The sequence below is a fragment of the Leucopleurus acutus genome (genome assembly GCF_964270905.1).
Source record: "Leucopleurus acutus genome assembly, chromosome: 11".
NCBI lineage: Eukaryota > Metazoa > Chordata > Mammalia > Artiodactyla > Delphinidae > Leucopleurus > Leucopleurus acutus.
The window spans coordinates 39,206,968-39,342,617 of record NC_139152.1 but is presented as its reverse complement, the minus strand read 5'-3'; the positions used below and the strand labels follow the sequence as shown (position 1 = coordinate 39,342,617).

General features: G+C 46.3%; 3 protein-coding genes across 5 annotated transcripts; all 3 read left to right on the top strand.

The window, feature by feature from the left end:
* The first annotated feature begins 8,915 nt into the window (after positions 1-8,915).
* On the top strand, positions 8,916-30,476 carry RAPGEF3 (Rap guanine nucleotide exchange factor 3). Its single transcript, XM_082850285.1, has 28 exons — positions 8,916-9,095; positions 9,561-9,773; positions 15,732-15,785; positions 15,871-15,977; positions 16,185-16,306; positions 16,459-16,627; positions 17,239-17,323; positions 17,649-17,709; positions 17,820-17,896; positions 18,074-18,220; positions 18,771-18,883; positions 19,175-19,263; positions 19,562-19,640; positions 19,848-19,998; positions 20,077-20,159; positions 20,965-21,004; positions 23,510-23,591; positions 23,877-24,023; positions 25,916-26,013; positions 26,460-26,585; positions 26,671-26,852; positions 27,098-27,188; positions 27,328-27,378; positions 28,312-28,399; positions 28,748-28,812; positions 29,268-29,322; positions 29,422-29,493; positions 30,340-30,476. Exons 1-28 carry the CDS (start codon positions 9,090-9,092, stop codon positions 30,456-30,458), a joined length of 2,772 nt encoding a protein of 923 aa, XP_082706411.1. The 5' UTR covers positions 8,916-9,089; the 3' UTR covers positions 30,459-30,476.
* A 10,652-nt stretch (positions 30,477-41,128) lies between these two features.
* On the top strand, positions 41,129-55,331 carry ENDOU (endonuclease, poly(U) specific; the record flags this gene model as incomplete). 2 transcript variants are annotated; one of them, XM_082849793.1, is made up of 9 exons in its annotated part: positions 41,129-41,183; positions 48,235-48,306; positions 48,838-48,972; positions 49,451-49,622; positions 50,006-50,205; positions 52,848-52,961; positions 53,611-53,717; positions 54,445-54,587; positions 55,211-55,331. In XM_082849793.1, 9 exons carry the CDS (start codon positions 41,129-41,131, stop codon positions 55,329-55,331), a joined length of 1,119 nt encoding a protein of 372 aa, XP_082705919.1. The 2 variants fall into 2 exon arrangements, with proteins under 2 accessions (XP_082705919.1, XP_082705920.1); XM_082849794.1 differs by lacking the exon at positions 48,235-48,306.
* Positions 55,332-70,110: 14,779 nt separating this feature from the next.
* On the top strand, positions 70,111-112,075 carry RPAP3 (RNA polymerase II associated protein 3). Of its 2 annotated transcripts, none has more exons than XM_082851122.1 (17): positions 70,111-70,153; positions 72,786-73,075; positions 73,858-73,998; positions 79,049-79,171; positions 80,004-80,131; positions 83,282-83,403; positions 84,135-84,205; positions 85,202-85,327; positions 87,004-87,131; positions 97,288-97,409; positions 98,732-98,802; positions 98,919-99,020; positions 103,617-103,855; positions 107,349-107,535; positions 108,287-108,384; positions 108,851-108,951; positions 111,514-112,075. In XM_082851122.1, the coding sequence occupies exons 2-17, from the start codon at positions 72,923-72,925 to the stop codon at positions 111,597-111,599; spliced, it is 1,998 nt and encodes a 665-aa protein (XP_082707248.1). In that variant the 5' UTR covers positions 70,111-70,153; positions 72,786-72,922; the 3' UTR covers positions 111,600-112,075. The 2 variants fall into 2 exon arrangements, with proteins under 2 accessions (XP_082707248.1, XP_082707249.1); XM_082851123.1 differs by having other exon boundaries at positions 70,120-70,153; positions 72,892-73,075.
* The last annotated feature ends 23,575 nt before the right edge of the window (positions 112,076-135,650 follow it).

The window sequence follows — 135,650 nt, the reverse complement described above, 5'->3', positions numbered from 1 at the left end:
ACTCCATTCCCCAAACCTGCATCGGACTGTAATAGGAATGAAAAATACACCCTTTTCTTCGTGCTAAGCCACTGAGATTTTGGAGTCACTACAGCTAACCTCATTACCCTAATACACCATCCCTCATTCCATTTCAGGTCATGAAAACGTCTCTTATGTGGATAACCTGTCTGAACTACCAATCCCTCCGAAGTCACTTTTAAATTGGGCCCCACCGGTATTAAGACAGACTCCTGACTCCCAGCCACAGACACCTTGTCTCCTAAGACATTTCTTTCTCATTCCCCCAAAGCAGGCACATTCCAGACATAGATCTCCTCCCACAATGTTACATCAAGGGTACCCCTACCGAGCTATATGAGAGTTCATTGAGTTTCTTGGACGCGTGAGGGCTTCCTCCTCTCTGCTTCTTAATCCCCGCACAGAGGGACCTCTGATGTCCTTTGGGGTATATCCTTGTTTACTGCAGCTCCAGCCCCAAACCTAGGCACCAGTTGGTCCTCTCCTTCCTTTACCCCCTATGTGCAATTCATTAGCAAGTACGGTTGGGTCTGCCCTGTCCTTTCTCCCCAAGACACTGCTTAGTCCAGGCACCATCATCACCACCTCCCCACTTGCAGCAGCTCCCTACGTGGTCATCCTCTGCTCGTTCTTTCCCCTCCAATCCACTCTCCAGCCAGCAGCTGGAATAGTCTTTTAAAAATAACAACCAGAACATGGCACTCCCCTGCTTAAATCCCTCCAATAGATTCCATAGCAATTGGGGTAAATAAGTCAGCCGCCAACTCCAACTAGTCTCACCTCTGCCCATTTCACTTCAGGCACACTGGCCTTCTTTCTGTTTCTTGAATGTGCCAAGCTTGTTCCTGCCCCGGGGTCTTGGTAACTTTGTATCTGGAAAGCTCTCCTGTGAGTGCTCATAAGATTCATAAGGCTTGCTCGTCGTTCAAGCCTCAGGTCACATGTTACTTCCTCAGAAAGGCAATCCTGTCCTTCCTCTCTAAAGTACAGTCCCCTACTCTGTCTTACGTCTTGTGATAAGTGATAGCACTATGTGAAATTGTCTTGCGTATTTGTTTATCCTTTCCAACTCCACCCTTGCCATCCCATTGGAATATAACCTCCATGAGGGCAGGGGCTTTACCTTTTAGGGACCAACTCCTCTCAGTTTGCCTAGGACTGTCCTGGTTTTACCAACACACGTCCAACATTCCAGGAAACCCCTGAGTCTAGGGAAAACTCTGATGGTTAGTCACCCTATTGCCTTCCTTGATCACTTCTGTATCCCCAGTACCTAGTCTAATGCCAGGGCCTTAGGTAGGAACTCAATAAATATCTGTGCAATAAATAAAGGCAAGAATGGCTGGCTGTCCATAAAGAATTCTTTGATCCTGGCTCTAGGGGGCAGCCTTCTCCACCCTTGTGTCTTGAGACCGAGCTCTGCAAGGTTGGGCTAAAAATCTTATTTGCAAGATTTTCCCCAGAACTTACGTGGTCCCTTTGCTCACCTCCAGCCCTTGTGGAGTTCAAGGCTAAGGACCCTGGTTAAGGCAGCCCCAGGCCGTGCCTGACACGGAGGTGGATCCCCTGGGCCCAGCCCGCCTCAGCTGGTCCCCCTGCAGCTTCGTCTTCCTCTTGAGGTCAGGCTTATAGACCACAGAGCTGAAAGGACCATTCTAGAGAGGAAGAGCAGGTGGCTCATTGCAGGGAAGAGCTGGCCCCATCATGAGCACCGCAGCTGCCCAGACTGCAGGAAGTAATCCCGAGTTGAGGACTCAGATCCAGGGGTCACCTTGGCCACTCCTCCCCCAGCGCTGCTCCCTAGGGCCGTGGCTGCCTTCTGCCCCTAGAAGGGGACATCTTCACCTTTTATGGCTAGAGTGAAACCATTCACAGTCTGGCTTCTCACTGAGACCCCACTTCCTCTGCCTGCCCACTGACGACCTGGAGGTCCACGCAGAGGACAGGATGCTGAGTGAGAAGATGCTGAGCGGAAGCAACAGGTCTTTGAGCTCCAGAGCTAGATAGGCATCAGAGACAGACAAGTGTGGAGAGGGAGAATGTGTGAGCGTGTACGCGTGTTAGCAATCACAGCCGCTGCAGCATTTGGAAGGGCGACAAGGAGGGGCCCGGGGCCTAGGCCTGCTCGCCTCTCCTTGTCCTCTGGTGACTTCCATCTGCTGACCTGAACCCCCAATCACAGGTGCACCCTCCAATGCGCTCGCTCTTTTCCTTTCCCTTCCGCTGTGGGGTTGTTGTTGGGTGAGGGGAGAGAGAGGGAGAGAGAGAAAGAGACACAGAGAGATAAAGCCAGGAGTTAACCTCTGCATGGACTGGAGCCTGGGGCTGTGGGGAGTGAGCGAATACAAAGGCTGAGGCCAGGAGAGGAGGGCATCAACTCTCCCTAAAGGACAAAGCCCGGCACAGGGATTAGTACATATTTGTCCTTCAGATTTGAGTTTAGGGACTGGATTTGTTGAATGAGAAAGTCACCACGGAGGCTTGATCAGTACACACAGATCCCCCCAAAAGCTTGACACCTGTGCTTAGTCCAGCGCTCGGGACCCATGAATAGCACCTAGAGAGGTTTGAGGTGCGAATCTGAGGGCACTCCCTGGAGGAGGGAGAGGATGGGCTAGAGACAGCCTGAGGCAGTGCAAGGAACAGAGATGGGCCAAGAACCGGTTGGAAAGGTAACAGAAGGAGAGGCAGACCTGGGGGAGCCATGAGGAAGGCAGAAGGACCCATGGCAGGAGAGGGGGAGATGAGTTTACCTACTCCCCTCAAGAGGCCTCTCCTGGGTCTTCCCTGGTGGCGCAGTGGTGAAGAATTCTCCTGCCAATGCAGGGGACACGGGTTCAAGCCCTGGTCCGGGATGATCCCACATGCCACGGAGCAACTAAGCCCGTGTGCCACAACTACTGAGCCTGCGGTCTACAGCCGCGAGCTACAACTACTGAGCCTGCATGTTGCAGCTACTGAAGCCCGTGTGCCTAGGGCCTGTGCTCCACAACAAGAGAAGCCACCACAACGAGAAGCCCGCGCACCAACAAGGAAGAGTAGCCCCCGCTCGCCGCAACTAGAGAAAAGCCTGTGCTCAGCAACAAAGACCCAATGCAGCCAAAAATAAAATAAAATAAAATAAAATAAACAAATAAATAAATAGAAGAAGCGTCTCCTGAGGGCCTCTGTGCCCACAGCCCTGGCTGTGCTAAGCACGCGGCCTGGATTTCTAATTGTAGTTGTGGTGAGTGCCGGGCATGTGGAAGAGAAATGGGGCCCTGCAGGAGGAACTGACACAAGCCGGGCTCTGTGGCAGGAGAAGAACCTGGCAGGGGCACAGCAGTGGCTGCTTCGCCTGGCACTCAGGACCCCAGCCGGCACCGTCAGCTGAGGCCTGGGGGAGACTGGAGATTAAATCAGGATCCAGTCCTCTGTGGAAGGAGAGGGGGAATGCGAGGTGGGCTCCATGCCCGCCCTGCAGCAGGTTTAAGGGGAGTCCGCTGCCTCTGCATTTCTCTGGAGGTAAAGCTCCTAGCTGAGGGGGCTCCGAGGCAGGAGCAGGAAGGACTTCCTGAGGCCTGGGTGGGAAGTCTGAGCCGCTGGGGGCCGCCTCTCCATCCTGGAGCGGAGGACTGATCCCAGGCGGGGAGGGAGTGGCCTGTGGCCTTCTGTCTCAGTCAGACCTGCAGACGTCACCTCTCTTTTCTGTTTCCCTCTACAGACCCCATCTCTGCAGCCTCCCCTGGCCTTTCGCTGCGTCCTCTCTGGAGGGAGGAAATGGGCAGTGGGTCTAGTGCCGAGTCTTTGGAGTGTTCAGCTTCCTCTGGCACCAGCACTTCCCGAGTGGGATTTGGGGGCAGGACTGGGGTCTGCTCTGATGCTGGGAAGGGCCTTCTCTGCATGGCCTGCTTGCCTGGTTTCTCACAGCCTTGCCCTCTCCTTGGCCAGCGCTCTGGATCCACATGGAACCCTCCCTCGGGCTACTGCAGCTGCCCCTGCCTAAGTCTCTAAAAGGGCAAAGTGGGTGCAGAGTTCGAGTCCTGAGCAAGGGCCCAGGGCAGATGGGAGCCCCTGAGATGAGGGTCCGGGGGAGGCTGGGGATGTTGGGAGGAGGTAGTGCGGGCAGTGAGCCCCAGGGAGAGGCGGGGGAGTGGTGTGGGCCGGCAAGTGCAGACTGGAAGCCCCAACAGGGGTGCAGGCGAGGGAGCCAAGGAGAGGGCTCTGGGCCTGAGGGAAAGTGGTCACGACTGGGCTGGAGCCACGGTTTCAGAGCACTGATTACTCAAGGGCAGATGCAGTGTCTCCTGGGTATGTGGAATACACACACACACACACACACACACACACACACTTGAGAAGCAGAAGCTGGAGGGAGAAAGCACCGCCTGCACATTCAAATACCACCAAACTTGCCTGCTAGGCAGGCCTGTTCCCCTCCCTTTAGCACAGCTCCAGACCTGCCCCTGCCTCCTACCCTGCTCTGCCAGCCTCTCCTCACCCTCTGGCTACCGCCATCAGCACCACGGGCCTGCCTGGTGACCGTTTCCTTGCTCCTGTCATGAACGGGTAGCTTGACCACCAGCCAGAAGAATGTGCCTGCAGGAAAGTGTGGGGACTCTGTTCTCGCCTCAGTCAGCTCCCCACTGCTCCCCAGCCCTGTCCCGCCCTCATAGACCTCCCTCCAGCTTGCCCCCCACTTCCTCTGCGTCCCTGCTCTACCACTGTCATAGTGGCTCAAGAGTGACTGGCTGTGACCTGCTGGTCCCAGGAAGGTTTGGCTTGGTGCCCATCAATGTTCCAGCTCCCTGCCTCAGCCCCCCAGGAATGGGCAGGGGAGGAGATGGGGGAACTGGACTGGAACAGGCCTGGACAAGTGCTAGAGGACCTTCAACCTTCCAGAGCCGGGAGGTAGAGCCCAGGTGAGGGTACCTGGGCTCTCTTCTCAGTCCCTCTCCATTTGTTGATAAGCTATGGCCAGGGGATCACATCAGGATGCTGAGGGAAGCTGCAGCAGGCCAAGGTACCCAGGCACAGCCCTTATATCCTCTGGCCTCCAAGCTGGCCCTTTTCCTCAGACCCGCTGCCAGCCTATCAGCTAAGACGTCCTCCAACCTCCCACCCTCCAACCCACCAGCAACCTCAAGGGACACAGCTGAGCCTCGTAAGCAAGGTTTGCAGCACAGCAGGAGAAAAGATAGGAGACAAAGAAGCAGCCGGGAGGGAGGTGAAACAAACTGTCCGAAAAATGAACTGGGAAAGCAGCCCCTCTCCCTTCCGCCCTGCCCTTGGTACAGGCCCACAGCAGGCCCCGGCTGACTGTCCCACCGACTTCAGCTCATTTCCACCCGGAATCATTGAGCACCTGCTTTATGCCAGACACTGTGCTGGGTATGGAGGCCTGACCAGATTAGTGTGTTAGTGAGCTACCAGAAAATTCCACCAGGCTCCGTGGCCCTGGAGCCCAGTATCTGCCCAGTTTTAGATCTCCAGTTTACAGCAGAGTTGCTGGAACTTACAGTAAATGCCGTTGAAGGAATTAAAGATTCTTGTGGCACTGCACAGGAAGGACTGAGGAAGGCAAGGTTGAGAGTAGTGATCACCAAAGTGTGATTAAGAGGGTAGGCTCTGCCGTCAGGCTGAGTTTGGCATTGCTACTTACTAGCTGTGTGACCTTGGCCAAGTTACTTCACCTCTCTGTTCTCCAGTTCTGTTCCTCAGTTGTAAATAGTGATTGTTCTGAGGATTAAAAGATGATGTCTATAAAGTAGTACACAGAGTACGCTGCACATAGTAAGTGATGGAAGAGACCATCGTTCTGCTAGAGCAGTTTTAGTGGGGATGGGGCATGATGGGTGGATGCAAGAGGTTATCCATTGGTTGAATCAACCAGAATTGGAGGCTGATGAGATGTGGGAGAGGGAGGGAGCGAGGTTATCAGGTGCCTCGCTTAGGCAGTGGTGGGGGTCCTGGAGCAGGGAGCTGAGACAGGCCAGGTGGGAGGAGAGGCAGCTGGGGTGGGAAGGGAGTTTTAGACTCGTGTAGTGTGACGATTCAGGAAGCTGTGGGCTCCACGAGTGTAGAGTTCAGCAAACAGGCTTCAGTGGGAGGAATACAGCCCAGAGTCACAGCCGGCCAAGAAGCCCTCCTTTCCCATTAACCCTCCTGGACTATTCCCTGGGAGCCTCTGCCGTCCCCTGCCGCCTGCCTGAGGGAGTGAAGCAGGGTTCCATAAGGCTTATGCCCTGGCAGAGAGCTCATCATGTGTGTGGACAGTGTGAAGAGGCCCTGCTAGTCAGCCTCCATTATCTGTCTGTCCCTCCCCCTACGTCTGGAGCCTGTGCACCCAAGTGTGAGGGAAATGACTCTGGATGTGGGCTTCTCTCCCTTTGCAGGAGCTGTCAGTATATTTGAGAGGCAGGATTACAGAGTGGTAAAGCGTACAGACTCCTAAGTGCTTGGGGAGAACCACTCACTGCTCCACATCTTACTTGTGGAACCTTGGGTGTGTCAGTTAACTTTTCCATGTCTCCACTTCCTCGTCTGCAAAATGGGATAACAATAATACCTATCTCATAGGATTGTTGTGATGATTAAATCAGTGAATGTATCAAGAACATCAACCAGTATAACAAGTACCAAGAACAGGGCCTGGTGCATGTTAACTATTGTTATCATTTATCTGTCCTAACACAACTTTCAGGCATCTAAAGATAGTCAGAGGAGGGTGGAGGCTGCACCAGGGTATGGCACGATTTTCCCTGTGATGACTCACCATCTGGCTTAAAGTGTCTTCCTCAGACACACTCCCCTAGTCCCCTGCCCCCTCCAGGCCTTAGGCTCCATCAAACACCTACCGAGCATTCATTTCACAGGCCAGTCCCAACCAGGAATCCTGAGAAGGAAACACCTGCTCCATCATCTGCCTTGGCGGGAGGTGGGGGGCTTTGCCCTCCAGTGACAAGAACGAGACAAGTGGAAGGTCCAATTTGAATGACTTTCTTTGGATCCTTGTACCCTTGACCTTGGCAAGCTACTTGGTAACTCTGAGCCTCAGCTTCACCATCTGAAGTGGGAATGACAGTAGTACTGCTTCATAGGGTGGTGGCAGAGATAGAATACCTGGGAAGCACTTGGAACAGTGCCAGGCACTTACAGGCTATTGTGGCCTGCTGAGAGGGACGCAGATGTCCTGCCTCACCCACTGGCTCCATTTCCACTTGCCCAAAGTAGGGGCAGGATGAATAGGAAAGGGGGGACCCCTTTCTGACCCGACTGCCAGTCTCCGGAAACTCCCCTGCAAGGACTTCTAGACCAGGTCACTGGCACCAGAGACCTGAAATTTCAACTCACTCCCCCAGCCCCACTCCCTCTCTACTCTCTTCCCCATGGACACCTGTGACCCCAGGCTGTTATCCCTTCAAGCTGTTCTTCCTTCTTCCAAATTCCCCAAACCTGAGTGGATGGGTTTGGTCTGGGGGGCAGATTCATTTTCGGGCTCCCCTCCTTCCCTGAGGGGGTCATTTAAAACTCCACTATCATTTCTCAAAGTGGGAACCCAGCAGATTGGGGTATTTGTTCAAAATATAGATTTTCCACTTCATGCCAGTAGGACTGAATCTGAATTTGAGGGGATGGAACTTACAATCTGATAAACTCCTGGAATGATTTTCAAAGACATATTAAAATTGATTTTAATCACAATTAACCCCCCCTCCAAGAAAATAATCATCGGTGAAACAGCAGGGGACATGGATTGTTAGAGATATGTCTTCCTCTGTCCAGGCAGGCTCAGCAGCAAAGGGAAAGGGACACAGGTGGGGCAAAAAGGGGGTGAGTCCTAGAAAGCCGGGGGCGAGGCGTGCGACTCCTTCCAAAACCCTCGGTGACGCCCTGAGCAGTTACGGCGCCGGCGCTGGGGGAGCTGCTGTCCCGGAGCCACTGTCTCTCCGCGGACTCAGAAGCAGGAGTGGAGCGAAGAGGGGGCGCTGGGCCAGCAGCGCGGCGATGGGAACTGAGGCCCAGGGAGGCGATGGCTTTCCACACAGAGCCCGCCTAGGACTCTGGAATCCCGAGCTCGACCTTCACCCGCCGGGGGCGTGGCCTTCTAGCCCAGCTCCTCTGGGATCTCAGCCCCACCTCCAGCGCCCACAGTCCCCGAGCGCCGTCCTGCCTCTCCAGCCTCAGTGTCCCCACCCGCGGCGGGTGTGTGTGTGTGTAGGGCGGGGAGAAGGGGGTGGACGGGGTGTGTGCATAGAAGCGCGGCAGTGGGAGGCTCGGCAGCGGGATTCCCTGCGGGAAAACGGCCCCATCCCTCCCCCGGCCTGTTCGAGACCCTGAACCGAAACAGGAGGCAGGAGGCCCCCGGCCGGCCGGGAAGCGGCCCCAGCCCGGATTTCCCTCCCGGGTGGGGCCGCAATGACTCACCCCCTTCCCCCGTCCCCCGGTTTCCTTGTTTGCATTTCTCCTCCCGGCCACGTGGCGGCCGGTGTAGCGGCCCGCAGCCCCTAGCCCGACACCCCCGCCGCCGCGGCCCCGGCTCGCAACCCAAGGGCGCTCCGGCCCGCCAGGGTTTCTCGGGACCCGGGCTCCCGCCGGCTCGGCTCACCCTGGGCTCGAGACTCCGCCCCTCGCCCGTGCCCGCCCCCGCCCCCGCCCCCTTCCCTACTGTAAGGCCTGGCGCGTCCTCCCCGCCCTCCCGGTCCTTCCCGGGAAGGGAAGAGGGCGGGCCGCGCAGGGGGTGTGACAGCTCCCGCCCGGACCAGTGCCAGCTGCAGCCTCGCTTCAGCGCCCGGTGCCAGCTGGCTCTTTCGTCTGGGACGGAGGGGAGGCTCGGGGCTCCTTGCCGCTGGGGGTGGGGGAACACCGCCCCTCAAGTCCCCAGCTTTCCCCCCACCCAAGAGGAGCCTCTCAACCCAGCCTGGCTCGGGCTGCCCTGGCAGCGGGTCCAGCCAGGAATTGGCCTGCTTACTTCGCCTGGGACTTACAGCAGGGGCTCGCTGTTGGCGGGGGGAAGGGGGGCGGGGGGTCTCCCGTCAGCCCCCGCCTTTTGCTAGAGGCTGCACGGCTGTGCGAGCTCGAGGAAGAATATGAAGGTGGGTAAGGTGGGGTTAGGGGGAGGAGGAGCCGGAGAGGAAGCTGGCACGGTCGGGGAGTTGGGGTGGGAGAGAGAGGCTTGGTCAGGGGTGAGGGAGGTGGAGAAACGAATGGTTTGAGCTGAAGCTGCATTTCTGGGGCATCCAGAGTCCGTAGTCTCATACCGGGAGTCGGTGGAGATCCCTGCAGGGCCATGGGCGGTGGAGTGGGGCAGAATTCCCCAGAAGACCGGGAAGAAGGACCTGATCTCTGGTGCGCCAGCTGGAGACCCCTAAGTGCGCCAGACCGGCAGGCCCCAGTGAAGGTCTTCCTGTCCCTCCCCCGGCTCCTGGCAGGGCTGCAGCACCTCCGCCTGACCAGTCCAGAGGACTCTAGGGAAGTGGTTCTGCCTGGGGCAGTTGTGCCTTGGTCCAGCTGCCCCAGGCCCGGCCTCATGGCTGTCTGCCTTCCTTCTCCCGTCACAGGTGAGCTGGCCAGGTGAAAGCCGCTGGCAGGTGGGCCTGGCTGTGGAGGACAGCTCAGTTCTGGGAGCACCGCCGGTGGGAGGGCTCCCGGACGTGGTGCCGGAGGGGACGCTGCTCAACATGGTGCTGAGGAGGATGCATCGGTCCCGGAGCTGCTCCTACCAGCTGCTGCTTGAGCACCAGCGCCCCAGCTGCATCCAGGGGCTTCGCTGGGTGAGTGCCCACCCCCTGCCCGGGCCAGGCACCAGGGCTGGAGGGGGCCCTGATCGGAAGAACGGGCATGCTTCCGGCGGCCCAGCTCGCTCTGGGGGCATGAGGGGGACAGCTGGGGTGGACAGTGGGTCAGGCAGCTTGGCTGCAGTGTGTGGGTGGCTCACCCAGCTGCACTGCGTGTGCATGTGGTGCCCAAGTCCCCCCATTCAGGCATGAGGGGCGGGGTACAGGGATTTGTCATTTAGTTGTCACCTCTGTGTGCCTAGAGTTAGGTGCTTGCGTGTCCTCCAGGTGGTGGTGGGAGGCATGTATGAAATGCTGGGGACCAGGTCAAGTGGGGGTCAAGAAGTAAGCTTGGTTACTGTTTTTTAAACATCGCCGCGACAACATTCTCCTTTAGTGAGGGCTGAACTGCATCGAGTCTGCTTTTGGATTTTGGGGTGAGGTGGTCATGTGAACATTGCTTGGCATCTGGCTTTGAGAGGCTCAGGGGACAATTCTGAGAAGTTTGGAGGCTCTGAGATGAACGGAGCTCCCTTTGCCGGTGAAGAATCTCTCTGGAGCTGCAAGAATGAAGGAGAGAGAAAGGGTGTGCGGGAAGGATGTGGGGGGGCTGGGGGGCAGGATAAAGGTTGCAGGATCCAAATCACAGAGAAGCTCTCCCCAACCACCCAGACTTAATAGGTTCTTCACCTGAGATTCGCTGTGTCTATTACCTGTGCCCAGCCTGGGTGGAGGTGAGTGCGGGGAGAGTACTTGGGCAAAGGGGCGGAGAGAAAGCAGGGCTTGGGAGAGCTCCTCTCTTATCAGCAAATTCCTCTGAGTAGAATGACCACCACTTTCTGCCTCCTTCCTCCTACCTCACCCAACCACCATTTATATTTACCAAAATATGAAGCTGGGTTGAGAAAACTGAAGCCCACCAAGGTGATGGGGTTCTCCTTGCAATGGGAATCGGGAGGAGAATCTAGGTGTCAGTCCCCAGCTCTCCCCCAACTCCTCCCTCCCTGGGTCCTCCTGACAAGGGGCCTCATGGGCCTGGGTCCTGTTCCAGATGACGCTCTGGAGGGGGCAGGGGAGCTGGGTTCCCTCTGGGCTTCGCTGTCTGCCCCCCTCACCCCCCAGGTCACTGGCAGTAGCTACTGCTTGGAGCCAGTGGGCTGGAACCCTCCCTCCCTCCTTCCCTCTCAGGCTATAATTACTTGTGCATTTCCTGTCCCCTTCCCAGCTTGTAGAGGCAAGGTGGGGAGTGGGGGGAAGGTCAGGTGCCAGGACAATGAGGTCACTGGAGGATCCCCTGGGACCCAAAGTCTGGGAGGGGGTGGAGGAGGCCACCAGGCTGTCTCCTGTCTCCCCCAGTCCCCCAGAATTGAAGGGCTGGTATGCATGGGGAGGCTGGAAGAGTGAGGGTGAGGGTTAGTGGAGTAAAAAATGGGGTCAGAGGCACAGAAGCAAAGCCCCTCCCCTGCCAGGTATGTGTGGGTGTTGGTGATTAGAGGGAACTTAGATTTTCAGGGCTAGAGACAGGACACATCCTCTCCTGAGGACCATCTCTGGGGAGTGGGGGGGCAGAGGTGGTTTCAGCCCGTTGCATCTGTGTGTTTTTTTTTTTTTAACATCTTTATTGGAGTATCATTACTTTACAATGGTGTGTTAGTTTCTGCTTTATAACAAAGTGAATCAGTTATACATATACATATGTTCCCATATCTCTTCCCCCTTGCGTCTCCCTCCCTCCCACCCTCCCTATCCCACCCCTCTAGGTGGTCACAAAGCATTGAGCTGATCTCCCTGTGCTATGCGGCTGCTTCCCACTAGCTATCGATTTTACGGTTTGGTAGTGTATGTATGTCCATGCCACTCTCTCACTTTGTCACAGCTTACCCTTCCCCCTCCCCATATCCTCAAGTCCACGCTCTAGTAGGCCTATGTCTTTATTCCCATCTTACCCCTAGGTTCTTCATGACCTTTTTTTTTTTTTTTCTTAGATTCCATATATATGTGTTAGCATACGGCGTCTGTGTTTAAGAGACTCTGGGTACCTGTGAGCTATACCTCTCTTCTCTGGATGATGCCTTTGGCCGAGGAGGGGCTCACATGAGGGAACAAGTACCCGGCAGGGAGCGTGCACACACAGGGTGAAGGGTGGATGTTGAAAGGAGGTGGGGTCGAGTCCCAGGAGGGCAGTGCTGGGAGTTATTCAGGCCATGCCCCCCTCTTAGAAAATCAAGGGGGAAACCCATCAACCTCCTGAGGTCTGAAGAGAGCACTTTCTGTTCCTACTAGACCAGGACAAGAGAAAATGAAAGCAGGTTACAGCAGGAGGGCCTGGGGTTAGATACAGAAAGGACTTACCAACCACGGCAAAGCTGATGCTGGAAGGGGATGGAAGGACGTCTCCTTTGGAAAACATGACGGGGAGATGAGATCTTGTCTGATGTCCAGGAGCCTACAGAGGGACCAATCTGTCTAGAGGCAGGGGCGAGATCAGGATGACCTCTGGTGGGTCCTACCAGCTCAGAGAAGCCTGGGATGCTTCTCTTTGAGTGACTTATTTGGGGGACGTGGCTCTATTCTCTAACTCAGAAAACATGCTTTCATCGAACCCGTCCAAATCACGGTAGTAGCTAATCGTTGTGTAGTATTTATATCCCAGGCGCTATTATGAGCTTTACTTTGTCATACCAGATAATCTCACAGCAGCCCTGTGAGATAGCTACTAATGCCATCATCTCATTTTATAGATGCGAAAGCAGAAGCACAGAGAGGCTAAGTGACAGGTCTAGGGTTACACAGCTGCTAAGGGACAAAGCTGGGTTTTGGTCCTAGGCGATCTGGCTGCAGAGTTCAAGCTCATAGTGGACTTTCTATTGCTGCGGATGGTAACACCGACACCCCAAAACATCACCCCCACTCATGCATCCTTTCCCAGTCCCATCGTCCACAGCCCTGGCCTGAGACCCTAGCTGTGGCCTAAGGGAACTGGTCTGACGGGTCCCAACATGGCTTTCTGGCTCTGTGCCTGCCCCTCCAGCGCGACTCTGACCCTCAGTGACGGGGGTGGGGCAGGCCATGGTGCTGATGCCAGGGAAGCTAGCTGGGACCTCCTCTTGCACCCTGAGTCCTTCCTGTCCAGACATAAGAGGAGGCGGTGGGTGAGGGCCTTCACCCTTGCCGTACCAGCCGCTGCTCTCCAGCTGAGAACCCTCTAAGCTGACACTCAGGGTTATCAGATCAGGGACAGGGTCAGCGGAAGTACAACATTTCTTGCACTGTGTCCAGATGACAGGTGCCCAGCATGAAATAATAATGTTACATCAAGGTACTTAACACTGACTAAGCAGTTACTACAGAGCAGGCGCGGCTTCGAATGCTGCATGTTATGAACTCATCGGATCCTCAGAATTACCCTGTGGGACAGGTGCTGTTATCATCAACCCCATGTTACAGAACGCTGAAGCACAGAGACATTTATAAGCAGCCCAAGGTCACACAGCCAGCTGGTAATGGGGAACCGAGATTTGAACCCAGGTGCCTGGCTCCGGAGCCCACACACCTGCTGCTCTGGAATAGCGCCTCCACCCCGATGCTGGGAACATGGCAGGGGTCCAGAGGGGCTATGGAACTTGGTCTAACCCAGTATTTTCCAAACTTCCTTGCCCGTGGAACATTCCTGAGGGCGGCATTCACCTCTATCATCTCTGCTTTCATGGCACACGGTGGGGGAAGCACAGGGCCGCGGAGGCACCATGGGATATGGTAGGGCTTGGTGGCTAAGGACGTGGGCTTTGGAGTCGGAGAGGCACAGCGTGAATCCTGGTGCTCCTGTTTACCGGCTCACGGGGCAGGTTATGTAACCTCTGAGCCTCCTTTTCTCTAGCTGTGAAATAGGAGACAAACACCTACTTCGGGGTCAGCGTTGGTAGGGTTATGCAGTGGGATCTTAAATTTCTAAGCGGTTGTGTGACTCTGGGCAAGTTGCTTCATCCCTCTGGGCTCCTGCTTTCCTCGCAAAATGAGAAGGATGCCTTCCTCAGCTCTGATGGGCCAGAGCCCCCAGCTTCCGAGCCTCCAGCCTCCGTGCACATCCCCTGGGGCAGGACAGGAAGTGCTTTCAGCAAGGCCTGAGGATCTGAGATCTGAGTCTTGACCAGCCTGGCCACGTGACCAGGCACCTCCCCTCCTGATGTGCCCTGCGGGGTCACAATAATACCAGGAAGGGAGTGTGTGTGCGCGGGAGCCTGGGTCGTGGGCACCGAAGGGACTTGGGGCAGGGACTGGGGCCACCTGGGCACTCTGACAGCTACAACAACAAGTCATTAGCACTCGGTACTGTTTGTTCCAACACAGGGGGCTGGCTGGGTAGAACTCCTGCCCTTCCCCCTCCTTGTTTCCTGTCAGTAAGTCTCCAGGGCTATGTCTGGCACCAGGATGGGCCCCATGACCGGGTCAGGGATACCTATGGGACACCTAGCGACTTCCGTCCGGCGTTGGGCCAGGCACCTATGCGCGCCAGACCTCAGGCCTCTGCCTGGCACACGGTGGGAGGATGCTGGGACCAGGGGAAGGGACTGTGGCCCCAGGCCTGGTCGTACCCTAGCTCCCCAGCCAGGTCCTCTTCAGGCCCTGTGTGCGGATGGGAAAGCAGCAGAGAGAAGTGGGACGGGAGAGGAAACAGGCAGGTGTGGTGGGTGGAGTGGGACCAAGAATGTGAGCACTTCTGGTAGGAACTTGAGTTTATCTGTGGCTGTGCGGCTGTGTCTGAGTTACAAGCGCACTTCACCTCTAGACTTTTGTTTCTTCCTAAGTCAGGGGGGATAGACAATACCTGCTCTGCCTACTTCCCATCTGATCCTATTCTATATGAGATCAGATGAAATCATGGAGGTAGACATACTTTGTAAACTTCAAGTGCCTGCCTTTGGGATGGCTCATAGAGGGTAGGGCATCCTGTCCAGAGATGCCCACAAATTCCAGTCCTCAGGTGGCAGGAAAAGAGGGGCATGGGAGGCTTCCATGGCCGACATCCCAGGGCACACAGGCCCAGGAGTCCTGGATGCCCAGTTGATGCCAAGGGCAGGGAAACCTCGTTCACCAATGATTTGTACGTAAACCCCGTTTTCCAGAGCTGTCCTGTGTGCTACCAAGACTGACTCACTGTTACAGGGTTATTTATGAGCTAGCAGTGACAGCATCTTGGAGAGGAAAGGGGCCTTCCAGCTTCACAGATCAGTAATAATAACTAACATGTATATACAATTACATGTATATGTCAGGCAGTGCTTTAAACATGTGATCTCTATTAACTCACATAATCCTTCCTAAAGCCTGAATTGTTGTTAGGAATGTTTTATAGATTTATAGGCAGGGAGAGGTTAAATCATATATTCAGGGTCACACTGCCAGTAAACAGAGGAGCAGGGATTTGAATCCAGGAGTCGGCTCCAGGGTTTGTATTTTTAACTACCAGTCTGCACTGAGGCCCACAGAGGGCAGGAGTTTCGCCCACGGCCCTGTGACTGGGGACTGACCCTGGCCTGGCAGGAGGCCCTGGGACTCCAGGCCTCCCGAGCTGCTCACTTTCTGGCCTCTCCCTGGCCTTCTTATCTCATGTCGTCATGCTCCCCCCAGCTCCACTGTGCCCCTTCCCTACACGGTGCAGTTTACCTGGGAGCCTGGGCACACCTGGGCCCTGAGTAAGCAGAACTGGAATCTCATCTGTGGGGTTGCACCGCTGGAGTCAGGAAGCAAGACAAGGGTCTGGGGATAGGGCAGCAGGGCGGGCATGAGGCGGACACCTGGCATATGGGGGGTGCTCAGTGAGTATTTGTTGAAAGAGTAGCTAAGTGGACGCCTGGAGTCGGGGACTGGGCAGGGGCTGGGACTGACTGGGGTGGGCATCTGACAGCTGGGTTTAAAGGCCTGGCACTAACACTCAAACCCTCCCACTGCCCTCAGACGCCACTCGCCAACAGCGAGGAGTCCCTGGATTTCAGCGTGAGCCTCGAGCAGGTACAAGCCACGAGGGGAGGAGCTGGGAGGCGGAGCACAGCGAGGGCTTCAGGGCCTGAGCCAGCTGTGCCTCTGCCCGGCCCAGGCCTCCACGGAGCGGGTGCTGAGGGCGGGGAGGCAGCTGCATCGGCATCTCCTGGCCACCTGCCCCAACCTCATCCGAGACCGAAAGTACCACCTCCGACTCCACCGGTGAGTAGTGGCCTTGGCTACCTCCTTGCCCACCCCCTCCAAACCCTCCCCACCCCCTGTTTTCTTTCCCTTTCACTCTGTCCAGGCACCTGGGCCCAGCCCTGCCTCTAGACCCAGGTGCCTTTCAGATGGAGTGTTCTTCCCTCTCGCCTCTCCCGTCCTGCCATTTGAGACTCCTTCTTCTTCCCTGGCCCCTTCACCTCCCAGGCAATGCTGCTCTGGCCGGGAACTGGTGGATGGGATCTTGGCCCTGGGGCTGGGGGTCCATTCCCGGAGCCAAGCCGTGGGAATCTGCCAGGTGCTGCTGGATGAAGGTGCCCTCTGTCATGGTGAGCCCTAGCCCTGGGTGGGTGCCGGGGGCTGGGCAGTCCTGGGGAGCAGGCACTGGTGGGCATTGCTGGTGGGCATTGCAGCAGGGGGCCTCACACCCACGTGGCCTCAATTTCCTCTCCTCCCCCACGCCTGGGCCTCTGCCCCCCAGTGAAACACGACTGGGCCTTCCAGGATCGAGATACCCAATTCTACCGTTTCCCCGGGCCGGAGCCGGAGCCTGCAGGCCTCCACGAGCTGGAGGAGGAGCTCGTTGAGGCTCTGGCCCTGCTCTCCCAGCGGGGGCCTGATGCCCTGCTCACGGTGGCGCTTCGAAAGCCGTAAGTCGGGCGCCTTGCATCTCGCGGCCCTGCTCTCGGACTCGGTAGTTTCGGTTTCCCCTCTAAGGGGGTGGTCCCTTACTTTTTGTGGAGGGAAGGGACGCTGGCTGGACCAGAGGCCTGAGCTCTGGTCTGCATTCCGCCATGGGCTTGCTGTGTGATCTCGAGCCCTCCTTCCCCCTCTGAACATGGTCCTTCCTCTGTAACTGAGGCCGTGGGACACGTGGCCTCTGGAGACGCTGCCCACTCTGCAATGCAGAGAGACAGAGGGCTTTGGAATCCGCCGGCAGGTCTGCGTTCAAATTCCAGTTCCACTGGCTACTAGCTCGGTGACCTTGGGCCTCTCCATGCCGGCTTCCTCTTCTGTCAAAGGATAACAATACCAACGTCATGGGGTTGTCGTGAGGGTGGAATGAGGTAATGCGTGTAAAGCGCATGGCCCCGTGTCTGGCACACAGTGTGCTCCCGGTAAAGACTGGCCCACTATTGATAAACAGCTACTGCTGGGGCACCGGCTGGCCCAGGCCCAAGCTGGGTGGACGTGGTGGCTTCCCGCTCTTGGCCTTGGGCCCACAGCTCATCACTTCTTCCCCGCCTTCCTGTGCCCGCAGCCCCGGTCAGCGCACAGACGAGGAGCTGGACCTCATCTTTGAGGAGCTGCTGCACATCAAGGCTGTGGCCCACCTCTCCAACTCGGTCAGTCCCCCGACCCAGCCCTGCCCTCCCCACCGCCAAACCTCCCTTCCCTGTGACCGCTGCTGGGCCAGAAGACATTCCCCTCCCCTTCTGCCTGTGGCTGGGAAACCTCAGTCTAATTTCTTGCCCCCGGCATCCTTATCTGTAAGCCCTTCTGCCTCTCTTTGCCCATTTCTTCCCCTTGCTTTGTCTCCCGCTGAATCCCAGGTCACCTGACCTAACTACATCTCTGTCCCCTGAGCACTTGTGGCTTTGGACCTAACTGCCTCACATGCTCCCTCTTCCCCTGAACTCACCTCATAGACCCTCCTCTCCCCACCCCCAGGTGAAGCGGGAATTAGCGGCAGTTCTGCTCTTTGAACCACACAGCAAGGCAGGGACCGTGTGTAAGTCAGACAGGATGGGAAGCTGGGCACCAGGGACCTGGACATGGGCGGAGGCCACAGGGAAGAAGTGATGGGTCCCCGGGGGCATGTCTGATCTGTGCTTCTCTCAGTGTTCAGCCAGGGGGACAAGGGCACCTCCTGGTACATCATCTGGAAGGGATCTGTCAATGTGGTGACCCACGGCAAGGTGAGTCTTCCCTCCCTGCCCAGCCCCCTGGGGTTGACCTCATGGGCAGTGCCTTTAATAGACCCAAGGCTGCTGATCTCCCGGGTCTCCTCCTGCCTTGGTGGCTCTGTCTACCATGGGTCTGTCCCGGTGAGGGCTGAGCGGCGGGGCTGGGCTGTGACTCAGGCCTGGCTGCAGGGCCTGGTGACCACAGTGCACGAGGGAGACGACTTCGGACAGCTGGCTCTGGTGAACGACGCACCCCGGGCAGCCACCATCATCCTGCGAGAGGACAACTGCCATTTTCTTCGCGTGGACAAGCAGGACTTCAACCGTATCATCAAGGTGCCATTGCTGGGGGTGGGGAGGGCAGGGGACGTGGCAGGGACACGTCTCTGGAGAAGTGGTGTGGGGCAAAGAGTAAAGACCAGAGAGAGCCTTTAAGGGTCAAGGAGAGGTCGAGGGTGGAGAAGCTCGGGGCGCTGGCTGCAGGTGGCAGCCCAGCCCTGCGTGTGTGAGGAGGTGCAGAGCGTGCTGAGGAGGGCCAGCGAGCCCTGGGGACCCTGGCTCGGGTGGGAGACCAGGGGGCCGGGCTTACAGAGGGGTGGGGGTCTAGAGTGCAAGGGGATGCAGCATAATGGAGCGTGGGATCCACGGAGGGAGCCCTGGGAGGGATGGGGTGGAGGAAGGGCTCAGGCTGGGTGATGGGCAGGGGTAGGAGTGGGGGTTAAAACCAAGGTCATGGGCACTGAATGGAGTGGGAGAAGGGCTGAGGGTCCCTGTGCGAGCCTTGTGGGGTTCAGCGTTTGGAACGGGGGAGGGAGAGGGAGAAGCTGTAGTGTGGGGAAAGGAGTCACGGTGTATGTTGAGCACTGGGTGTGGGCTTGTTCTCCAGGATGTGGAAGCGAAGACCATGAGGCTGGAAGAACATGGCAAAGTGGTGTTGGTGCTGGAGAGAACCTCTCAGGGCACTGGCCCTTCTCGTCCCCCAACCCCAGGCAGGAACCGGTAACATACCCACCATGCTCCCTTTCCATACCACCTCTCTTGCCCACCTCCTCTCCTTCCATTTCCCAGGCTTTACTCCCTTCCCCGTGTCATACCCCTGCCCTCTGGCCACCTGGGGGTGGAGAGGCTTCCAGGGACTAAGAGGCATCCCCTGAGTTGGTCCCCCCTCCACCCCAAGGTGAGAGAGGGCTGGCAAATAGGGATGAGTGATACGATTGATTATTGATGTCTGCCCCGGCTGTGGGAAGGGGAGTCGTGGCATAAGTGCTATGGACTGGCTGCTTCTGCTAGGTATATAGTGATGTCTGGCACCCCGGAGAAGATCCTAGAACTTCTGTTGGAGGCCATGCGGCCTGATTCCAGTGCTCATGACCCAACAGGTAGGGGCAGGAGACACCCTGACTGCTCTCTGACTCATTGGGTGGTCAGCACAGCATGGGAGAGGCACCCTGCCGTCTGACCTCATCGGGTGCTAGTTTGGTCCATTTGGTCAGTTGACGGGAAGTTTGCATTCCTGTGTTCTTGGTTTGGGTGGGAAGCGCACTGACAGGGATTGGGCATCGCTGGTCCCTTGCCCGTGGTGGGATTGGGGAAAGGGATGCTCCAGCTGTGCATATACTTGTGCTCAGTAGACTTGACCGCTGAAGCCCCCACCTGTCCCCTGTCCCTGCCCTACAGAGACATTCCTCAGCGACTTCCTCCTGACCCACAGTGTCTTCATGCCCACTGCCCAGCTTTGCGCTGCCCTCCTGCACCAATATCCTTCCAGCCCCAGGGGATTAGGATGGCGTGTGGAGTGGGGAGAAGGAATCCCTCGTATCGTGGCTGTGCCGAACCCCCCGAAGTGCCAGCATCGTGCCAGGCCCAGCTTGTGCATATGGGCTCTGGGCGTCCTGCCCCTCCCTTGCCCAAGGTGTGGTGGGTGGTCTGGTTAGATGTTGTGGTTCCCTTGACGGGTGCCCACTTTCCACGCGGAGCCCGTGGGAGGCAGCGAGCAGGAGTGCAGCACCTACATCTGCAACAAGAGACAACAGATCCTGCGGCTGGTCAGCCAGTGGGTGGCCCTGTACGGCCCCATACTCCACACCGACCCTGTGGCCACCAGCTTCCTCCAGGTACCTGGGCGTGAGGCAGGGCTGGACCGGGCTGCCCGGGGTGGACGTGGAGTCTCAGTGAACTTTGGCTCCTCCCAGAAACTGTCAGACCTGGTGAGCAGGGATGCCCGGCTTTGCAACCTGCTGCGGGAGCAGTGGCCAGAGAGGCGGCGACACCACAGGTGATGCTTTGGCTCAAGTTAACTCGTCACCTGGGGGACGGGCGGCGCAGCGGGGATGGAGAGCACTGCCTCTGGGGCCAAGCACGTGGCTTCAATCCAGGCTGCACCACTGTAGCTATGCCGCCCTGAGCCCATTACCCTCACTGCCTCCCCCCACCCCCTAGGGCTTCAGCTCTTGTCTGTAAAACTGGGAGAATACCTACCCCTCACTGCACCTGAAGAGTGCAGCTCAGGGTGTGCTGTGCTCACTTGTCTAGACTTGTTAGTGTTCTTACCGGTCCCCTTGCTACTCACCCTCCCATCACGTGCTCCTCCGTACGCTCATGCAGCCACAGTCATTCGTGGGCCATCCTTCTAGCCCCAGCACACCTGCTGTGCTCACTGCCTCCTAATTATTGCCAAGCACCTGTGGTGCCAGCTCCTGCCGGCCAGCCCGGTCAATTTCCTAGCGTTTACCTCGCCTTCCGAGACCTTCCCGCCCTCCCAGGCATCCCATGGGGGCGGCTGAGGTCCAGGGAGAGCTCCTGTGCAGGCTGCCTGCCCGGACACCGCGTCCCCTTCTCCCTTGAGCTCTCTTTCCCTCCCTTGCTGGCCTGGGAAAATCCCAGGATCCGGGGGCTGGATTTCGAGTCTTGCCTGTCGCACCGAATCTTTGATCCTCACCAAATCTGCAGACCTCTGAGCCTCTGCTGAGGGCAGGTAGAATCCAGAGCCCGTGTTGTCCTCTCTGCTCCTGAGCCCATGTCATCCCGCCTGCAGGGGGCCCTGCCCGCCAGTCTCACCTCGCTCCTCTCTTGCTCCACAGGTTGGAAAATGGCTGTGGGAACGCATCTCCGCAGATGAAGGTGTCTGCCCCGAATGAGGTCCTCTCACTTCTGCGGGGCCCCAGCTGTCCCCACTCCTCCAGGGACCGCCGGGCCCCTCCTTCAGCCCCTACCCAAGGGGCTCTGCGTGGGCAGCCCACCGTCCCCGGTCGGCCCCAGGCACATCCTTGGGTCTGGGATAGGTGTTCATGGAGCTCAGGCTGCATGTGGCGCTGGGGCCAGGCCCTGCAGGGAGACACAGAGGTCTAAGGTCACTGCTCCCCCCGCCCCCCCCAAGCCAGGGGGCTTTTATTCCATCTGGGAGGTGATTCATGCTCACAGTTAGAGCCAGTTAGCAGTTCCCACCTGAGAGGTGAGGGGTGGTGCCTGGGGGTAGCCTCGGAAGCCCAGGGGTTCCTGGGGGCCAGTGCGGGGAGCCCAGAGGAAGGCAGGCCGAAATCCCAGTGCCATTCCCAGCAGCGGGCGGGGGTGGGGTGGGGTGGGGAAGCAGGAGGAAGAGCCGTGATGGGCGCGAGATTTGAGGGATGGGGCGGAAGGGGCTGGGCAGCTAAGTTGGGGCTGGCTGGGGGCTCATGCATTGGGAATAGCACCTAGATGCCTCACCTGGGCCTGCAGCGCCCAGCTGCTTCTCCCACCTCATCCTGCTCCCCCCTCCTCCTCGCAGGCTCCTTTTCGGCTAAAGGTGAAGTTCAGCCCCTCCTCAGTCTCCTGCCCTTACCTGCTGGCCCCTCTCCCACCGGCTCCCCTCCAAGGTGTCCTCTATGGTTTTCCTCAAAGCATTATCCCAGTGGAATTGTTTTCTTTCTTTGTGTACTTGCTTATTGTCTGTTGGTGTCTGTCATGTCCCACTAGAATGCCCGCGTGAAGGGCCTTGACCTCTGTCTCCCCAGCCTGTGGTTGCCACTCAGGGAGCGGCCGGCGGGCACTGCGTTAGGTGCCGAGGATGCCGTAGGGGGCGGGGGGAGCCACGCTGGCCTCGAGGGGCTTGCAGTGAAGCGAGGGACGGGGCTGCAGGGCAATCTCATGCTGTATAAGGGCGAAGACGGGGTCTCTGGAGACGGGAAGGGGAGGGCTGACTCCGGGTCAGGGTCAGGGAGAAGCGACCGCTGGGCCTGGAGGAGAGGGGGGAGGTGGGCAGGGGCCAGAGCAGGTGCCCCCCCCCCCACCGTGGGCCACGGTAAGGGACCTGGCCTTTGTCCCCAGAGCAGCGTGAGCCGTTGAAGGTGTCTGAGCCGAGGACTGACAAGATGAGATTTGCGTATTGCATAGGTCAGCTGAGGAGACTGCGCTATCCAGCAGACAGTGACGGTGGGAGCCGTGATAGGAAGCTTAATCGGGCTCTGGTCATGCAGATGGCAGTGGTAGAGAGGGAGGCGCTCGAGAGGTGAGGCTGGCGGAGAATAGCTGGGCCGTTTTAGTAGATAAACAGTGAGGCAACACACGGGCTGGTGGACCCTGAGGTTGGCCTGGGCTGGGGAGGGGGGCACGCGGAGACCCCAGGACTAGACGACATGCCGTGGGGAAGCGGGGGCTGGGCAGCAGGAACCATGAGTCCAGGGGAATGGCCGAAGAGTAGCCTGGCAGGTGGAATGAGGGATCCGAGGGGTGTGTTGAGTTTGGGGTGATGGAGCACAGATGCGGGAGGATCCAGGAGGCATTTGAGACCAGGGCCTGGAAGAAAATTCAGTGCTCAGTGGTATGGTTTTAAGAGTCTTCCATCTGCGGGGGTGGGGTGGAGTGGGAGGGTGCGTGAGGCTGGGGGGAGCTCGGAGGGGAGCGCAGAGATCTGGAAATCCAGGGAAGAGCCATGAACCAAGGTCCGAACCTGATCTGCCACCTTCAGAGCAGGTAGAGAGTCAGTACAAGAGTTAGAAAGAGTGGTCGGTGTGCAGAGGAGCTGTGTGAGGGAGGCCTCTGGCCAGCGGGGGCTCCCCAGCAGCCCACTGTGGTGGGGCCATGGAGGAAGGGCTGTGGGGTGACGGGGCAGCTGACACAGTTGAGTGCTGGTGGACGAGAGCGGGGTGTGTGGGGGCGGGGGCGCAGGTGGCGGGTTAGGATTCCAGCTGGGCCACCTAGCAGCTGTGTTTCTTTGGGTATGTTACTTAACCTCTCTGAGCCTCACTGATCTCATCTATAAAATGAGGATAATAATATTTTGTCAAAGGGCTTTGGTGACTATTTAGATACTTAAAAGATGCCTGTACTTAGCCTGGCATGTAGCAAATAGCAAATGGTAGCTGAAGGAGGAAAAAACCGAGATCAACAGCTGAGGTGTCGTTCGTATTAGAGCAATTCTAGACCCATCTGGTAGAGGGGGTAACACACACGTAGAGGGGCACAGACTTTGCTCTGTCTCCTCCAGGAGCCTCAGTCCCCAGCGCCTTACCTGGCCCAGATTCATGGGCCAAGCAGAGCCCCAGGGTGGTGTGCGTGCCCCGCGGGTGCCATGCTCCTGGTGACAGAGGCCCCTCCCCGTCCCTGCATGCTCTCCTGTGTCCTCCCGGCCTTACTTTCTCTCCCTCTCAGGCCCGGAACATGCCTGTTTGGCTCCCCAGCCAGGATGAACCTCTCCCCAGCAGCAACTGTGCCATCCGAGTCGGGGACAAAGGTTGGTGGTCTGTCCAAGCCAGCCAGTTCATAGCTCGAGCCCTACTGTCATCACCCTTGACCTTGGGGCGCCTGGCCGAGGATGGCATGCCACGCTCCTCGGGGTCTGTGTTCCAGGCTCCCCCTCTCCTTGGCTCAGGGCCTCCTACCCACCCAAGCTACTCCGTAGTGCCCTTGCCCGCCTGCTCGGGACCCTCCCTCCACTGCAGTCGCTGCCCTCTCCCTCCTGGGGTGGGGAGACGAAGCAGCCCCCCCCCCCCCCAGCTCAGCCAGCCTTCCTCTCCAGTCCCCTATGACATCTGCCGGCCGGACCACTCGGTGCTGACCCTGCAGCTGCCTGTGACGGCCTCAGTGAGAGAGGTGATGGCGGCGTTGGCCCAGGAGGACGGCTGGACTAAGGGGCAGGTGCTGGTGAAGGTGAACTCTGCGGGCGGTGAGTTGTGTCTCTGGGTAGGGTGGCCCCAAGGGAGGGGACCCCCTCAGAGCCGTGCCCATCCCCCGAATTAAGATCATCATCATCTTTATTATCTTTATCATGTTAGTGATGGTTGGCATTTATTGGGAGGTTTCTTACATCTCTTCAAAGTGCTTTGCATGTGGTGAAGAGCATGAACTCTGGGGCCTGTTGCCCACATTTGACTTCTGCCCTTTGGCTCCCTTCTCTCTGTCCCTGGGCAGGATGCTTAATCTCTCTGGGCTCTGTTTCATCATCTGTAAAATGGGGATGAAAAGAATGCCTGCTTCATAGAGGAATTGTGAGGATAGATGAGCTAATCTATAAAAGTGTTTAGAATGCTGTCTGACCCATACTCAGCACTACGTTATTATCTGTTATTACGTAGCTACTGCTGCATCATTATCATGCTTACATATTTATTGAACTCTAATAGCAATCTTACGAGATAGGTATTTTGATCCTATTTTCAGACAAGGAAACTTAAGCTCAAAGGGGTTCAGTGATTTTCCCAAGTTCACACAGCGAGAGCGTCGCCGAGAGCCTTTGAATTCAGGCGGTTGCTCATTTAGTCTGTAGTCATCTTTGAGGGTCAGCTGTGGGCCAGCAGTGTGTTAGGAGGTAGAGGTACCATGGCAGGTAAGATAGAGCAGCTTGACGGTTAAGAGCCTAGACAGTGGACTCCCAGATCTGAGCTGGAATCCCAGACCCACTGCTTACTAGCTGTGTGATCCCGGGCGAGTCGTTTAACCTCTGTGAACTTCGGTTTCCTCGTCTGTCGAATGAGCACTGTAACTGTACCTATCACATAGGACTGCTGTGGCTATTAAATAAGCTACTGTGTTTAAAGCCGTTCGCACGGGACCCAGCATAAAGTTGGTGCTCGGAATACGGCAACAGGAGGATTAGTAAGACCTGCCTTTGGAGAACTTGGGACATTAAAAACCACTGTTGTCCATGAAGGACACAGCCCAGGTCTGACAGCTGGAGCCCAGGGTAGGCAGCTGAGAATAATGGCAAGGAATGGCAGGGAGACTGGCAAAGCCTCCTTCCTTCAGGAAGTGGGGAGAGAGGATGAGGTCACCTGTGCCTATGTGCTGCTCTGGGAAGCACTGCCCTCTGGTGGCTACCTGGCAAGTTGCAGTCTTCCTAAGCCAGTGTTTATTGAGACCCTACGTGCCTCAATATTTTATTACAAACTCCATAATATGTGTATATTTCCTCGTAAGTCACATACATATATTCCTACCCTAATGTTACATGATCATTACACAACACACAAAATAGAAGTGCAAAACAGGTGAGAAAAACCAATAAAGTGGAAGAGCTAAGGTTTTTTCCCGGACACGTGGATGTCTTGTGTACCTTACTTTGGGGGCTGATGGTCTAGGGACTGGGGACTCAGACATGACTAAAAACACAGTCTCAGTCCACAAGAGCTGATGAAAATCCGCACAAAGATTTCTGCAGGGCCTTTCCCAGTTCTCAAAGGGCCTGTATATGTATCGTGTATTTATAGCCACTAGTTATATTTATATCAATGATTTCATTTGACTTGTGAGTAGTCAGGGAAAATCTTAGTGTCTCCGTTCGACAAAGGAGGAAGCCGAGGCTCACTGAGACTCCAGCGTTGCCTAGCGTCAGCCTGTCTCACTAAGACTCCCCTTTCATCGTCCTTGGGCCGTGCTACCCTGTGTGTGTGGATGCGTGGGCGTGCGCACCTGTGTATTTAGAACACCTGCCCAGGGCTCCAACCCTGCTTCGGGGAGAAGAGACCTTCCAGCCTCCTAAGTGGGGCCTCCACCCTGCCTCCGGTTGCTCGCTGGCCTCCCTCTCTGTCCCACCCGGCACAGCCTCTGCTCTCTTTGCAGACACTGTTGGCCTGCAGCCAGATGCCCACGGTGTGGCCACATCCCTGGGACTCAACGAGCGCCTCTTTGTTGTCAACCCTCAGGAAGTGCACAAGCTGGTAGGGACAGGCAGGGCGCCAGGGCCTGGGGAGGAGCTGAGTTTTGCGGGTGGTAGGAGTGGGTGCTAGGAGAGGGTCACATGGAGAAGACGGGGAGGGCTGGCTCTGACTGCTGCTGGGCCTTGAGGAAGAGGAAGGAGTTGGCCTCAGCCAATGGGGAAAGTCCCCAGGATGTGGGAGGGGAGAACTGGTTGGGAGCTCTCAAGGGGGAAGAGGGAGACCTGCCTCATCAGGGGTTCCCCAGAGAACAGGCACCCTACAAGGAGGGGTCCCAGCGTCGGGGAGCTGTCTGGGACATGCCTCCTTGGGAAGCCCCTCCGTCAGATGCCCCTCCAGCCCTTGCCCTCCCTGACATTCCTCCGACCCTGGGCACAGAGGCTCCTCCCACCCTGCACCTTTCCCCCGGATTCCCCAGGCAGCCCCCCTGAGCACTCTCCCACCTGCAGACCCCACACCCCGAGCAGCTGGGGCCCACTGTGGGCTCTGCAGAGGGGCTGGACCTGGTGAGCACCAAGGACCTGGCGGGCCAGCTGACGGACCACGACTGGAGCCTCTTCAACAGCATCCACCAGGTGCAGGGGCAGAGCGGAGGGGAGGGGCCGGCGATGTGGGCTCCCCGCCTGCCACGCGCTGACCGCTCATGCTGTCCCCGCCCAGGTGGAGCTGATCCACTACGTGCTGGGCCCCCAGCCCCTGCGGGACGTCACCACCGCCAACCTGGAGCGCTTTATGCGCCGCTTCAACGAGCTGCAGTACTGGGTGGCCACGGAGCTGTGTCTCTGCCCTGTGCCCAGCCTGCGGGCCCAGCTGCTCCGGAAGTTCATCAAGCTGGCCGCCCAGTGAGCGCCTGTGGGCTGGGTGCGCTGGGTGGGCGGAGTCCTGAGGCTGCCTTTACTTAAATGCCCGACCCATGGGCAGGGTGTTGCCAAATCTGCCAGCCCCACGCTTCCCTGGGTCCCCTGGAGCCTCCGCCTCCCCACCCCGTCCGGCCCCAGTGCCCGCAGGGCGCTGGACCCCAAGCCGGCCGCTGTATGGGTACGGGGCTTTGCACGTGGCTGAGGGTCTCTGGGTCTTCTGTTCACAGCCTCAAGGAGCAAAAGAATCTCAATTCCTTCTTTGCCATCATGTTTGGCCTCAGCAACTCGGCCATCAGCCGCCTGGCCCAGACCTGGGAGGTAAGTGCCATCTGCCGGGGCAGGCCAGGGCCTTCCCACCTCGGTCCTGAGTCAGGCCCCTGCCCGTTCTGGGGGTCCTTTTTGGGGATGGAGCTCCCACCCCAGAGCAGTGACAGCCCCGCCTGCCTCTCCTTCACAGAGGCTGCCCCACAAAGTCCGGAAGCTCTACTCGGCCCTCGAGAGGCTGCTGGTGAGTGCTGGGCCCCGGTTCCTCCCTCCAGAAACCCCGATTCTTGGCTCCCTTGCAGCCTCTCTGCCGGTCCTTGTCTACTTCTGGGTCCCCTTGTCTACCCTGGGTCAGGGCCTGGTTCCCTTTGGCCTGTGAGTTTGGGGTGCTGGCTGAGGAACAGGTGTTTAGCATGATTGGATAGTATGCTGTATCCCTCAGTATGTGCGCTGCGGGGATGGCATTTGCTGTGGCTATGAGGTCCTGCGTGAGGGCAGTGTCTGGCCCTGGGGTCTGAGGTGCCAGGGGACCGCTGGGGGATGCTGGATTCCAGCTGACCTGCCTCAGGACGCAGGAGGCAGGTCCTGACCTCAGCTCCCATGGTGTTCTGGGGCCTGTCAGTGGCCCCTCAGGAGACTCAAGGAGCCCATGTGCCAGCCCGGGTCAAAAGATGAGGAAAGAATTCAGGAGCTGAGCCCTCCACTGCCAGGAGCTGTTAGGGGGGCTGGTTTGAAAGGTTTGACAGTATTCAGGGGAGAGCTAGTGCAGGGTGCTTTCATCAGCAAGGTTCTAAGACGCTTGAGGAAAAACTTCTCCTGGGGCTCAAGAGGTTCAAAGGAATTTACCCACTAGAGAGAGAGAGGGAGAAACAGGGACAGAAAAGAAAGAGTTTTCCATGAAACCTCAGGGCCCTTGTGATAATGGCCACGACGTGTCCTTGGGGTTTAATCAGAGGCCAGGAAGCCACATCACGCAGACTGGCAGTCACAGGTCCAGGCCCTTCCCGCCTCCGCAGAGCCTGCCTTGGTGAGATCTGGGGCCGAGAGGAAGCTGAGCTCCAAGGGGATGGGTGCACAGCCTCTCCTCGGGACGGTGGGCATTTTGTTGCGCTGTGGCACGTGGTGGGTTATGGTGTATGGGACCTTCCCTCTCTCACTGTGGCTTCTTCCCTCTCAGGACCCCTCATGGAACCACCGTGTGTACCGTCTGGCCCTCACCAAGCTCTCCCCTCCCCTCATCCCGTTCATGCCCCTTCTTCTCAAAGGTAAGAGGGCCAGTATCCACCTCCCTGTCTCCATCCCATCCATTCCTGCCCCTGTGTGTCCATCCAACCCTCTGAGTGATTCCAGTGCGCTGATGCCCTGGGGGACACAAAGATGAACTAGGAGTTCACAGGGTAGGAGCAGAGTTAAGACATGCAGACATTAGATGGCCGATGATACGAGGCCTAAGAGATACAAGGAAATCGCTCCAGGAGGTTAGTTGGGGAGGAAGAGGGCCATGTGGGGGACCGACAGGCCCGAGCCCCCCTGTTATTGACCCCTCACCTTTCCTTGGCTGCTGGAAGGGGAAGGAGTTTGGGGACCTATGAGCAAAGCCCATCTCTTTGCAGACATGACCTTCATCCATGAGGGAAATCACACGCTGGTAGAGAATCTCATCAACTTTGAGAAGATGGTGAGTCCGAGGAGAGTGGGTGCCTGACACTGGAATGGGTTGCAGGCTATGCATGTGGCTGAGGGTCTCTGGGTCTTGCAAGACGATGGCCTTGCAAGGGGTTGGGGATGGGGTGGGAGATGGTCTAAAGTTGTTCTCAACAATATAAATATGAATTCTTCCTTTAAAATAGCCATTACTCCATTGCATGCCCTCATGAGGGTCTGGTCTCCACTGGGGAGTGCTGGGGTGACAGCCTCAACTATCTCGCTCTTCAACCGGAGCCCCCTCCCGTCTAAGCCCTCCCTGACCTCTGTTCTTCCCAATGCCTGGTCCCCACTGGGTTTCTGGGTGAGCTGGGGCACAGCAGACAGGACCCCATCTCCTACAGCCGCTAGTTCCCACGAGCACTTCAGCTGTCCCGCACCAGGGTCCCATTCCTCACACTGGGTCTCACGTCCTTGCTTGGCCCGCAGAGAATGATGGCCAGAGCTGCGAGGATGCTGCACCACTGCAGAAGCCACAGCAACGGTGAGAGGGCGGGTTCCCCGCGTAGGTGCCCCTGACCGATGTCCCCTTCAAGGCACTGGCTTGGTCCTGTCTCGCTGACTCCCCCCTCTCACCCGCCAGTGCCTCTGTCACCGCTTAGAAGCCGAGTCTCCCACCTGCACGAGGACAGCCAGGGGGCCAGGATTTCCACGTGTAAGTGCGGGCAGGGGTGGGCGTTGACGAGTTGGCCATGGCTGGCATTTACAGGCACGTGCATACGTGATGCTGATGACCCTTCACAACACCTCTGTGAGGTAGGCAGAATGTTATCCTAACTTGAAGATGTGCGAACAGGCTGGAGCCTTGAAGAAGCCTGTGGAAGCCACAGGGTTAGATGGAGCTGGGACCCAGGTACTCTTACTCCAGATCTGCGTTCTTTTAATTGGCCTTCAGTTGCATGAAATGGGATTCATTGTAATCCACAGTTCATACCACACCGTCCTCATTATTTTAATGTATGTATGTAGATTCTGATAATACGATGGGCACCTCTGGACCCAAGCCAAACATGAGGACATTGACAATAGCTTCCATCTCCCTAGTGGTGTCCCTCTCTCCTGTCCTCGTGCCCCTCCCGCCCAGGGGAGCCACTCTCCTGAATTTTGAGTTACTCGTTTTCTTGTTTTGGAAAATAGGTTTATTATATATATGTATGATAAAATATATATGCACACGCACATACGTATACATCTTTTAAATACCTCATATATATATGACAACAAAATATTCTTTAGTTTTAGTTGTTTTTGAGCTTAGTAAAAGGGGTATTAAACTGTATGCAATTTGGGGGGCCTGTTTTCTCCAGTCTGTGCTCTTGACCACCATGCTATTCTGCCCCAGCAGGGGGGCGGGGTGTCTTCTAGATCGGCCGTGGGAAGTGGCAGGCTCGGTGGCGGAGGGCAGGGAGGCCGATTTGCTCCTTGGAGGAGGAGGGGTGGGCTCTCCAAAGTGCGCGGCGCCCCCCCCGCCGACCACCCCTCCCCCCCTCCCCCCACTTAGGCTCGGAGCAGTCCCTGAGCACCCGGAGTCCAGCCAGCACCTGGGCTTACGTCCAGCAGCTGAAGGTCATCGACAACCAGCGGGAACTGTCCCGCCTCTCCCGGGAGCTGGAGCCGTGAGGAGGGGCCGGGCTGGAGCAGGCACTGGCCGCCGGGAGAGCCAGGACGAGCCGGGCCAGGAGGCCCACGGGCTGGCCGCGCCGGGCAGGGGCTCTCCGCGGACTGAACTTGAGGCCCTGGAGTGGGCGGCATGGAGGCAGCCGTCCCCTTGATGACTGGTGGCCAAGGAGGACCTCGGGATGGAATGAGCCGGGGCCCAAGGCCAAGGAATGGGGGACAGAGAAGCCCTGGAGTGGGTGGGAGAGCAGAGCGCTCCCTCTGTGTGTTCAATAGAGAGCTCTCCGCACCAGGTCTTTTCCAGATTCCATGCCTCTCGGCTTTGTTGACCGGCCATCGCCGGGCCCCTGGGGTGTGTTTCCGCAGTGGACCGAGCGTCTGCATGTGTGTGGCATGTGGGTGGCAGGGGCAGGCCCGCTGCCCGGGGAGGTGGGGAGGCAGGGAAGGGTGGGAGCCGTGCTGCTTTTCTTTCCACGGCCTGTGCGATAAACAGCTGGGTGTGGTCGGGGCTGTTTGTCTGGGAGTGGTGGTCCCTGAGGAGACTTATTGTTACCCTAAGCGGACAGAGAGGCTGTGTTCTCGGGCCAGCCCCGGGGGGTGTGGCAGGGAAGGCCGAGCCCTGCCCCCTGCCTGGGATGGTCTCTGGGACCCTGCAGGGCTCCAAGGCTGACTGCGGCTGGACCTCAGCTTGGTCACCAGAGCGGCAGGAGCCTGGAGCCCTGCACGGGGCTGGCCGGAGTGGCCCTCAGCTGTCCACAGTGGTCTGAGAGGTCGCTCCTCCCTCCTCTCCCCTCCCCACTCCACTTCCTGCCCGTCTGCTTGCAGCCCCGCTGGGCGGTGCTCTGGGAGGCGAGGCAAGGCGGAGGTGATGGAGAGGCTAAGGCCGAGGCTTCTGAGGGGAGCCCATCCCTTGCTGAGGCCTAAGGGCATCCAGGAGTCAGATTTCCTGCCAGCAAGCCTTGTCAGCTTGGAGTCCCCTCTCCCCTGCCAGCTGCCGTGACGGGCAGTGATGACCCTCCTGCCCCGGGAACTCACGTGAGGAAGCCCCAGGTGGGGCTGCCCTCCTCTCTGCTCCCTGTGGCTCTGAGCCTGGCCAGGGGAGGTGCGCTGTCTGACCCCGAGAGGGGCCTCTCGGCCTTGGGGATGACCCGGAGTAGGTTCTGAGCAGCAGGGTCCTGGGGCATGTGGAGGGAGTAGGCCCATACCTGGGAGGAGGAGGCAGCTGGTACAGCTGCCGGGGCTCAGGCTGGACACACCCTCACCTCCCCCCGCCCCCACACTGCCAAACCTCTCATCCCTGTGGTCATGGACACGCACTGCTTCCAGAAAGGGCCAGAGCCCTTGGCAGGAGGCAGCCCAACTGGGATTATGCCTCGGGTTTCTAAGTGCATCTGAGCAAGTCAATGAACAGTTCTCTGCCTCCATTTCTCCATCTGTAAGATGGGTGTGATACGACGATCTCAGATCAGCGCTTAGTGGCAAACAAGTAAACTGCAGCTCTGCCTCTGCAGCTGAGGTGACAGCTGACGGCTGTCCTGTGTCCTCTGCCTGCTGGGGCAACATCACCTCAGAGGAAGTGGGGAGCCCACTTCCTCAGGAACAGCCTGGGGTGGAGCAGACGGCAAGGTAACCAAGCCAGTGTGCCCTTGCCCGTGGGTAGAGATGGAGGACCCTGAGGCACGGAAGCTTCCAGAGCTGAGCAGTCATGACATGAGGTGCAGGCTCGGTGAGTCAGGACTCCCAGGGCCTTTCTTCTCTCCTAAACCCATTGTCTGTCAACGTTTCAGCAAAGGCCAGACCGGCCAGCCAGGCGCCCTTCTCCATCCTTTCGGACCCAGGGTGAGACCAGGCCTGTGATGAACGGTGGGAGCTGAGCGTGGTGGGGCTGGTGTCCTCCATCAGCATTTCTCTTTTTCTTCCCTGTGGTCACACCCGTGTCCCCAAGGAGCTTTGGCTGTGCAGGAATCTCCCTTCCACCTTGACCGCCTGGCCACCTCTAGCTGCCTTAGTCTCTGGGGCCAGACACCTTTTGAGCCTGTAGGGAGAGGCCTTGCCAGGAAAGCAGTGCCCAGGGCAGGCAGGGGACATAGACCGGGAGCCGAAGGCCCCAGTGATGGGCTGGACCACTGCGGAGGGAAAGGCTCCAGGTCACGGTGGCCTCTTGCCCTGAGGGCTGTGTCACCTTCTGTATCCCTGACTGCCCAGGCATGGGGTGGAGTTGTGGCATCCCTCGTGCACCCTAGCAGCCCGGGCTGTGTGTAGGGGGCCCCCAGTGTGTGTCCCAGCTTCGGGAGAGCTGCGATGGGAGGAGGAATTCATGGGACTGCTGAAAGAAGGAAGTCTGAGGTCAGACCTTTAAAACAATCTCTTACCTAAAAGGGGGTAAAGCAGAGAGGGAGTGTGTGTGTGTGTCCTATGGGGAGAAGGGACAGAGGTGGTAATTCCTAACATCCCTCTTTTACCCTCTTATCCTTAGTTTCCCTGCAGAGCCCTGGGGCAGCCTGGGGACCAGGCCAGGACTGTAATTGTGGGGTGCACACCAGGGAGGGCTCCCCTCCAGCAGGCTGAGCAGGACCTGGTGAAAAGGTAGGGCAGCCTGGGGAGCCCCGACCCTCTGGCTGCTCCCACTTCTCTCCTGGGAGCCAGCCATCCCCTTTCTCCCCAAGCCCCCTCCAAGCAGGACAGACCTGGAGGTGGTGATCTAGCGCCCTTCCCCCACCAAGGCATCCAGCAGAGTTAGAGCTCACGGTTGGGGGCGGGGCCCGGGGGTGGGGGGTGGGGGGCGGGGAGGGCAGACCTGCTTTCACATTCCCCGTGGCTTCTGTGTTCCCGGCAGCCCCGGGCCTCTGCCTGCTCTGCCTTCCAAGCAGCAAAGATTAATCTTCTTAATGTTGCTGTTACTCACAGTATTTCTCGCGCTAATAGACTGAGATTTGAGTAGCGTTTTCATCTTTTCCAGCACACTTTCACATCTATTATCTTAATTTTTACCCTGATGATAGGGTAGGTATTTTTACGCCTGTTTTGTAGTCAAATTGGAGCACGTAAAGATTTGCCTAAGGTCACATAACTGGTTAATAACAGGGTGGACTGGCGAAGGAACTGGATGTGTATCAGCCATGCCCATGCAATGAGCCTCCCCATCCATGCCTTTCCTCGTGCCCCTGGCACTCCAGATGCAACCTCTCTGAGTCCCAACATTTTCTGCTTTCGTAGGGATAGACACAGCATATAAATGTCTCCCTCCCTTCCTTCATTTTGGAATACTTACCATGGGCTTTGTAGGGGAGTCCTACCTATAAGACGGGCAGCCCCGGCCGTCCTGGAGCAGACCACCCAGCTAGGCAGACGGGCACAGGACAAGGCCATCGGAGGGGACGAGATGCCAAGAGGGCAAGGCCAGAGAGAGGTGCGTGCCTAGGGCCACGGGGTCTCACTGCTCACCCCTAAGCCCCCAGGCCCCCAGCTGCTCCGTTGGGCTGCAGGTTCACGGTCCCAGCCATCCGGCCCCCAGAACCCTGCATGCCTGCCTCACAGCTCTGCCTTCCAGAGTTGGGGTGCTCTCAGCTCACCACTGGTACAAACCACCTGAGTATCAGTATGGTGGCTGGTGGCTGGGAAGGTCTCTGACCTGGCCCTTGTTCTTGATCCCTCCTCCCTCCCATGGAGGTCAGAGCATAAATGCATTTCCAGAATGTGTACTCAGACCCTGCCCCGTGCACAAAGTTCTGGGCTTCTCACGTGTGCCAAGGCCACGGGCTGGAAGTACATAGTGTCCTCTCAGGCCTGTCCAGCTGCCGTCTCCAGCCAATCTGGGTGACCCTCTCTGGGATTCTGGGCTCTTCAAGCCCGGAGCCTAGCCCAGCCTGACAGGGCCCTGGAAGGGGCTTGTGGTACAAGTGATGGGTGGCTACCATCCCGCCCAGCGATGATGAAACTGATCTCTCTGAGAAGCCAAGTCCGACTCCCCTGCGCTTTGAGATCTCTTCTCTCCCACGCCTGGGGCCTTCGTGCGCGGGCCAGGTGGTCTGGATGGGGCCAGAGGGGCCGCCTCTGCAGGAGCATGGGCCTAGGGACCCCCAGAAGAAGGAGGAAAGGCTGGGCTCAGAGCCCAGACCCACTTTGTGTGGGAAAGTGTGAGACTCTGGTTGCTTGTGTGTGTTTAGACTGACCGTTACGAACCCCGAGCCAGGGAGCCGGACGTTCACGCTGCCTGCCATCCTGTTGGCCCTTGAGGAGGGCTCGGGGCCTCAGTTTTCTCGCTGGAGTGTGAGTTGCGGGCAGCCAGAGCTGCTTCCCGGTTGCTGAGTGGAGGAGGGCTCAGGCTTTCCTGGCGCTCGGGGAGGGGGGCTCTAGCCAGCAGAGGGGCGGAGACAGGGTGACTTTGTGCTGCAGCCATGGCAGCAGGACGCTTTACACTTACTCTGCCTCCCAGAAAAGTGCTCTGGGAGAGCTTGACGCAGCGCAGGCCAGTGTCAGGGCAGTCCTCCCGCAGGTGGGCCGTGTGTGCGGGAACCTCGGCCTCAGCAGCACCTGGCCTTGAGCAAGTGCCTGCCTCTCCCTGGACCTCAGTTTCCTTATTTATAAACAGGGATTTGGACTAGAAGGGTTTGGGATGTCTTCCTGCAATTAGTGTCTTTGATTTAGACAGCTCAAGGCGCCACACGGGGTGAGACTGTGCAGGGCCCTCTTGGTCATGAGGCTGTGGGGCCTCCCCACCTTCCTGAACACCTTCCCAGTGGCGGCCCCCAGCCAGAGTGCCCGCGGGAGGGAGAGTCAGCTGTGAGCACAATTGTGTTAGAAGCATTCTCAGAGAGTTCTCTGCCCCTACATATCTCCTACTGCAGCCTACCCGAATTCCAGTTGTCTGTGGGAGGCCCCTCTTATGTAGGTACGTAACTTGGGAGGATTCTAATGGTCACTTTAAGGGGGAGAGCAGGAACGGAAGAGTCCCCAGGCAGGGGCATAAGGGGCATTTTCATGACATCAAGTGAGGGGCAGGGTCCAGAGTATGACTTAAGGAACACGGCAGAGTCTTCCAGGGTGAGAGCTGGAGGGAGAAGTGGATGGCCAGCTCCTCTGGGACAGGGCCCTGCAGGGTAGCCTGGGTGCTGGAAGGGGAGCCTGCACATCCAGGCTGCACTCTGGTGGCCCACGGAGGAGGCCAGCCTTCTCTGTCTCTCCTCTCGTTTCTTGTCTCCTGGGCCGTGCAACTGTTGGCAATTTCATCAAACAGAACCAAGGCCTAGGAGGCCAGAGCTGTTCCCACTGAAGCTCTTGGCCTCCCGCAGAGCAAAGCTCAGTTCCCCAGGCTACAGCTGCAACCCCAGAAAATAGGTGTTACCTTCGGCGACCGAACCAGGTAAGCTGGATGATGTGTGACTCGTTAAAGAATCATCCCCAAGACCTGAAAGTGCTCAAAGTGTACATTTTGAAATGTAAATTTATTTTTGGAATTTATTTTTTTTAAATCACCTTTTGGGGAATTCCCTGGCGGCCCAGTGGTTAGGACTCTGTGCTTCCAATGCAGGGAGCACAGGTTCGATCCCTGGTCAGGGAACTAAGATCCCAGAAGCCTCGCGGCGTGGCAAAAACGAAAAGAAAGAAAAAGAAAGATTGCCACTTTCTCATGTCTCTGTTTTAAAGGTAATTTTTTCAGGGAGGCCTTCCCTAACCATCCCATGTAAATTAGATCTTATGTGACCTTATTTTTTTTTTTAAACACACACTTATCCGGTCTTGTTACATGCCCGATACTGTTTTAAGGCTTTGCAAGTCTTGACTCATTCAAGTCACCACAACTGCCCTGTAAGGTATTCTTATTCGCTCTATAGTTACAGGGGACACCAAGGCACAGAGAGGTCAGGGAACTTGCCTAGGGTTGAACAGCAGGTGAGCGGCAGAGCTGGGATTCAATCCCAGGCAGTCTGGCTTAGAACCAGTGGTCTCTCAGCATGGTGTTCTGCTGACCCCAATCCAAGCTTTCGGTTCACTCCGTTCTGTCGTCCTATAAAACGCGGAGCAACTCACCCTTGCATCCACTTCGCTTTGCATAACGGAGCGCATGCTCAGATGGGGGAAGTTGTCCATCATCCAACTACCTCAGCACAGTGATTATGGTAATTTTGACAGATTGTAGATCTCCAGACCGTGGGTCGGGAACTGCCCCTGCCAGTCCTGTCATCGCCTTTGTGAGCAGCCGGCTGTGCCCAAACACCTGGGGTGAGAGGTGTGCGAGGTGCCTCACGCCTGCCCCGTTCCTGATCGGCCTCCGCCCCTTGCCCTTGCTTACTCCCCCGCTGTCTCTCCGAGCCTCCTTATCACGGTCTGCCTGTCTCGGCCACCTCTCTTTTTCCCATCTGTGCCTCCAGACCCTCTCCAAAGCCACTGGGGTTTGAGGACATGAAACAGAAGTTTTATTTTACAATCACTAGCAGGCGGTATAAAACAAACATTAACACAGCTGGCAAAAAGCGCAGGCAGCTGGTTATCTGGGATCCTAAAAAGCAGGGTAAAGTTGAGTGATCTTTACATTGTGGATTCAGAAGCTGCTGGAATTCTGAGTTCTAGCCGATCCCTGCACTGGCTGCCCCTTGGCGGTGGTGTTGCCAACAGGTGGTTTGGGGCTTTGGGTCCCCCCCCAAAGTTTCCATTACTCCTGAATGTGTTTGCTATGAAAATACAACTACAAAATGAATCCCTGCACCCACTTCCAGCCACTGCCCATAAGCCCTCTCCCCCCGCCCCCAGTACCAACCCCGGAGCGTCCAGAGCTCCTGGAGGGAGGCATCTGTTCTCTCCGTTTTGCGAGTCATCTTCCCTTGGGCTTCTATCACAAGTGAGGCTCAAAGGCTCAGTTTGCTCATTCAGTCACTCACTCATTCACTGATTCATTGCTGGTCCCAGGCACAAGTTGACAGTTATCTAACACACATCGCATGGGCAATACAAAGCAGTAGAGGGGACCCAGGAGGCAGGGTTCCTATCTCAAGGAATTTCAGAGGCCAGCTGAAGAAACAACCTGTGTGGATGAAAAGTTCACCGGCAGTGCAGGGGTTAACCGACACTGCGTTGGCAGCACTGTCTATCCGAGGCGGCTGTGATGTGTTTCAAAGGCACACATGACAGATATCAAGAACTGAGTCCATAGGCAGGAGTGGAGGAGGAAGTTAGGCTTTGTGGAAGGGTGGGTTTGCTCTGGGCCTGGAGGATGAGTAGGAGATGGACAGCTGATGTGTTTGGGGAGGGCCCTTCAGGCAGAGGGCCAGCATGGGGCATGGCCGGCACAACCAGAAGTACCACCTGGGTACCTCATAGTACACTGTGATGAACGGGGCAGGCGGCACGTCTGACTAACATGCCTAGGGTTGGCGGTGAGTGTGATGCTGAACGTCAAGGATGCCCACAAACTTAAAAAAAAAAAAAGCTTGGGAACCGAATCGTGATACACAGCACACAAACCAGTGTGGGAGAAAACCACACATGGAGCCGTGCTAAGACACGCTCAACAAGAGGAGACTACAGACTGACGTGGCTCACACGTGACCAGATGTGGGCTGCCATCCTGGGGCACTCCCAGGTCACGGTGGGATGGAGCCTGGAGATCCAGCATCGTCAGGTGCCAGGGTCCCCTTGGTAAGTGACTCCAGGCCTCACCTGTGCTGGACCAGCTGCAGGGCCCTTCCGGTCTCTGGTCGTGTGCAGAAGTGACTTGGCCTTGGTTTCAGAGAGGACGAGGGTGGTGGTCTAGGCTGGTCTGGGCATACGTCTCCTTTAGTAGCCCCCTGGGGCTCTCCCATAGCCTGTTGGTCCTCACAGACCCCTGACCCTCTTGGAAGCCCAGAGATGAGTGTGATCTACTTCAAACAGCGGCCTAACGCTGGGGCTTCTCTGTCCTCTATCCCACCAGAAACCGGTGGGTTCCAAGAACAGTTTTCTAGCCCAGCCTGAACCCTGCCAGTCCAGCGTCAGCATAGCACCAGCTACAAAGTCAGCACCAGTAACTATTTGCTGCTGGAATCCCCACTCCTCACACCACTGACGGCTGACAGCCTCCTAGACTCTTGCCCAGGCAGCTGCACCCTCTCCACCCTCCAAACCTTGGCGGAGGCCATAGCTGCAGCCTCCCCTCCCTTCCTCCTGTGCAGCAGCCGCCTCCGTTGGTGTCCTCATTGTGGGGATATGATCCACAAGCATCTGCTGCCGATTTCTCCCCGCCCGGGTCTCAGGGCCCCAGCCTCCTGGGGTTCCCACCTTGCTGGCTGGCCCCCACGGTGGCTCCTTGGGAAGTAGAGCTTTTCATCAAGGGTGGAAAGCTGACAGGGGGACCTCACTGGGGGAGAACTTGGAAAAAGAGCAACAGCATTGTCTGCCCAGGAAAAGAAAGCTGTCTGAAATACAGTGCACCGTGTCTGTCTCTGTGTACATACGTGTGCGCATCGAAGTTTAGGAGGCGTCTTTGCATGAATGTGTGGATGTGTGCTCCTAATATTGGCCAAATGGATTTTTCCTACTGTCCTGTCGACTTTTGTCCATGTCAGCATGTCTCGGGGTTTGGGGTTTGGGAATCTGATCTGGGAAGGGGGGATGAGCAGCCCTGTGACCCCTCAACACCAGAGGCCCTCCCGTGGAGGCAGAGTGACGATGTAGTGTTGTTTAGGGCATTGCAACATCATATGAGAAGTGGAACCAGGTGACCACGGAGGTCCCTTTAATTCCGATGCATCTGATTCCAGACCACTTTGCATAGCAACCCAGACATAATTAAGTGGTTGTTGATGTGTTTTGAAGGTTGTTGTTTGAGGCAACCTTTCTGTGTCTCAGTTTCCTCACCTGTAAAATGAGGGTAACGATAGTACCTATAAAGGGTTGCAGCGAGCGTGGACGGGATAGCACGTAGGAAGCTCTTCGTGGGTGACACGTGGTACGTGTTCAGTCAGTGCTGGCGGTCGTGGTGAAGGTCAACCTTCTGGTTCTTGTTGGAGGACCCCATCCAGGACACTTCGGTCCTCAGATGGCCCATCTGGCTCTGTGGGGTCAGTTTCAACTGTCTCCCCAGCTCCCAGCCTTGCTCCTGACCTAAAACTCCCCTGATGGAGGGAGGCGCTCCCACCCTTGAAACTCCATCCCACAGTCGGTTCAGCTGGACATCAGGGCAACCCTGGCCAGATCCCACTCCCACCCTGATAGGTTTGGCCTCACCCAGGGTCCCACCCTGGAAGGGACAGACCTTCCAATCCCAAACTGTGAGGCACCATTGCTTCCTGCCCGGCCAGGGACACTCTCCTTTATTCCCTAAACTACCTGGGGTCCAGGATATGTCCCCGTGCTCCCAGTCCAGGGAGGGTGAGGATTCTGGCTGGCAGTGGCTCAACCTCTGCTTTCCGGTTGTGCAAATGGCACTTATGCAAACAAAGGGCTCCTACTCCCTTTAAGCAGGCTTCCTTCCTGGAGAAAATGGCGAGGCAATTGTGCTGGTGGTGTGAGTCCCTTGCAAGGTGGGGGCTGCCCCACCTTGCAGCTGTGCACCCTGGGGGGCCTGAAAATTAAAATCTGAGAACTTGGAAGGGATCATTAGCTCCAACCCCATCGTTTCAAAGATGGGAAAACTGAAGACGGGAGAGAGGAAGAAAGTTCCACTGTTAAAGAAGGATGGAGGATGTGCTCACCCCGACTCCACCCCAGGAAAAATTACTGCAGCGTGGTCTCAATTGTTCATCAGTTTTGCCTTTTTCTATGAGACTTCCTTTTTGAGAGGCCTGAGAATCTCCGTGCAGTGCTCTTTCTGGAAAGGGCATTTTACTTAGAAGATTTTACCTTTATTAGGAGGGAAAACTTGGCAGCCCTACGTTGCTGCATCTCTGCTCCCAGACCTGGGAAGATGGGAGCCCTGAGAACCTTGTCTCTCTCTGGGGAGGGGTCCCTGGGGGAGAGGAGTGTAAGAGGGATGAAGAGAGGAGAGAAATGATGGTCCTTTGGCTGCCTTTAAGAGGCGTCATCAACCTGGAGCCTGGGAGAACCTGAAAGAGGTAAAACCTGAGATGCTGACTCAGTAAGAGGTAAAGGCCCATTTGCGTGACATTTCAAGGGTGACGTGGCTACGTGTGGCTTGATGTAGTAAGAACAGCACTTGTTTCTGACCTATGCCTCCTAGATCGCTCCTTCTGGAACCCCAAAGCTTGTTGAGGCACTTCCTGTTTGTCTAACACATAATGACCCTCTTACTATGTTCCTCATGCTGAGCACCTGTAGTTCAAATACGGAGCCAGTCGAGGCCCTTGGAAGGTCAAGACCCTGGCCTGCAGGTGGGTGGATGTTTGAAAGGCATCACCCAAAGATGAGCTCATGAGTGCTCCCCCCCACACTAGACCCAAGTTGCTGTGTCTGCTCGCATGACCTATTTTCTAGCTACAAACAGCTAGCATTCCTTGTTCTAAACATCCGGCATTGCCTGCCTGCTTAGTTCCCTTGCCTCGGGCTTCAAACAGCTGTTGGGCTAACCCACTCTCCACCTCCTTCCACCTGGAAGGACCTGGAGGCACCAGATCCACAGGTTCTGATGTCTTTAAAAGGATCAGCCTGGGCAACAAGGCTCATTTGGGAGCTGTGATATTCACGTTGACTCTAGTGAAAAGTCCAACGGCCAGTCGCCTTTTGGCCTCCAACTGGACACCATGAAGGCCTGTGTTCCCCTGACAGTGGCCGTGCTCTGTGGCCTGGCCTGGGCTGGTAAGTCACTACTGGTGGGGATGGCAGGAGTCCTGCCGAGAGTTGGGGGACTTGGGAGAGTGTGAGGGTAGTGAGAAGAGAGGGAACCAGCTCTGTCCTAAAGCCATGGACACCTTAGACCAAACCTGGTCTGAGGCAGGAGTTGCCTCTGGAGTGGATTGGGTTGTATGAAGGGAGCTGCAGAGCTGATGGACCGATGTCGTGGAAGCCCCTTCTCGACGACTTGGAAGATGAGCCCCAAACATCCCTTAGTCCAGCCTGACTTTTGATCTCACCAAGGTTTTGTTTTCTGGGGCCACTGTATAGCGTAAAGCTGGGCTGTGGCCGACTGGCTTTGAGTGGCCTGGTCGCCCTTGGTCACTTCCTCTGCTACCTGGGGGTAGGTGAGTTGTCTGCGTGGGACCTTTCCCTGGGTAAAGGCTTAGGAGGAGGGCAGGCTCCGGGGAAACTGGAAGAGCCCCTGACCAGGAGGCAGGTCATGTGGTCAGAGGAATCAGTCTTGTCCCGTGTTAGAGGACCTAAAGCAGAGAAGGGTCCTGGCCCCCAGGTACTAGCGATGCAGGGACAGGACCCGTGGCTAAGGATGGGAACATTTTCCTGTTCAGCAGCTGCAGATGCGGACGGTGATGTGTTAATTAGTGGTTACTGGGTGAGTAGGGAGAGTGCCAAGGGAGGGGGCTGGGCTGGGGGATGTGGGGGGAATCCTCAGCCCAAGGAGAAAGAATCCCACTCAGGTTTTTCCTACATAGGACTGTCGTAAGGGTGAAATAAGATAATGTACAAGAAGCCCCCTACATGGAGTGAGAGCTCAATAAACTGGGTCTTTGATTATGATTATAAAGATAAATACGTATAAAATCATTTATAATATTTATAAGTATATTTAGAACATATTAATTCTAGTAATATAACAAGTATTTATTTATATAAAATAATTTATATAAACATAAAATTTACTCTTGGAATCATTTCCAGTCAGGTTGTGGATAAGGAGACCCCTAACAGGATTCCTAAATGGAAAACGTTTGGAGGGGAAAGCCATTCCCAGGCCTCCCACGCTGGATGGGATCGTGTACCCCCTCTCCAGCACACATGGCAGAGAGCTGGGCCCGGGGTGGTGCAGAGCTCTCGGTAGGGAATGAGGGAGGGTGCGAGAGCCTCTAGCTTACTGTGAAGGAGTGGTGTGGGGTTGAGGCATTCCAGTCTCAGGAGAGGAGACATTTGATCCTTGGGGGACATCCCTGAGGGCAGAGGCCAAGGTGGCTTCAGAAGGGCAGATGGAGCCCTTGCCCCTGGGGCTGGTGGTCTGATCCTGCTGTGGGACTGATGGGGAAGAGAGGGTCCAGTGGGTGATGCCTCCTTCTTTCCTGAAGTGGGAGGAAGAGGCTCGGTTCTTGTCTGTCCTATGCCAACATCTCAGAACTTAGATGCAAGAGTATGAATAACACGGGAGCCAGTCTTAGGTCCCTGGTTGTTTCAAGTGAATTGAAGCAGGAATCTGGTCCTGGAAGTGAATCTACTTGGTTGGCTAGGTGTCCATGGAACAGCCTCTGAGACCCCCAGAGAAGCACAGATGTAGGAGTCCCCAACCATCAGAGGGGCTGAGGGCTGGCATATAGGGACACCCAGGTTTGGGACCAAGTTTCTTGGCGGGCAGTGTGGTTTGGGACTGGGTGTTGAGGCATACTGAAGTGTTGGAGTGTACGGAGAAATTTAGCATTTCGTGTAGGGATGGGGGCTGGTGACAAGCTCTTCCCGGGGACTGGAGAGGGTACCTCTGTCCAGGAGAAGAAAGGCCAAGATGGAGTAAGGCAGAAAGAGAGTCAGAGAGATGGGGCAGAGGATTACTGGAGCGGCGATTCAGGAGCCTGGCTAGTGAGCGAGGCGCACACAGAGGGTTTGTATGAACGGGAGGTACCGGGTGGGATCGCTGGAGTGAGTAGTCAGGGTGACACTCTGACACTCACCTGAGTGTCCCCAGAGCAGCCCGGGGAGGTACGTATGAGGAGAAGTCCCTCCCACTCCTAACCTCCCCCCTCAAGTCCCTAGGTCCTCTTGAAGCACACGGTGAGGTGTACAGGGAAGTGTGAAGGATCCCTGGCCTGGGGTTCCTACTGGGGACAAAGTTCTTGAACAGAGATGAAAAAGTCCACTCAGCCAGGGCCAGTGGGGCGGCGTCCTCTTGAGCTCTACAGAGCTGACTATTGACTTGCAGCCCTTCTCGACTGGTGCCAGCTGCTGGAATGGGGTGAATTCCTTCCTTGGACTCTGCCGATCTGGCCCATTAAGAGCGTTGCCCTGATTTGTCTGAATTCTCTCCCTTTGGATTCTGGGTGTACTGCCAGGCTGACTGAGCAGGCAGCTGACACAGCCTTCCTCCTGGGCTGAAAACTTCGCCTTAAGGTCTTTGCACTTGGGTTGCACCAAGGGAGCACCATTCAAGATTCAGGGGGAGTTCCCCTAGGCTTGGAGGGACAAGTGGCCTTGGGCCTGGTCTCTTTTAGGGACAATCCACTGGATCTGCCTTTCTGGCCACACTGGAAGCCCTTTACACAGTGTGAAGTTGCCTCAGGACCTGGGTTCATCTTGACGCCTCTTTGATGTAAAGAACACAGACTCATAGCGGAGACGTCAGCTAGAAACTGTCAGCAACATAAATGTGCTGACACCCCAGCCCAAGCGATGGCCCAGTTGAAACCCAGGGAGGGAGTCAGCTAGATTGAGTAGGTAGACAGGGAAGACTGCTCCAGCCAGTCTGGACACTTGCCACCTGGAAGATGGGCATGAAATACTGACTGTTTATTTATCTAACATCTAAGTGGCGCTACTGTGTGTCGTGCGCTGTCCTAAGTGCTTTACCAAAATGAACTCATTTAATTCTTATGAATAGACTATGAGATGGGCTCCATTATTATCACACTTTTACAGAGAAGGAAACTGAGGCAAAGAAGGTCAAATGACTTGCCCAAGATCACACAGCTAGAAAGCAGAAGAACCAGAATCCTGGCCTCGAGCAGTTTGGTGCCAGAGTCCGGGTTCTTTGTCTCTCTGCTGTGCCACCCTCATTAGCACAGTATAAACCCTAATCCCAGAATGCAAACCAGTGACTAAACCCATACCTCTCTTCTCCACCTCCACCCCAATCCACGCTAAATTTCGATGCTACACCTGTGTGGAATCACGACCAGGACCAAACCCCAAATCTAAGCTGAGGCAAAATCGGGATTATTTCTCCTCTCCTAGTCTTGACACATTCCTCAGCCCTGCAGTTTTCAACCTATTCCCTTTCCTTACCCGAACAGCAACACAAAATTGTTATTTTACCAATAATTAACTCAAGCCCAAATCCTAACTTTATTTTATTTATTTATTAATTTTTATTCTTTTATTTCTTATTTATTTATTTTTTTTAACATCTTTATTGGGGTATAATTGCTTTACAATGGTGTGTTAGTTTCTGCTTTGTAACACCAAATCCTAACTTTAGCTCTTAATCTAAACCTAACCCACCCCAATCCGGGCCCCAATTAGGTTTCAGTTTCTTCATTCATACAAATTCCAGTGTTAACTGTGACTCTGACTCTGATCTTGACATTCTCCGTAACCCACAGCCTGACCCTAAACCCAGTACCCACTAAATCCAAACCTCAGGAACCTCAAATGGAAACAAAGGCTCTGTTATCACCCTTAAAGCCCAGAGTGAAAGGAAAGAGTGCCCAGCCAGCTACCCCCTCCACTGTCTTTGCTGTGGCGGGCTTGTTATTTTAGGAGTGCTGGTGGGTTTGTACCATGTCTTTCAAAATTTCTTGTCTTATGCCCCTTGTGACCAAAAGCTGGCTTCTGCAAGCCATTTGGCTGGAGTAAGGGATGTGGTCTGTGGTTACATAACAGATCTTATTCCAAAGTCCAGTTCTCACCCAAACCCACCTCATTCCCCACCCTGAGCTAAACTAATCCAAACTAGAAGAGACAGAAAGACGTGACACAGTGGGGGAAGAGGGCGCAGAGGAGACCGAACGAAGGGGAGGGAAGAACAGAGAAGCAGAAGACATCAAAGGGACACAGGATGAGAGGCAGAGGCCAGAGGGGAGAAGGCCGGTGGGATCACTGGAGCGAAGGTGACTCACCAGCCTCTATGTGACAGGTGAACGGTGGCCTCTGGGCCATGCCCAGCCCACAGACCTCTTTCTTCGGTCTGTCTGAATTTTTTAAAGTTGGAAAAGTTCACATAGAAATGAAGCCTTCTTTTGAAAAACTGGAGGCTCTGGCGACACTGAGCCTGCATCTCAACATGGCAACAATTGGCTGGAGCTGCTCGTGGCAGCCAGTTTCAGGCAGGGCATCGTTCCCAGGTTTGTCACCGTCCCCACCTCCTTCTACTGCCTTCCTGCTTCTTGACTCATTTGTGTTACAGGTCTAGCCCCGATTGGCACCTGACTCTGTGATCCTGGTCTCTATTATTAGTCAGTGGGTGGCAGGTGGTGGGTGGGGGGGACGAGGCTTATGTTGTGTATGGGAGGCTGTGCACGTACCTCTCCCCGGCAGCTAGCAATGACCTTCCCTGCCAGGTGGGGCTCCTGCCCCTGTCTGTGAACCCTTCTGCAGAGGGTGCCTTGATGAGGAGAGTAGGATCCCCATAGAGCTAAGTTTGTGACCTTTACTGCCCGTAGGCCAAATGGAGTCATGCGCATCTCGCTGTAATGGCCACCACTTGTCCTGGGTATTCTAGGATGTCTCCAACATAAAACCCCAACTTAAAATAAAGTAGATGTCGTTTACCTGGAATATCTGTCTGAACTACCAGGATTAATAATATCTGGAAAATTTAAGTAATTCCCCAAAAAAGCAAAAGAATGAAAATATTATTTTAGCATGTATTACATTACCAATTATCATTTTCAAAAGTAAAAAAGTGGTAGTGAACTTTCCCAACTTGCATGCCACCAGGAAGACCGCATGGCATCAGTAACTGACAATTCATACCACTCTTCCTATCGCGAGTGGACTGAGCGGTTGCACATCTCTGACCTGTCATTCCCAGGCCAGAGGTTACATGGGACATGCATCGCCCTCAAAAGCCAGTTGTTCTTCTGCTACTCCAACTACACAGTTTAAAATTTGAAAACCTCACTTTGAATAATTCCTTTGTTTGGATGCTTCCAATATTTTAGACTCCCAGATAAATGGTCTTCTGCTTTGTGACATGAAGCCTTGCTAAGTTCACCGTCAAACCGTGTGTCCCATGGTAGGTAATGGCCAGCAAGACCACTGCATACGGTTGTGCACGTTGCGCACTGCACAAGGGCCCCTGGTTGAGAAGGTGAGTTGGACCAAAGTTGAATTTGTATCCTTCTCGCTAAGCCATGTGTCTCGGTGAAGAGCTGTGTCTGCTGAGAAAGGCGTACCTTTTCCTAATTTGCCCAAGAGTGGTTTCTGCTGGTCCAGCAATGTGCCCTCAGAGTTACTTCCACCCAAAAGAATGCTGAGTCAATTTACACAAAAAACACCACACATACTAGCAGCTCTGCTCATCAGACCCAGGCAGGGAAACCCAGGCCCAGAGCTCAGTGCCAGGATCAGAGCCAACCCCCCTTCTTCTTTCTAAAATTAATGTTTATTGGAGTATAGTTGATTTACAATGTTGTGTTGGTTTCTGCTGTACAGTAAAGTGAATCAGTTATACATATACATACATCCGCTCTTTTTTAGATTCTATTCCCCTATAGGTCATTACAGAGTATTGAGTAGAGTTCCCTGTGCTATACAGGAGGTTCTTATTATTGATAGTTATCTATTTTATATACAGTAGTTGTATATGTCGATCCCAATCTCCCAATTTATCCCTTCTCCCCTTCCCCCTCGGTAACCATAAGTTTGTTTTCTACGAGCCGACCCCTTTCTGCTGCCCTGTGCCCCATGTAGCAGACACAGGGAGACCTGTGCACCTTGGACAATCAGGCTGGCATTTCAAGATAGAGACGATACTCAGCCTAGCAGCCGTTTCATCACTGTCTCTGATGTGCAACTCAGAATCCTTTTCCCACAGAAAAAATGTTATCAATGGTGACTGAGGCTCTAGATCAGCTCACAAAGGTCTATTTAGCATAAACGGTGGCTGAGTTAAGAACCCTGTGGACTGTCAGCACTTAAAACACAGCCTGGCAGAAAGCAAGTGATCAGAAGATGTTTGTTGACTGAATAAATAACCTGCCCCACGGTTCTGATGGTAAGAACAAGATACTATCTGGTGACCGCGCTGACAGATTCTGAAGCACTTTGTAATAGTGTTGGGTTTTGGGGGGAGTGGTGTAGGGGTAGAATTTATTCCCCTACGTGATGAGAGAGGAGCTCAGAGTCCCCAGCAACATTCATTCCCTCGTCTTCCTCCCCAGCCCCGCTCCACCCTTCTCTGCCCAGAGCCAAGGTTGCAGTTACTCAGCTCGCAGGCAAGGGAATGGGCCAGCAATAGGAATGTGCTTTTCTGAATGCACCTAAAGATTCCCAAATGCAGCCTTTGTGGCCATTGCCAAGTGTAATTGCGAAGAAAGAAGGGAATCTGGTATCTCAGGAAACAGTTCTTATTCCATGAGGCCTGGGAGGAGTTCACCCTTGACTCTGGGAGTTATTACAGGTAAGCGATGTTCCTAAATGAGGGTCTTGTCATTTGGAGAGTTCAAGCCTATCCACCTATCAATTTACATTAAATAAAAGTCATCCCAACCTCAGAGTTTTCAGCCCGGAAGAGACCACCTCCTGCCCCCCACCTCCGCTTTCTACAGATGAGCACACTGGGTACCAGAAGGGTGAATGGCGAGGAGGGTTGTCGCCTGGGGATGTTGTTTCACTTCCGTGAACAGTTTTCAATCCCCCTGTCTTACACCTTCAGATTTTCTCCTCCTTCACCTGGTACTTGTTCAACGTACCCTCGCCCCTGCTTTGTATTTTCTTCCACTGCACATGCTTGTCCCCGAAGCTGGGAGGACTGAGAATCAGTGATAAAGAGGAAGGGCCCCTCGGGGAGGTTTGGTGACTTTATTTCTCTGACCTACAGCTGATGAGGACCTCAACGAGCCTGAGCCATTCCTGGAGCTGGAAGAAGAGACGGAGGGGGCCCCGGCTAGCGGTGAGTCTGCCTCCCCAGAGGGGGGCCTTCGGGATAAAGATGAGGGACGTGAGAGGATGACGAGGAGGGGGCAGCCACGTGAGCGGCCACAGGCCCAGGCCAAAGCCAGATGGGACCCCAAATCCAGCACCTAGAGGTGGTGAGGGCAGCTCGCTGGACTCCTGGGATCTGGGAGGGAGGAAGCCCCAGGGCCTCAGTGACCTGGGGGGTAGGCAGGAAAGAGTCCCAGGCCTGCTGAGAGGGACAGGGAAGGGGAAGAGATTTTATTTTTAGAGAGGGAAGATTATAAAAACAACAGGCCAGAAAGTAGAGTTCGGCACCAGAAAGGACTTCCTGACTGTGAAGGGTGTGCACCGATTAGCCTTGTTTGTTTTCCTTCCCTGGAGTTCTTTAATAGGAAGCATCAGGAAAGCAAGGCTGGGGGGCGGGGCACGGGGTGGGGTGGGGTTCATGCAGTGGGCACGGCCTGGCCGCTGCGGGGAGCGACCCCTAGAGGTCAGCCCAGGACACACCTCCCCTCTGTCCTCTCAGACTTGTACTCGGCACCCAACTCCTGCCGGGGCCGCTGCCTGGAAGCCTTCGACAAGCACCACCTATGCCACTGCAACGCCCGCTGCCCAAAGTTTGGAAACTGCTGCGAGGATTTCGAGAGCCTGTGTGGCCGTGGTCAGTCTCCTGCTCCCTTTAGCACAGCCCCAGAGGCAGAGGAACTCTCTAGAGCAATAGCTCTCCGGGTGTGGTCCCTGGACCAGTACCATGAGCATCACCTGGGAATTTATTAGACATGGAAACTCTAGGGCTCACCCCGGACCCACTGAATCAGAAACTCTGGAGGAGGGGCCCACGACTCTGTTTTCACAAGCCCTCCAGGCAATTCTGATGCGTGCCAAAGTGCGAGAAATTTCCTAGGGGCAGGGGGCAGTGTGGCTATTTCATGGACCTTCTGTGGGCAAGGCCATGTGCTGAACTTAAGGATCCTTTAGGCCGCTAGGCCCCTGCCCTACAATCACTAGGGCGCCTGATTGCAGCCCCTCTCCCCCGCTGCGGGCTTCTGGAAGGTGCCCAGGAGGGGATGCACACAGACAGCTGCTTGCCCCCTGGCCTCCCTCGGGCTCTGAAATACCCCTCCCCCAATTCCTCCCAGAGGGCTTCTCCCGCATCAGCGATGCCATAACCAGGGGGGAACCGCAGAGCATCTCTGAGAAGATCTATAGGGCAGACACCAACAAAGCCCAGGAGGAAGACATTGTTCTCAATCGCCAAAAATGCACCTCGCGCTCGGAGGCCAGAGACCAAGTAGACCGCTGCCCAGAGCCGTGAGCGCCCTTCAGGCCTCTTCCTGCAGTCGCTCCCCCAGCTTTGCTCGCTTTGGTGCTTCAGCTCTTTTCTCCTCAAGGCAGGCAGGACCAAAGGGAGAGGGAAAAAAATAGGTCTCCAGAGACAGATAAAGCCATCTGGGGACCTGTGGGGATCCATTTGGGAGGGTTTCTGGGACTGGCTGGGCTGAGAATAGAACTGACCTTCCAAGAGATGAAGTGGAAGAAAAGAGGGACCTCATGCGTTGTCCCCAAGAGTATGTGAAGTCCCCACTCTGCCTCTGAACCCAACCCTCTCATGCCTGCCCCTGCACCTGGAAGTTCTGGAGGGGTTTCTGCTCCGCGTGCAGGCCTCTCACTGGGCCTCCCTCTACCTGCCCCAGGCTCTTCACGTATGTCAATGAGAAGCTCTTCTCCAAGCCGACCTACGCCGCCTTCATCAACCTCCTCGACAACTACCAGCGGGCCGTGGGCCGCGGGGAGCACTTCACAGCCCAGCAGCTGGCTGAGCAGGACACCTTCCTCAGCGAGGTTATGAAGACGGCCGTCATGAAGGAACTCTACGGCTTCCTCCACCGGCAGAGTGAGTGAGGCCGTGAGGCCTCCCCCAGGCCCCGAGAGAGAGGGAGGCCCTGCTGAGGACGCGGTGTGCCCACAGCGGGCCAGGCACCCCTGGGGGCTCCACGGCGGGCAGGTTAAGAGAGCAGGTGGGGACTAGGTGGAGGCCAGTGGACCTCTGGGAGGGGACAGAGAGGGGCCTAGAAGAGACCACAGACCCAAGCAGGAGCTGAAAAATCCTCTGTCCGGCTTCGAAGTCAACCCACCTTTTGACCTAATCTTAGCAGCCTGGTTTGCCCCCCACTCGCTACTTCGGTCTCAGGGTTCTCCGCGGGCCGTGAGTCACCCAGCTCCCGCTCAGCCCCCAGGGCACTCCTCTGCCACCTGAGTTGATCCCGGACTCAGCACCGCTTTGCAGGCACGTAGGGTCCCTGCCCCCGCTCCCTCATCGGGCACTAAGTCCAGGAAGGAGGCCGGCCCATTCCACATTTTTGCTGGGGACACAGCAACAGAAAATCAACAAAGGTTCAGAGGGGGACGTGATACTGGGAAGGGTTCTGGTTGGAGAGACTCCAGATACAGATACATGTGAATCAGACCAAAAAAGGTTTGGGCCGCAGGACTTCTTGGCATGCGGTGTGTTTGTTGGTGTCCTCCAGATTCCTTTCCTGAACTCCGGGCAGCTGGGCCTTGCCTGGGGGTGGCTCCGTCCTGGTCATCCCTTGCTGGCCGTGGGATCGCCGCTGCTCGGAGCCGTTGCATTCCATCCTCCGGTGGCCCCGTTAAGAGTTAGTAACACTGTTTTTAGGTAAAGCCGGTGACACACAAGCAAGCCCTGCGAAGAGGGCGCGATCCTGCACTGCCCCCTGGCGTTCTCCTTGTAGTAAACACAGGAGAGGATCTTGGAGGTCGAGACTGAGCCCTAGTCCAGGCTGTTCCACTACCCACCCGGTCTACGCCTCTCTCCCTGTCCAAATCCCACTTATCCTTAAAGTTCTAGCTCACATTCCACCTCATTTATGAAGCTGCACTTGCTGCAGCTCACAGCTGGCTTTCGGAGTCTCTTCAGAGGTCAAGGGTTTGGAGTGTGTCCTAAAATAGCCTTGGGCCAGAGAGACTTGGTTTCACTTGCTAATGACGCAAGGGATCCTGGGCCGTTTGACCCTCAGACCCCAACTGAGCCTTGTCTGTGCAATGCGGTCTTGGGGGATTCATGCATGTAAAACACTCAGTGGAAAGCCTGGCACCCGGTAAGCTGTAGCCATTCAGATTGTGAAGGCGTTCTCTATTGTATCGTGTGTTCTTAGTCTTGTTTTCCAACTGCGTGGTTTTAAAAAACTGTTTATTGTATTTTATTTTTATTTTTGGCTGCGTGGGGTCTTAGTTGCGGCACGCTTTCTCTTCGTTGAGGTGCGCGGGCTTCTCTCTAGTTGTGGCGTGTGGGCTCAGTAGTTGCGGTGCGTGGGCTCTCTAGTTGTGGCACGCAGGCTCAGTAGCTGCCCCTTGGCATGTGGGATCTTAGTTCCCTGACCGGGGATCGAAACCCCATCCCCTGCACTGGAAGGCAGATTCTTACCCACTGGAGCACCCAACCGTGTTTTAAGTCCTTGAAAGGAGGGAATATGCCTGGCATCTCTTTAGCGTCCTCTACACACAATTCTGGGCAGTGAACCATCGATAGTTGCTAGCTCCCTAATTCAGATCTCCAGCCCTGACATTCCCCTGCCTGTCTAACTGGCATCTACTCAGAACTTAGGGTAAAGAGAACTCACGGTTCCTGCCTCTTCCTCCAGACCTGCTCCTTCCTCATCTTCCCCATCTCATAAATGACCCCATACTTCATCCAGTTGCTCAGGCCCAAAGCCCAGCGGTTATATTTGATTCTTCTCTTTACCTCCCCACTCCCCACCTCCATTTCCTCCACCAGGAACGCCTGGTAACAACCTGACATGAAGAATCTATGTGAGGATTGAAAGCACTCAAACAGTGCCAGGTACACAGAACAAACTCAGTAAATCGAAACTATTTTTCTTATTGTTAAGGTTTGACTGAGCTCCAACCTTCTTTGCATGGGCTGGCAGCTGCCTGCCTCTCAGACCTCCTCTCCTACCACTCTCCCTTCCTGCTGGCTGTGCTCCAGCTACATGGGCCCTCAGCTCTCTAAACACCGGGGTGTCCTGGAGCCTTTGCACTTGCTGCTCCTTCTACGTGGAAGGCTCTTTCCCCCAGGTCTTTGCACGGCTGACTCCTTACCCTTCAGGTCTCTGATCAGTGCTACCTTCTCAGAGGCCTTTCTAGAAAAGCTCCCACCCGAACCCCACCTCCAGGCATCATGGGACAATCTGCTTTATTTTCTTCATAGCACTTATGTGAACTCATACCGTTTATTGTTTGTTTATTATCTGTCTCCTCTACCGGAATATAAACTATAAAGACAGGAATCTTGTCCTTGTGATTCCCTGATGAATCCTCAGCCTTTAGATCTGGGCCTGGCACAGAACAGGCGCCCCATAGAATCTATGGCATAGATAACTGCTGAGCGAACAACTGACTATGTTGGCGGAACCCACCTGTCTCTTGTCACGCTGGAGCAGGTGGCCCTTCCTTGCTTTCCAGGATCTGGCCCTGCCTTCCCCTCTCCTCAGTCCTCTGTGTTCCTCTCCCCAGACCGCTACAGCACAGAACAGGAGTTCGTCAACGACTTGAAAAACATGTGGTTTGGGCTGTATTCAAGAGGCAAAGAAGACGGGGACTCAGGCGGCTTTGAACATGTCTTCTTAGGTGGGATTACTCTGCTTGGGAAGAAAGAGTTGGAGGGATGAAGAGAGATGCTTCCCTCAGGCACAGGGCAGCATCAGCACCGATGAATCAGTAGTCGAGCCAGCTCGCAGGGCAGGGCACGTCTGCTCCCTGGCCAAGAGGGAGGGGACTGAGGGGCCATGTTTGAGGGCCAGTTTCTTCTGGAGTATCAGAGGGAGAAAGAAGCCCAGACACCGGGGCTCCCAAGGTGCACACGTAAGAAGAGAGACGTGTTTGAGGCCCTGGCTGTCTACCTCTCAATGGTCCTCTGCTTCCAGGGCTTGGTCAGCAGTTTCCTAAGGAGGCCCCATTGCCCCAGCGTAAGGCTCCCACCAAGTCTGGCTTGCTCCTAGGGAAATGGCTAGAGGAGTATCTCAGAATGGCCCAGGGTCAGTGGGGAGAAGGAACTCTCCCAAGGGCTTCAGCTGAAATGGGAGTTGTGTGTGTGTGTGTGTGTGTGTGTGTGTGTGTAGCTTTCTGAGGTGAGAGTTAGGGACGTGAGGGCCTTCGGGAAGTTGGGGTGGACATTCTAGGAATAAGAGACTGGAGAAGGGGTACAGCCTTGGCACGGGAGTGGGGAAAGAGGTCGGAGGGGAGGCCCAGGTCACCCACCTTGATCTGTTTATTACAGGTGAAGTCAAAAAAGGCAAGGTCTCTGGCTTCCATAACTGGATCCACTTCTACATGCAGGAGAAGGAGGGCCTGGTTGACTATTACAGTCACATCTGTGACGGGCCCGTGAGAACTGAGTGCTGACCCCGTGGGCTGGAAAAGCGCCGTCAGTACCCAGACGTCCTGTCCTCGTTCTGAATTCCAAACAGGCAGACTTGTCTCCCACCCTGACCCTCTTGGCAGTCTAACGGGGATCGTGAATAGGACTTCCCCATTTGCTGGAAAGAGGGTTTAGCCAGCCAGGACGCTTCCAAACAGTGAAGGCTCCCGAGCTGCAGGGGGCAGGGGGCAGAGGGCATCCTCTCTGGATGGCAGAGTGTGGGCAGGGGAGAATCCTTGAGGGGAAAACCAAAGACCTGAATTTCCTTCGAATGTGGTGTCAGCTGAAGTTTCAGTCTGGCTAGTCTGAGTTAAACTTCTTATATTTTTATAAAAAAAAAGAACCCTTTGCTGCCCTGAGCCTGGAAATAATTTGGGGGCAATAAGCTGTCCTTCTCTTCCGCATGTGAGGGCCACAGGGAACGGGTACGTCCCTGCTCCCCTGGCATCGGGCACATGGATGCCGACTGTGGCCTTTCTGGGAGATGCGAGCTGGCGGCTCCAGAGAGAGGGTGTGCGCAGGACTCAGATACCCTAGCAGGGCAGACCGCATCCTCTGTCGATTTAAAGAATCCAGTCTCCCCAGGAAGCTCACACAGACCCCCACGGGCCCTCGACAAATCCTAGCCAACCCTCCGTGCGACTCCGCACTGTGGCACTCAGCAGACCCCCTTTACCGCCCTTCTCTCCGCAGGGGGATTCTTACCCCAAGGTGCTGGCCTTGCAGTTCAGCTGGGACGGCTACTACAAGCAAATGGGTTCAGCTTTCATCGGCAGCAGCCCCGAGTTTGAGTTTGCCCTTTACTCCCTGTGCTTCATCGCCAGGCCAGGCAAAGTGTAAGTCCTGGTGGCTCAGGAGGGCTTGGACAAATCACTGTTCTGGGCCTCGGTTTTCTGTCTTGGAACGTGAAGCTGTTGATCAGATCAGTCGTGTAGCTGCCAACCTTCACCCCAGCAGCAGAACCACATCCCCTGCCTCCTCCAAGTGCAATCGTATGCAGGAGCTTAATATACAAAACAGTTAGAAATGGAGTTGCCCTGGGGCTGCAAGCTTCTCTGTTTGGCCCCTGAGGCTGTTTGGGGGAACGCTGGAGCCCCAGAGAGTACAGTTAGAAACCACTGGCCCTCATCTTCTCTAACATTTGAGGACTCTGGGCCCAACTACTTCTGAAACCCTAAGCGGACATTTCATTTCTGGGGGTTGCAGCTCTAGAGTCGGATTTGAGAATATTCCTGTAGGACAGATGAGAAGCAGTATTCTCTAAGAAGACAGAAAAGAAGACAGAGTTTGCAGAGTGCACGTGGGGAGCCAGAGGCAGAGGCTGAAGCGAGCTGTGGCAGCCCCCTTAGAGGCTAAGACAGGGTGGAGCCCTTCCGCGCGGGCTGAACTTCATCCTTCCAGCTTGGGGACGGAGGTGGAGTGAAGCAGGTCCCTATGATTTGCTGATCTTTCCCCACAGGTGCCAGTTAAGCCTGGGTGGACATCCCTTGGCCATCCAGACCTATGCCTGGGACAAGTCAACCTACGGAAATGGCAAGAAGTACATCGCCACAGCCTACGTGGTGTCTCCTACCCAATAGAGCTTCGAGCTAGAAAGGGGCGTGAGGGCAGTGAGAGCTCTTGTCGGACCGAGATGCTATTTGCTCTGCGCTGGAGGGGGAGGGAATGGAGGAGACTGGGAGGGACTCCCCAATCCAGAAATGCCCCTATGAGAAAGAGAGAAAAGATACAAATTAGAGAAACAGTCACATCTTTGTCCTCCAGCATTTTGGAAACAGAAGGTGGGGACCCTCAATAGCTCTTTGCCCTGCTGGGAGGTGGAACCCTGAATAAGTCCTTGAGGTCTCCAGGCCTCATGTTTCCTTTTAATGCAAAGGGAAGGGGTTTGCCCCATTTCCTCTTTTGGGGGTTGGTGAGAAGGCAAACCTGATGACATTCTTACTGTGAAGATGTTTTCAATTGTTCTTAGGAAGAATGGCTGAGAGAAATTCAAGGTTACCCTAATGGCTGTTATGGTACACAGCTCTGCAAACTGTAATCACCCCCATACTGGGGCCTCAAATAAAACAGGCTATGGAGATCAAGGGTGGGTATTTGGTCTTTTCTAGGGTGAGATCCTCTCAGAACAGGGTCCGCGGGAGGGTAACGGCTGATGCAGTGAGTAGGCTGGAGCGGCAGTGGACTCCTCCAGGCCCGATTTTTTTGTAGTCAGCTAGGTAACTGCAACAAGAAGCTTCCTAACTGTGGGTATTTTGTGCAGTTACAGAGCTGTATTTTGATTCCAAATAGTTTGTAAAAGAGTTCCCCTCCTAGGCGGAAGATTTTGCATCAGAAGAAGAAAGGAACCTAGAGCTTGGTGTCACTAACGTAATTATTTTAAGTCTAACTCAGCAGCCATAATTTGCATAAGCTCTTAGAATGGAAGACAGGGAGACTGGGGCTCCCTATTTCACTCAGTTATGCATTTCTCCCCTAATCACATTGGGAACCAGATGCTGTCCCACAGGGCAAGGCTTGAACTATGCTGTAGAGTCTTGAGTCTCAAGTCATTTCAGAAAACTTGAAATGTGTCTCTTCTTTGCATATGCCCCCCCCCCCCCTCAACTGTCTGTCTCCCAGCCTTTTCCGTGGAGCAGGGCTGGGAGTGATGCTTCTGGCTTTAGTGGCTCTTTGGGATGACCTGGAGGATGTGGTATCTTGGTAAAGTTCCTGACTCACCTAAGTCTCTCTAGCTAAGACGGGTGGAGAATTCACCTGGTGGACTTGTAATGTGAAGGGCAGAAGGAGAGCCCTTCCCGCTTCTGGTTCCACATATAAGTGAGCCTGGAAGTCACCATTCCATCCTAACAACAAGTAAAAACTGAACAGAGTGAAAAACCAACGATTCTTCTTGGATCTGTAAGACAGGGGAGAACACAGGCAAACTGCTGCCCTCGGACTGGAAAGACAGGTGAATGTAGGAAGACACAGAAACCAGGGCTGTGGTTCAAAAACCTGAACTGTAATCGATAACTGCTGGAGGTTCAGTGCAGTTGGCTCTGAGCGTTAAAAACTCCAGGGGACCCAGTCACAGGGCGCCTGCGCAATGCTGTGAAATGTACCTCCAGGAGCTCCTGTAATAAACGTGTGAGAAAAATCCCCTCAGCCTTCCCGCACCGGTGTGAGAAAAGAAACCATTTTGAAATACTCCAGAGCATTCTGTCCTTCTTAACAAAGTCTGCCCTGAGGGGAAGCTAGTTCGCCAGAGCCTAAGCTGCTGGGGTATTGTCAGAGCCTAACTGACAGGTAGGGAGAGACCCAACTCTAGCCTTCCAAGTGGGAGAAGAGAAATTACCCAACTCCAGCCCCCTTCCATCCATCCTCTCCGCACAAGCGGGGAGAAACACTTGTGAAATTCACAGTACAGAGGCATAGGCTGACTGAAGGACAGACCTACAGAGGACTACAGAATGCCTTCCCTCCCCTCACACCTCACCACCACATTACTAAAGGCCTATTTACAGCACTTTCTTTTACTGGTACATTGTGTCTGGCTATCAAGAAAAAACTGTTACCCCAAAACGGGGTTCCCCTTTTGGTGGGTGTCGAGCCAAAAGACAACCAGGCCAAAGATAGGGAGGAAGAAGGATTTCTCACTTGCAGCCACAGTAAGGAGAACACTGGGGATCTTTCCGAAAGCAGTGTCACCCCAAACAGCAAAACTGGGGAAGTGTTAAGCTAAGGGCCCCTGCATGTTCATGGAGGGGCTTGGGCTGTCTGACAGAGTCCAAGCTTTAGTAGAGGGTCAGAAAAGGTCAACAACATCACCCCTCAGTTTCCAGCTGATGTGGTGGTTGAGCTCTTCAGGCTCATCATTCTTTTTTTGTGTGTGCGTTATGCAGGCCTCTCACTGTTGGGGCCTCTCCCGTTGCGGAGCACAGGCCCCCGACGCGCAGGCTCAGCGGCCGTGGCTCACGGGCCCAGCCGCTCCGCGGCATGTGAGATCTTCCCGGACCGGGGCACGAACCCGTGTCCCCTGCATCGGCACGCAGACTCTCAACCACTGTGCCACCAGGGAAGCCCCCAGGTTAATCTTTACTACTGAAACAGAACGGGGAGTTTTTACCACTGATCTTTGCTATCTTTTTTTTTTTTTTTTTCCTGATCTTTGCTATTGTTACTTCTCTTGCCTGATAACAGTCCTTTGTTTCTGCATTCTTTTGTTCCCTTAAGATCATTAAATACTCAGACCTGTTCAAGGGCAAGCACTGTGGCCAGGCTTAGATTACAGAATGGCTTAGGCCCCAAATGGCTTCTCTTCTGTCAAGAAAGCCATGCCTGGTTCTCTTTCTCTGGGGACTCCCTACCCTCTCTGCTTGCATAACGAAAGGCAAAAAACACAATTTGAAGAGATAGAGCAAATAATCAGAACCAGACATGGCAAGAATGTTGTAATTATCATACTAGGGATTTAAAACAACTATGATTCATATGCTAAGGGCTTTAAGGGATAAAGTAGATAGCATGCAAGAACAGATGGGCAATGTAAGCAAAGAGATGGATGTTCTAAGAAACAATTACTGGGCTGCACCCCGCAGGCCTGCAAGCCCTGTACTTGCCCAGCCTGCAGGCCGAGGAAAGAGCCCAGGATGGAGGACAGAGACATCAATGGCTTAGTGGATAGGGGGATCTTACATGCCTGAAGCAAGGTCCTGGAGCAACACCCTGCTCTGTGCACCAGGTGGCAGGCAGCAGTATTCACTACCATGGGGGTGGGTGGGTAGAGGAGAGCGAGGTTACCGGTGATAGAGGGAATTGACCTCAGCACGCCCCTCACTGCCCCTCTATGGTGGCAACACTAGTATGATGGTGAAACTATCATAGTGCAGACATTGTGATCTAAAGGTTAGAACAGTCCCTTGCTGGAACCTGGGGCAAGTATGTAGGCATTTACTGATTAGGCTCTATGATTAAGAGGGAAGGTCAGGCATGTGAGTAGGGTGTAGGTAAGGCAGGGACTGGTTGAACAGGGATGTGCAGAGAGCAAGAGAACAGCCATCTTGGGTGGCCTGATCATACAACAATCAAAAAGAAATGCTAGAGATAAAAAACACTGTAATAGAAATGAAGAATACCTTTGATGGGCTTATTAGTAGACTGGACTGCTGAGGAAAGAATCTCTGTACCTGAGGATAGTTCGATAGGTACAGAAAAACCAAAAGGCAAAGAGAACAAAGACTAAGAAAAACAGAACATTCCAAGTACTGTGGGACAACAACAAAAGGTGTAACATATACATAATGGGAATACCGGGAGAAGAAGGAGCAAACGGAACAGAAGAGATATATATTTTTTATTTTTTTAGAAGGACATTTATTTATTTATTTATTTATGGCTGCATTGGGTCTTCGTTGCTGTGCGCGTGGGCTTTCTCTAGTTGCGTTGAGCGGGGCCTACTCTTTGTCACGGTGCGGGGGCTTCTTGTTGCGGTGGCCTCTTGTGTCGCGGAGCACGGGCTCTAAGCACGCGGGCTTCAGTAGTGGTGGCGCACCGGCTTAGTTGCTCCGTGGCATATGGGATCTTCCCAGACCAGGGCTTGAACCCGTGTCCCCTACATTGGCAGGCGGATTCTTTTTTTAAATAATTAATTAATTAATTTTGGCTGCGTTGGGTTTTCATTGCTGGGTGGGGGCTTTCTCTAGTTGTGGCGAGCGGGGGCCACTCTTCGTTGCGGTAAGCAGGCTTCTCATTGCGGTGGCTTCTCTTGTTGCGGAGCACAGGCTCTAGGTGTGTGGGCTTCAGTAGTTGTGGCACATGGTCTTAGTAGTTGTGGCATGCGGGCCCTAGAGTGCAGGCTCAGTAGTTGTGACGCACTGGCTTAGTTGCTCTGTGTCATGTGGGATCTTCCTGGATCTTCCCACCGCAATGAGAAGCCCACGCACGGCAACAAAGAGTAGCCCCTGTTCACTGCAACTAGAGAAAGCCCACGTGCAGCAACGAAGACCCAATGCAGCCAAAAAAAAAAAACAAAAAAAAGACAGAGATTGTCAGGATGAATCAAAAAACAAGACCCAACTATACACTGTCTACAAGAAACCCACTTTAAATGTAAAGACATGTACAGATTAAAAGGAAATGGATAGAGAAAAATATACCATGCTAATACTAATCAGAAGAAAGCAGGAGTAGCTATGTGAATTTCTGACCCAGCTGACTTCAGAGCAAGCAAAGTTACCACAGATAAAGAAGGGCATTGCGTAACGATAAAGGAGTCAATTCTCCAAGAAGCCATAACAATTCTAAACTGTATACACCTAACAACAGAGCATCAACTACATGAGGCAAAAACTGATAGAACTGAAAGGAGAAATACATGAATCTATTATCATAGTTGGATATTTCAATATCCTTCTCTCAAAAATGGACAGATTTGGCAATAAAAAAGCAGTAAGGACATAGTTGAACTCGACAACACCACTGATCAATTGAATATAATTGACATCTATAGATTACTTCATCCAACAACACAGCATACACATTTTTCTCAAGTTCATATAGATCATTCACCAAGACAGGCCACATTCTGGGCCATAAAACACACCTTAACAAATTTAAAAGAATAGAAGCCATACAATATCTGCTTTCAGACCACAATTAGCAAACTGAATCCAAAACAATATAAAAAGAATTATACACCACCGACCAAGTGGGACTGATTCCAGGTCTGCAAGGCTGGTTAAACATTCAAAAATCAATTAATGTAACCCAGTACATCAACAGTCTAAAAAAGAAAAATCACATGATCACATCAGTAGATGCAGAAAAAGCCTATGACAAAATTCAACACCCATTCATGATAAAAACTCTCAGTAAATTAGGAATAGATGGGAGATTTCTCAACTTGATAAAGACTATCTACAAAATAACCTAGAGCTAACATCACACTTAATCGTGAGAAACTCAAAGGTTCCTGCTAAGATCAGGTACAATGCAAAGATGATCCCTTTCACAGTTCTTTTTCAACATTGTACCCCAACTCCTTGCTAATACCGTAACGCAAGAGAAGGAAATAAAAGATATACAGATTGGGATGGAAGACATAAAACTGTCTTTATTCACAAATAACATGATCATCTATGTAGAAAATCTGAAAGAATCAATGAAAAAACTCCTGGAACTAACAAGCAATTATAGTAAGATTGCAAGATACAAGGTTAATATACTGAAGTCATTGCTTTTCTATATACCACAATGAACAAGTGGAATTTGACATTAAAAACATAATACCATTTACATTAGCCCCTCAAAAATGAAATACTTATGTATAAATCTAAAAAAATATACACAAGACCTATATGAGGAAAACTACAAAACCCTGATGAACAAAGTCAAAGAACAATGAAATAAATAGAAAGATATTTCATGTTCATGGATTGGAAGACTCAATACTGAAGGTGTCAGTTCTTCCCAAGTTGATCTACATATTCAGTGAAATCCTAATCAAAATTCCAGCAAGTTATTTTGTGGATATCAACACGCTAATTCTAAAGTGTATATGGCATGGCAAAAGACCTAGAAGAGCCAATAAAATATTGAAGGAGAATAAAGGAGGACTATATTACCCAACTTTAAGACTTACTATAAAGCTATGTTATCAGGACAGTGTGGTGTTGGTGAAAGAACAGACAAGTAGATCAATGGAATAGAATAGTGAGCCCAGAAATAGACACCCCTAAATATAGTCAACAATCTTTGACAAAGGAGCCAAGGCAGTGCAACGGAGTTAAGGTAATCTTTTCAATTTTTCAACCTTTTCAACTTGTCAGTGATGTTAGAGCAACTGGACATTCACATGCAAAAAAATCTAAACACAGACCTTATATCCTTCACTAAAATTAACTTAAAATGGATCATAGACCTAAATGGAAAACACAAAACTATAAAACTCCTAGAAGATAACATAAGAAAAAAACCTACGTGACTTGGGGTCTGGTAATGCTTTTTTATTTTTATTTTTATTTTTTTTGCGGCATACGGGCCTCTCACTGTTGTGGCCTCTCACTGTTGTGGCCTCTCCTGCCGCGGTGCACAGGCTCCGGACGCGCAGGCTCAGCGGCCATGGCTCATGGGCCCAGCCGCTCCGCGGCATGTGGGATCTTCTCGGACCGGGGCATGAACCCGTGTCCCCTGCATCAGCAGGCGAACTCTCAACCACTGCACCACCAGGGAAACCCTATTTTTTATTTTTAAAAATATTTACTTTTTGGCTGCGTTGGGTCTTCGTTGCTGCGCATGGGCTTTTTCTAGCTGCGGCGAGCGGGGGCTACTCTTTGTTGTGGTGCACGGGCTTCTCACCGTGGCTTCTCTTGTTACGGAGCACAGGCTTTAGGCACGTGGGCTTCAGCACTTGCAGCACACGGGCTCAGTAGTTGCGGCACGTGGGCCCTAGAGCACAGGGGCTTCTGCAGTTGCGGTGCGTGGGCTCAGTATTTGTTGCTCACAGGCTCTAGAGTGCAGGCTCAGCAGTTGTGGCACACAGGCTTAGTTGCTCCGCGACCTGTGGGATCTTCCCAGACCAGGGATCAAACCTGTGTCCCCTGCATTGGCAGGTGGATTCTTAACCACTGTGCCACCAGGGAAGTCCCTGGTAATGCTTTTTTAGGTACAACATCAAAGGCAAAATCCGTGAAAGAAAAAATTGATAACCTATACTTCATTAACACTAAAAACTTCTGCTAGAATAAAAACCATATGATCATCTCAGTAGATGCAGAGAAAGCTTTTGATAAAATTCAATATCCATTTATGATCAAAACTCTCCAGAAAGTGGGCATAGAGGGAACGTATCTCAACATAATAAAGGCCATCTATGACAAACCCACAGCTAGCATCATACTCAGTGGTGAAAAACTAAAAGCATTCCCTCTAAGATCACGAACAAGTCAAGGATGCCCACTCTCGCCACTTTTATTTAACAAAGTTTTGGAAGTCCTAGCCACAGCAATCAGAGAAGAAAAAGAAATAAAAGGAATCCAAATTGGAAAGGAAGAAGTAAAACTGTCACTGTTTGCAGATGACATGATACTATATTTAGAAAATCCTAAAGATGTCACCAGAAAACTACTAGAGCTCATCAATGAATTTGGTAAAGTTGCAGGTTATAAAATTATAACACAGAAATCTCTTGCATTTCTATACACTAACACAACTATCAGAAAGAGAAATTAAGGAAACGACCCCATTTACAATCACATCAAAAAGAATAAAATACCTAGGAATAAACCAACCTAAGGAGGCAAAAGACTTGTACGCTGAAATCTATAGGACGCTGATGAAAGAAACTGAAGATGACACAAACAGATGGAAAGATATGCCGTGTTCTTGGATTGGAAGAATCACTGCTGTGAAAATGACCATACTACCCAAGGAAATCTACAGATACAACGAAATCCCTATCAAATTACCAACGGCAATTTTCACAGAACTGGAACAAACAATCTTAAAATCTGTATGGAAACACAGATGATCTCAAATAGCCAAAACAATCTGGAGAAAGAAGAATTGAGCGAGAGGAAACATGCTTCCTGACTTCATACTATACTACAAGGTATAGTAATCAAAACAGTATGGTACTCAGGACTTCCCTGGCAGTCCAGAGGTTAAGACTCTGTGCTTCTATTGCAGGGGGCATGGGTTTGATCCCTGGTCAGGAAACTAAGATCCTGCATGCTGTGTGGTGCAGCCAAAACACACACCCACACACACCCACACACACACACACACACACACACACACACACACACAAAATAACCCAGTATGGTACTGGTACAAAAACAGACACACAGATCAATGGTAAAGGATAGAAAGCCCAGAAATAAACGCATGCACTTATGGTCAATTAATCTATGACAAAGGAGGCAAGAATATACAGTGGAGAAAGGACAGTCTCTTCAATAAGTGGTGCTGGGAAAACTGGACAGCTACATGTAAAAGAATGAAATTAGAACATTCTCTAACAGCATATACAAAAATAAACTCAAAATGGATTAAAGACCTAAATGTAAGACCGGATACTATAAAACTCCTAGAGGGGGCTTCCCTGGTGGCGCAGTGGTTGGGAGTCCACCTGCCGATGCAGGGGACACGGGTTCGTGCCCCGGTCCGGGAGGATCCCACATGCCGTGGAGTGGCTAGGCCCGTGAGCCATGGCCGCTGAGCCTGCGCGTCCGGAGCCTGCGCTCCGCAACGGGAGAGGCCACAGCAGTGAGAGGCCCGCGTACCGCAAAACAAAAACAAAAACAAAGCAAACAAACAAAAAAACCCCAAAAAACTCCTACAGGAAAACATAGGCAGAACACTCTTTGACATAAATTGCAGGAATAGTTTTTTGAATCCATCTCCTAGAGTAATGGAAACAAAAGCAAAAGTAAACAAATGGGACCTAATTAAACTTAAAAGCTTTTGCACAGCAAAGGAAACCATAATCAAAACAAAAAGACAACACACAGAATGGGAGAAAATATTTGCAAATGATGCAACCAAAGAGGGATTAATTTCCAAAATATACAAACAGCTTATACAGCTCAATATAAAACAAACAAACAACAGAATCAGAAAATGTGTAGAAGACCTAAACAGACAGTAGGGAACCCTCCTACACTGTTGGTGGGAATGCAAATTGGTATAGCCGCTATGGAAAACAGTACAGAGGTTCCTTAAATAACTAAAAACAGAGTTACCATATGATCCAGCAATCCTACTCCTGGGCATATATCCGGAAAAGACAGAGACTCTAATTTGAAAAGATGTACCCCAATGTTCACAGCAGCACTATTTACAATAGCCAAGCCATGGAAGCAACCTAAATGTCCATCAACAGATGAATGGGTAAAGAAGATGTGATACACACACACACACACACACACACACACACACACACACACAATGGAATATCACTTAGTCATAAAAAGGAACGAAACAGTGTCATCTGCAATATGGATGGACCTAGAGATTATCATACTAAGTGAAGTAAGTCAGACAGAGAAAGACAAATATCATATGATATCACTTAAATGTGAAATCTAAAAAAATGATACAAATGAATGTACTTACAAAACAGAAATAGACTCACAGACATAGAAAACAACTTATGGTTACCAAAGGGCGAAGAGTGGGGAGGGATAAATTAGGAGTTTGGGGTTAACAGATACGCACCACTATATATAAAACAGATAAACAAGAACCTATTGTATAGCACAGGGAACTACTGGGTTGGCCAGAGTCTGTTTGATTTTTTTCTGTACGATGGCTCTAGTAGTGCTTGTCTTTAACTTCATTCGAAACAATTTTGTTAGATTGTATTGTGACAGCATATCAGCATGCATTAAAAGAAAACTTATCAAAATTGGTGAATTTTTGTGTAGCCATTTTAATACTGAAGTTGGAAGAAAAACAGCAACATTTTCAGCATATTATGCTTTATTATTTCAAGAAAGGTAAAAACACAACTGAAATGCACAAAAGATTTGTGCAGTGTATGGAGAAGGTGCTGTGACTGATTGAACGTGTTGAAACTGGTTTGCAAAGTTTCATGCTGGAGATTCCTCGCTGTATGGTGCTCCCCCGTCGGGTAGACCAGTTGACGTTGATAGCGATCAAATTGAGACATTAATTGAGAACAATCAACGTGGCTATACCACATGGGAGATAGTCGACATACTCAAAATACCCAAATCAAGTGTTGAAAATCATTTGCACCAGTTTGGTTATATTCATAGCTTTGATGTTTGGGTTCCACGTAAGTTAAGCGAAAAAAATCTTCTTGACCATATTTCCGCCTGCGATTCTCTACTTAAACATAAGCGAAAACGTTCCAGTTTTAAAACAAATTGTGATGGGTGATGAAAAGTGGATACTGTACAATAATGTGTAATGGAAGAGATTGTGGGGCAAGTGAAATGAACCATCACCAACCACACCAAAGGCCAATCTTCATCCAAAGAAGGTGATGCTGTGTATATGGTGGAATTGGAAGGGAGTCCTCTATTATGAGCTCCTTCCAGAAAAACCAAACCATTAATTCCAACAAGTACTGCTCCCAATTATATATATAACTGAATCACTTTGCCGTACACCTGAAACATTGTAAATTAACTATACTTCAAGTAAAAAAAAAATTCTGCTCTGGGAAAGACAATATCAAGGGAATTAGCAGACAAGCCACAAATGGGGAGAAAATATTTGCAAAAATATTTGATAAAGACCGTTATCCAAAATATATAAAGGATGCTTGAAACTACAAAAAGTAAACAACCAATTAAAGAATGGGACCTTAAAAGACATCAACCATCAATAGACCAAAGAAGATCTACAGAAGGCAAATAAGCATATGAAAAGATGCTCCACCTCATATGTCATCAGGGAAGTGCAAATTAAAACAAGACACCATTACACACTTGTTAGAATGGCCAAAATCTGGAACACTGACAACACCAAATGCTGGTAAGGATATGGAGCAATAGAATCTCTCAGACATCGAGGGTGGAAAAGCAAACCGGTATAGCCACTCTGGAAGACAGTTTGATTTTGTAACAAAACTAAGCATATTCTTACCATATAATCCAGCAATTGCACTCCTTCATAATTACACCCCCAAAGGAACTGAAAACTTCTGTCCACGCAAAACTCTACAAATGGATGTTTTTAGCAGTTTCATTCATCATGGCTCAAACTTGGAAGCAACCAAGGTGTCCTTCGGCAGGTGCATGGATAAACTGTGGTACGTCGAACAATGGAATATAATTCACAGCTAAAAAGAAATGGGCTATCAAGCCATGTAAAGACATGGAGGAATCTGAAGCTCATATTACGAAGTGAGAAAAGCCAAACTGAGAAGGCTCCATACCGTATAATTTCAACTATTTGACATTGTGGAAAGGGCAAATCTATGGAGACAGTAAAAATAATCAATGGCTGCTGGGGGTGAGCGTGGAGGGGGAGAGATGAATATGCAGAGCACAGAGGATTTTTAGGGCAGTGGAAATACTCTGTACGGTATTATAATGATAGATATATAGCCATTAGTCATTTGTCCAAACCCACTGTACAACACCAAGAGTGAACCCTTAGTTAAATTATGGATTCTGGGTGACTATGATGTGTCAATGTAGGTTCATACCTGGTAAAAACTGTACCATTCTGGCAAGTGATGTTGATAAAGGGGGAAGGCTATGTATATCTTGGGGTAGGGGGTGTATGGGAAATCTCTGTACCCTTATCTTAATTTTATTGTAAACCCAAACTGCTCTCAGAAAATAAAGTCTTTAAAAAAAAAAAAGAACGGAAGGAGCATTGCACATAGACTCTGAGGGGATACATGGAGACTGGTGGTCCCTAGCCTTGGTAACCAGTCCCCTTGACCACGTACACAGGGGACATAAGGACACCTCTGGATGCAGCTTCTGTGGTTGCAGAGGTTGACCAAACTGAGGGAGGAGGAGTGCCAGAGAGATACAAGGAGACTTCTCACCTGTAAACAGATTATTTAGGCCACAGATGCTAGGAAAATGACAGGTATGGAGTAGTGCCTCAGGTAAGTTACAGAGTGCAGATTTCAGAAATAGGGCCACTCTTACCCTTCCTCAAGGGAGGTCACAGTCAAATGAGCCAGACAGGGGGTAGTAGAACAGGCAGTCACAGGTGCCAGCTCTGAAGACAGACTGCCCAGGTACCTCACCAGGCTCTGTCATTTGCTGGCTGTACGGGCAAATTTTGTAATTATTCAGGTCAGCGTCCTTATCAGTAAAATGGGGATAATATTACCATTGCTGTGAGATGAGGAATGTAAAATAACATGCTTATTTCTTATTACAATTCTTACTTGTCTTCCTTATTATACAGATTTCACTTTGCATTAGGAGAGGCAGTTTACCTTCCCTGCTATCAACCTTAACCTTTACCTCCTGGTGCCCAGTACTTGTGCTTCTTAGAGACATCTTCAGAGGTCTTCCAGACAGTCAAGTGGGAGACAGGGAGAGATGTAGGAGAGAGTTATTAAATCCCCGGGTCTGGACCTTAGCTTTACAGGAGGGAGAGACAGGAAATAACATTTGTTGAGCTCCTACCATGTCCCAAGCTGTGCTAAGTAGGCCATCTACATACATTTTCTTACTCCAGTAGGTACTTTTATCTTCTCCATTTTAACTTTAATTTACATTAAGCCTCAGTGTACAGATTACATTCAGATTACATTTTCAGTAAGTGGAAGAATCAGCATTGCAGAATTCAACCTTCTTCCTCAGGTTATAGTGAGCCTGGATTTCTAGCAGTATCAACTCATTCATTCACTATTCTTTTGACAAATAATTAAGGCCTTTGATAGAGGTTACTGGTTGCCCCTCAGTATCTGCTCCCTTCCTCTCCTTCTTTATTTACTGAATTCTTGTTTTTAGATGAGCACATGACTGCCAATAATAAAAAACCCTCAACCTCCTTTGCAGAGGGAAGGCTGCCATTACAGGCATAGTTTTTTGTAGGACAGTGGGAGCCTCAGGATTAGGTGATGGTGGCCATCAAGACCACCTGACTAACTCCTCTCACTTTGATTTTGTACTCACCAAGCAACAACTGATTATTATGTGAAGAAAGAGAGAGAGAGAGAGAGAGAGAGAGAGAAAAAGATGTGAGAGGGTCCATGAGGTTTTACTAGAACAGCCAGCTGGCCCCCTTCTCTCTCATCTCAGTTGACTCTGCCAGAATTAATTTGTAAAGATAGACTTGCTTTGGGACTTCCCTGGTGGTCCAGTGGTTAAGACTCTGCACTTCCACTGCAGGGGGCACAGGTTCCACCCCCAGTCGGGGAACTAAGATCCAGCAGGCCCTGCGGTGTGGTAAAAAAAAAAAAAAAAACCATAAAAACCCCAACAGAGTTGCTTTTGTTAAGAACATCTATAAATCAATATCTGTTTTAAAATTATTTATTATTAGATTAATTTTAAAACACACACCAAAAAACCCTTAAAAGTCAGTTTTCTGTCCGCCAACACAAAAAAGAAAAGAATCATTCCCTTAGTAAATATTTTGGTGACAGTTAATGATTTGACTACTATGAGTTTAAAATACAAAGATACCAAATAATTATACAGTGGGAAAGATGTGCTGATGACTTTGTAAGGAAGGTCCCCAGGGTGGTTTTTCACTGATCCTTACCTGGATTAGTGGGTCCCAGCCTCAACTGCATGGCTATATCTTGTGCTTTTAAAAAAATCAGGATGCCCAGGCTGTGCTAATTAAATCACAATCTCTGGGGAGAGGTCCTAGAAATCAGTATTTCTTTTCCCCACACTCCCAAGGTGATTCCAAAGTTCAGTCAAGCTTGAGAGCCACTAATCTGAATTTTTGGTCTAATGTTTAAGATCACAGAGCTATTTCAAATGGAAAGGTTTGTTTGCTTCTGTTTGTTTTTGTGGGCTTTTAAAATTACTTTTGTTTTACAGTTTTAGAGTTGCCATGAAAAATGAGAGAAAGTTCACTCATACAGGAAGCAGAAGCACAAAATATTAAAAGCTTCATATTCTTTTTTCTTTGTGGCCAGGGAAATCTAAAGACAGACCTTAATACCGACACACATCCAAGAAAGACTCAGAAATAGATATTTAGAAAAGGAAAGAGTTTACTTGCAAAGGTGCAAGGTAGGCAGACTGAGAAACTGGTTTGCCGAATACAAGAACTTAAAGAAAAAAATACTACAAAAATTGCTAGAGTTACTAGTTTACATAGCCTGTTTATGGTAGACAAACTAACTTTCTCACATGATTATCATACAAAGGTTGTAAAATACCATTACACACAGAAAGGCAAATATTAAAACTGAGGGGAGGGCTTCCCTGGTGGCGCAGTGGTTGAGAGTCCGCCTGCCTATGCAGGGGACACGGGTTCGTGCCCCGGTCCGGGAGGATCCCACATGCCGCGGAGCGGCTGGGCCCGTGAGCCATGGCCGCTGAGCCTGCGCGTCCGGAGCCTGTGCTCCGCAACGGGAGAGGCCACAGCAGTGAGATGCCTGCGTACCGCAAAAAAAAAAAAACAACTGAGGGGAATCCAAGGAATTATTCAAGGCGTTATTATTTGGGGAATCAGAACAAGTCAGGATGATCCTGCAGTTTTTGGATTACCTAGTGTGAAGTTTGGTCATACCGGAAGCAGGCAAAGCAGCAGATTTTGCTTTAACACACCTGTCAACGCTCTAGGCTGGTTCTACCCCGAAGAGAGCACAGTGTATCTGACCTTCTGCGCACGCTCCGACCCGGCTCCAGGGGGTGGGGCGAGGGCACGCGGAGACTTGTGGGAAAGCCCAGGAAGGCAGGGCCCGGCGTGAGTCATTGCGGGCGGGAAGCTGCGGAAGTGGGGACGGTAACAGCACGTTAAGGTGAGCCGGCTTTGCGGTTATCACCGGCTGCAGCAGCGAGGAGGCTTTTGGGGTCGCTCTGCGGGAGGAGGGGTGCAGCCGTGGATCCCGGGTGACGCCGAGAGGGCAAGGGCGGACGGCAGGGCCCGGCGTTGGGGCGGCGCGGCGGTGTCTAGGGTAGAGGCGCACCGGGGAGCTCGTTCCGGGAGGGGCTCGCCCCGAGCAGCCCGGGCCTGGACGGACAGCCTTGCTGTCGGTCTCTCCACCCCGGCTGCCCGGATTATTGGGCGATTTGCGTTGGTCAGGACCTTAGATTCACCCTCCCCAGGGGACCTCGGTGGGGCCCAACCCCCTTTTGGCGTGGGTGTGCAATGCTCGCCCGGATATTGGGTATGAAATTGATACCCCAGGCGCTGGAAGTTTCTGGTTGCCTGCCTGGACGCAGGTTCCGTGGGAGCAGAGGTGATAGGCGAAATGGAAAAGGTTTCTTCTCCCCCCCTCCCCACCAACGTATCTCAGTGGCTTGCTGCGCTTTTATTCACATTTTTTTTTTTTTTTTTTTTTTGCAATACGCGGGCCTCTCACTATTGTGGTCTCTCCCGTTGCGGAGCACAGGCTCCGGACGCGCAGGCCCAGCGGCCATGGCTCACGGGCCCAGCCGCTCCGCGGCATGTGGGATCTTCCCGGACCGGGGAACGAACCCGCGTCCCCTGCATCGGCGGGTGGACCCTCAACCACTGCGCCACCAAGGAAGCCCTTATTCACATTTTTGAGTCCTTCGGCAAAACGTTGTACTAGCTTTGTTTTTTAATGAGATATACGTATGTGATCAAACATGGGCACTGCCTGAAAGAAGCTTAAGTTTAGTTTACTTTCTGACGCAAGGCCGGGGGGGTCAGAAGACCTATATGCGGTTGCAAACATCTGTTCCTCCTCCTAAACGAATCCGTTTTCTAATCTCTTCTGTCTCTCCCATCCTAACCAATCCTCACCCCCCTGTCCACCCCATACACACTTAAGCTTTGAATTCCCTCCCACCTTTTTGGGGACCTTGCCGCATCACGCATCCCCTTTCCTATATTTTCTTTTACCTTGCTCCTCAATTCCCCGCCCATACTCGTGGGCAGTTTTAGGTTATGAAAGGCAAAATTATGCTAATCCCCATATAATCTCATTTACTCAGCTCATTTTATTTCTCTCCTTAAAAAAAACCCATTAAAACTAAACAATCTTTATATGACTAAATATAATGCACTTTATTTCCTCCATGTGACTTCTGTGGCCGTTGACACTGCTAACTTTCCGTATTCTTGAACTAAAACTTCTCTTCTGTGACAGTACTCCAAGTTTTCCTCCCAGCTCTCTAGATGCCACTGCCTGATTTTTACTGTGTTGGCATTTCTTCCTTGGTTTGTTCCCTAGATATGTGTTCTTCAGGCTTCCCCCAGCGCCCCCCCCCCCATTGTCACAGTAATTAAACATATCCAAATCTCATGATTGTAGCTTCTACCTTTATGCTAGTGACACCCAAATTTATATTTCTAGTCCTCTGTAACTACATACTGGCTATGTTCTGATGTCCCATAAGAACTCAATCACCTTATCCCAAACTGAAAAAAATCTGTCTTTACACATGTTCTGCAATCCTGAAACCTCTTTTCCTTTTAAAATTGTGATTCCTGACTCAAAGTGGTACCACTAATCTTACCAGGCTCCCAAACCAGAAATCTAAGACTGAGTCCTTCTCTGCTCACCAACTCCTCAATCTAATGAGTCATCATGTCCCTTTTATTTTACCACCTTAATGTTTCCCACAGCTTTCAGACTGTAGGTCAGATCTCATGGCCTGGCATTTCCTGATCTGTCCCGTATTTGCCTTCTCTTCCGTTATTCTCCCTCCCAGTCCCTCATTCTCCTGGCCCACTCCTCCACATTAATCACTTGGCTGGCCCCTTTTGAAACATGGCTAAATTTCAGCACCTCTGGGGACTCTTTCCTTGAACCTGCCACCCTACTGTCTGATTTATACCTGTCCTTTGTGGTCAGCCCCATAGCATCTGCATGTACCGCTAGCACAGTGGTTCTCAACCAGGAGATATTTGAAAATGTCCGGAGACATTTTTGGTTGTTACAGTCCAGAGGGAAGGGAGTAATACTGGCAACTAGTTAGTAGAGGCCAGGGATGCTGCCAAACATCCTACAATGCACAGGACGGCCAACCCACAACAAAGAATTATCTGGCCCCAAATCTCAGTAGTCCCAAGGTTGAGAAACCCTGCCTAGCATAATATTTTGTTACTCAGTACTTCGATTATTTTCTTTTCTCCTCCACTAGAGAAGGGACCTTGTCTTGTTTTGCATCCCTAAATCTTGATACAGGGCCTTTCACGTAGCCAAAGTTCAATAAATGTTGGAAAAAAAAAAGAGTAAAGGAGGTAATTAGGCTAAACGTATAAACTCTAGAGACGAGCAGCCAATCTGCTACCCATAGGCTGCTTGCTAATTTTCAGTGATTTCCTCCCTTTTGCCTTTTATTCACGTTGCATGGATGCCCAACCTATCTGTTTATTTTGCATTTGTTTATTCAGCAAACATTGATTGACTCATTTTAAGCATAATATACTGATATTTTCTGTCTTCTGCATCACTTTAGGTTCCTTTCCTTACATGTATCTTGGCCATTTATGAAGAGGTAAAGATCATTAATTAGCTGGGTTTCAAAAAAAATAAACCAAATAATTCTATTTAATTCTTATCAGAGGTTGGTTGATAAAAACTGTGCAGGCCACAATGACTTCAGCAAGTAAAGCAATTGAATTACAACTACAAGTGAAACAAAACGCAGAAGAGTTACAAGACTTTATGAGGGATTTAGAAAACTGGGAAAAAGATATTAAACAAAAGGATATGGAACTTAGAAGACAGAGTGGTGTTCCTGAAGAGGTAAATTGCTTAATTAAATTCCTACTTTAGCATCCAGCAAAACTATCTTAAAGTAAAGCACCACCTTTAAAATGTTTTGTGGAAATACTGATTGAAGTGATTTGCTTTCTGCCAACATTTTGAAAAATTCTACTTTTTAAAGTCTTTGTAATAATTGTATTAACTATATTAAGACATTTTAAGGCTTAGTGAATAGTTCCTGAAAGGAAGACCATGTGATAATTTTAAGGTAAATGAACAGAATCATAAAATATGTGGGTTTGTATATAATTCTGTATATCATATGTAATTATATATTTAGTGATATATTAACATGCAGTATTGCCGTAAAAACTTAGGTAGTACCTAGGCTCAACCAAATGGTTTTCTTAAGACAGTGCATTCAAATACGGATAGCATTTTCATACTGTTTGTAATGATGTGGAGTCAGTTCAGTGTGCCATTGTACTGCTGCTAAATCATTGTACCAAGGCTGAAGATCAGGCAGTTTTTGAATTTAGGATTGCAAATCCTAAAATGCAAAGTGTATAATTAAAATTTCTAGGTAATATCAATACTTTTCTTATGACTGAACAATGTTCAATATTTGTCAAAGGATGAATTAAACTTTTCAGGCATAAGTTATCATTATAAATGAGTGAATTGGTATTTCTAACCACTTGAAAATTAAATTAAAAATTACTTTTACTTGAAAATATACTTTAGTGAGAATTTTGAACATCGCTAGTTATACAGAAAAGAAAAGAGCAGTCTTAAAACGTTGTGTTGTTTTTCCTTCCTAGAATTTACCTCCTATTCGAAATGGGAATCTTAGGAAAAAGAAGAAAGGCAAAGTTAAAGAGTCATCTAAAAAAACCAAAGATGAAAACACAAAAAACAGGATAAAATCTTATGATTATGAGGCATGGGCAAAACTTGATGTGGTAAGCTAATCTGGTTATATGCTTCTTAGTATTTGAGTAAAATTTTCTTGGAGTTAGTTAAGAGTCATGGATTAAATGAAAAATCATGTAGAGTTCTTAGGACCTGTGTCTTTCTCTTATAGACTATTTTGTGTGGAATAAAAACTTAAATACCTAGCTGTTCAGTTAACTAGATTATTTTTTCTCCTACAGTCCTCTATCAGTGAATAGTGGCTAAAACAGCTGGATTCTTTTCTTTTTTCCTATTTTTTCTTTTTTTCTCCTTTTGCACAAATAGTACATAAGAGATCCAGTGTACTCTTCACCCAATCTCCCCTAATGGTTACATCTTATTTAACTATAGTACAGTATCAAAACCAGGAGATTGATATCGGTGCAATGTATGTATAGTTCTTTGCCATTTTATGACCTGTAGATTTGGGTAACCACCATTGCAATTAAGGTACAGAAATATTGCATCACCACAAAGACCTCTCCACCTATAGTTGCGCCTACCTCCTTCCTCTTCATCATCTCTAACCCTTAAACAGCCAGAATTCTAAGATAGTAATAATATGAGAAAAGAAGGACTCTACCAACTTTTTTTTTTTTTTTTTAATAGACTGAAGGACCTGTAGAATACTGGCTAAAATAGAATGCCTTTGGGTTTAGTCTTAGGGCTAGGGCTGCGTGACAGTAGAATTAGGGCTATCTTGATTTCAGGAAGGGCCCTTCTAGGCTGGTGTGGTGCATGCCTCCCATCTCCCACACATGAGACACAGTGTAGCTGGAGAATTAATTACTCTGCCTCATAACCCTCTACCCAGTATTCCAAGCAGCCACTGTCAGGCCAACCTGTGAACGGGAACCTGTTGGCCAGCCTTATTCTAGACTCTGATCCACCCTAAGGGTTGATTTTGTTAGGTTGATTTGGAATACACACTCGCTTTTAGTCTTTTTAAAAGTGTTCATTATGTAATATTTGATTCATACAAAATAGTTTGTAGAGATACGTGTTCTAAAGCATGATAATAAAATGAATACGTAAACCCACCACCTAACATAAAGAGAATTTTTTCAATCCCATTGAAGCTGCCATTGTGCTCCTTCCCTGTCCCATCTTCTTTTCTCCTCTCTATCTTCAGAGGTAACTACTATTCTGATTTTTATGTGTATTATTTTCTTTGCACTTTTTTGTTTAACATTTTTATTGAGGTATAACATTCATACAGTAAAGTCCCAAAATCTTAAATGTACAACTTCCTGAATTTTCACTCATGTACAGAACTGAGAAACTACCATCCAGATCAAGATATAGAACATTTCTCGTATCCCAGAAACCTCCCTTTTCGGTTGATTACCTCCCAAAGGTGGCCACTGTAGTGATCTCTAATATTGTAGATAGGTTTTGCCGGTTTGGGAATTTCTTACAGTTGTATCGTACAGTATGCACTGTTCTCTGTTTGGCTTCTTTTGCTCTTATTGTCTGAGATTGATCTGTACTGTCAGTAGCAGTAGTTTGTTCTGTTTCATTGCTGATCAGAATTCCATCGTGTGGATATATCACAGTTTGTGTATCCATTCTCCTATTGATATACACTGAGTTGTTTTCAGCTTGGGGCCGTTATGAATAAACCTGCTATGAACATTCTTGTACATGTCTTTTGATGGATATAGCACCTGGGATGGTATTTGCTTGGTCATAGTTTGTATATGCATTTAGCATTAGAAGATACTGCCAAATGGTTTTTCAAATTAGTTGTATTTCTCTTTTTATAAAACATTTATTTTTAATTAATTAATTTTTAAATTGAAGCATAGTTGATTTACAATTTAGTTTCAGGTGTACAGCAAAGTGATTCAGTTTTATATGTATATATACATACACACTTATCTGTACTTTTTCAGATTCTTTTCCATTATAGGTTATTACAAGATATTGAGTATAGTTCCCTGTGCTATAGTCGGTGCTTATTGTTTATGTTTTATATATAGTAGTGTATATCTGTTAAACGCAAACTCCTAATTTATCCCTCCCCCACTTCCCCCTTTGGTAACCATAAAGTGTTTTCTATGTCTGAGAGTCTGTTTCTGTTTTGTAAGTGAGTTCATTTGTATCACTTTTTTCTTTTTCTTTTTTAATTTTTATTTTATATTGGAGCATAGTCGATTAACAATGTTGTGTTAGTTTCAGGTGTACAGCAAAGTGATTCAGTTATACATACACATGTATCTATTCTTTTTCAAATTCTTTTCCCGTTTAGGTTATTACAGAATATTGAGCAGAGCTCTCTGTACTATACAGTAGGTCCTTGTTGGTTATCTATTTTAAATATAGTAGTGTGCACATGTCAATCCCAAACTCCCAATCTATCCCAGCCCCCCGACCCTTCCCCCCGGTAACCGTAAGTTTGTTCTCTAAGTCTGTGAATCTGTTTCTGTTTTATAAATAAATTCATTTGTATCTTTTTTTTTTATTTTTTAGATTCTGCATATAAGCAATATCATATGATATTTGTCTTTCTCTGTCTGACTTACTTCACTTAGTATGATAATCTCCATATCCATCCATGTTGCTGCAAATGGCATTATTTTATTCTTTTTTGTGGCTGAGTAATATTCCATTGTATATATGTACCACATTTTCTTTATCCCTTCCTCTGTCGATGGACATTTAGGTTGCTTCCATGTCTTGGCTATTGTAAATAGTGCTGCTAGGAGCATTGGGCTGCATGTATGTTTTCAAATTAGAGTTTTTGTCTTTTCCGGTTATATGCCCAGGAGTGGGATTGCTGGATCATATGGTAGCTCTATTTTTAGTTTTGTAAGGAACCTCTATACTGTTCTCCATAGTGGCTGAACCAATTTACATTCCCACCAGCAGAGTGGGAGGGTTCCCTTTTCTCCACGCCCTCTCCAGCATTTATTATTTGTAGACTTTTTGATGATGGCTGCTCTGACTGGTGTGAAGTGATACCTCATTGTAGTTTTGATTTGCATTTCTCTGATAATTAGTGATGTTGAGCATCTTTTCATGTGCCTATTGTCCATCTGTATGTCTTCTTTGGAGAAATGTCTGTTTAGGTCTTCTGCCCTGGTTGTATTTTTCTTCATGAAACCAAGGCTAATTGAGTCCAGAGAGAGCACACATTATTATTTAAATAGTATGTCATCTGCTTTAGTAATGTCTCGATGCAAGAGAAGTATGATTTTGGGTCTTGAATTTATTACTGTTGGAAATGATACTTTCTGAACATGATTTATTCTCTGCTAAGTATTATTTAGTCTGCTTTCATTTTTTGTAACTTTACCCCCTTCTATGTAGCCTTTTCCTTTTCATAAATTGGAATCTTCTTATAATGCCCTTTCCTAAAAGGCATCATGTCAGATGATTTCTTAGAGAGTTGCTTTCTACAGTCATTTATTCATTCAACAGATATTGATTGAACTCCTGGTTTGTGTGGCCAGTGCAGTCATGGTTGTTCCATTCTAGTTCAGATCTGAGCAGCGGCTTTGGTGTTCTGCTGCTGTTAGTTTTCTACACGTCTGTGTAACAGGGTTGGACAGTCTTGGCTTTAATCTTGGTAGGCTGATGGAATTTCTAGAATCTTCATGCTAAAACACATAGCTAAATTTCAGTCCATCTTTGAATGTTCATTCAATGAAACTAAGCATAGGTCTTATTTTGTTTTTTAATTTATCAACAATTTTTTCCTACATAAATTATTTAAAATAGTATATTGTTAAATACAGAAAGGATTTTGTTTATATAATAATTACGTTTTTGTTTACATGAGTTTTTTAAAATAAATTTTTAAATTTTATTTTACTTATTTTTGGCTGCATTGGGTCTTCGTTATTGCGTGCGGGCTTTCTCTAGTTGCGTCAAGAGGGTGTGCTACTCTTTGTTGCGGTGCGCGGGCTTCTCATTGTGGTGGCTTCTCTTGTTGCAGAGCACAGGCTCTAGAGCGCAGGCTCAGTAGTTGTGGCTCACGGGCTTAGTCGCTCTGCAGCACGTGGGATTTTCCGGACCAGGGCTTAACCCGTGTCCTCTAGCATTGGCAGGCGGGTTCTTAACCACCGCGCCACCAGGGAAGCCCCGTTTACATGAGTTTTAATGAACTCTTTAATGGTTACTGGTTTAAAATCTCTTACTAGGGAGTTCCCTGGTGGCCTAGTGATTACGATTCTGGGCTTTCACTGCCGTGGCCTGGGTTCAGTCCCTGGCTGGGGAACTGAGATCCCGTGAGCCAAGTGGTGCGGGAAAAAAAAGAAAAATCTCTAACTAAAAATCATTCTTTTATTATATGTGCTAAAAAAAATGATTAAAAAAATACTGATGGGGTCCATGAAATGATTCATTACCATGAAAGGAATGTGTGCGTCAAAAGAGATTGGGAATTGCTGGACTAGCATGTTAGGTATTTTCTTTGGTAGAGTCAGCTATATTTGGAATAGACTGAGAAACAGTATAATATAGTCATTGAGAGCCCTCTGGAGGAGGCAGACTGCCTGGGTTCAGATCCTCATTTGGCCACTTACTAGCTGAGTGACCCTGAGTGAGTTAACTAACTTCTATTTGTCATTTCCTTCAAGTGAAACACATGAAGTTGCTGTGAGAATCAGGAGTTAATTGTGCTCTACAAGCAGTTTTTGTTTTAAAAATAAGAGGAAAAAAAGGTTTTTAGATAAAACCTTTCTCTGCTGTTGGATGCAATTACATAGATTTGGGGTTATTTGCAAACTTCTCTTATGTAAAGGAATAATACTTCACTGCTAATAGTTTGTGATTTAGGGGTGATTTTTAGACTCTATTGACTTAGCTCACTTTATGAATTCAAAGTCAGATTCTCTAAGTGGTTTGGATCTTGGTTTTCTAAGCAAGGATACCCTTTTGTCTGGGTTTAGTCTTAAGAATGAGAGGTTACTTGAGTTGCTTTTGTAGGCCTTTAGGTCCTTAGATTGTGACAACTTAATGTTCTGTTGAATGTTCTTTTGGGGGGGCGGAGTTTATCTTCTGTTTTTAATGGTCATGTAATTATGAACACTGTTTCCCTACTTTTGATTTCAGGACAGTATCCTTGATGAGCTTGACAAAGAAGAGAGTACCCATGATTCTGTGTCTCAAGAATCGGAGTCAGAAGAAGATGGGATTCATGTAGATTCACAAAAGGCTCTTGCTCTAAAAGAAAAGGTACTCTTTAGGTTAGCCGTTGGTTCCTTCAAGTAAGCAGGATGTGTAGAAAATCATGTCCGTCCCAAGATTTCTACAGCATAATTTAGGGGGTGTTCAAACTTTAAGCTGTTATTGGCTATATCGCTATTGGGAGGCAGTACAGTGTAGTGGTTAGGAGTATGTGCTCTGAAACCAGATTATCTAGGTTCACATCCTGTGACAAGTTCTTTAAATTGCCTGTATGTACTCAGTTTTCTCAGCTGTAAAATGAGATTAATATTATTACTAAACCTCAATGGGTGATTGTGTTATTAAATGAATTATTATATGTAAAGTGCTTGGAGCATACAGAGAGTTACTCCAGGGCTTTAAGTAGTAGACTGAAATACTAATCAGATCAGCACGTGATTCTTGACATGGACATTATATCCCACTCCTCCATATCACAGACCATCTTTGGTTGCTTTTTGGAACGTTCAACATCTCCCTGAGGAATGCCTCATTATTGTAAAACTGGCTATATTGCTTTTCAAAGAGGTGACACTCTTTCAGATTAAAATTTATCTTTATGCCTTTCTTTTGTTACATTTCTGTGGGTTCATATTGTCAACAAGAAGTATATAATGCTAGGTATTTTACTCATTTTTCTGCCAGGGCTCTTGGATTGTGACCAAACTATGACTATGTAGTGAATTTTAGCACTTGTAAAAAGACCACTTTGCTTAATTCCCTTGCCTTTCCTGTGAGCCTTGATCACATGGCTAATGAGATAGGAAGAGATGGATAATAATGAAAGAAAATGGCTCTGGAATTCTGTGCCAGTATATATCTGACTCGTATGCTTTTTCAGGGTAATAAACACTTCAAACAAGGAAAATATGATGAAGCGATCGAATGCTACACCAAAGGCATGAGTGCTGACCCATATAACCCTGTGTTGCCAACAAACAGGGCATCAGCGTACTTTAGACTGAAAAAGTAAGGAGTTTCCATAATGTGTGTGAATATTTTATGTGTATGTGGAGACTTGAAAAAAAAAAAACTTTCGTGATAAAATGTGTGGGAATGCTTGAAAAAGTTTTACATTTCTTTTCAACTACAAATTTTTGTAACTCACTCCCTTTTATTTAGTTCTTTTACTTAAGCCATTTTAAACATTCAGGTGCTCAAACCCTGCTCCTGTAGCTCACTTTACCGAGGTGTTCCTCCTCTAAAAGTTGAGTAATGATGCTCTTTACCTAATTCACAGGTGCAAAAAAAGTCAGCTGGGTAAAAATTTTTTATAAATTAATTTTGCTTCATTATTTTGAAAAATTATTTATCCACTGTTTAACACAGAGAACTTTTATTATGGTAAACTTAAAATGTGTTTCAACATTTGTTTAAGTCATACCCTTTAAATAAATACTGAATGTTGAAGAACATAAATGTGTATGGTCTTAATCCTAAGCAGGGAACTGACCCATCATAAGAAATTTTAAAAAGACAAATACCATCAAGGAGGACATTTTTACTGTTTTAATTATTTGGAAATACGAACTATATTGGTGTCTGAGTTTTTACTGTTTTAAATAGAATATTTTTAGATCTTTGAAACTCGTGCTATTCATATCCTGACAAATTAGGGGAATATTTACATTTTATAATATTTGATATCTACACTATGTAAGTGATGAAGAAGAATTTTAAATAAACCTTCATGAGCCTGCCACCCAGCTTAAGAACCAGAACAGTATTTTTGAAGCTACCTTTAATATTCTTTTCCATATCCTGACCCTTGTCCCTCCCAGTAAACCATTATCTTGAGTTGTATATCATTCTTTTGATTTAAAAAAAAAAAAGTTCATTATATATGTATGTATCTTTAAATAATATATTGTATAACGTTGCTTATTTTTGAGCTTTAAACGTATTTCACACTGGATGTAGTCTTCTGTGGCTTGTCTACTTCTTTGAATAGTATCTTTCTCAGATTTGTTAGTGTTTGCATATAGCTGTCGATCTCTCATTTTCACTGTTATATGCAGTTCCTTTTCAGTAATACAGCATTATGTATCCATTCTCCGGTTGCTGGATTGTTGGTTTGTTCCTTTCTTTCTCTCTTTCCTTTTCTTCTCCCTCCTTTCTTTCCCTGCCTTCCACCCTCCTTCCCTTTCTTATTTAACAACAGTGATACTGTGAACACTCTTGTACCTATTTCTTGGTGCTGGGTCATGGGATGTGCACAGGTTCAACTTTAAATGGTGGTAGCCAGTTGCTACAAGGGTAGTTGTAACATTCCTGTTAGCAGTGTATAAGAGTGAATGTTCCGTATCTTTACCAACACGGGTATAATTGGGCTTCTGAATTGTTTTCAGTCTAGGGGGTGTAAAATGTTAATTCACTGTGGCCTTAACTTGCATTTCCCCAATTTCTAATGAGGTTGAGCATCTTCTTATATGTTTATTCACCACTTATTTATTTTTTTTCTGTGAAATGTCTGTTTTATCTTTTGACCATTTTTCTCTTAGGCTGTTTTGCTGTTGATTTTTAAGAGTTCTTTATTCTAGATACTAATTCTTTAGTGTTTATTTATAATAACTATCTTGTCTCAATTTGTAGTTGGTCTTCCTATTTTATGGAGTCTTGGTGAGCAGAAATTTTTAATTTAATATAATTTTTTTAAATTATTTTTATTTATTAATTTATTTTTTGCAGTACGCGGGCCTCTCACTGCTGTGGCCTCTCCCGGTGCGGAGCACAGGCTCTGGACGCGCAGGCTCAGCGGCCATGGCTCACGGGCCTAGCCGCTCCGCAGCATGTGGGATCTTCCCAGACCGGGGCATGAACCCGTGTCCCCTGCATCAGCAGGCGGACTCTCAACCACTGCGCCACCTAATTTTATTTTTTAAAAATATATTATTATTATTATTTTTTTGACCCCACCATGTGGCATGTGGGATCTTAGTTCCCCAACCAGGGATTGAACCTGTGCCCCCTGCATTGGGAGCTCAGAGTCTCAACTACAGACTGCCAGGGAAGTCCCAGAAATTTTTAATTTTAATGTGTTTCATTTATTGATTTTTGTAAAATGTTGGCACTTTGAAAAATATGATTTGTTAAAGTAGTTTCCTTCCCTGAGTTCGTAACAGTCTCCTATATTTACTCCTAAAAGTTTTACTTTTCACGCTTAAGTCTTTTTATATATGCGGAAGGTAGAATTCCAGTTTCATCTTTTCACATGAATATCCCAGTTGTTTCAGACCTATTTGTTGAATATCCATGCTTTCCCCATGAATCTGCAATTCCACTGTTGTCATATGTCAAGTTTGCACGGATCTCTTTTTCATCTCTCTATTCTTTACATTGATCTGTTGCCCATTACTATAACCATTCCACACTGTCTTTAATTAGTATAGCATTATAATTATAATTTCTTGGTATTTGGTATAGGGCATTCTCCTACCTTATTATTCTTTAGGAATGTTGGGTATTTTTGAACTTTCACTTATCAGTATAAATTTTAGAATCATCTTGTCAAATTCCTTGAAAACTTTTAATTACAATTGCATTGGATTTATAGATCAGTTTGGAGAGAATTATATTGTTGTGTTTTTGTGTCTTATTATAGATGAATGTGAAATTGCTCTACTTCTTTGATGTCTTTGAAGATAGTCTTGTAATTTTCCGCATATGGATCTTGTACATCTTTTGTTAGATTTATCAGTTTTTTGTTGCTGATCTCTAGTAGAGTAGCCACCTTGCTAAACTTTCATTATTTCTAACAGTGTCTCCAGATTGTTTTTGAGTTTTCTTGGTAGACCATCATATCATCTAAGAATGTCAGTTTTGTTGCTTCCTTTACAGTTCTTTTGGCTGTTATTTCTTTCCTATGGAACTACATTGGCCAGAACCTCTAGCACGGTACTGAGAAAAAGCAGTGATAGTGGGCGTTTTTGTTCTTTGCTTTAAAGGGAGTAGTGCTCAAGTCTCACCATCAGGAATTATTGATTTTAGTGGGCTTCACTAAAAGGAGATGGGAAACATGCCTTCAACTGGGAAGTAAATTCCCTTTTCAGAGATTTCAGAAACAAATTTTTTGAAGTTTTGGTTTAACAGATGATTTTTATTTATTTTTTTAAATTGTAGATTTGCTGTTGCTGAGTCTGATTGTAATTTAGCAATTGCCTTGAATAGAAGTTATACAAAGGCTTATGCAAGACGAGGTGCTGCTCGATTTGCTTTGCAAAAATTAGAGGATGCCAAAAAAGGTATTAATATTTTCCAAGTCATCCATATCTAAAAAATTATTTAAAATTTTAATTGAACTGATGCTATACAAAGAATAATAGAGAATGAAAGTTACTACCTTCAGAGATCTGTCTATTATTGAATAAAACTCATTTTTGCAATTTAAAATGTGTCTTGATATTTTGGGAAAAGAGCATGTTATTTGCCACCAATTAGACTTTGGTTCAAATTCTCATTTGACCATGAGCTGTGTGACCAGGAGAAGGTTACGTATCTTCTCTGATTTTCAAGTTCTCATCTGTAAAATAGGGATTAAAACATCTTGTTGGCTATTATGAGGCTAGAGGTAATGCATGTAAAGCCTTAACACATTTTTATTTATTTGTAAATTCTAAGCCTTCCATTATTCCATAAAATAGGTTTGCATAGTACAAATCACAAAATCTGAATGACGCTGATGTCTGAAAGATTGTGCTCCTTCTTGGTTTCGTGAAGTATAACTTATGATAGCAAGTATTCTTCCCGGGGCTGGTAGAAGAAGGTGATCTGTCACAAGCATTCTGTCAGGGTTTTGTCTGTCCTGGGGGAATGGAGGAAGTCCAGTGGCGTAATGTTAGTGTTTCTTAGTTCCTCTTAATTTTGCTACAGGATAGTTACCTATTTGTCACATGTAAGCAAATGATTGTTGTTCTGTACCGGTTTTTTAATCTCATATGTCTTTCAAATATTCTTTATCTTCTGTTTTACTCAGATTATGAAAAAGTATTAGAACTGGAACCTAATAACTTTGAAGCTACAAATGAACTCAGGAAAATTAATCAGGTAAACTGGTTATTTAAATTAAGTACATTACTTATTCCTTTTATTTGATAAAGTAAAGGTTTTTGCATAGACATTTTTCTACTTTTAATTCTTTGTACTATAGAGTTTTTTACTAAACAAATTTGTAAGCTAGAGGTGGTATAATGGTATTTAAAGATTCTTAATTAGTTATTATCTTAAAAAGTTGTCTGAGATATTTAGAACTACTGCTGCTTCACTTTTTCCTAGATGTCAGGATCATTTTTCTTTATCTCACTGATTTTTCTGATTTGGCTTGTGCTTTGATTTTTGTACTTTTGCATATTTCTTTGATTTTGTATAGTTTTAAAGATGCTCCATCTTTATGGTCTATATAGCAAAAATAATACTAATTTTTTAACAGTAAGAAAATAGGTACTTAAATGTAAAGTTTGCTGTCAAATGATACTGAATAGTTACATATTCCTTTTACTTTGCTGTTGAATCAGTTATAATTATTCTGCCATCTGTTGAAACTTTGATAAAAAAGTGACAATGATTGGGGAAAGTCTGCCTTTAAATATTGCCATTACTTATTGCGCATAAAACCTGTTGGTAGATATATCAACTTGATTATAATTGTGAACTGTATTGTGTATTTTCGTGTTTTGTCCTAGGTCAAATAATGACTATGAATATTAAATTTGAGAAATTTGGTGATGTGGTCTCAATTACCTTCTTTATTTTTGAAAATTGTTCCTAGAACAGTGTAGAAATTCAATAAATATTTGTTGAATAAATAAATGAACAACTGTCTTTAGTGAATATTACTTATTTTAATTGGAATAAGATGCACATTAAATTTCTTTGCTTTTTATTTTAGTAAGTAGAAAGATTTTGAATTGGCATAAATATTATTTTAATTATTTGAAATGTGGCAGGAATTCTAATATATTTGAATAATTTATTGTTTTAAAGTCAAATATGTATGCGTCTTCCATTACTTGTTTTATTTTAGCTGACTGCTATGTCTCCTAGGCTTTAACTTCCAAAGAAAACTCATATCCAGAGGAAGCTGATACAATGATTAAGGCAGCTGAAGGAGAGAAAAAACAAATTGAAGAGCAACAGAATAAACAGCAGGCCATTTCAGAGAAAGATCGGGTAATCCAGGATTCCAACAAATATATGTTTCTCTGAGCTTACTCTTAGCTTTTTGTGTATCAGTTAAGTTTCTGTCTTTCCTAAAATTATATTAAAATTCTTCTTCAGTAGAAACTGAAACTTAAATATACTAAAACTTCTGGGGCCTACTAATTAAAACTTTGAGTAATTGATGACTTAATACATAATATTAAAAAAGTATTTAAGTTTAGGAAACAAATTATTTTTGAGCATTTTAACATATATTTACATATTGTGGTTATAAATTTAACATACAAATAAATTACAATTCATTCTTACTTATTTTTCATTAACTCCCACTGAACTATTTCTGCTAAAAATTTATTTAGAAATCCTGAGTTGAGATTTAATTTAACATATTATAGCCTTTCATGGACCCACAACAAATACTTATGGAATGATTATTGATTGTGATATATCTGATTCTGATTAGAAATAAATGTTACAGTGAACTCTAGTATACACATTCCAATACAGTTTAATTTATCCTATGTTTAGGCATATTAATGTTACTGAAGAGTGAGCTGTACAGTCTGATACTCTGTTCTTTCACAAAAATTATTTGAGTTTTGAAATTCTTCTGTAGAGATTCTATTTTTTTTGGCGGTGCCTTGTGGCTTGTGGGATCTTAGTTCCCTGACCAGGGTTTGAACCAAGGCCCTCAGCAGTGAGAGCGTGGAGTCCTAACCACTGGACCACCAGGGAATTTCCCTGTACAGATTCTAATATTACTAAAGAGTATAATATTCGGGCCTTTATTTATTTATTTATTTATAAAATTCTATTTACTTATTTATTTTTTGGCTATGTTGGTCTTCGTTGCTGCGCGCGGGCTTTCTCTAGTTGCCGTGAGCGGCAGCTACTCTGCATTGCAGTGCCCAGGCTTCTCATTGTGGTGGCTTCTCTTGTTGCAGAGCACGGGCTCTAGGCACACGGGCTTCAGTAGTTCTGGCGCACGGGCTCTAGAGTGCATGCTCAGTAGTTGTGGCACCTGGGCTTAGTTGCTCCACGGCACGTGGGATCGTCCCAGACCAGGGCTTGAACCCGTGCCCCTGCATTGGCAGGTGGATTCTTAACCACTGTGCCACCAGGGAAGCCCCTGGGCCTATATTTATTTTTTATTTATTTTTTAATTTTTTTTGCAGTACGCGGGCCTCTCACTGTTGTGGCCTCTCCCGTTGCGGAGCACAGGCTCTGGACGTGCAGGCCCAGCGGCCATGGCTCACGGGCCCAGCCGCTCCATGGCATGTGGGATCTTCCCGGACCGGGGCACGAACCCGTGTCCCCTGCATCGGCAAGTGGACTCTCAACCACTGCGCCACCAGGGAAACCCCTGGGCCTATATTTATTAAAATGTGTTTTTAATTTAAGCTTTGTCCAATCTTAATTAATAAAATAATGGTTAATGCTGCAAGGTAATATAGTAGCATACTTTTTTTTTTAGTACTGAAAAGAGATTAACACCATTGTAAAAGCAATCCAAACTAACAGATTCTAAAACATGTATCATGGATTTTTAGCAATTAAAATATAGTTTAATTACTGATATAATAATGATGGGTATACTTGCAGTGTTGCTAAAGATTTGAATTCAACTAACTTTTTTTTTGCATTTTCTTTTTTATTCTTCTCCATACTTCTTTCCAAAATGACAGGGGAATGCATTTTTCAAAGAGGGGAAATATGAAAGAGCAATCGAATGCTATACTCGAGGGATAGCAGCAGATGGCGCTAATGCCCTTCTTCCAGCTAACAGAGCAATGGCCTATCTGAAGATTCAGAAGTAAGTATTGGTTACTTTTAATTCTTTTCAAGATGAAAAATGAAATTTACCATAAATTGGCATATTAGCTAGATAATAAATTTAATTCATTTACTTCTAAGCAGTAAAGTTAGAGAGAGAGAGAGAGTGTGTATGTGTGTCATAGTACATATTCAGTAAAAGTTAGCTCTAAAATATTCTTCCAGTTTTAATGCTCTGGCATTACACAATTTAACACTTCTTTTATTTCTTTATGTTATTCTGAATTGGTGATTTGAAAGTTATTTTTAACCTCAGAACCCTTTGGACAGAATCTTATCTGGAAGTGTATACATATATAACAAAAGGGAATTGCTGTCATTGAAACTGCTGATTGATTACATATACAACTAAAACTTGGTCCTGTGATACTAACCACATATTTCTGGATGCACTCAAGGGCTCCATGTTGGACAGTCAGCAGGATAATATCTGATGACAGAAACTATGTCTTTGAATCTGTTGTAATAATACTTTACACACTAGTTACAGAATTAAAACTTCCTATAACTATTATAAGTAAGGATTCTAAACTATTCTGGTGCCGTAGACCACTTTGGCTGCGTGGTGCACCTTTCTCAAGATAATAGTTTTAACTGCATAATGATACATTTAGGATTACAAAGGAAATCAACTATGTTGAAATAGAGTTTTAAAAATATTAAAATTTGTGATACATACTTTTAAAAATTAACATAGTACAAAATGAGAAACTATGTTTAAAATACAGGCAAGTTAAAAATAAATAAAAATACAGGCAAGTTAAAGTTAAAAAATTTTTTAAAGACATATTATTGTGAAAGTTTGAATAAAGCCACTAGAACTTGGGGGTGTTCTTTGACACACCTTCCACATATTGATCAACCAGTATGTCTAGGTAATGCCCAGAAAGCAGCACAGATGATTACATTATACCAGTGTGATAACATATGGCTTCATTCTTTGGCATCCGAGTGACTGCTAGGGACAGAGTTGCCTGGTAGCTGGCCAGCTGTGTCGTAGGAGCATTTATAAACAGGGGTACTAAGATCACATGCAAACAAACAGCAGGTTAAACTACCACTGTATTCCTGAAGTAGTTGTGTTATCTTAAAGATGTCTGTAACAAATGTAATGTGATATGAAAATAACTGATTTTTATTGGTGACAAAGTCATAGGTACTGTTTTTACTACTGTGGTTTGTTATCTACACTTGTAATTGAAAGGAAAGCTGCATTTCATTTAAAAGTTAATGAAAATAAGGGTACAGTATTTTTCCCAACCAAGTTTTCAGATCTCTCACAGGATCTCAGGATAGGAACCTCTATCATATAAGAAAATTTTGATTGTATATTTAGTAGACACATTAGAAGTGTATTATTTTGATTAGTCAGAGTAAAGATCATTGCATATCTTACTAACTTAGGAAAATTTTGAATTTTGCTATTCCAGAATTGCGCATGATTTAAAAATTGTAAGGCCTACATTTTTAGGTTTGACTAGTGCCAAGAATAATACCTTCGAATAGGTGATTATATTTACATTTATGAGAGCTCTAATTTATTGTGTTTTATTACTTTAGTTGATAACCAGAGAAGTATATTATGACAAGTTAACAGTATTTTTTAATTTGAAAGAAATATTATGTGACTTTTTAAAACACCTTTAGTGGAGTATAATTGCTTTACAATGGTGCGTTAGTTTCTGCCTTATAACAAAGTGAATCAGCTATACATATACATATGTCCCCATATCTCCTCCCTCTTGCGTCTCCCTCCCATCCTCCCTATCCCACCCCTCTAGGCGGTCACAAAGCACTGAGCTGATCTCCCTGTGCTATGCAGCTGCTTCCCACTAGCTATCTGTTTTACATTTGGTAGTATACATATGTCCATGCCACTCTCACTTCGTCCCAGCTTACCCTTCCCCCTCCTGGTGTCCTCAAGTCCATTGTCTACATCTGCGTCTTTATTCCTGTCCTGCCCCTACGTTCTTCATAACCATTTGTTTTTTTAGATTCCATGTATATGTATTAGCATAAGGTATGTGTTTTTCTCTTTCTGACTGACTGCACTCTGTGTGACAGACTCTAGGTCCATCCACCTCACTACAAATAACTCAATTTCGTTTCTTTTTATGGCTGAGGAGTACTCCATTTTATATATGTGCCACACCTTTTTTATCCATTCATCTGTTGATGGACACTTAGGTTGCTTCCATGTCCTGGCTATTGTAAATAGAGCTGCAATGAACATTTTGGTACATGACTTTTTGAATTATGGTTTTCTCAGGGTATATGCCCAGTAGTGGGATTGCTGGGTCATATGGTAGTTCTATTTTTAGTTTTTTAAGGAACCTCCGTACTGTTCTCCATAGTGGCTGCATCAATTTACATTCCCACCAACAGTGCAAGAGGGTTCCCTTTTCTCCACATGCTCTCCAGCATGTATTGTGTGTAGATTTTTTTGATGATGGCCATTCTGACTGGTGTGAGGTGATATACCTCACTGTAGTTTTGATTTGCATTTCTCTAATGATTAATGATGTTGAGCATTCATTTGTTTGTTGGCAATCTGTTTATCTTCTTTGGAGAAATGTCTGTTTAGGTCTTCTGCCCATCTGCGGATTGGGTTGTTTCTTTTTTTGATATTGAGCTGTATGAGTTGCTTGTATATTTTGGAGATTAATCCTTTGTCAGTTGCTTCATTTGCAAATATTTTCTCCCATTCTGAGGGTTGTCTTTTGGTCTTGTTTATGGTTTCCTTTGCTGTGCAAAAGCTTTGAAGTTTCATTAGGTCCCATTTGTTTATTTTTGTTTTTATTTCCATTTCTCTAGGAGGTGGGTCAAAAAGGATCTTGCTGTGATTTATGTCATAGGGTGTTCTGCCTATGTTTTCCTCTAAGAGTTTTATAGTGTCTGGCCTTACATTTAGGTCTTTAATCCATTTTGAGTTTATTTTTGTGTATGGTGTTAGGGAGTGTTCTGATTTCATTCTTTTACATGTAGCTGTCCAGTTTTCCCAGCACCACTTACTGAAGAGGCTGTCTTTTCTTCATTGTATATTCTTGCCTCCTTTTATCAAAAATAAGGTGACCATATGTGCGTGGCTTCATCTCTGGGCTTTCTATCCTGTTCCATTGATCTATATTTCAGTTTTTGTGGACAGTTCCATACTGTCTTGATACTGTAGCTTTGTAGTATAGCCTGAAGTCAGGGAGGCTGATTCCTCCAGCTCCGTTTTTCATACTCAAGATTGCTTTGGTTATTCGGGGTCTTTTGTGTTTGCATACAAATCGTGAAATTTTTTGTTCCAGTTCTGTGAAAAATGCCATTGGTAGTTTGATAGGGATTGCACTGAATCTGTGGATTGCTTTGGGTAGTATAGTCATTTTCACAGTGTTGATTATTCCAATCCAAAAACATGGTATATCTCTCCATCTGTTTGTATCTTTATTTTCTTTCATCAGTGTCTTATAGTTTTCTGCATACAGGTCTTTTGTCTCCTTAGGTAGGTGTATTCCTAGGTATTTTATGCTTTTGTTGCTGTGGTCAGTGGGAGTGTTTCTTTAATTTCTCTTTCTGATTTTTCATCATTAGTTTATAGGAATGTAAGAGACTTCTGTGCATTAATTTTGTATCCTGTTACTTTACCAAGTTCATTGATTAGCTCTCGTAGTTTTCTGGTAGCATCTTTAGGATCCTCTATGTATAGTATCATGTCATCGGCAAACAGTGACAGCTTTACTTCTTCTTTTCCAATTTGGATTCCTTTTATTTCTTTTTCTTCTCTGACTGCGGTGGCTAAAACTTCCACAACTATGTTGAATAATAGTGGTGAGAATGGGCAACCATGCCTTGTTACTGATCTTAGTGGAAATGGTTTCAGTTTTTCACCATTGAGAACAATGTTGGCTGTCGGTTTGTCATATATGGCCTTTATTATGTTGAGATAAGTTCCCTCTATGCCTACTTTCTGGAGGGTTTTTATCATAAGTGTGTGTTGAATTGTGTTGAAAGCTTTTTCTGCATCTAATGAGATGATCATATGGTTTTTATTCTTCAGTTTGTTAATATGCTGTATCACATTGATTGATTTGCATACATTGAAGAATCCTTGCATTCCTAGGATAAACCCCACTTGACCATGGTGTATGATCCTTTTAATGTGCTGTTGGATTCCATTTGCTAGTATTCTGTTGAGGATTTTTGCATCTATGTTCATCAGTGCTGTTGGCCTGTAATTTTCTTTCTCTGAGACGTCTTTGTCTGGAAGTGTTTGAGAAGGATAGGTGTTAGCTCTTCTCTAAATGTTTGATGGAATTTGCCTGTGAAGTCATCTGGTCCTGGGCTTTTGTTTGTTGGAAGATTTTTAATCACAGTCTCAATTTCAGTGCTTGTTTTTGGTCTGTTTATATTTTCTATTTCTTCCTGGTTCAGTCTTGGAAGGTTGTGCCTTTCTAAGATTTGTTCATTTTTCCAGGTTGTCCATTTTATTGGCATATAGTTGCTTGTAGTAATCTCTCATGATCCTTTGTATTTCTGCAGTGTCAGTTGTTACTTCTCCTTTTTCATTTCTAATTCTGTCGATTTGAGTCTTCTCCCTTTTTTTCTTGATGAGTCTGGCTAATGGTTTATCTATTTTGTTGATCTTCTCAAAGAACCAGCTTTTAGTTTTATTGATCTTGCTATTGTTTCCTTCATTTCTGTTTCATTTATTTCTGATCTGATCTTTATGATTTCTTTCCTCTTCTTAACTTTGGGGTTTTTTGGTTCTTTTTTCTTTAATTGCTTTAGGTGTAAGATTAGGTTGTTTATTTGAGATGTTTCTTGTTTCTTGAGGTAGGATTGTATTGCTATAAACTTCCCTCTTAGAACTGCTTTTGTTGCATCCCATTGGTTTTGGGTCGTCATGTTTTCATTGTCATTTGTTTCTAGGTATTTTTTGATTTCCTCTTTGATTTCTTCAGTGATCTCTTGCTTATTAAGTAGCGTATTGTTTAGCCTCCATGAGCTTGTAATTTTTACAGATTTTTTCCTGTAATTGATATCTAGTCTCATAGCATTGTGGTTGGAAAACATACTTGATGCAATTTCAATTTTCTTAAATTTATCAAGCGTTGATTTGTGACCCAAGATATGATCTATCCTGGTGAATGTTCCATGAGCACTTGAGAAGAAAGTGTATTCTGTTGTTTTCGGATGAAATGTCCTATAAATATCAATTAAGTCCATCTTATTTAATGTATCATTTAAAGCTTGTGTTTCCTTGTTTATTTTCATTTTGGATGATCTGCCCATTGGTGAAAGTGGGGTATTAAAGTCTCCTACTATGTTTGTGTTACTGTCGATTTCCCCTTTTATGGCTGTTAGCATTTGCCTTATGTATTGAGGTGCTCCTATGTTGGGTGCATAAATACTTAAAATTGTTGTATCTTCTTCTTGGATTGAGCCCTTGATCATTATGTAGTGTCCTTCTTTGTCTCTTGTAATAGTCTTTATTTTAAAGTCTATTTTGTCTGATGTGAGAATTGCTACTCCAGCTTTCTTTTGATTTCCATTTGCATGGAATATCTTTTTTCCATCCCCTCACTTTCACTCTGTACGTGTCCCTAGTTCTGAAGTGGGTCTCTTGTAGACAGCATATATATGGGTTTTGTTTTTTATCCATTCAGCCAGTCTGTGTCTTTTGGTTGGGGCATTTCATCCATTTACATTTAAGGTAATTAGCAATATGTATGTCCCTATTACCATTTTCTTAATTGTTTTGGGTTTGTTATTGTAGATCTTTTCCTTCTCTTCTGTTTCTTGCCTAGAGAAGTTCCTTTAGCCTTTGTTGTAGAGCTGGTTTGGTGGTGCTGAATTCGCTTAGCTTTTGCTTGTCTGTAAAGCTTTTGATTTCTCCATCGAATCTGAATGAGATCCTTGCTGGGTAGAGTAATCTTGGTTGTAGGTTTTTCCCTTTCATCACTTTAAATATGTCCTGCCACTCCATTTTGGCTTGCAGTTTCTGCTGAAAGATCAGCTGTTAACCTTATGGGGATTTTCTTATATGTTATTTTTTTGTTTTTCCCTTGCTGCTTTTAATATTTTTTCTTTGTATTTAATTTTTGATACTGTGATTAATATGTGTCTTGGCGTGTTTCTCCTTGGATTTATCCTGTATGGGACTCACTGCGCTTCGTGACTTTGATTGACTATTTTCTTTCCCATATTAGGGAAGTTTTCACCTATAATCTCTTCAGATATTTTCTCAGTCCCTTTCTTTTTCTCTTCTTCTTCTGGGGCCCCTGTAATTTGAATGTTGGTGCATTTAATGTTCCAGAGGTCTCTGAGACTGTCATCCATTCTTTTCATTCTTTTTTCTTTATTCTGCTCTGCAGTAGTTATTTCCACTATTTTATCTTCCAGGTCACTTATCCGTTCTTCTGCCTCAGTTTTTCTGCTATTGATTCCTTTTAGAGAATTTTTAATTTCATTTATTGTGTTGTTCATCATTGTTTGTTTGCTCTTTAGTTCTTCTAGGTCCTTGTTAAACGTTTCTTGTATTTTCTCCATTCTGTTTCCAAGATTTTGAATAATCTTTACTATCATTACTCTGAATTCTTTTTCAGGTAGACTGCCTATTTCCTCTTCATTTGTTTGTTCTGGTGGGTTTTTACTTTGCTCCTTCATCTGCTGGGTGTTTCTCTGTCTTCTCATTTTGCTTATCTTACTGTGTTTGGGGTCTCCTTTTCGCAGACTGCAGGTTCGTAGTTCCCATTGTTTTTGGTGTCTTCCCGAAGTGGCTAAGGTTGGTTCAGTGGGTTGTGTAGGGTTCCTGGTGCAGGGGACTGGTGCCTGCATCTGGTGGATGAAGCTGGATCTTGTCTTTCTCGTGGGCAGGTCCGTGTCCAGTGGTGTGTTTTGGGGTGTTTGTGACCTTATTATGATTTTAGGCAGCCTCTCTGCTAATGGGTGGGGTTGTGTTCCTATCTTGCTAGTTGTTTGGCATAGGGTGTCCAGCACTAGCTTGCTGGTTGTTGAGTGGAGCTGGGTCTTAGCGTTGAGATGGAGATCCCTGGGAGAGCTTTTGCCGTTTGATATTATGTGGATCTGAGAGGTCTCTGGTGGACCAATGTCCTGAACTTGGCTCTCCCACTTCAGAGGCACAGGCCTGACACCTGGCTGGAGCAGCAAGACCCTGTCAGGCACATGGCTCAGAAGAAAAGGGAGAAAAAACGAGAGAGAGAGAAAAAAAAGAAATAAAATAAAGTTATTAAAATAAAAAAATTAAAAAGTAATAAAAAAAGAAAAGAAAAGAAAAAAGAGAACAACCAAACCAGAAAACAAATCCACCAATGATAACAAATGCTAAAAAACATACAAAAAACCTCCCAAAAATTAATGGACAGACAGAACCCTAGGACAAATGGTAAAAGCAAAGTTGTGCAGACAAAATCACACACAGAAGCATACACATACACACTCACAAATAGAGAAAAAGGAAAAAAATATATCGTTGCTCCCAAAGTCCACCTCCTGAATTTGGGATGATTCGTTGTCTATTCAGGTATTCCACAGATGCAGGGTACATCAAGTTGGTTGTGGAGATTTAATCCGCTGCTCCTGAGGCTTCTGGGAGGGATTTCCCTTTCTCTTCTTTGTTCGCACAGCTACCGGGCGTTCAGCTTTGGATTTGGCCCCGCCTCTTCGTGTAGGTCACCTGAGGGCGTCTGTTCTTAGCTTAGACAGGATGGGGTTAAAGGAGCAGCTGATTAGGGAGCTCTGGCTCACTCAGGCCGGGGGGAGGGAGGGTTACGGATGTGGGGTGAGTCTGCGGCGGCAGAGGCCGGCGTGACGTTGCAACAGCCTGAGGTGTACCATGTGCGTTCTCCTGGAAAAGTTGTCCCTGGATCATGGGACCCTGGCAGTGGTGGCTGCACAGGCTCCTGGGAGGGGCAGTGTGGAGAGTGACCTGTGCTCGCACACAGGATTCTTGGTGGCTGCAGCAGCAGCCTCAGCATCCCATGCCCGTCTCTGGGGTCCGCGCTGATAGCCGTGGCTCATTCCCGTCTCTGGAGCTCGTTTTGGCGGTGCTCTGAATCCCCTCTCCTCGCGCACCCCGAAACAGTGATCTCTTGCCTCTTAGGCAGGTCCAGACTTTTTCCCGGACTCCCTCCCGTCTAGCTGTGGCGCACTGGCCCCCTCAGGCTGTGTTCATGCTGCCAACCCCAGTCCTCTCCCTGCACTCCGACCAAAGCCCGAGCCTCAGCTCCCAGCCCCTGCCCGCCCCGGGGGGTGAGCAGACAAGCCTCTCGGGCTGGTGAGTGCTGGTCGGCACCGATCCTCTGTGCGGGAATCTCTCCGCTTTGCCCTCTGCACCCCTGTGGCTGCGCTCTCCTCTGTGGCTCCGAAGCTTCCCCCCTGCCCACCCCCCGTCTCCACCAGTGAAAGGGCTTCCTGGTGTGTGGAAACTTTTCCTCCTTCACAGCTCCCTCCCAGAGGTGCAGGTCCCGTCCCTATTCTTTTGTCTCTGTTTTTTCTTTCGCCCTACCCAGGTATGTGGGGAGTTTCTTGCCTTTTGGGCGGTCTGAGGTCTTCTGCCAGCGTTCAGTAGGTGTTCTGTAGGGGGTTGTTCCACATGTAGATGTATTTCTGATGTATTTGTGGGGAGGAAGGTGATCTCCACGTCTTACTCTTCTGCCATCTTGAAGGTCTCCCTATGTGACTCTTATTTGTATCTTTTTCTAGTGTGTCTTTTAGATTCAGTTAATATCAGAAGTTTTCTCTTCTACATAGTGACTGCTGTCAGATATTACAGACTAGATGAGGAACAAGGAGAAGAGCAACTCTTTCAAACAGGAGTTTGACCTGAACCGAGATCTAAAGGGATAGTATGATTAGTGAGGTGAAAAAACAGGTCGAGTGTCCTCGTACAGGTTCACAGGCACAGGAGTGGGAAATTCCATGGTACCTCTGGAAAGGACAAGTGGTCCATATGATGGCTGGCATGCAGGGGCAGTGACAGAGATAAGGCTGGAGTGTCATGCAAGCCCCCGACTTTGTGCTCTGCAGACTTTATTGTAAAAAATGTGGGGACCATGCAGTATCTTGAATGGGAGAATGATATAATCAGTCAAGTAGAAAATATACTGGTTGGGGCATGGACACGAACAAACACAAACATGTTCTTTCTCTTGCTGAAAAGTAAATTAAAGAATTCAGAGGTGTTTAATCTTTTTCACCCTAGGTCTTGTTTTGAAGGTAGAATGGCATTCACTTAGGCCTTGGGAAGAATGTGATCACAGAAGATTTCTTTTTTAAAAAAATATTTGTTATTATGAAACTTTTGAAACTATTTGAAACTATTTGAAACTATTATGAAACTCTATGTACCAAATCATCTAGTGTTCACTAGCCATACCTTTTTTGTCATATTTGTTTCAGCTCTTTTCCCCCCGAATTATTGTAAAGCAAATCAGAGACATTATGATATTTCATCCCTAAAGGATGTTTCATACATAACCACAATACCATTATTATGCCAAATAAATTCACAATAATTCATTAACGTCATTTTAATATATATGAGGCTCTCAAGTTTTTTCTATTGTTTGTTTGGTTTTTTTTAGCTTTTCTTAGCTTTTTGTTGTCATAAAGCAGTACTCAGACTGAATTAATTGCTGGTTGCATGACTGAGTAGAATTTATGAAAAGTAGTAGGTAGTATGCTTTCACGTATATAATGGATCCTGAGTTCTGTGTGTGCTGTTTTCCTTAGGTGATGTGTGCTGTGGGTAAATATTAATGAAGTTTGGAGATTTAATGCCAGTTATAATTTGTATTATAGTACCTGTACATGCTGAGAGTTGGAGGGGAGGCATACTGCCAGCAGTGGTGTTCTTCTGTCTGCTCTACTCGTATTTTATCATCATTAATTTCATCCTTCCAGCAGACTCATTCCTGACTTCCCCTTAATCTGATACCTTCTCTTTCCTCACCAGATGATTCCAGAATTTGGTGAGAATAAAAAATTTAAAAATTAGTCTTTTCCCTCAAACACAGATTTGGGAGCTGGTAATTGAAATTATATGTATATTTTTATATTAGAAACTCAGTTTATATGAAGTTTGCTGTAAGCTACATTTTTCCACTTGGTCGTTTTATCATGTTTAATAGGTATGAAGAGGCTGAAAAAGACTGCACACAAGCTATTTTATTAGATGGCTCATATTCTAAAGCCTTTGCCAGGAGGGGAACTGCAAGAACATTTTTGGGAAAGCTTAATGAGGCCAAACAAGGTAAGACTATTTTTATAACACCCGGCCCTCACTCTTCCTGTTGACACTCCTGTTACAGAAGCAGAGATTTGCATAGCCTTCCCATGTTTCAAGGATACAGAACCTAGAAAAGTACATTTTCTTTCACAGTTTAGATCATGAATACGTTTGTAGATTTGAAGGAATTCAGCTTCCATAGTGGACCTCTTTATCTTTTAATAGCATACAGTACAATCTGACCAAAATTAATGAAAAATTCGAATTATAGGTGAGAAGGAAAAAAGCAAGAAAAAGGCAAGAATGAAAAGGGAGTCAGCAACCAGGAGGTAGAGGATAATATGAGACTGTAGTGATGCCCCCGCTTTTTTTCTTGATACTAGTTATTTTTTCATGATCTTTTACGTATTTATTCTGTTAGTTATTTTGAAGAACCAACTTACTTCTCTTGTGTGTTTTCTGTTTTACATATTTCTGCTTTTTATTTCCTTCCTTCATCTGTCTTTTGGCTGAATTTGCTGGTTTTCTAACTTCTTGACACATCAACACTTATATAATTGGTTTTCAGCCTTTGTGTTTTGAATGTTCATTTAAATCTGGCAGTTTAAGTCTGGCTTCAGCTGTAGCCCATGCATTTCTTTATCATGGTACAATAGACATAACATAAAATTTACTGTTCTAACCATTTTTAAGTGTACAGCTCAGTGGCATTGAGTACGTTCACATTGTTGTCAGCCATCACCATTACACATCTCCAGAACTTTTTCATCATTCCATTCTGAACATGCTACCCTTTTGACAATAACTCTCCATTCCCCCTTCCTCCAGCCCCTGGTAATCAACATTCTACTTTCTGTCTCTGAATTTGACTATTCTAGTACCTCATGTGAGTAGAATCATACAGTAGTTGTCCTTTCGTCTCTGGCTTGTTTCACTTAGCACGTCTCTAAGGCTCATGCATGTTGTAGCATATATCAGACTTTGATTCCTTTTTAAGGCTTAATAATATTCCATTATCTGGGATTCTCTTAGATTCTGTCTTATGTTTGGTGATTACCCTGTCGTTTGTTAACAGTGTGGGTTTTGGTAAGTTAGATGACCTCTAGATCAAGGCCTCAGTTGCTTCACTGTAAAGTGGAGTTGTAGTCATGGTTACATGAGAATTCATATAAAGCAACTAGCATAGCAGTTGGTAAATGTTAGTTCTTATTATTGCTCACCAGCTTCCTAGCATCCTGAGTAAAACTTCTTGAGATAAAGATGGGGTTACTAACTAAATATATAATTTTTTGAACTCCATAAAGTATTTTCACTAATTTATTATATTTCTTAAAAATTCATTTTAGATTTTGAAACTGTTTTACTTCTGGAACCTGGAAATAAGCAGGCGGTGACTGAACTTTCCAAAATTAAAAAGGTATGCATTCTTTCCACCAAAATATGGTCTTATTTTCTGAAGCATAAACACATTTATTTGTTGCGTGATTAACTTGAGCATATTTTGATAGTCATGGTTACACATTTATTTTCAAGGAATTAATTGAGAAAGGACACTGGGATGATGTCTTTCTTGATTCTACTCAAAGGCAAAACGTGATAAAACCCATTGATAATCCACCTCATCTTGGATCAACTGTAAGTAAAGCCCTTTAATTTTTTCCCTTGCTATTTAAATATCAGTGTTCTATTAATAAGAGCTGAAAACAAATGTTGAGTTAGTAGACTCTGAAAAGAAATGTTGAAATCTCTTCCAAGAGCCATTTTTAGAATCTTTAAAAAATACTTCTTAGGAATATTGGCATAATCAAATTGGGGAAAATTGAGCTGTTTAAAGTTCTGGGGTAACTTTTTAAAGCGACTTTTAATTTAACACTAAATATTTCTACATATTTTCTGGCTTTAAAGGAATTTGGAGCTGTTTTACATTTTGTAATTAAATATTTTTATTTCTATTACTATTATTTGAGATTGGGATTTTATTACAGTAGTCTTGCATCTTCTGTGGGGTTTGATCTAAAGTTAGCACTTTGGCAAACATCTAGTACAGGCATACCTTGTTTTATTGCACTTTGCAGATACTGCGTTTTTTACAGATTGAAGGTTTGTGGCAACCCTGTGCTGAGCAAGTCTATCAGCGCCATTTTTCCAATAGCATTTTCTTACTTCATGTCCTTGTGTCACATTTTGGTAATTTTTGCAATATTTCAAACTTTTTCATTACTATCATATTTGTTATGGTGATCTGTGATCAGTGATCTTTGTTACTATTGCAAAAAGACTTGCTGAAGGCTCAGATGATGGTTAGCAATTTTTTGCAATAAAGTATTTTTTAATTAAGGTATGTACGTTTTTTTAAGACATAATGCTATTACACACTTAAAACAGTACAGTATAGTGTAAACGTAACTTTTATATGCATTGAGAAAGCAAAAGATTTATGTGACTTGCTTTATTGCAATATTCACTTTATTGTGGTGGTCTGTAACTGAACCTGCAGTATCTCCAAGGTATTGCCTGTATAGGCAGAGTTATTCTTAAGAATATACACTGCACATCGTTTTTGGTATGCCATACTGTTTTTCATTAAATCCAACAAAGCCAGTTTTCTCCTGCAATATTGGAACAGAAAGAGTAGCTGGTAAAATTCAGTGGTTTGTTTTGTTTATATATATATATATCTATATAGTGTGTGACTCTATGGTAATTTCTAACATTTACATGGTATTATATATAGAAATTATGAAAGATAAAATGCATATAGAAAAGTACACAGAACAAATTAAGATTTAAAGAATAAAGTGAACATCTGTGAAACCACCAACCAGGTCAAAAAATTGAAAGGTATCAGCCTCCAAAAATCTCCCTGTGTGCCCCTCACTGATCATGATCTCCCTACACCCTAGAAGTAACTGTTATGCATGGATGATGCTTTGAGAGAAATAACAATTTTACAAGGAAGTCGGAGCAGATATTTTTATCCTCTTACAAAGGAAGAAGGTGAGGCAAAGAAAGTTTTGTGTTTTGCCAAGCTCATAGTTCAAGTTAGTAAGAGATAGAGGAATTCTTTGTTTAATATTTTTCTTGGGTTCTTATTTTGACTTTATTCTTGAATTTTCTGAGATAATAATTGTTTCATGTGCCAGGCATAAATCTTAGTTGCTTTCATACATTTTCATATATCATGTTCATTTTCATATATCATATTCACTTGCTATTATTCTATTCTTAACAATAAAGGTGATTAAATGTTTAATCCAATGTGATTTAAACTTTTATCTCTTTGTAAAACTTTGTCACAGAAGTTAATTCAAAAGGTAAAAACAAAGCCTTTGTCAGACTTTTGCTGTCCATAATTATAAAGACATTACCATGTGGTAAATCAGATATCTGTGTATGGAAGAATGTCCCATGGCCAGTATACCCTAAACAGCTTTTATAAATCTGTTGGGTACTCTTCTCCCTCAGTTTAAAAATCAGTTTATGTTAATAGTTGTGAAAATGCAACATAAATTTGAATCTTTTGTGGCTGGATCTCAAAACAGAACACCTTCACGAATTGAGAGATCTGGGGTAAACCATTTTGTAACTGATCCAACAGAAACAAAATCATTATCCTAGTGGGAAGGGGAGAAAATTGCTATTTATTTTTATAATAGGTCTCCCTTTAAAAAAGTGGGCATTGTTTAAAAAATAGTAGGTGCAGTTTGGTATGATGCTTTTGAGTTGATTTGAGCCCCATTTCATAAGCTTTAAAATTTTAGGCGAGTGTGAACCCTATGTGATTCTTACTTTTTCTACTTAAGTTGAGACTAGCTCACAGGTTAGTTGAGATCAAAGGAAATAATGTCCAATAATGCTAAGGCAGTTTCACGTAAAACAAATGTTAATTTCCTTTTCAGTCATATATGTGTGAGGCCACCTGGACACTGAGGAAACTGGTCAGGAAAGAAAGGAAGGCCCAGGAGGTGGAGAAAAAAGAGTCCTGGGGTTACTTTATTCAAGCGAGAGGCTCGGTTGGGGTGTCCTGTGCTTGAGGGTTTGCAGCGGGGAGTACTGTTAATATATCTTCTATAGAGAGACTGTAGGAGAGCAGTAATGTAGGTCAGCTGGGCCTGGGGTTCCTCGGTAGGATAGTAGTAAATGAGAGTTTGTCGTGACCTCTTGGTCTCCACCAGAATATTTTATTTTTTCCGTTTTCCTGTTTCCCCATATCAAAAATTCACCTTTCTGCTTGGTCTCCTTTGTCTCTTTCTCCTTTTCTGTTTATTCTTTTTTTAAAAAATAATTTTATTTATTTATTTATTTATTTTTGGCTGTGTTGGGTCTTTATTGCTGCACGCAGGCTTTCTCTAGTTGTGGCAAGCGGGGGCTACTCCTCGTTGCGGTGCGCGGGCGCCTCATTGCCGTGGCTTCTCTTGTTGTGGAGCACCGGCTCTAGGTGCGTGGGTTTTGGTAGTTGCCGCTCGTGGGCTCAGTAGTTGTGGCTTGCGGGCTCTAGAGTGCAGGCTCAGTAGTTGTGGCGCACGGGCTTAGTTGCTCCGCGGCATGTGGAATCTTCCCGGACCAGGGCTCAAACCCATGTCCCCCGCATTGGCAGGCGGATTCTTAACCACTGCGCCACCAGGGAAGCCCTCTGTTTATTCTTATTTCTCTTTTCTTTTTCTTGAAATGGTATAATATAGAGTTAAATAAAATGTATGCTTCTAAATCTTAATTTAAAAAGAGATGAATTGATCCTTTCATGTTTTCTTACATCTTTCAACTGTAGTGGTATCTTTTGTGTTTCACTCCTGTTACCAGCATACTGTCATCCCCTCATCCCTCCCAGCCATCAGTAGCATTGAGCAGCTCTCAGTAGCCACTGGTCTACCCTGAAAGAGATCATCTGTTAGGAAATTCATTAACTAGGATCATGTTTACACCTCTGTCGTCAATGAAAGGATTTGGTTTTAGATGGAACTGCATTGGTACAATTCAATAGTTATAATCTATTTTTGATAGTCTGTTCTTTAACACTATTTTTTAACACTAACACATATCCATTCTTGGTCAATATCTTGATAGAAAACTATTGGTGTTGATAGTTATCAGCAAAGCAAAGGCCTTAGATTAACATGATTATCCTTAAAGATAGAACCGCTAACGGGATTCTGTTAACAGACTTTTAATAGCTTTTTTATTTATGTGCATTCATCTAGTAACACTCAGTTGTTACCATTAGGTCTTTTCTTAGTTATGCTAATGGAATGCCTGGTTTTAACATTGAATTTAGTATATATGTCAAAAGTTTTTATATTTACAGCTTTCAGATTTAAAATTCAACTGTACAGTTGGAATGAAAACTTAGAGTATACTGAAACACGTCTTTTATTAAAAAGCAAAGAGTATTACATGTAAACTTAGGAAGAAATTGAAAATATTTGCCACCTGTTGTGATTGAAATAAATAGTGAATGCTATTTATATTAATAAATTAAAAACCATTATTGTGGTCAGGTACTTACCAACTTTGTGTAAATTATTTGGCAAATCTTTAATTCTAGGCTGGTTTTATCCAGCAGTTAGAGGATGCAGTTAGGTTTTTGTTTTTTAAAAATATTTATTTATTTCCTTATTTGGCTGCATCCGATCTTAGTTGCAGGATCTTCGTTGCGGCATGCAGGATCTTTTCTTTCATACAGAATGCAGGTTATTGCCTGGCCTTGTTCTACTTGCCTTCAGCCCACAATACTGATGTCACTTGGTCATATTTTTTTCTTGGCTTTGTTGCCTCTAGGATAAACTTCAAGCTCCTTGATACAGCACACAAGTCCCTTTATAAGCTGCCTTTAAGCAGCCTTTCAGGCTTTGTCTCCACCTCTCCTCCCCTTGCACCAGCCCTACTGGACTTCTCACCTTTCCACTGACCATGCCATACCCTTCACCACTGCCATTCCTGGGTACTTTTTCTGTGAAGCCCCCTGATGTCCATTTTTATCTTCCTTCCTCTGTTCTTTCAGCACTTTGTACCTGTACCTTTTATAATGCATATTCCATTGCCTTGTAATTATTTATATATGCATCTTCTTTCCCCCATTTAGACCTACATATGGTAGTCTGGCAGTATGACTCCAAATTGAATTTACTTACAACTGGGATGTTGGCTGTAAAAACACTGTAACCTTTTAATTTGTGCCCCTAAAATAGGAAACCTTTGTATGTTGATGCAAAGAATTGATTTTAATTGTTGTAGAAACCACTCAAGAAGCTTATTATTGAAGAAACTGGTAATTTGATACAGACTGTTGATGTGCCAGATAGCACTACTACTGCTGCTGCTCCAGAGCGTCATCCTATTAATCCAGCAAAGGTAACAGCAACCGCTGGCACAAGTAAGAAGAACTCAAGCCAAGATGACCTTTTGCCCACAAGTGATATCCCAAAAGCAAAAGTATTGAAAATAGAAGAAATCAGTGATACTTCAGCTCTGCAGTGAGTAGAAATACTTTTATCTGATGGTCATCTGGAATGGCAGTAATCCCACTAGAAAATAGATATTGCTGATGAGACTTCTGGTTTGTACTCATCCACATAGTTTTTTGAACTATCCAACTTTACATTGTAGTTTTTCTTTTAACTGTAAGAGAGGTTTTGCTGAAGGAATGATCACTATTCCTTTACCACACTGAGGACTTTAGAAATACGAGAGAGTATCTTTTTAAAAATATATATTTAAAAAAAAATAAAAATAAAAATAAAAAATAAAAATATGTATTTTAATTTTACTGGAGTATAGTTGATTTACAGTGTTGTGTTAGTTTCAGGTATACAGCAAAGTGATTCAGTTACACAGATACATATATTCATTCTTTTTTAGATTCTTTCTCAATATAGATTATCACAGAATATTGAGCAGAGTTTCCTGTGCTATACAGTAGGTCCTTGTTGCTTATTTATCTTACATATAGTAGTTTTTGTATGTTCATCTCAAGCTCCTGATTTATCCCTCCCCTCCACGTTTCCCCTCTGGTAACGATAAGTTTGTTTTCAATATCTGTAAGTCTGTTTCTGTTTTATAAATAAGTTCATTTATATCTTTTTTAAAAAAATTAGATTCCACGTATGAGTGGTATCATATGATATTTGTCTTTGACTTAATTCACTTAGTATGATAATCTCTAGGTCCATCCATGTTGCTGTAAATGGCATTATTTCATTCTTTTTTATGGCTGAGTAATATTCCATTTTGTGTATGTACCACATCTTATTTATCCATTCCTCTTTCGATGGACACTTAGGTTGCTTCCATGTCTTGGCTGTTGTAAATAGTGCTGCAGTGAACATTGGGGTGCATGTATCCTTTCAGGTTATCGTTTTCTCCAGATATATGCCCAGGAATGGGATTGCTGGATCATATGGTAGTTCTGTTTTAAGTTTTTTAAGGAACCTCCATACTGTTCTCCATAGCAGTTGTACCAATTTACATTCCCATCACCAGTGTAGGAGGGTTCCCTTTTCTCCACACCCTCTCCAGTATTTATTGTTTGTAGACTTTTTGATGATGGCCATTCTGACTGGTGTGAGGTGATATCTCACTGTAGTTTTTGATTTGCATTTCTCTGATAATTAGTGATGTGGACCATCTTTTCATGTGCATTTTGGCCATCTGTATGTCATCTTTGGAGAAATGTCTGTTTAGATCTTCTGCCCATTTTTTGATTGGGTTGTTTGTTTTTTAGACATAGAGCTGCATGAGCTGTTTGTATATTTTAGAGATTAATCCCTTGTCGTTTGCTTTGGTTGCAAATATTTTCTCCCATTCTGTGGTTTCTTTTCGTTTTGTTGATGGTTTCCTTTGCTGTGCAGAAACTTTTAAGTTTAATTAGGTCCCATTTGTTTATTTTTGTTTTTATTTTCATTATACTAGGAGGTGGATCAGAAAAGGTATTACTGCAGTTTATGTCAAAGAGTGTTCTGCCTGTGTTTTCCTCTAAGAGTTTTATAGTATACAGGCTTACATTTAGTTCTTTGATCCATTTTGAGTTTATTTTTGTGTATGGTATTAGAGAATGTTCTAATTTTATTCTCCTACGTGTAGCTGTCCAGTTTTCCCAGTACCATTTATTGAAGAGACTGTCTTTTCTCCATTGTATAGCCTTGCCTCCTTTGTCGTAGATAGTTGACCATAGGTGTGTGAATTTATTTCTGGGCTTTCTAGCCTATTTTATTGATCTGTATTTCTGTTTTTGTGCCAGTACTGTACTGTTTTGATTACTCTAGCTTTGTAGTATAGTCTGAAGTCAGGGAGTCTGATTCCTCCAGCTCTGTTTCTCTTTCTCAAGATTGCTTTGGCTATTCAGGGTCTTTTGTGTTTCCATATAAATTAAAAATTTTTTTGCTCTAGTTCTGTGAAAAATGCCATCGGTAATTTGGTAGGGATTGCATTGAATCTGTAGATTGCCTTGGGTAGTATAGTCATTTTGACAGTATTGATTTTTCCAATCCAAGAACATGGTATATCCTTCCATCTGTGTCATCTCTGATTTCTTTCATCAGCATCTTATAGTTTTGACAGTAGAGGTCTTTTGTCTCCTTAGGTAGGTTTATTCCTAGGTATTTTATTCTTTTTGATGCAGTGGTAAATGGGAGTGTTTCCTTAATTTCACTGTCAGATCTTTCGTTGTTAGTATATAGGAATGCAGGAGATTTCTGTGTATTAATTTTGTATCCTGCAACTTTACTGAATTAATTGATGAGCTCTAGTAGATTTCTGACAGCATTTTTAGGATTTTCTATGTATAGCATCATGTCATCTGCAAACAGTGATGAAAGTATCTTGAACAAATTGATTTTGTGCATTTTCTTTTCTAGAACTTCAGTAAATATGTTTCACTTTATAATTCAGGATTTTTAATTTTTTATAGGGAAGCTTCATAAACAATGAAGAATTTAGGCATTATCATTATTCTAGCCATTAATATTTAAGATATTCATGGGCTCTTTAAATTTTGTTTGGAATTTTTCAAAAAGTCATGCATTTTCTTAATGACGAGAATATAAAAGACATAGTTTAGTAGTTTACTTTGGGGTGTTGAAATTTTATTCATATATTTTTGCATTGCTACTCAACAGTCCTATTAAAAGGTTTTTTTTGTTTTAAACTTTGAACTTTAGTAGTTGTTTACAGTGACATTATAGATTGTGGGAAAACTTTAAGTAGGCAGTTTTTTTTTTGTTTTTTTTTTTTAAAGGAGGAAGCATTTCTTCCTTCTTGGAATCTTTCTTGAAACTGTGGTAATTCACATAATTCAGAGTGAAAGGTTGACTTGTGAGTATATGTGATATAATAATGCAGTGTATAGAAATGTTTTCTCAAAAGGTGGCCAGGCTATTAGCTCAGCTAATGAGAATAGTCATTACGTAACCAGCATCTGAAAATTTGCACAAGTATAATCTGTCTTAAAAGTATACATATATTATCAGCTGAAAGAATTTACTACTGGCAGAATATAAATAGATAATACAGTATTAATAAAGTCAGAAATTTAAAAATCTCTGTTGATGTTTCCTTATATAAGCTTTGACTATTTGTGGTTCTTCTCTTTGTTTTTCTTCTTTATTATTATTATTTATTGATTTTTGGCTGCCTTTGGTCTTCATTGCTGCTTGCGGGCTTTCTCTACTCTTTGTTGCAGTGCATGGGCTTCTCATTGAGGTGGCTTCTCTTGTTACAGAGCACGGGCTCTAGGCGCGTGGGCTCCAGTAGTTGTGGCATGTGGGCTCAGTATTTGTGGCTCACGGGCCCTAGAGCACAGGCTCAGTAGTTGTGGCGCACGGGCTTAGTTGCTCCGCGGCATGTAGGATCTTCCCGGGCCAGGGATCAAACCCGTGTCCCCTGGATTGGCAGGCAGATTCTTAACTACTGCGCCACCAAGGAAGCCCTGTGGTTCTTTTCTAATTGTTTGATGCTTCTGAAATATTTCAGACCTGAAGTCAATTTGAAAAAGGATGTATGTCAGACTTTCAGTGAGAAGATTTCTATAGAGGTAGACAAAACACCTGCTCAGTTTATCAGGACTGCTCTTCCTCCAGTTCCTGCAAACTCATTTCAGCTTGAATCTGATTTCAGACAACTGAAAAATTCTCCAGATATGTTGTATCAATATTTGAAGGTAAGAGGGAGGAAGCTGGTAGTTCTCCTGTAAGTTAGAGATCAAAGAACTTCTTTGGTCACTATATAATAATAGTACTATATTTGCTTATAATATGATTGTAGAAAATGCTCTTATCCCTTGCCTATACGTATATCAGCCTGGTCAGACCATTTTAAATATTTGCAACCAGTGAACCTCTGAAAAAGGTTCTGTGTTAAATTTTGTCTTCTAAAATAGCTTAATCTAATTTCATACATCATGACTTAAACTTAATTCTTCATCCTTCAAGATGAGGAAAGAAGCTAAAATACATTGAGTGCCTTCTGTGTGCCAAGCAATGCTTGCAATATTTAGGCCGTCAGTTTCCTGAAAATGAGCTTTTATTTGCTCAAGAAAAAGAATTAACTCATGAAATTTACCAAATAATGGATTTTTAGCATTGTCTTTTTCAAGTAGTTCTATTTTTTAAACTTTCTAATTCTTTTTATTGGTCCTTGAGAGCTCTCTTTCATTTCCTGTTTCTGTTGGGTAGTACACATCTCTCCATGAGATTTTTCTCTGTCTTGAACAGAGTGATTATTTTATAGTTCTTCTAACTTTCATTCTTCTGTCATAGTTGCATTTCAGTATGACTCCATTATTATTCATTGAATACTAATGCATAATAGTTATTTTTTACTATGTTGAACTAAGCAATTATTATATAAATAGTTTGTGATTGGGAATGTTGCCATAATTGAATTTTCTAACACCTTATATTTTTCCCAAGCAAATTGAACCATCCTTGTATCCCAAGCTGTTTCAGAAAAATCTAGATCCAGATGTATTCAACCATATCATTAAAATTCTGCATGACTTTTACATTGAGTAAGTAAGTTTAGTTATGCTTTCATGTTGTAATGCTCAGCTGTTTCTAGTGATTTGGGAAATTCGTTCTTTTTCATGTCATATTACCTTTTGTGTAGCAAAATTAGCTCTCTTATAAATTTAGCTGTTGCAGAAGTTGTAAAGAGATGACAAGTACAAACAATGAAAAAGGAAATGATTAGGAGGAAAAATGACTTAAAATTTTTTTAGAGAAAGGTAGAGTATGGAAGTGGCAAATATTATAGCAGATTAATAACGTCTGTGCTGTGCCACACATTTAAGAATATTACAATTTTTTCAGTTGACTTGATAAAATTCTTCATTTGGGCACTTAAAATATAGACAGTATGCAGGGGAAAATGATACATGAAGACCTTATTTATATATAATTAGAAATATTATTTTAGTAAGCAGACAATGAGCTGCTTTTAATTGATCATTTGTTTTTTTATTTGGATTATTTCAGGAAAGAAAAGCCATCACTCATCTTTGAAATCTTACAAAGACTTTCTGAACTAAGAAGGTTTGATATGGCAGTGATGTTTATGTCAGAACCTGAGAAGAAAAGTGAGTTCTGTGAAGAAAGCTTTTTCATATCTCTTTATTCTTGTGTGTTCCTTTATTCAACAAATGATAGCAAATATTTATTGAATGTCAATTAAATTAATTACAATTAAGCTAATTAAATTGAATTACTATTAGATTAAGTAAAGTTAAATTTGTTCATCCTGACAACAACTTTGTGAGGTGTAGGTATGATTATCATTTTGGTTTTACAAAGGAGGAAACTGAAGCATACACAGATAAGGAACTTGACCGAGGTTCCATAACTAGGAAGCCAGACCCAGGAGTTAAACCGAGGTGTTCTGGGCTCTTCTACTAGAAAACACAGTGATAATGTAATGGTTGAGCTCCTGGCATGATGGAACTCGTGCAGGGTTCCTGCCACAGGAGCTTGCAACCGGGCGTGGGTGCATCGGAGGTCTCACCCATTTTTTTGAGCTAATTTCCTTGAGTTTCTTTGATTTAAGCTGAATTCTCAAAAAAGTGCAGGAGTCAGATGAAGGAGGTGGGAATGTGCAGAGGTTTTGAGGCAGGAGAGAGCAAATTGAGCTCAGAAAATTAAAAGGAGTGCAGTGTGGCTGGATTGTAGAGTTAGAGGGTAGAAAGAGGCAGGTGATGAGCCTGAAGAGTTAGATCCCTTGTTTATTTCTACATCTCAGTCTTTGGCATAAAATGTCAGTTTTGGGGAACCCTAATTTAAGTAGAATCGAACTATGGATTTTAGGTCAATTACAATTGACCCTTGAACAACATGGGAGTTAGGGGCGCCAACCCTCCACACAGTTGAAAATCCATGTACAATTTTATAGTCGGTCCACAGGATGTGAGGTTCCTCATTCACAGATTCAGCCAGCCGTGGATCATGTAGTGCTGTAGTGTTTACTATTGAAAAATATCCGCCTGTAAGTGGATCTGTGCAGTTGAAACCTGTGTTTTTCAAGGGTCAGTTGTACTTGGAGTTTTAAGGCTATACTGTAGTTTTAGGAAAAAGAGAAAAATCATTAGAATGCAGGAGTACCAGTTTTTTAGTTTTAAAAATAGCAAAAACTGTGATTTTTCAGATACTTTCTGGACTAAACATACTTTGGGCTCCTTTTCTGTTGCTTCTTTATGTATGTAGCAGTGACATTGAAACTGAATCACTAAGAAAAATACTCTGTATGTTGAACTTAGGGAAGTGGACATGTAATTTAGAGAGATTCCTAATAGGGGTAAACCAAAAGAAGTTTCTGCTTAATCTTTAATCAGAAACAGTCCCTGAAAGTACTAACTGCATTCAGTTGAATGCAGACCTCATTTTTTATCACTTTTTTTAGTCATTCTGCCCCACCTCACTGACTTTGTGTCTTTTTAATATACCAAATTACCAAACTTCTTATAGCCTCAGGGTCTTTGTGTTTGACTTACCCCTCAGCCTAGACTATCCTCCCCTGCCTCTTCCTCACTTCATGCAGTTTCCACCTAATAGTCACCTCCTCAGAGACACCTTTCCTCACAGGCCTACTCACAGTAACTGCCTGCCTCCCTTTCCTCATCACCCTCTGTCATCTTACCTCGCTTTATTTTTCTTCATAATACAGAACGAGCTGACAGTATTTTAAGTATTTGTTTATTATTTCTCTCTCCCTAATAGAATGGAAGCTCCATGACAGCAGGAACTTTGTCTACCTTGTTCTCTAGGCCTCAGCGTGTAGAACGGTGCTTAGTACATAATAACCTCTTAGTATAAGTGCATGAGTGAATGGATTTCTTGCCACTATGATGTGATAACTTGAAGTGTGCTCAAAGAATGTGAGTTGGCCCTTCAGACTGGCCTCTACCAACAGTACTGTCTTGGTGGGGTCACCACTGTCCACTAAGTTAAACATGGGAAGCACTTACAGTGGTTCCTGGCATGTAACTTAATATTCAATAAATAGTAGCTGCTGTTGTCTTTTATTATTGTCATTATTATTAAAAACTGTTAGCTAGTTTTAATGTTGAGGAATGTATGAACTATAATAGCGTTTTCCATAGTGTTGAGTGTAGACCGGCCATTTCAGTGGTATGAAAGATATTAAATGACTCATAAGCAAATCTTTTTTTTAACTTTTAATTGTTATTATAAAAATGTACAGCTTGCCCATCAAACATGATTTTTGTGAATGTTATTGCTAATTTTTAATTTATAGTAGTGATATAAATTTTTCTTTTAAAATAAAATGATTTAAGTTTTGAAAAAGTTAATTGGAATATTAAATAAGTAAAAGTATACTTGTTACACAGGTCAAAAATCTTTAGGGTAGTACAGAATGAATTATGTTTCATCTGCAAAGTTAATGTCATTGAGGATGTAGGGGAAATTTTTTACTGCCAAAGCAAAATATTCTGCTAAGAAACATCATTGGACTGCTGTATAGTCTTCTGTTCTCAGGTTGGCTTTTTAAATATCTGAATTAGAAGTTATAAATAATCCTAATGATTGCTTTATAATGTAAAAAATATTTAACAGATTTGATTACTCCCTTTAATTTTTGCTTTACTTTTTAAAAATGGAGATTAAAATGAATTTTTTTTCTTTTTCAGTTGCACGTGTATTATTCAATCACATAGACAAATCAGGATTGAATGATAATTCTGTTGAAGAACTCAAGAAAAGATATGGTGGTTGATTTCCATTTTTACTGAAATTATTGCCTTTGGATTTCATATGTAAATTTTTTTCTACTGAAAATAAAATGTTTTGCTTTTTAAGAAAATGATATACAGGAAAAGTACCGTTTTTGGATGTAAGCTAATTAAATATAAAGTGAATTGTGATTTAACTAGTGAGAAATATACTTAAGTGAACTATTTATAAGTTTTTTTCTGAAAATAAAAATATAAATAATGAGGTATACTTGTAAAGATCGGTGTTTTATGTCATTTTATTTTATTATTTTTATTAACAAAATTTTTTTTATTTTTATCTTTGGCTGCGTTGGGTCTTTGTCGCTGTGTTTGGGCTTTTTCTAGTTGTGGTGAGCGGGGGCTACTCTTCATTGCGGTGCACGGGCTTCTCGTTACGGTGGTTTCTCTTGTTGCGGAGCATGGGCTCTAGGTGCGCAGGCTTCAGTAGTTGTGGCATGCAGGCTCAGTAGTTGTGGCTCACGGGCTCTAGAGCGTGGGCTCAGTAGTTGTGGCGCACGGGCTTATTTGCTCCGTGTGGCATGTGGGATCTTCCCGGGCCAGGGCCCGAACCCGTGTACCCTGCATTGGCAGGCGGATTCTTAACCCCTGTGCCACCAGGGAAGTCCTATAAGTCATTTTAAATGTTAAGTTTAGATACATTCTTCAGTGCCTCGTAAGTGTTACATTTTTAAAAATATTTTCATGAGTTTTTGTAACCACATGACAAGGTTGCTTCCTTAGCATATGAATAACGTTATATAGAGGGAGTTAAGTAGATATCAGATTGTTTCATTATAAAATGTTTTCATACCATTGTGCCAGTTCACTATCACAAAATTGCTTAGTTGCAGGATGTGTATTTTTAGTATTTATGTTGAAAGGAGACTTTCAGTTAGACTTTTTAAATAGGTTACTTAGAGAGTCACAGCATACTTAAATTTCAGTGCTACAGCTGTTTTTCCTCATGATATCCATGTCCATGTTATATGTCAACTGAATGCAGATAATCTGAAGCAAGGTGTAAAAGTTTAAAAACTAGGAATGTTTCAGGTAGTAATTAGTGTATAGCTTGTGTGTGCGTGGTTCATGTGAGTGTGGTGTCTGTGAGCTTTTGCAATCCAGGCTAGTGTTCTACTTATCCTTGTTCTGCATGGCCCCTGGCCCAGTCCTTTGCACATAGTCAGGTGCCCACTTGGTAAATTTAATTGAATATAAAATTGAATTGAATTGATGGTAGGAATCAATTTTAGTAAATGTTCAAAGTAGCAACTTAGCAAATTTTGGGCATCCTGTAAATATTGCTAAAATCAATTTAATTTTAGAGGCTGTCATGTTAAAAAAATACTAGGTCACCATCCTATAGCTGTTAGCATCAATAAGACAGTCAAATTTAAGACTTTATTTTTGTTGCAGCATACATATTATTATGCCTACAATTACTTGAGGAATAATCAATCTGTTTAAAAAGATAATTTCCCCAGTTCATGGTATAACTTATTAAGATCATAATTTATATAGCTCAGTGTTTTACAACATGCTTGGAGTTTATTAATGTTATATGTTGCTAAATGTATAGTCTTATGATATATAAACAGGCAATGAAATTTAGTCATAAAGTATAGCTTATACATAATAATAATACATTTTGAATGACTTGAGTTTTTCTTAAGTCATTAATAAGAAGGTGATAGGCAGGAGGATGCTTCTGGGGGCTTGGTTGTGGGGAGGTGGCTGAGAGGGTGGGAGCCAGGGCATGAAGGGCCTTCCACGCAGTGACAGAGAAGTTGGTTTTCTGAAAGTGATGGGGAACCACTCAAGGTTTTAAGGAAGAGAGTGACATGTGGTTTGAGCTTTAAGATCATTCTGGTAGCAGTGATGAGCGGTGGATTGGTGATGGTGTGGCTAGAAACAGGGAGACCAATTGAAGAATACAAGAATGCAGGAGATAAATAACATTTGAACTAATAATCATGGGTAACATGAAGTACTGCCTATTTGCCTGACATTAGGGGCTTTATGTCTTTTTTCATTTAAATCCTCAACAAACCTAGGAGGTAGGTTCTGTTATCTCCACTTTACAGATAAGGAAATTGAGGCATATTCGGTTATGTAACTTGCCTATGGTCACCTGGTAACAGGTAGTCTGTATCCAAAGGCTACTTGCCCAACCACCATTCTATACTACGCTGACTGGTGCAAAGGGATGGAAGACAGGTTGAGTTTAAGATATCTTAAGGAGGGAGAATCCACAGGGCGTGGTGGTATTCATTCACGTCTGTTCAAACATTTCTTGAGTGTCTGTAATGTGCTGGTAGGTGACTAAGCACTGGGGAAAACACAGGCCCAGTTTCTGCCCTCCAGTAGCTCGCAGTGTAGCTGGGGAGTCAGATAAACCAGCAGTTGCAGTACAGTGTCATGAGTGCCTTGCTAGTTTGGAGAGGGCACTGGGGGAGCACAGAGGGTGCAGCTCTGAGTCAGACTGGGTGGCACAGGGAAGGAGGAGGCAGTGTTTGATATGAGACTTGAGATATGAGAATGATGGTCCAGGTGCATGATGGGAGGGAAAGGGTCCTGGCAGAGGGATCAGCATAGGTGGAGGTCATGTAACATGTCATGAGCCCCTTGACTTGCCCTGGGGGTTGTAGGCAATTCCATGCACTATCAAGGCTGTTGTATGGGATAGAGTTTGAATTTGATTAGCTACAGTCTCCTTTCGTTTGTTTTATTGTTTGTTTGTTTTTTTAATTTTATTTTTTTATTTATCTTTGGCTGCGTTGGGTCTTCGTTGCTGTGCACGGGCTTTCTCTAGTTGTGGCGAGTGGGGGCTACCCTTCGTTGCGGTGCGTGGGCTTCTCATTGTAATGGCTTCTCTTGTTGCGGAGCATGGGCTATAGGTGCGTGGGCTTCAGTAGTCGTGGCACGTGGGCTCAGTAGTTGTGGCTCGTGGGCTCTAGAGCGCAGGCTCAGTAGTTGTGGCTCACAGGCTTAATTGCTCCACGGCATGTGGGATCTTCCCGGACCAGGGATTGAACCTGTGTCCCCTCCATTGGCAGGTGGATTCCTAACCACTGTGCCACCAGGGAAGTCCCTCCTTTCATTTGTTTTTATTTGTTAATTTTTCATGTGCGCGCATCCTGACTCCATACTAGATTTTAAGCTCCTTGATGGTCGTGACACTGTCATGTGTGTTCTTAGTGCTAACATTGGCCTTGTTCATGACAGAGGCTCCGTTAACGTTTATTGATGGATCAGTCTTACCACCTTTCTTCTTAGATTAGGTTACAGTTAGTGCATTTCTTCTCTCACTGTGGTTATTTAATGTAGGACCCTCATTAATCCTGGCTCTAGGAAAACAGTTTCTCCTTAGTGAGATTCAGTGATGTTGAAACCAACTCACAAAGAAGCTATCAATTTAGTTTACCACATACCAAATCCTTCCTTTTTTGGGGGCTGCTACTGATTGGCTTTGATTGCAGACATTTTGCTACAGCTAATCTTCACAGATGTGGTTAAAGAAACCTTGTTTTCATGCTTTTAAAAATCTGAAAAGGTAGAAAGTAGACTTTCAGGCACATTGGCTTTTGAAAAAGAGGTGAGAGATTCAATTGTTTTCAGGAAGTGAGTTATAAAGCAGGTGGCATTACAAAATAAAGCAGAATGTCTAATTCACTGGAGAATTACACTATTCACAACTTTTTCACAGAAATCACTTGGAAAATAGAAGAAAAATGAAACTATACATAGCATGGGTTATCCCCATATCAGTAGGATTAAAATCAATAATAATTTGGGGCAACAAAAGGACTTGATTAAAAATCCTTTTTAACATGGTTGTTTTACTGAGCTTGTATAGGTATAAAAACTCAACTATTTCCCCTTGAAGCCTGAGGATGGATAGCTTCCCTTTAACTCAGCCCTAACACCAGCTCATCTAGCCGTAGGACATTTAACAAGATGAGTGATGTCTTTTACTTCTATACAGCAGTCCACGTGGCCTTCTAATCCCAACCTGGCAGTGGTGAGGAGGCCGAATTCCTTACATCTGAAAAGGGCTGCTCCTACTTGAGAACCTCAGTATGTGGAAACCTTCATTAACTGATGCTTACTGTGGAGTTTAAAAGTAAGCAGAAAAGGCCTCTGGGTAATTGTACTTCATACATGTTCATCTGCTGTGTATGCCCCACTAGATGCACCTCTTGTGGCGACTGTGGTTAATAGTGCAGAGGGCCTACGGAGGGCTTGGTGTCTCAGTTCTCCTAGGCTCTTCCTATCCCAGGATCCAGGGCCGTGGGCAGCTTATCTAAGAAGACGGCACTCCTTCACTGTGTGTTGACTTCTCTGATGGCAACCAGCCAAGCACGTGGGAGGTGGGAGATAGTAGATTCCCGCGTAGCTCATGGCATCAGTGTGGTGCTTTGGCGGCGACTGGTGCTGTGCTGACAGCTGCAAAGCCAGCAGGACTGAGAGCGATGAAAGGCTCAACGGAGGTACGGTTCTGGAGCTGGAGATGTGGGGAACAGACAGGGAAGGTTGCAGGGAGAAGGTGGGGTCTGAGCGGGCCTCAAAGGACAGGTGGGATCTGGGTAGGTGGGGGAGGGGTGACGACATTCTAACTGTCCTGAGTGGCAGATGGGTAGTAAAGTGGCAAAGTGGAAATTGCTGTGACGGCAGTTCCCTAATGGCACAGCAAAACCCAGTGGTGTTCACGCAGGAGAGGTCGCAGGGAGAAGAGCAGTAGTAGACTTGCCATTTGGTGTGTTTCCTGGAGGAGCTTATATTTTACGTAATGACCCTGCAGCATTAAACTTCATGTTTTGAAATAATCAGCTTGAGGGGTCAGAGAATAAAAGGGAACAGGCCGTCATGTAGTTGACATGGGTAAAACTAAATTTAGGCCTCATTAGAATCCTTTTGTTTATTATCTCTGGGGAATAGTGTAAATGAGGAGGATATGCCTGAGTTCCAGTGGTCTGGTTTAATCTACTGAAACTAATCTGCCTGCTTTACTGACCGACATTTAAAACCATCAAATTGAACATATTGATGATGACCCTGAGGCTGATGACGGGGGAAAATGTAGTTTCATGAAACCAAGGACATCCCTTGGGTGGTGTGGGGCTGATGAAATCAGGATAAAATATGCAACTTAATAAAGGTTGAGTATAGAAATAAGAAATATTGAAAAGTGTGTGAAAATGTCGTCAGTAATAAGAGATTCTCAGCTGCTAATACGCTACTGAAATACATCAACTGCTCTTCCAACCCCTGTCCGGTTGTCTTTCACTGATGAGCCTCCCGAGTTGCTTCCTGTCTGGGGTGGAGGCCTACTGTATTTGCATAGAGCAGAGCACAGTTGGGCGCAGGATAAACGCTCACTGAATGGAAGGGAGTGGAGCTGGAGACAGCTGTTGCTGTGTGTTGTCCACAAACACCAGGCATTTACAAAAGGAGAGTTTAAAAAAACAGCCATTCCTATAGCCAGAGTGGGGAAAACACACAAGGGTAGATGACTCAATCATTCCATTAATCGTGTAGCAGAATGGAATTTGCAGCACCGTTTAGAACACATCTGGAATTTTGTCCCGAAGAATCAGGACCATAGAGAACATACAGTTTTTATCACAACAGTGTGCTCTGTGCTGTATAGTTTTCTTGACACTTAGTTGGTCCTATTTGACCTTTGAAACTTGAGAGATTTAGGGCAGCACTTAGGTTAAATTATTTGCTCAAAGTCATGTGAATAGTGATATAACTCAGAACTCTGTGCTGGTTCCAGAAACCTCTATCAGGTCTCCTCACATGGAATCCAGTAATGATGTGGACTTTACTGAGTCAAGTTTTACACCACAAACCGCTGAGTGTGGACTCAATGGGAACTAGAACTAGTCTGCGTATCAGTGGGATATAAACATGCAATGTGTTTTCAAGAGATGGTTTCCATAGCACATTACTTGGCTCATAATAGGAAGTTAATAAATATTTGCTGAATAAATGAATGAATGGATTCAAGTACTATTGAATGGGCTGAAGAATCCAGATGAAGAGCCTTTTAAGTCTGGCTCAAAGCACTTGCCTGAACGTTAAAGACCTTTTCATCGTCAATGGGGATTATTTCAGTTCTCTTTTACAGGACTGTGTTCAGAGAGCTCCTACCCGCAAACATTTTTTGAATACTAAATTAGTGTGGAAAGGGAATAGGAATTTTGTGGAGCTCTCGTATTGGTCCTAACAGTTCAAACAGACTAGTGATACTGTTAGCTACCATTTGTATGCACTCTGTTGTATGCTGGGCACTGTACCAGAGCTTTGCGTATATCATCTCACTTAATGCTCACCATGTGCTCAGAGAGATAGGCTGTCCTGTGAAGCTGGGAGTCCAACAGAGGTCAGACTGCCTTAGACACTCTTACTTCTACGCTGCAGTCACAGCTGAACAATCTTCGTGATAACACAAAAGCGGGACCCGCGGAGAGGCAGGCTGGCAGCTGGGATTTCTTTATTACTGCCACCCCCTGGATCGTCAGAAAATAGCATGTACGTGGCCGAAAGCATAGGAGTCAAAATGAAAGTCAATTTATTGTTTATTGAGGTAACATTGGTTTATATATAACATTATGTAAGTTTCATGTGTATAACATTATGGTTCTACTTCCATATACACTACAGTGTGTGCTCACCACCAAAATTCCATCTGTCACCATTCAGTTGACCCCTTTTACGCATTTTTCACACCCCAAAGCCAGTGCCCCATACTGACCATGTCAGAAGCCCCACCTTCCTACACCAAGCAGAGTCCCCTTTTCCACTTTCACAAGGTCTTTCTAGGGACCCGTAGGATGTGGAAGGGTATTCTTCCTTCAGTACTTTAGTGCATGGGACCTGGATCTAAAATAAATATCAGACCGGGCTTTGAAGAGGAAGAGACGTCCCAAAAATGCAGTCAGAACGCAGTGTGCAGAAATGTCTGTCTTTCCTTGGGCCAGAGAGAGGGAAGTACATGTTTGTGTGTGTATGCACGCCCGCGTGTGCGGTGGGAAATGGCTGTGTCTGTATATGATAGTCGTGTGTTTTAACTACCGGCATACAGGGATACCTGTTTCTCTTCTATTTTCCCTGCCTCCCAGTTTCTACCATCAATAAATTGTTTTGATATTTACTTTATAGAGTGCATTTACGTAATAAAATATAGTGATTTTGCTTTCTAGTCTCACTGGAATCATGGAATATGTATGTTCTGTGACATCAGAGCGAAAATTCATCAAGGCAGATCCTGAATTTTGGGAAAGGAGTGCATTTGCAGTGGCAAAAGGCCAAGTTGAGACCAAGAAGTTGTCACTGTTTTGTGGTCATTGGTTTGATATCCCAAAGATTATAGCATGTTCCATCCTCTCTTTTCTACTCTTTGTGTGAAGGCTTTTGTGAGTGCTAAACATCCTGGGATTCTCTGTGATTAGTTACTTGTTCATTGGTCAAGTGGTAGTTTATTAGGATGGCAAGAGGACCAAAGGAAAGCACTCATGTATTTATTAGCCAGCAATACATAGAGACCACTGATGTGCCGATCTGTTTCTCTAGCTACTGATCTTATTTTAGCACCAGGAGACTACAATTCAAGACCCAAGCAGTGTTATCCAGAGAGTCTGGCAAGGGTGGAAGCTCTGCTTGGTTGTAGACTTGATCGTGTTCTCGGTCTCTGAGCAGTGCCAGAGGGCCCCTTGCCAGATACGTCTACCCCACTGGCTTGCCGCAGTGCCTGGAAAACCTATTCTACACCTCTTGGAAACACAAACAGTTTTACTCGGCCCAGGCCTTATAATAGTTTGAATTTGAGCGAATCGGCCCATTCGCAGAGATAATTTTATCTGATAAAACCCACGCCATCCTCATGCTTTGGAGAAGAGGATTCTGCAAAACTCCAAAGGCAGGCCTTGGGACACCAAAGCCAAGGTGGAGTTTAGGGTCATCCAGAAGTGAAAAGGGTGATCTAACTGGGGAAATGGAGAAGCGTAAGGTAGGGAGACTGCCGCCTCCCACAGGTTCAGAGCTTTGCCTGAGTGGGGCCTGGAGAAGCCGAGGTCCCGGGCTCACAACTTGACTTTGAGTATCCATGAGTCTCCAGGGTGAGCGTTCTGAGTCAGTTTAGTGCTACGCACTCCTAACTTACAGCTCTGGTTATTGTTACCTCAGTAACAGCTGGGCTGAGGTTAGTAGAGGGTGAGGATGCTGTAAGATGGCCCCCATCTGCCTTCAGTTCTACTGCAGACCAAACCGTAAGGCCATGTGAAGCCCCCAAGATGCAGAATACCAGACTTAAATAGACTTAGGTATCATCACTAGGGCTCCAGCTCTAGGGGATCATTCATCACTTTGATGCCCCCAAACAACCTGAGCTGCCTCCTTGTGTCACTGGAAGACACCAGGCTTTAATGGGTCCCAGCGACACCCAGCCCAGGGAGTGCTTACCCGCGCACAAGTCCATCCTGACTGCTCCTTGTCAGCTCTTCTCTGGACGGCCGCTGCAGGCTTCCCTCACAGCCTCCAGGCTTCGCTCCTCCCCAGGCCGGTTTAATCCCACGTGTGGGTACAGGCCTCTCCATTAGCTTCCCAAACTCAGCTGATACCAGAAGGCAGAGTTTAACAAAACGTTACCGAATACTTGAGGATGCCATCAGAGCATTAGGGGACAGAAAAGAGAACAGGCATCCCTGCTCCCGGAGCCCACTGCTTCTTTGCACTGGTGCCCCTTCTCCACTATGAGCTGCCTAAGTCGGGTGAAACAAGCCCAGTTCCAAACCTCACAGTTTATGAGCAAACCTCATAGAAACTCTGCAGAGTTTCACTACTCTCTGTGAAGACGGGCCTTACATTTGAAGGCTCAGCATCTCAGCCTGCAACCTCTGCACTTGGCACTTGTGTTATTCCTGCTTTCAGGACTTCCCTTGACCAAACCCCGAATTGTGTTTCCCAGAACAATGGGAGAATCTTCCCAAAGGAAAAAGAAAAGCCGGTTAACACACAAGAATGCAGAAATGCTTGTGAGTCCCCAAATGTTGGCTTGATTTTGATCTTGGTTTTGTCTGTTAACATTGGGTACCTGGGATTGGACTTTGCCCTTTTGATTCACCCTATCACCTTCTTTCCCATCCAAGAAAGCCTGATTTGGATAATCAGAGCCAGTCAAAATGTGGATTTCTAGTCTGTGGTAAAAACTCCAGCCTGCAGTCTGAAATGCTACAGTCAGGTTGCACTGCCTATTTGCCATCTCATTTTTCATTTCATTTCATTGTCATTGCTTTTGATAGAGCAAAGCAGAACAAAGTTTTCTCTAATATCGACCACATGAGAGCTTTGAGTCCAGGCTGGGTGGACATTCAGAGAAGGAGAAAATCATGTAAGGGAATGCGGCTCCTTAGATGAACTTGGAAGACAGTTTTAACAGGTCACCTTAACTAGCTATAAATGACCTGAATTCAGGACTAAGATTTTCATTACCATAGTGATCAATATTGATTTTAATTATATTATCCTTAACATTTGTTAGAAGGAGAGCAAAGAGTCTCATTTTCATCTATAATTACTTTTCGTAGATCTGCTTTTTACTCGGAGCTGTATTCATGTCATTTTTCAAGGGCTGCATTATTAGCTTTGATCCAGGAGATGGCAGTATGCTTCTCATTTGGGGACTTGGACGTGAACTCTTACACCTTCTCCCATAAGCTGTCATGTATAATAGGACTGGTGCATTGTGAAATCCATGATTTAATATGTTCATTGGTCCACCACATTAAAACATTAATAAAAAATTAAATTGGAATATAGGAATGGGGTCATATTATAAATTCATAAAATTAATCTACTTATTTTTAGCAATCAAATAGTGAACACTTAATACTGGATATACCCACTGGATATTCAGTGGGTAAATAGAAATATAAAAAGCCATTATTACTTTAAAAAGCTTAAAACCTAGATGTGGACTCACAAGGCTAATAAAAATGAAACAGAAGACAGTTATATGTTAAATGAATTAGGAGTTAAGAGATTTCCATGGTCTAACATCAGCAAGAGGACTTCTCAGAGGGAGTGGTAATTAAAAGAATGAGTAGGGACTTCTGGATAAAGAGGGTGGATTAAGCACCATCACTTTCCCCCCTCTCCTCAGATCCTACTAAAATAATAGTAAAGGATTACAAATAAATAAATCACGAACAGCAAAAAGAAAGGCAACAGGGCATTAGGAAATAAGATACCAACAAATTTTGGAAAGATGAAGGTGGAGAGACTTATAAAAAGGATTTCCATGAAGGAACATAAGGAAAGTTTTTATCAAGTTGAAGAAAGTGCATTTGATTTCTATTTTTCTCAAAGTTTTTTTTTTTCAGATCAAAAATGGGTGTTAAATGTTTTTCAAATGCTTTTTTGGCACTACTGATCATGTGATTTTTTTTTTCCATTAGCTTTTTAATATGGTGGATCATATTGGTTGATTTTCAAATATTGAACTAGCCTTGCATCCCTGGGATAAATCCCTTTGGGTCATGGTATATAAATCTCTTTATATAATTCTGAGTTCTATTTGCTAATATTTTGTTAAGAATTTTTTTTTACATCTATATTCATGAGGGATATTGGCCCGTGTTCTTTCTCTCCCTTTCTTCCTTTCTCCTTTCCTTTCCTTTCCTTTCCTCTTTCTTCCTTCTTTCCCTTTCTTCCTTTTCTTTCTTTTTCCTTCCTTCCTTCCCTCCTTGCTTGTCTGGTTTTGGTACCAAGGTAATACTAACTTCACAAAACGAATTGGAAAATGTTCTTTCCTCTTCTATTTTCTGCAAAAGATGGTGTACAACTGGTGCTAATTCTTCTTCAAATGTTGGATCAAATTCTCTAGTGAAACAATCTAGGCCTGGAGATTTATTTTTTGGGAGTTTTAAATTACAAATTAAATTTCCTTAATATTATAGGGCTATTCAAATGATCTATTTAATATTGAGTGATATATGCTAATTTTTGGTTTTTGAGGTATTGATCGATCTCTTCATTGTTAATTTGTGTGTATAAAATTGTTTGTAGTATTCCCTTATTATCCTTATTATTTTAAAATTTGTTGAGGTTTGCTTTATAACCCAGGATACGGTGAATGATTTGTGGGAACTTGAGATAAAACTATGGATTCTGCTGTTGCTAAGTGTATATTTTATAAATTCCTACCTGTTGGTTTATGGTATTGAGTTTTTCCATGTCTTTGCTGATGTTTTGCCTAGATATTTTATCAATTTTTGAGAGGAATGTTGAAGTCTCTAACTATAATTGGGAATCTGTCAATTTCTCATTTCAGTTCTATCAGTTTTTGCTTCATATATTTTGTAGCTCTATTCTTGGTACATGTACATTTAGGATTGCTATGTCTTCTTGGTGGATTGATTACTTTGTCATTATGTAATGTCTCTTCTTGTTTCTAATAATTTTCTTTGTTCTGAAATTTACTTTGCTTGATATTAATATAGCCACTCCTGCACTCCTTTGATTTATGTTAGCATAATATGCCTTTTTTCATCCTTTCAACCTTCTTATATCATTATACTTGAAGTGAGCTTCTTGTAGACAGCATATAGTTAGGTCATGGTTTATAATCCAACCTGCTAATCTCTGTTTTTAATTCATATATTTAGACCATTTATATTTAATGTAATTATCAATATTTTAGGACATAAGTCTGGCATTTTTTTTTTTGCTTTCTGTTTGTTCTATTTTTTTTCATTTCTTTTTTTCCCCTTGCCTTCCTGTGTGCTTCTGGAATCTTTTAAAATTCCATTTTGATTTATCTTTTTAAAAAGTATATATTTTAATATAGCTCTTTTATTGGTTCTCTATTACATTATATATATGTATATATAAAAATTTATATACATATACATATATATATATATAAATATATAAAACTTATTGCAGTCTACTGGTGGTGTCATTTTACCAGTTCAAGTGAAGTATAGAAACCTTACCTCTCTTTATATCCCTTTACCCTTCCCTATTTATAATATAACAGTCTTAAATATTTCCTCTACATACATTTAGAACCATACCAGACAATGCTATAAATTCTGCTTCAACCTTCAAACATAATTTAGAAAACTCAAGTGGAGGAAAGCCTGTTGTATTTACTTAGTTCCCTAATAGTCCAAGGTTCCTCCTTGTATTGTTTTCTATCTGTTTAGAGAAATTTCTTTAGCTATTCTTTTTGGGTAGGTTTCATGGTAAGACTTTAGCTTTCCTTTATCTTAGAAATTTTTTATATCCATGTCATTGCTGAAGGGTATTTTCACTGGATGTAGGATTCTTGGTTGACAGTTCTTTTCTTTTGGCACTGAAAAATATAATACCACTTCCTCTAGCCTCCATGGTTTATGATGAGAAATCTGCTGTTATTGTTATTTTCCTATATGTGATTGTCATTTTTCTCTGGCTGCTTTCAAGATTTTTTCTTTGTTTTTAGCTTTCAGAAGTTTAATTATGATGTGTCTTGGTATGGATTTCTTCAGGTTTATCCTGTTTGACATTTGCTTAGCTTCTTGAATCTGTAGGTCTTTTTCTCCTGGGAAATTTGGGAAGTTTTCAGCCATTATTTCTTAGAGTCCTTTTTCAGCCCTGCCATTTTTCTCCTTGCCTTGTGAGACTCAGATTACATAAATGTTAGATCTTTTTTAAAAAAAATAATCCCACAGATCTTTGAGACTATTTTTGTCTCTCTTCTCCATTTTTCAGGTTAATTTCTAATGTTTTGTCTTTCAGTTCACTGTTTCTCTCCTGTTTTCTCCTTTTGCTGTTAAGCGCATCCACTGAGATTTTTATTTCAGTCATTGTATTTTTCAGTTCCAAAATTTCCATTTGGTTTTTCTTTATACCTTTTATTTCCTATTTTTATTTGTTTGAAGCATATTTGTAGTTGCTTGTTGAAGCATTTTTATTGTGGCTGCTTTAAAAATCAGGTCATGTTAATAACTCTGAAATCTCTGTGTTGGCATCTACTGTCTTTTTCATTCAGTTTGAATGCTTCCTATTTCTTTGTATAATGAATTATTTTATTGAAACCTGGACATTTTCATATTACGTATGAGGTTCTGGACTTTATTTAATCCTTATTTTAAAAACTGATTTAATCTGACACTTCTCTGGCAGCAGGGGTGGGGTGGAGTAGGAGAGTGGGGAGGAGCACCACCACCCTGTTACTGTCAGTTGGAGGTAGAAATCTGTGTTCTCCATTCAGCCTCCTAAGTGGTGGGGGTGAGAGTGAGGATTCCTCCTTACTGGTGTGTGGAGATGGGAGTGTTGTTTCCCACTGTGGTCTCCACTGACACTGTGGTAAGGGCAGTCTTTTTATTGCTGAGTGGTGTTGAAAGTCCTGATTCTCCATCAGGCCTCCTCCTCTTCTGACCCCATCCCAGTGGGGAGGGGGAATGGGTACCTCATTATTGCTGGGTGGGGGTAGAAGTCCATTTGCCTCCTGTGGTCTCCATGAATACCATGAGGGTTGGGGTGTTTGTTACCGGCCAGTGGGGGTAAAATTCCTGGCTCCCTACTTGGCCTTTTCTTATACCAGCCCCTTGGGTATCAGAGCTCCTCATTAGAGCCTTACAAGGGTGGGAGACTAGGCTTCCTACTTGGTTCTGATGGTGTGGATGAGAGTGGGGCCACAGATTTTTCTGCAGTGTTTGCCTGGAGTAGAATAGGTATTATCTAAAAGTTTCTGTCTTGGGACTTCCCTGGTGGCCCAGTGGGTAAGACTCCGTGCTCCCAATGCAGGGGGCCCGGGGTTCAATCCCTGGTCAGGGAACTAGATCCCGCATGCGTGCCGCAACTAAGAGTCCACATGCCACAACTAAAAGATCCCACCTACCGCAGTGAAGACTAAGACCTGGCGCAGACAAAATAAATAAATAAATATTAAAAAAAATTAAAAGTTTCTGTCTTGCTTGGCTGTACCCTTCCTAGTCTTTTGGTTAGAGAGAGCACGCTTTTGGGGGAATTTTTTTGGTCTGTGCCCCCTGGTGTTTCTGGATTGCTATCCTCATTAGCCCCACATTTGGGATATACGAGGCAAGAGGAAAGCCCAGGGTATTCACCACTGTGTTCTTTGGGTCCCAGAGTCCCTAGCTGATCTGCCTCCTCTCTACTTTTTAGAGTCTTCTTATATTTGATTTATAAATAATGTCCAGGATTTTTAATTGTACTTAGCAGGAGAAATGGGGGAAAGTACACCTACTGCTAGTTGTTTGAAAATCTTTTCTGTACTTTCAAACTTAGTCTCACCCAGAAGCAAGTCAAAATCTCCACATCAAGCTTGGTTCCTTACTTTCCCTCATTTTCCACAGTCAGTCCTCTTGGCTCTATCTCTGAAACGTATTCAAATCCTCTCCTCTCCATCTTCGCTTCTGTCAGCCAAGGTCAAGTCATCATCTCCTTCCTAGATTACTACAGTCAGGAGCAGGCACTTGTTAGAGTGAACTTTTAAAAACATAAATCACTTCACATCACTACCCTGATTAAGAAACTCTTAAAACCAGTTGGTTTTTCATTGCACCTTGAATAAAATATGAATTCCTTATCCTAGTCTATTAAGTCCCCAAATAATCTACCCCATACCTACCTCTCCAACCTCATCTCCTCCACTCCTCTCTTAAGTAAAAATGCTCTCATCATACTTACCTCATTTTCCTCTCATATAGACTTCTAACTTGTACCTGCCTCAGGGTATGAACTTGCCATTGGAGAGCTCAAAGTGCTCTTTTTCCAAATCTTCACAGGTTTTTTTGGTCACGTGGATTCCAGATTAAACGTCACCTCTGAGAAGCCTCTCCCACCACCTCCCTTGCCCAAGTAACTTTCTGTATCAACACCCTGTTTAATTTTCTGCAAAGCATTTTATCACTAGCAATTTTTGTTACATTTATTTGTGTACTAGCCATCAGCTGTCTTCTCCCTCTGAGATATAAACTGTATGACATCAGGGTCATTGCTTATCGTGTCTACTGAGATTCGCTGGGGACACAGTATCTAAATAATTTTTATTGAATGGATGAATTTAATCAGTTCCTAGTGAGCTAATGACGTACAAGGGTTTATGTTGGGTGCACGATAATATTTTACATCTGACATATCATTGAATCTGAATGTTGATGTTTTGTTGTAGACATCTTTGTCACCTCCTATAAAGGAGGAAATGGAAGCTTGAAGAGATCCAGTCCTTCCCCCAAAGTTAATGAGTTTGATTCCACCAACATTTACGGGGGGCACATTTTCATGCCAGGCACAGTGCATGATACCAGGGATACAAATGTGAATAAAGCAGGGCTCTTGCCATCTAATTGCTCACAGTCTGGTGTGGAGACAGAGCACAGACCACTAACTGTACTATAACGTGCTGTGTGGATAAACTGTGGTAAGCCTTATGCCCAAAGTAGGAACAAAACATTAGGAGATAAAGAATTGTGTGACTAATTTTGCTGGATGGTTGGATGAAGATTTCGAAAAGCTTTACAGAATAGATGGCATTTGAGCTAGGCCTGCAAAGATGAATAGGCTTTTGCCAGGTGCAGAAAGGGTGATAAGAGCTTTCCAGACAGAGAGAAGAGGAGATGTGAAGGCAGAGGGGCTTGAAAGAGGACACATCCTGGCTAGTTAGCTGTTTGAGAGCAGGCTGGACTTTCACAGCACTTATGAAAGCGTTAAAAGTGAATCAGGCTGCAGGACTGAATGAATAGACTTTCATTCTTTTCTGAGTTAATGAAGTTTTGATCTACCTCCAAGAGTCAGTAAAAGTTTGCTTTGTCTAAAATTTTATTTCCAAAGCTTTATGTAGTTACGTTACACACGTTTTGTCCTCCAGAGATGGAAGAGGATGGTGCGTGTAGCCAAACAAGGAAGGTGTTACGCAGATCGTGAATAGGGGAACCGCACACACGCACCCAGCAATGACGCATTCATCTCCTACGCCTTATACAGGTGTTCCACAAAATGCAAAAAGCCTTTGATTTGTCTGCTGTGTCTCTGGAGTTTTTAGCCACCAGTCAGGCTCGCAGGGGAGAGCAGAGGTGGGAGGAAGAGCACTCTGCATCCTGGGTCGATACAGGATCCACCATTCTGTACCTCCTTCCTTAGAGCCGGAAGCTGGGTATTGTTCTGTCTTTCAGTGACTATTACATGTACCTTGAACACATCGCTAAGTGCTGTAGAATTGGTGGTAAAGGAGAAGTTTGCTGTTTATTACACTGAAAATAGAACCTCACTTCCATAAAGACACAGACCTACTAGAGAATGGACTTGAGGACACGGGGAGGGGGAAGGCTAAGCTGGGTCGAGGTGAGAGAGTGGCATGGACATATATACAGTACCAAACATAAAATAGATAGCTAGTGGGAAGCAGCCGCATAGCACAGGGAGATCAGCTCGGTGCTTTGTGACCACCTAGAGGGGTGGGATAGGGAGGGTGGGAGGGAGGGAGACGCAAGAGGGAAGAGATGTGGGAACATATGTATATGTATAACTGATTCACTTTGTTATAAAGCAGAAACTGACACACCATTGTAAAGCAATTATACTCCAATAAAGATGTTAAAAAACAAAACAAAACAAAAAAACCTCACTTCCAGCATCAGGTAGAATCTCCTTGTTCACTTCCCCTTAGCCACATGAGCTTCCTTTCTATTTCTTGAACACACCTTAAGCCGTTGCCTGGCCTTCTCTTCCCTCCTCATCCTGCAGGTCCCAGTCCAAAGGTTACCTCTTCATTGAGGTCTTCCCCACACAGACTGAAGTCACTCTTTCCCTCCCGGCCACACACCTGCTTTCGTCATTCTCTAGCATATTCGCTTCATTTATTGCAATCTTAGCCTTTATCACTTTTTGGATTATCTTTTTCATTTATCACTTACTGTTTCTTGTCTGTTTTCTAACCTCTAGAATGTTAGTTTCTTGCAAATGGGACCCTTGCCTGTTTTATTCCTAGCATATAGCTTAGAATAATCTATAGTAGTTGTTCAATAAATATTTGTGAATGAATGAACAACACTGTTGCTGCTTTTGGGCTTAGACTCAAGATTCAGACAGCCAGGAGTTTGAATTCTGGCTCCGGCTCTCATGACCCAAAGTTTCAGAACTTCAGATTTTTCATCTTTAAAAAGGAGATAATAATAGCACTTACTTCACAGAGTTGAAGTGAGGATTAAATGAGATAATTTGTCTAAAGTGCTTGGCATTGGTTTTGCAACATAGTCAGGGACAATAATGGTGTTTTATTATTATGGGGAGCAAATCTGTAAATGTAAAGAATGCGATAAGATGTAATAAATGGGGTGAGAGGGGAGGTGAAGGGCAGGTTGCCTCAGTGACATCTAAGGTGAGACCTGTTTCAGACAGATTTCACTGAGGGGCCGTATCCATCTAGTTACACCCATGACCGAAATCAGCAAACCACTCTGAAGGAGAGACGTTAGTGACGAGGGTCCTCACTGGCATCACAGTACCGGAAGGATCGTACCTGAGCTCTCGTCCACTTACCTACAGCCCGAGAATCAGGGTCTTTGTTACAGGGGAGGCAGCAGCCCCAAAGCAGTGAGCACACTTTGATTAGGGATGCTGATGAATGCCTTTAATAATGTGATGTCGTTGAGATGGCTTTCTCTCATTTGGAGCCTGGATCAGGTATTGGAAGAAGCATACTAACCCTTTATCTGCTGTCAGTTCAGATTTCAGGCTTCCTTCTGCATGCTCTATCTAAATTAGGTCTCCAGTCCACTGGGGAGCCCTCTGGCTTTTACCTCCTATTTTTGGAACAGTAGTCAAGACTTGGATCTCCTGAAAAGGAGGCCCCAGGCTCCTGCTGTGGCCGGGGCTCCCCCAGGCTCCGCCTGCTCGGCACATTCAGCCAGACCGCAGTGGCTCTGAGAGTTTGTTTCTTTTTTTTCTGCCGCCGGGTAATTGTTCAGCAAGTACCACCAGTGGTGTCTCAAAGCCAAGCCCTTGTCCATCAGCATTTCCAGGACCTCCCCCACAGGCTCTGAAGCCAGAGGTCCAAGTACAGCAGAGGAGGTCCTGCCTTTTATGCTTGTGTGACTCTTCTTTGGATGAGTAAATAGACTCCCACAAAGAACGACACGTGACAGCAAGCTAGAGGTGTAGTAATGGCTATGGAAACTTCAGATTTATGTGCTGGATTGAGAATGTTGTCAAAGGTCAGCTGTGAACAGTCCTGGACCCTGTTGCTATTTTCAGTAACACGTGGGTAGAGCAGGGGTGGGATGGGGGGTAACTGATGGTGCTTTTTGACTGACTATAGTTACTAGTTAATGAAAGTTGCCAATGTATTTTACAATTTCTGGGTTCATTGGGCTGCTCACATCATACCTTTAGTTTGACTTTTCTTTTTGCTGGAGAACACCCTTTAGTAGTTTCTATATAGAGAGCGTGTGGGTGGTAAAAAAAAATCCTTTCGTTTCTGTATATTTAAAATGTGTTTATTTTGCCCTTATCTTTAATGATCATTTAGCAGAATACATAGTTTTTGTTACACTTTCTTTTAGTACTTTGGAGACACTGTTCTGTTGTCTTCTGACATCCATTGTTGCTGCCGAAAAGACTAAGCATGGCTTATATTCTGGCGACAAAGGAGAGCCTTTGGAGGGATTTGAGTTCAGCTGTAATTTGATGAGTCGGCTTTTAGAAAATTAGTCTGGGTGCAATATGCGAGATGATTATATTAATCTTAATTGCAGAGTTGTAGACAGCAGTGTATTGAATGAAAAATGTTCTATAAACATTTTATTTACAAAAGCATAACTCTTACATTATGTTTTGGCAGAAGACTATTTTAAGATACCAACAGAGTTTTCTTTTCTCCCTGAATTTCCTTCTGTCTCTTTTGCATGTAAGCAATTAGTTGGTCCTGTGCTCCTTGTCAGAGGGAAGCGGATGGGGTAGAGGTATGTAAGTGTGGGAATCCTTTTTTTTAGTTTACAAAGCAATTTACTTTTACATATATATGTATATTTGTTAAGGTCATAATCATTATTTATGAGAGTTTGAATGTTGGCCTTTACTATGTTATATAAAGTAATTTGGAGTGAAGCATGGATAAGAACACTTGCTTTTCGTGTTCAAGTTTGGTTTTCTTGGAATGTTACAAGATTATATTGTGAAATGTAATTTTGGTAATAATAGGCCAAAACCTGCTTAGTTGTGGGCTACGTACAGCCAGAAAAAAGTAAACAATAAAGCTTCATCGTTAAGAGTGAGGATTCTGGCTTCAAAATCCAGGGGTGGGAATTTTCTTGACTTTTTTTTTTCAAAAGGCTAAACTCCGGGGAACAGGGAAACGATTCTGAAGAATAGATAGAAGTTCCCGGTCAGACACTGAAGGGAGGTGTGATCTCTCAAAGACTAGAAAAGAGAAATCTCCATCTTGTCCCCAGGGTGGGCAGGGTGGGGTGAGAGGTGGTGAGAGCAGGGAGAACCTGCACCCTGCTCCCAATCAGAGCGCACAGTCAGGGCCTGCAGAGGCAGCCAGGCTCCCGGGCTCGGCACAGGGAGGATGTGGCCTCCGGCAGCTCCCCAAAGGCCCGGGACTTCGTGTCCCTGCAGCGTCAGCGCTTGGGATTTCAGCAGCGCCTAATGTGAGCAGACAGCAGGGTCACGAGAGGGAACACTGACCCCGCAGCAACCTGAGGCTGGCTCGCATTCCAGGATCGTGGCTGAGTAGGAAGCCTACACTTCCCTGTGTGTCTCCTCTGCTCTCACGCTATGACCTCACTCACAACACTGCTGACACCAGATGTGGGTTTGTTTTTTCCCATACCACGCAATTCTCTGATACCAGCCGGGTGACCTACAAGTTAACTGACACCATCTATGTGGAGATAGCGTCAGATCCTGCAGGTTAAGGTTTCAGTCCCACGAGACTGCCTTCCGTCCACTTCGGCTGCCCATCACAAGTGGGTGGTCCCCAGGTTATCCGCAACTTCCATCCAACTTGGCTACAGATCAGGGGTTCCCATGATCTCCTCCCCCTTGGATTTGAGTGTTTGCTACAGTGGCTCGTAGAACTCCGGGAAACACTTACTTTAGGATAAGATAAAGGATACAGATGAACAGCCAGATGAAGAGATCCAAAGGGTGAGGTCTGGGAGGGTCCGGGAGCACAGGAACTTCCTTCCCTGTGGAGTTGGAGTTGGGGTGCGTCACCCCTCCAGTACGTGGTGTGGATGTGTTCACCAGTCTGGAAGCTCTCTGAACACCATGCTTTGGGACACAGGTGCGATCAATTCTTAACTCCATGTCCAGCCCCTCTCTCCTCTCTGGAGAATGAAGGGGCGGGGCTGAAAATTCCAAGCTTCTAATCGTGGCTCGGTCTTTCCGGTGACCAGCCCCCATCCAGGAGCCATCCAGGAGCCCACCCAGAGTTGCCTCGTTAGAACAAAAGACGCTACTATCACTTAGGAAATTCCAAGGGATTTAGACACTGTGTCAGAGACCAGAGTCAAAGGCCAAATATGAGAGCAAAAGATGCTCCTAGGGCTTTTATCACTCAGGAAATTACAAGGGTTTTAGGAGCTGTGTGCCAGGAACAGGGACAGACACCAATGTTTATTTTTTGATCACTTCACTATGGCAGCACATCCCAGGGAGAGGGTTGAGAAGTAGTGCTTCCACTATTCTGGGAGGAGGAGGATTTAAAATAGAAACTAAGTTGCGTTATAAAAAGAAAGGTATAATTTTTGACCCCAGGGTATATGGCTTGAGATTCATAGTGGCTACAAGGTTAATTTAGCTATAGTGACAAATATTAGTTTACTTGACTATGAGTATCTGCTAGAGGCAACTTTTTTTTTTTTTTTGCGGTACGCGGGCCTCTCACTGTTGTGGCCTCTCCCGTTGCGGAGCACAGGCTCCGGACGCACAGGCTCAGCGGCCATGGCTCACAGGCTCAGCGGCCATGGCTCACGGGCCCAGCCGCTCCGTGGCATGTAGGATCTTCCCGGACCGGGGCACGAACCCGTGTCCCCTGCATCGGCAGGCGGACTCTCAACCACTGCGCCACCAGGGAAGCCCGAGGCAGCTTTTGATAACTGTCCATTTGCAGATCTGGGTGGGGAGTCTAGACCTCTGACCCCAGGCTGGTGGAAAGAGCCCTGGGCTTAGAGGAGAAGCCCTGCCTTACAGTCCCAACACTGCCATGTCGGCACTGTAAGGAAGGGCTTAAGGTTGCCATGTACGTACAGAACACTCAGTTAAATTTGAATTTCAGATAGTGAAAATTTATACTAAAATATTATTTGTTATTATCTGGAATCCAAACTTAACTGAGTATTCTGTGTTTAAGTCTGGCAACCCTACTTCGGGCAGGTCATTTAACCTCTCGGAGTTTCAATTCCCTCATCTGAAAGACAGCAGAATGATACCCACTTGAGAGCACTGTGCTTCAGATCACGTGGGGTCCCTGCAGTGGGGCTGGGTTTCCCTCAACCCTCTTAGGGTCCCTGTCTGGGTCCGATACTGACCAGCGTTCTTAACCTTCCCCAATCAATAGAACTTGCAAAGAGGCCAGACAAGAAACTCAGGCAAGGCTTTACTGGGGCCCCTGCAGGGGGGCAGTGAAAACAAGTAACAGGTTCCTTTGCTCTCTCCCTGTTCTTTATACAGGGTGAGGGGAGGGGTGGGTCCAGCGTTCAGTGGCTTAGGTGGTTTGCCCACCCCTTTGGTGGTGTTGCATGCAGGGGCCATGCGCAGTACCCTGCTGTTGCTCCCAACACCTGTTTTTGCTCCTGGCTCTCAAGTAGTGGCAGTTGGGTTTTTTTTTGGTCTTTTTGTATCTTTTTGTCCCTAATTTGCCCCAACAGCGCATGCACTCAGTTATTTTTGGTCCCTTATAAGTTCTTTGTATTTTGTTGCTTGAGGAGATGTGCGTCCAGGCGCAAGTGCTGCAGCAAAGGGTCTCAGGTCCCGGGTCCCAGCCTTTCTGAGGTCTGAAAATTAAAGTGACACAGATTAACAAGAGAAAATTATACACATTTCTTTAATATAAATTTCATGTGGCACAAGAGGCTTCATAAGGAAATGAAGAATGGAACATAATAAACCAGTTAAACTCACTATTTTAACGCTGGGTTGGATGAAGAGTGGGTAGTCATGGAGAAATAGGATAGGTCAAGGAGTATGAAGTACGTATAGTAAACTGGGAAAGCTTCGCAAGGCCTACTTCTTAGGATTCTTCTTGGGGTCCCTTGGTCTTCAGAGATAAGGATGCTCCTTTCCTCCAGGTAAAGGGAGGGCACTTTTCACAAGAGGGTTTATGACCTGTTTCAGGGGGAAAGATGGGGAGAAATCCAAAGTGACCTCCTTGCTTCTTCGGCTTCCTCACTCTCCTTCAGCTTAAAATACTCAATATATGAAGGTGCCGTATTTGGGGACAGTGTGTCCTGAACCCCCATTACTAATGGTTGAGATGGTTAAGAATCTGCAGTCCTATGCACTCCTAGAATAGTTCTATAATAGTTAAGTCTGTGTGGAGTAAGGCGAACTCAAGTTTTAATTCTTCTACTTAATAACCGCGTATTGTTAGCTATCCATAAAATGGGATATTAACGGTATCTACCTCATGGTGTACTTACGAGGCTTCGATGAGTTAATGTATGTAAGGTGCTTAGCCCTGAGCAAGGTACCCGATAAGTGCTCAATAAATAATACTGAGTTCCCACTGCAGCTGTGCAAATATGATAACATTTTATCAAAGGGAATCGAGGAGACTTGGAAGTGAGTCACTGAACTGAGGATGCTATCTCTGCAGTCAGTGCTGAGGGGCAATGTCTTTTCCTTCCTGTTAGTTATTAGAAGGGGACAGAAATTGCCAAGTTTAGAAGGGGAAGAAATTTACAAAGTTTTCTGAGTGTGTTAAGAGACAAAGATAACACCTTTGTGAGAATTTTTTTTTTTTTTTTTTTTTTTTTTGGTGGTACGCGGGCCTCTCACTGCTGTGGCCTCTCCCGTTGCGGAGCACAGGCTCCGGACGCGCAGGCTCAGCGGCCATGGCTCACGGGCCCAGCCGCCCCGCGGCATGTGGGATCCTCCCAGACCGGGGCACGAATCCGTGTCCCCTGCATCGGCAGGCGGACTCTCAACCACTGCGCCACCAGGGAAGCCCCTTTTGTGAGCATTTTTGAAGAGTAAAGAATTTTCCTGAATCTCGGTCCATTCTATAAACTCAGAAGAAATTAACGGCTGATGCCTACATTTTACCCCAGGCAAAAACATCCCTCAGATACAAACTGTGGATTCACTGCAGTCTTAGATGTATCACTAGCCTGAGGCTAAAACTCTTCCTGTTTGAAAGAAAACAGACCCTATCTGGGTCACAGCATTAGTGAAGGGTGAGCTGGCCTCTCCCAATTTCTTCAGATCCCTGAACAGAGGGAGAAATAAAAGAATGAATCATACAGAGCTTGTCAGGTGAGTTTCAGGAGGGGCTCTGATATCTTTTAGTATAGGAGAACATTAAGATGTAACTACACAGAAAGGTAGAAATAAAAGCGAGATTTTAGTGACAGCAGCATCGGTTTTAAACAAGTTTTTGAGCTTGTTTAAGAAATATGAACACTCGTTTCACTGTATCTCGTGTACTGTCAGTGGTGACTTTTCAGGGACCTCAGAGACTTAATGGAAACGTGAACTGATAAGCACGTGATTAAGCCATCAGCTAAACGGAAAACCCAGCTTTCCCCTCAGCCCCGTCTCCATGGCCCCTGAGCCCACCTCGACTTGAGGTGCAGATTTCTTTACGATGCTCTTTCTCTCTTTCCTCTCTTTCAGTCTTTCTCTCTGGTGTCTTCTTTACTGAGTTTTTCTATCCTGAAGCTTTCCCAGTCCCATCTCTATGGTGCTCCCTTGCAAAGTCATTTTTGACATTTGGTAGGTTTAATTGCTGGAATAATTATGCCCTTCCCTTAACGGATGTGCTGGGGTGTGGAGTGGAATGAACAAGTGAATATCTGTTGATGGCGCTTGAAGAGTGATAA

Bases quoted from the DNA above. Each gene is read 5' to 3' on its own strand.
- RAPGEF3 (XM_082850285.1), top strand. The intron at 16,307-16,458 runs GTGAGCCCTAGC...TCTGCCCCCCAG, and splicing joins TGAAGGTGCCCTCTGTCATG to TGAAACACGACTGGGCCTTC. The intron at 18,884-19,174 runs GTAACATACCCA...TGCTTCTGCTAG, and splicing joins CCAACCCCAGGCAGGAACCG to GTATATAGTGATGTCTGGCA.
- RPAP3 (XM_082851122.1), top strand. From the start codon at position 72,923: ATGACTTCAGCAAGTAAAGCAATTGAATTACAACTACAAGTGAAACAA. The intron at 73,999-79,048 runs GTAAGCTAATCT...TTTTGATTTCAG, and splicing joins CATGGGCAAAACTTGATGTG to GACAGTATCCTTGATGAGCT. The intron at 79,172-80,003 runs GTACTCTTTAGG...ATGCTTTTTCAG, and splicing joins CTCTTGCTCTAAAAGAAAAG to GGTAATAAACACTTCAAACA.